General features: G+C 40.6%; 1 protein-coding gene across 2 annotated transcripts; it reads left to right on the forward strand.

The window, feature by feature from the left end:
- Positions 1–4,773: 4,773 nt before the first annotated feature.
- On the forward strand, positions 4,774–118,335 carry NRP1 (neuropilin 1). 2 transcript variants are annotated; one of them, XM_054629427.2, is made up of 18 exons: positions 4,774–4,935; positions 5,118–5,567; positions 8,808–8,982; positions 51,331–51,512; positions 55,979–56,206; positions 63,745–63,900; positions 66,617–66,783; positions 84,411–84,566; positions 87,258–87,402; positions 88,842–89,173; positions 93,666–93,810; positions 96,677–96,781; positions 99,749–99,808; positions 106,951–107,082; positions 110,844–111,115; positions 111,602–111,695; positions 113,269–113,328; positions 114,577–118,335. In XM_054629427.2, exons 2-18 carry the CDS (start codon positions 5,501–5,503, stop codon positions 114,867–114,869), a joined length of 2,769 nt encoding a protein of 922 aa, XP_054485402.2. In that variant the 5' UTR covers positions 4,774–4,935; positions 5,118–5,500; the 3' UTR covers positions 114,870–118,335. The 2 variants fall into 2 exon arrangements, with proteins under 2 accessions (XP_054485402.2, XP_054485411.2); XM_054629436.2 differs by having other exon boundaries at positions 4,775–4,935; positions 96,677–96,760.
- The last annotated feature ends 25,844 nt before the right edge of the window (positions 118,336–144,179 follow it).

The raw sequence follows: 144,179 nt of genomic DNA on the forward strand, positions 1-144,179 counted from the left end.
GGTGACCATGTCTAGATTTTGGCAGCAATAGCAATGCAAGCAATAGAGGAATTAGGCTGTGGAGAGACCTGATGAGCTTGTTGTCAAACTGAAAATGGGAGTATAATGATATGTGAGATAATTTGCCTTTGACACAAATGAAAACATTGGACTTCTGATGATCAGATAATCAGCTAATAAAGCCTGGGGCTGTGCTAATTTTTTAGAGTGGAATGTGTTTAGACAGGATGATGGACATTGATAAGGCATTTATATCATGGCACAGTTGTGATTCCAAAGAATTTGGTAAGATATTTGTAAAATGAATCTGAGCCTAACAATGTAGTCAGTGTGGAGATGATGTAAAAGCAAATGAATCTGATCTCTAACCAATGGAGTCTAGGACATGAGTGTATATTGCAACACATGGCCATATGTAAATGTAAATAATGTATAAATCAGATGGCACAGTTTATGAAAATAAATGTATTTGCAGCGGTTCTTTGGAGAAGGCTAAGATGTGCAGGGAAAGAAGAAGGATCATTTAGATGTGTGTGGCTGTGTGTGGAAGAGAGGTGTAACGTGAGAGGACAGGGTGAAAAAGCATTGGGTGTGAGAGACTGAGTAGGAGGATAAAAGATGTAGGAGATAAAAGGGCTGAGAGAGGAGAGATATAGACAAGGTAAAATGTATGTCTGATCTTAAAGATAAGGGTAAATAGCTTTGGTTCAGTACAGTAAGCAACAGGAAGCCAAGTAGTGATTCATATGGCCAAAACAACAGAAGAGGAGATGACACAGAAGCCTAGTTTTGGAGAGATTCTTGGGGAAGATAAGTGGAGGGAAGAAAAAAGGAAAACATTAGAGAAAAGGATATAAATGAGCACCAGACTGTATATGAAGATATTAGTAGACATAGTCATAAAGTAAATATATTTACATTCTGCACTAAATACTCATAGGAAGTCTCTATTTTCAGGCTTTTAATATTATGGATGAGTTTAATTTGTTGTGTTTCTTTTTCAAAATAATACCAAATAAAGGTGTCTTCAGCCATTGATTAATCATTTGCCAAACTTAGTTTTTAATTAAAAGTGCTGTGTGAGTACATAAAGGAATAAACATCAAAGTTGCTCTGTTCTGCTATTGTTAAAATGGAAAAAAATGGTTTTTTCCTTTGGAATTTTGAGTTTTATATTACATTATTTAGCCCAAGGCAAATATTTTTTTATGGCTGAATTATAAACTTCTTGAGAAACAGGTTTATAACAGAAGTGCAGACAATCTTCAAAAAAGCATTATAAACACCAAGTCAAATTATGAAGCAAAGATGGGCCTGAACCCAAACCCCAAAGCTAGCCACTCCATTAACTTTTACATACATTGGATTCAGATTCAGTCTTTGTAACACTAACTCATCCTTGCCATAAAATCCCATTACTGATGTGAAAATGGAGAGCTGAACAAATGTGTAAGCAGTTGCAGGATCAGGACCTAAAATTCCGTGACTAAAATGTGAGAAGTGGATTATAAAAAGAGACTTCTGAATGTTTCATTTGATGCCAGTTTATATTCAAGATTATTAAAGATTAAACATTTTCAGGTAAATATATGTAAACCAAGGATAGAATGTCTTTACTCATCATTCCAGGGCAATTCATACATAGGAGAAAACTGTGCTTATATAGAGAGAAAAAGATGGGTGGAAAAATTAGACTGGTGTCATTCATGTTATGATAGGGAAGGACAATAATGTACCAGACTCTGGTATATTTGCTAGGCCTTGAGACATCAACAGGAAAAAAAAAATAATAAAGCCCCACTGTAGAATCCAAAATGCCCCCACAGTGCTGAGGAAGGGCAGAAATCCTTTTCTATGGGCCATGGTAGCCCCAACAGAGGCCATTCCTGTTCAGCTCTCTTTGCAGCCTGCTGCACATCTCTCTCTGCAAGAGGAGGAAACACTGATATTTGAGACATAAGCATGTTGAAATAAACCTTGGGATATGGATTAGTGATTACTGGCTAGGCTCAGGTGATAAAAAGCAACTTTCATCATTATCTTACAATTTATCACATTGTACCATCTTCCCTAATGTACATGTTCTGCATTTAAGTGTTTTCTTCCAGAGAAAGGAATTTCTTTAAAATACACTAGCTACTAAAAGCTATGTCTCCATCTGCAAAAAATCAACTTATTAATCAGATAGGGAAAAAAACTGATGAAACACAATGGTTGGTTGGTTATTGGTTGGTTGGTTGATTGGTTGGTTGGTTGGTTGGTTGGTTTGGAACATCTTTACAGTGTACAGCTGGCAATGAATATTTCCTTTCTGCAGATTCCTAGAAATCACCTGACAGACAATGCTAATCCCAAAGCAATAGGGACATCACTGTCATGCAGTAAGTGTATTTTTTGATGCACATGCTTTCTGAGTAACTGTCACTTAGAGAATTAATCTTGGTTTCTAGAACAGGTTTTAAAACAAACATGTATGTATGTATATATTTCTGCAAACCCTTAGTAAGCAACCATCAGCAAGTAATTTCTGTTTTCAAAAATAGATTTGCTTTATTGTAAAAGCTATATTGTTGCTCAAACAGTCAAACTATGATCAGGTCAGAACCCATTTATCTCAAGGACTGTCCAGCAGAGTGAGTTTTAATAATCAGAAAGCACTGTTAACTCTCCCCTTCCCCCGTGTTCTGGGAATGCCTCTAAAAGAAAAAAAAATAAAGGGGGCTTAATGTGCTACCCATAAAATATACATCCCAATCAATCAAGAAAATGCATAAGTATTGCAAATGATGATCCAGAGACTGCCTAAAGACAGGGAAATGAGACTGAACCCAATAACTCAATCTGACTAGTTCCAGCCTGCCTGTTTCTAGCCTGCCTGCAGACACAGGCATGGGCAGAAGCAGGGTCATGGGCAGGGGCAGAAGCAGAAGCCAACAAAGGAAAGAATTAGGTGTACAGAAAGTATAACAGGATCAAACTGCATTTGAGTGCACAATATTAGGGAACTGTAATCACGGAACAGAAGGGGAATGTCTGGAAAAAACTCAGAGAGTAGTGGTGAGAGAGTGTGCAGTATGAAACCAACAGACAGATTTCCTACAGACTTAATCTCCAGACTTCAGCTGACCTTAAACTCAGGGCTTCAAAAGGGCAGCGAGGGAGAGTGAGAGTAGAAATCTCAGACTCAGGGCTAGAGACAAAGGGATGGAGGAGGCTGGATTTGTGTGTGGTTTCTGTACACAGATGTAACACATTTGTAGTTAATCTGTGTGGCTGCAGACTGACAACTATGTTTGAAAACTATTTCAAACAAGGCTATATCTTCAGAGTGGACAGGGGTTTACTGCCATGGCTACACTTGGAGGATGACCCTGTCCTCAGTAAAATCCAGCTCTTTTCCCACGGCATCCTTCAGAAAAACTCCTTCTGGAGTAGGTATTCTCTCAGGCCTCTTTCCTGATGAAGCATTAACAGAGTTTGCCTTGATGGTGCACAAGTAACAAATTGTTTTCGAACTGCCCTGGGACATGACAGAGGCTGACATCCACCCCTGGCTGCAGGTAATTTTCTGAGCACAGACCCAACTTTGGGAACCATTGAACACTGTGTTTCAGCTTTCAGCCTTGGAGCTCTCCCTCTAACCCCTACCTCAGCAACTGGATTGCCCTCACACAGAGGGTGTGCAAAGTACTCCACATAAAAAAGCATTTGGGTTCAGCAAGGCGATCACTCCCCAGGTGCAGGGACAGCCTGTAAGGCAGGGGAATAGGGCAAGGAAGAGACAGAGCCCATAGGTGGTGAGCACCAGACCGTGCAGCCAAAGCAGCAGGATTCAGAGCCTGGTATGTCCCCGCTTTGTTGCACTCCTCTGCTGCCTGTGGTGGTGGTGGGGAGAATGCTCAGGAGGAGACACACACTCCCCAGTGGGGATTTCATGCTGCACAGCCTCCTTCGGGAGAAGAGCTGGCCCTGGGGGACCCCAGTAGCTCCTCAGCCCCTCAAGAGGCTTCATGAGAGACAGACAGAGTGAGGGGGGCAAAGCTGCAACAGGAGCTGAGAGAGACGGGAATGACAGCAAGAGTGGGTGAGAAGGGAGGTGGGAAAAGGGTGGGAAAAGGGTGGGAAGAGAGGGGATTCAGGGAGGCAGATATGCAGTGGCCAGATGAGCCTGACACCTGGGGGTACTCTGACAGGGGTCCTGGCAGCTCACCCCACATCAGCGCAGCCTGCTTTCCCTAGGACAAGAAGGGACGGTGGTGTCCCAGTGGGGAAAGGGCAGGGACTTCGAGGGACACGCACTCTCGCATGAAACAAAAAAAGGAGTGTTGGAAGGGGGAGAAGGTGGCGGAGGAGGCAAAGGTGGCAGAGGGGATGGCCCAGAAAGGGACGGGGCAGAGTTCCCGCGGGGTACCGAGCCGGGAGGCGGACAGGGATGGGTGTGTGTGTGTGTGTGTGTGTGTGGGGCCGGGGCGACGGGGGCGGCCGGGCAGGGCACGGCAGGACACGGCGGGGCAGGGCCGGGCAGGGGCGGCGGGCGCAGGTGGTGCCGCCGCCCGCATCGGCTCTACCTGCAGTGCCGGGGGCCGCCGCCTCCCGCCCCCCTCTGCTCCGCTCCGCGCGTTCCCCTCGCCTGTCCCCGCCTCGGCTGAGCGCCAGAGCTGGGGCTTGCCGTGTTTGTTTGTTCGTTCGTTCTTCCGCGCTGCCGATGTCTTGGGGGGCTGAGAGGAGGAGGAGGAGGAGAAGGAGGAGGGCGGGGAGGGGGAGGGGACTGGGGCTTGGGAGACGGCGGTTCCTCGGCCTCTCTTATTGCCGCTGAGTTGCGCTCCTCTTCTCTCAGGCTGCGAGCAGGAGCCGCCCGGGCGCTTCCCACTTCCCCGGCCGGCCGGCAGTGCCTGCTGGGCAGCGCGCTCGCTCGCTCGCCTCCCGCCGGGGCAGGTGAGTGCGGGGCACGCCGGGCACCGCCGGGCACCGCTGCCCCGGGGCTCCCGGGCTCCGGCCCCGCGGGAGCCGCGGCCGCTGGAGAGCGGGGCACGCAGCGGGGACGCAGTTTGCCAAACTCCAGCGCCAGGCTGGTCCCCGCTCACGGCCTCTTTCCCTTCCTTATATCCCCTCCGCAGAGCACCCTCGCCCAGCAGAGCGCTCCCGAGGTGTCGGCAGCCGCCAGTATTTTTTATCTGTCTTGTCTGTGTGTTTGTTGGGTTTTGTTTTTGTTATTTTTTCCCCTCGTTTTTATTTGGCTTTCTAGTCTCGCTGGGAATGGCAAGGGCAGCGGCGCCTGGAGAAGGAACAAGTGTGGGGAAAGGGAGAGGGAGCCGGAGCTAAATGACAGGATGCGGGCGGCTTGAGGCACAGAGAGAAGCCAGCCTCCTTCTGTCCCCGAGACTGCCCCTGCGGACCGTGCTTTCTGCTCCTCACTCCGGCTGGAGGATTTAAGGAAGAGTTGTGCGTGGAAGGCATTTTTATTTTTTTTTTCCTCCTTTCCCTGCTGTCGGAAGGGAAAATGGATTGGGGACTTCTCCTACACTGTGCAGCCCTCACCTTCACCCTCGCCAGGGCTCTGCGGAGCGGTGAGTGTCACGGGGACGTCGGCTCTCCTCAGCTCGGGCAGATGCGGGGCCGGGCTCCGGGGCTGCGGGCGCGGGGGGCGGGCGGCGGTGCCCGGCGGGCCGTGGGACCGGCACCGGCATAAACCCGGCTGGGGGGAACTTTCTGCCCGGGGAGGCATGCGGCTCAGTCCTCGTCTGAGGATCGCCCTCCCCGACATTGCTTTCCGACTTTATTTTCTGCTTTTTGGGGTTATTGTATAAAGCAGGCTGCTCATTCTCACTAGATCAGGACAGCCAATTATCTTAATAGCGTCCCGTCCCATAGGCAATTAAACGTCTCTCCTTCGATATCTGAAAGATAATGAATGCTTTAAAGGGAAGGCTCTCTTCCCCGCCCGCTCTTTCTGTTTTCCAAAGCGTAAAATTTTAGCTCATGCCTCCTACCAGCTGTGTGTGTACCTGCGAATAGTCTGCACACGGAGGACTCTCTAGAGTACCTCTTTCCCAAGTCTGCAGTTTACGTGCAACTTACACTGTGCCAAGAGGGGAGCTGAGCTTCTCTGTGAAGGCTCGAGACTTCCTTCCAGGAGGAGAAAATCCCATAACAAATGAGTGATGCGTCTAGTTTACTGTCAGGCAACCCTTGAAAACACAACTAATTAAAAGCAGCGTGCTCCTCCTTCCCCGAACAATGCCAGGGCACTGTGAATATTTCACTGCATGATGCATTTTTAAAGATGGTCTAATTGTGGGACTGCTTGACGTTTAGCTCTTGCACATGAAACAGCTCATGTGAATCTTCCTTTCCTGAGAAATCCCGAGCAATTATTATTAACTAATTATCAAATATTTACTTTTGCCTGACTGGGTTTTCAATCAAAGTAATTAAAAGAAGAGAGCACCCTCCACTTACACTGGTATATTGTTTTAATAAGGGACTGCAAGTGGAGTGTCAAGCGAGAGTATTAAAATCACATGTTTTATGATGGAAGTTAATCTCTTTCCCAATATGTTTTGAGGAGGCTGCTTAGTTTAATCAGGAGCTTCCTCCTGCAGTGCTGTGGCACAGGAGCAAAGGTGCTAGAGGGATGCCCCAAGCCTGGTGTGGGGATGCTCCCAGAGGTGCACTTTGCTCATCCCCCCAGCGCAGCTCGGGGTGTGGGCAGCTGCCTCCCACATAGACCCACACTGCCACCCTGTACCTCTGAGGGACAGAAGGGGGCCACCCCCATGCTCTTGTTGATCATTTCTTCCTGTGCAGAGGAGGAGAGGAAGTTGCTGGGCAGAAGCCTCCACCACGAGTGGTTGATGTGGTGGTCCTGCTGGAGTCACCAAGGCCATTAACCTCCTCTGCAGCCTACCAGACCTACTAATGCCACCGTCACCTACATGCAGTATTAGTGTCCACTAAATTAATTCATTAACCTTATTTGGAACTAATGGTCCAAAGTCATTAGAAACTGCTCTTCTTAATCAAGTGTGAGGGAGATTGCACAGAGCCAAGGAGTCTAGCAGACCGCATTATCTTATTACACTGTCACTTTCCCAGAAGTCGCAGATTAAGGAGCGCTGGTGGTAGTGAGTCCACCTCAGCGTCCTCTGAAGTGACTCTGTCAAGTGACTAGAAGCAGCACTGCTTTATTTCAGGCATTTAACAGATGCCAGACCCTGCCATGATGTTTGCAGGGCTGGAGTGGGCTTAATGAGACAAGATCACTTTCCGAGTATGCTTACACAGTGAGGAAAAGGCAAGATTCCCTGAGAGCCCCAGACAGCGGATTAGCAAGATCACCAGTGACAGCTTTTGAACTTTAAGCACCAATGCCTTTTGTTCTGGTCAGAGGAAAACAGCCTGTTTTGCAAAGGCACGGCAGAAATATAATAAGATAGCCTTTCCCAGCAGCATGCTTGGCAGTATCTGGGATTTGACCATACATCTGAGTACCTATCAACCCCTTCCCTCCTAATTTATGGCAAATAATTTCTATAAAGAGTGTTGCTTTATGCATTTTTGATGTGCACTTCCTCATTCATTTCCATTTGACCTGTTTTTTCCTACAATAAAATCCTGTATATTTATAAATTCATGCTGAGAGCAAGGATTGCCATTTTGCTTTCACAGGGAATGTATTAGATAGAGCACTGCAGACTGTATATACCATTATTGAGATGTAGTGATATATAGTCTTGCTTTAGTGGGGACATTCTTCCTGTCCATAGTTTACTGTCTTGTTTTATTGCTCAAAATTAAACAACCAACACTTGGAGAAAGTTTTTCCTACCTGAAGGTGCACAGAAAGAAATCCATAGCAGTAAAAAAAAGTGATAACACAAACCTGCACTGGACAGTGAAGTGAGTGACTGTGTAGGTTGGATGTTTTTGTCCCTTTTTTTTTTCCTATAAAGCTTAAAATGCAACCCTGACAATGCTGACCCAAAGGAGCAACTGTCACACTTTGTGATTCTAGAAACTTTTGCAACTATTTTGCTATTAGAAATAAATCTTTGTTGTTGTTCAGGGGAGGAAGGAATGAAGGGAAGAGGAAGGGAGGTTGTTCTGCTCCATTACTTTGATGCAGTCTCCAAGCATGAACAAACGTCCTTGAAAGAGTAAATAGCGGATGATTTCTGCTTCACTAGAGCTACTTTGTTCTCTTCTATCCTGGGTTTGAAGAGCACAGATAGTTTCAACCTGCCTAGATTTATGGACTGATAAAACAAAGGGAGGGTGTCCTGTGAATGAGCTTGGATCCACCAATAGAATCCCAATGGTCAGTGACACAGACCAGACTTATCCCATAGCTGGGCAGGGGGTCAAATGGCATCTCTTAACATCTCCTCCCAGCTTTTCTTGAAACTTCATACTTAAGAAGAGTATAGTTTTTGGAGTTAATTGTGTCCCATGTACCCTTCTCAGCCAACATTAACGCACTTATGAAGGGGCAAGGCCTTAACACTGTAAGGGGTACTGTTGGAGTGGAGGACTTTTTAAAAGGATACTGTTTAGTAATGGGAGTGCCTTCTGCTGTCTGCTGCCTTTACAGCCACTGGATTTAAGGAATGGGGTACGGGAGGGAGTCCTCTTCCTCCGGTAGATAGTAGCCCAGCTGCCCTTAGAAGCAGAAGAATGCTAAGTTAGCCTGAAGAAGGCTGCGGCCGCGCAGCTTTCCCACGGCAGTCTGCCGGGTCCGCTGCTGCGGGCTGTGCCCGGATGCTTGCCGGGGGCACTGAGACCAGCCCATGTGTTCCCTTCCCCCGCAGACAAGTGTGGCGACACGATCAAAATTTTAAGCCCCGGGTACCTGACGTCTCCCGGCTACCCGCAGTCCTACCACCCCAGCCAGAAGTGCGAGTGGCTGATCCAGGCGCCGGAGCCCTACCAGCGCATCATGATCAACTTCAACCCGCACTTCGACCTGGAGGACCGCGACTGCAAGTGAGTGAGAGCGCGGAGGGAGCGCTGCGGAGCGCCACGGCGACACCTGCCGGCCGCCGCGGGCAGCGCCAGGGGCAGCTCCGCGGGCAGCTCCGGGCCGGCGGCGAGCGGGGCAGGGAGCTCTGAGTGTGTGTGTCCGTGTGGGCCTGTGTGCGTGTGTGTCTGTGGGTGTTAAAAATGTCTTCACATCTTTCTGAGGTTTGTAAGCTGCTCTGAGTTGCGCCCGCCCGGTGCGCTGCGAGCGGGGGGCGGTGGTGATGCGCGGAGTGGGGGTGCGGTTGTGGTGAGGCACCGTTTGCTGGCCCGTTTGTTTTTGTAACTCTCTTGTTTGAGTTGGAGTTTGAAAAAGGAGCTCTTTTTCCTTTTTTTACCCCCACGACTACAAGCAGCCCATGGAATAGACAGGCCGTTTATAAATTGGCAAATCTTCCTAACGCAGAGTTAGTCTGGCAATTACCCTCACCCTTCAAGGGGCGGTGGACTGGAGCACTGATAGTCGTATTTCCTTCTTTCTCCCTTTGCTGCTGATTTATAGCCAGTAGCTTTTCTTTCCCCTCCTCCTGCTCTCCTGTAGTGCCCTGAGAGGAGAAAGGAGGGAGCTGAGCTTCCTTTGTCCCCTGTCCTCGCATTCCCTTTGACCACCCATTCCAAAAGTGAGAAGGAGAATCGGAACCTCCCAGAAGCTGTTCTCCACTTTTCCCCAAATCTGTAAATCTCACAGCTTGCACAAGGCAACATATGGTCAGATCATTCCCCTCTTCAACATGCCCTCTGAATTCAGCCAGCTTGTTGCATGAAGAAAATATTTTAGTGATTCATTATTTAAATATTTCTGGACTGGACTATCATAGTTACTTAAATATTTCTTGTGTATCATAATTTTTTATCCCCTACTGATAACTGCAAGAGAGTTGCTGTTGATTAATGCTACCAGTCAAGATTTTCTCTGCCTGTCAGAAAGATTAAACTCAATAGCCAGTGGTGTTTGGTATTTCACGGTAGTATTCAGGATTTGGTCCCATAAAATGATGTTCAGTTTATCAGGAGTGCTTGTGATAGACCATGAGATGAGAGTGTTGGACTTAGGGAAAGAGAGCAAGTGTATCAAGCACTTAATTTTTACTATGCATATCTTTGTCCTATTATTTAATAACTCGATTACTTAGATCACAATTATTGTTTTTTCTTAAAATGAAGTTTTTAATGATGCATTGTGGTACTTAGTTGCTTTTTTATGATATTTTATAACCACTTACAGATCAGCATTTCAGTGCCATAGTTGAGTGATAATGCAGAAGAACCCTGTGCTCATAAAACGAAACTTTGTGAAAATGAGTTTTTACTGTGGTGTTGGAGCTGCAGCTCATATTCACACCATATGTTCACACGCTGACTTCCCATTCTTTAATTTTTAATGTCTTGTACTCAGGCAATGGTTCACTTCTCTGTGTCTTCTTGATATAGGTTTTGCTTTCATTCTGTGGAATGCTGCTAATGCTTTACAATATTTGTCATTCTTTGCCTCTTATAGAGAAATTAAGAAATCAAATCAAGCATATTTCAGTGTCAAATCCTTTTTCTCCATTGCTAGAATGCATGTTTTTCCAACTCTGTAAAACCAACATGGTCTTTGGCAGCAGTAAAATGGTGTACAGCCTACAATTATTTGAAGAACAATTAATCTTTGTGGCACAGTGTTGTGTTAAACAGTGCTAGACTGAGCTGAACTGGGTCCAGGGAAAGGACTGACTCCCTCCCTCTGCTGCTTCCTTCTTCAGTGTTCATTGTCCACTCTCCCTGCTGCATTATTTCTGCCCCTGAAATGGAGCCCAAAGCAGTAATGAGATGGTAGTGGGTGGAAGGAAGTCTCTCAACAGGGTTGTTTGCATTGTGTTTGCAGTGTATGATGGTGATGACTTTACCATTATTTTGTCTGTGCTGAAACGCTAATTTTCTAGGCTATGCTAAATTACTCAGCTGCTACTTCATTTATATTGAAAATTGCTCTTTTTAACTTGAGAGGGATTGTATTTGTGGGGAAAAAAACAACAAAAAAAAACACCACCAAAACCTTAGGACCAGAGCAATTATTTCAGCAACAGGAATTTGTCAACAGTCTCTCTGGTCTGAAATTTCAGCATCTACTTACAAAATTCACATTCCTTGTACTGAATATTGAATACAACGGGTGATTAATGCAATAAATGTATCACGAGATTTTTTTGGTTTTCAGCTAAGTACATTTTGTTTCTCTAATATGCTTAGCTTATTAGAAACCCAGTTTGCAATCTAGAAATGTGTAATTTAGGTTACAGTCTAGTTTATTGAAAGGTTTAGCACTGGAAATTAATAACCACTTAAATATGAAATGCAGATAGAAAATGGGAGATAAGGGAATTCATGTCTGGGAACAAAAAATGTCCCATACAATTAGAGTAGACTAGAGAAGATTAGCTTGCTGGCCTAGCTCCCAAAATCCTCTTTATAATGCTGTTCATTGCAACTTGGACCTTAGTTAGCATTGAAAACAACTTTAATAACAGGGACCCCCTGAGCCCAGGAAGGGAGACATTTTGACTTTGGAAAGGTTACCTTCTTGTTCCGTAGTGCCAACAAGAAAATCAAGAGGCTTTACCTAACTTTAAAAAATATTGCTCTATATAGAGGGCTAGATGTATTGAAATGTAAAACTGGTGAAAGGTTGATTCTCTGGGGAGAATCAAAAGCAGCACATTTAAGCACTAGCTGTTACTGAATGCTGTTCCCAGTTAGTCTCTTTGTATGTTAGGGTTTGGAATTAATTTAAGAATATGCCCTTGATTTACCTACTTATTATGCTATGCTTTAATGAATAAGTATTTCTCAAATGACTGCTAATAAAATTCATATATGTATGTTTTTCTGACAATCAGAACCATTTGAGTTGTTTTAAATTTCAAGTAAACATGGTGAAAATTCCTTTTTCTCTGGAAGCATTCCAAAAGACTCAACTTTCACAGTATTGAAGAATAAAGACAGGCAAATAATTAAAAATATGTTCACACAAGCTGGGTTCATCTAATAAAGAAATCTTCTAGACAGGACTACTGTACCAGCATTATGGAAATACTGGGTTTCGACAGGAAGCACACAAACATGTTGACCACAGATTGTTATCAAGGACATATATAATGAAGAAATTCACAGTGTCTTTAAACATTTAGCTTTAATGAGCGTTATGCCTCCTCTTCAAGAAGCCAAGAAACAGAAATTATGGTTGTACTTTAAGAGAAAAGTAGTTTTTGTTTGCCATTTTGCCTTTTCTCAAGCAAGTCCCAAAAATAAGCATGCATTCTTGGAGTCAGGAACATGGTTAAAATGAATAGAAGAGACAAAACATATGGCCACATATTAGTTAAAATGCTCCAGTGTTTGTTGCATGTGGTAAATGCTTTTCAGCACTTAGTGCAAGCTGTACAAGTCTCGTGTTGCTGAAGTATCCTACTGTGTAAATGTGGCCATCTTGAATCTAGTAAAACTTTATACCTAGATAATAAACAAGAATGTCACTGATACAGTACTTTGAATTTATGGAACTTTTCTGGTTTCCCAGCAATGCACACTATCAGCATGATAATTTATAATGGTTTGTGACAAATGTTGCTGAGCAAAGAGGTGTGTGGTTACATTCAGATCAGATGTCATTATCTAGGGAGCAATAAAAATTTCACAGACACTAGGTTAAAAACATTAAGAAAATGAATGTGAAGCTTCAGAAGAAAAGGGCTTAAGAAAGGTGGAGGGTTGGGTAGAAAAAGCCCAACAGTGGTTTTCTTACTGACAAATTATTAACTTTGTTGCCAGACTTGACTGTATTGTTTTACAAGGTTTTCAGAGATATGCCACACAGCACTATTATTATAATGGCCATCATTTATAAATGTAGTAAATAAATATAATTCTTGCTTAACACTTGTGGATTATATACAACAGTGCTGTCAAATCTCTCAGAATGGAAAAATTGTCCATTTTGGAAACATTCAAGTTATAGGAGAGATGTCATAAATAATTACACTTCATATTGCATTTACTAGGGGTTAGTTACATGAATGAGAGCAGAGCTGTACAGAAATTGCAGTCAGTTATAGAATACAGAGAAAAAAAATCTATGTTTGTTTATATAGAAGAAAATGCCTCCTCCAGATCCTTGGGTAAGGAAGAAAGCGTAGGTATTCAGACCTATGGAGTGAAAGTATAGCTCCACATAACTCCCAAAGACCTAATGATGTTAGAAATTCATTCATCCATTTTACTTCTAAATAATGTCAATGGATTTATGCTACAAATCTGTAGGTATAACAAACTCAGGCTGGTAAAATAAACAGGAGCAAGGGAAGTCATGGCTCGGCCTTCCTTTAGTTTCTGCAAAGTTTAAGCTTTCATTTGCTTTTGTCTAAATCCTGGTTCCTGTTCTTCCATGCAGCAAGGTCTGCTTTGTGCAGGCCTCGTGCCTCGTGTCGGTTCCTTTTGTGCAGGGTTGGTTCAAGCCCTTTGGGCTGAGCTGATGGGAGTAAGAGTGCCCATGTCCTTGCTGCCCAGCTGCAGAACCACCAGGAGTGATCCTGCTGGGCTGCCACTGAGCCTGTCAGAAGGCTTCTGCCATCAGCTGCACACAGCAGCTGCTTCTTGACTGCCCCAGAGGCACCTGGAGCCTGCACAGCCCTGAGCTGCTCCCACAAACTGCCCCAAAGTGTTCTGGGCTCAGTGCAGCCCCACTGCCCGTGGGAGCAGTGGGAGCTCTGCCCTCCACTCCCACCGAGCTGCCTCCCATCATTCACGGTGACTGTGGGGAAGGGCTCAGCGCAGGCCCCGTAGGGTGGTTAATGACTGTATTGGTTATTTGGATAGAAAATGTCAGTCAGAGCTTCCTAATTCCCTCTGCCTGGCCACCATGGGGCTCGGCAGGCTCAGTGCCTGCAGCTGACAAGGCTGGGTGAGCAGTACAGGAGCTGAGTTGCTCAGGTCTGGGGAAGGCAGGGGTTGTGTTTGTCCACCACGGAGCAGAGAGGTCTGAAGGAGCCAAGGTCTTTTGCTTAGGTTTCCAACAGAAATATGGCTTCACTGGCTTGGCACTATCAGCTAAGCATCAGCACTGGCCTTTGAGCGAATTTCAGCAGGACAAGGTATCCAGGAGACATGGGAATGCCCCCTCCTCACTGCTGAGGGCAGCTGGAAGGATGCCTGCACTCCCCTGCTTGCTCTGGACTGGATTCACTAATCCACCCAGCCCAAGGTGTGGAGTCAGCCACCGTGGGCTGCACTGCCCAGGCAGAGGTGGGCAGGGACCTGGGCATCTCTCTGTCAAAGCCAGAGTGGGATGTGGGCACTGGCACACTGGCAAGGCCATACCTGTGCTGAAGAGGCAGCATCTTATCCTTTTTGTCTCCCTCAAAAATCTGTCCCTAAGAGCTGTTTGGGGTTACCAAGAGAAGCACTAAAGTTGGAAGTACTAAAGGGATGAAGTGGGCCATCCTTCATTCTATTCCTAAAACAAGAAACAAGTGGGTTTGGCTTAGTTTGAGAAGAATTGTTGCAGTAGATTGGAGGCCATGTGGTATCTCATGGGTTTCTGGGTGTACTTTGAGGGCATTTCTCTGCTATGTGTATTAAGCACATGAAAAGATTTCTCAGGGAGCACTCAGCTAGACCCAGACAGCCCTTCTGGAGACCACTGCTGTTTGGTACCCTCCATATGGCTGCAGGAAAGGTTCCTGTCAAGGAAAGGAATCAGATCAGACCCTGTGCAGGAGCAAGGAAGCAAGAAACTCTTGTACCCCAAAAATTTTTTTAACTTGAAGATTTTGCATTATAAAAGTATATATAATATCTCTTTGCCACAAGATTCCACATGTATTTGCACACAGAGAAGCAAGTACTTAAAGATGAATATGCTGTTATTTTATTGTCGGGACTAAATGAGAATTAAAAGAATTTGGAAATCATATTATTTTCTGATTATACAGGGTAATGAAACAATTCCTTTGGTTTTTATCCAAGCATTTAACTCTTGTGAGAGTCTCTATTGTCAAACTGTTTAACAATTTGTTCTTTTAGAGTAATGGTTTTAGTTTGAGTTTTCTCAGGAAAAGGTATTAGGAAATCCATGACCAAAGTGCCTGGTCATAGCCAGAGAGTCTTGCAGGACTGTGTTCAGGGCTGAGGGGTGGGTTGCAGAGCCCATTATTGCACTCTGTGTATGGCTGCATCCCCTGTCACGGAAAAGTCTTGACTTGGGTCTCAGTACAGCAGCACATTAAAACTATAAAACCATATACATGGCTTTTTATTTATACATCATATATGGATGTATATATGAAACATATGTATATATGATATAAACATCATATATGGATTTTTCTATTACTCTGAGCACTTAACTCTGAGGGGAATTCTGTCTAGATGTGCTACAACCAGATGCCCTTCAGACAGGAAAAATTTGAGGGTCAAATGTGGATTCCCTTAAGCCTAATCCTTCATCCTTTCTGTGAACAGAGATAAACAAATTCAGAACAAAGGTCTAAGTCCTTTCTAAATTGAAACCCAGAGTTGTTGGAATTAGCTCTGTGAAACTCTCAATATGTTTTCAGTCAACCCCACACTGCTCCTCTCTCCACCCTCCTCTCCTTGGCTAATCTAATTGGAACAAAAAACTATGTGTTTCTGTTAGTTTCTTAGTTTCTTAATCATAGTTTATTGAAAGCTATAACATTGGATCATAATTTGATAATTATGATATAGAGATCTTTTTACAGCTAATGTGAACCCAAATTAAATTATTCTCTTTTGCAGTATTTCCAAGGAATGAAATTATGTCTGAAAACTAGATATACATGCACTCACATGTATATGTCTAGGCTTATATATCACACCAAACTGCTTGGATACAGGCATATTTTATGTGCACCTCTTTAGGGCTGTGCATATATGCCTGTATTTATGTATATGTTATAGATTTCTTAGTTTATGTAGAAGTTCCTAAAGTAAATCTACTAATTAAAGCCCTAATACCCATCTTAAGGCTGATAATTAGGTATAAAGAGAAAAAGACACAGGATTAGTGTTCAGATCATGTTCCAAATGCCTCTTAATTGGGTGTTTGTAATCAATCCTGATTGCAAGAGGCAGTGGTTTGGCAGAATAAAGAATGAAAAAGGCTTAGCCCTACTATTCTCTTGTTAGTTGACTTGGCCATAGTATTTTAGGACAGGATCCAGTGTTTAACAAGGTAATTTTGTCAGCCTTAGCAATCCTTATAAAACATCTAAAAAATATTTTCTAATGATTTTTTTCAAGCTAATAACTCTCTCAAGCTAGAGAGTTATTTTTATCCATAATCTTAAAAATTGTTTTTGAGTGAACCGCAGGAAAGACTTTGTTCTCCTGGCCTCCATCCACCACTGGCTTTGGAAATCATGTCTGAGTTCACTGTGGGTTTTTCATTGTATTGACCTTGGTACTTTTCTCACCAAGCCACAGTTTTCCATCATAAAACCACACAGCTTGGTATAATGATTATTTCTTTATCCTGAGTAACCAAACAATTTTTTAAACAGGGTGACAGATTTCCCTCTTGCACTGTGGGAAGCAAGCACCTGGCCATTTCCAAATAGACTTTTAATTAACTTCCTGAAGGAGATTTGAGAGAAGTTTAATAAGTCACCTGCCAACTTTTTGGGAGCATAGGTCATTTGCTTTTCTGTAGGAATTCACAAAAATGTGAGAATAACTCCCTTCCCAAGTCCTAAACTTCCATGGAGGAAATTGATTTTCATGGGCAGTATCAAAGGTTTTTAAAAGTGTAACCTCAGAAATTGAATTTCTGATTGTTTCTCATGCACAAGGTACTGTGAAACTCTGTGATCTGCAGATCTGGTTATGAACTGTGTGAACTTTATAATAATTTATTTAAACATTATCAGATTGTGCATATTTAGACTCATCTTGAAGGTTAATATCATTACAAGGGTTTTATGTAATGCTATAAAATGAAGAATTCAGATGGCTCAAAAAGACCATTGAGAAAATATCTCCATATATGTAAGAGACACCCATTTAATGTGATTTCATCCAGAAGAAACTATGCACATCCCAGAAGCGCAATAACCAGCTGTTGTTCAGGAGAAACTGGGCAGTTGTCTGCTGCCTTCCACACTGACATGGAGCTGCAGTGGCCACACGTCCCATGCCTTCCCTAAATACAGATGGGCTGAGCCTCAAGCTGAGTGAGCTTGGCTTAATCCCTTCCCTACACTCCCAGCACTGGGGCCCTGTTGCACATTTGTGCTCTGGGCTGCTCTGTGCCCCCACGTGAGCACAGAGCCCATCAGAGCTGTGGTGTGCCCACTGCAGGTGGGGCAGGACTGAGCTCACATCTCAGCCCTGTGCTGGGGCCATGCCATTCTTTGAAAAAGTGATACTGGTAGTCTTTTTCCTTTTGTTTTTTTTTCTTGCAACACTCTGTATTCAATTGAAACTTGGTAACCTAGAGAAAACTAGAAGTCTGTTCACACCAGAGTGATTATTCTGCCTCGAGCTTTGAGAACTGCTCCCTCAAAGCCAAAGTTTTGCTCATTCACATAAACAGTCACACTGAAGTCAATTAAAACCACAGACTCACTTGAGCAGGGCTAATGAGTAGGACATACATTTCTGGCACTACACAAATTAATAATCGCTTCTTAACAGTAGTTTTCAGATGTTTCCAGAGTAATTTACAACACAGTAGAAGATTCAGCCTCATACTTCATAGATCATGATAAATAGGTTATTAGCTCTTCTCCAGCTCCTAGGTCTTACTAGGGAAACAAGTTCCTAAGTGCATGAGTAACAATCAAAGTTTGTCTTCTTATGCCAATCTGTCATTAAGCCAGACAACTTCTACTGACTTTCTTCTGATGTATTCATCTGTAACAAGGAAAGCAGATCAGCAATTTAGAAAAGGTTTAGTTTGATCACCATGTAGAAATGCAGGCTACACTGCCTATTTCCATAGCAATCACACCACTTTGCCAGATGCAAAATGAGAGGCTTATATCCTTCATGCTAAAAGCCCTTCTTAGAGGAAATCCTAGGCTGTCACTTCATTTGAGTAGCTTTAGCTAAGTCTAGAAAAATATGCAAAGGTAGCTCTTAAATGAAAACTCTTTTTTTTCATGTTTCAAAGTCATCTCTATAATCTCTTTTGGAGACAGAGGCATAAGATAGATTAACATGGAAGGCATATGTTCTGATTGCTGAGTGTTTTTTGACATTCCCAGAAAACCCCTGGGACTTTGTGTCACAGTTCTGTAAACTTTATCTATTTGTATATTCATATCTGGGCCTAAATCCAAAACTTCTTTACATGCATTACAGCAGACAGTTTAGGTTCATCTCCTTGTGCTCCAGATGGCAAGCAGTTAAATCAGGTACACATTTTAACCACTCCACACAGTCTAATGCTCTAATGCATTTCAAAAGTTTTCCAATGCATTCTTATAGCACATAGACTATAAAATGTACGTGTATAAAATAGATACAGGACTACATTGAGCTGTGAAGCAAGTGAAGACAGCTCCACTGATGCCAGTAGAGCTGCACCTGCTAATAGCTCAAACAAAATACCATAAGTATATCGTATTATGTTCCTTACTGGTTTCCATTTTCATTTATTCTCCACAGCTATACTAGATGACGGCCTTCCAACAGTATAATAGTCATCTTTATCTCATTTCTCTGACATCATTTTCAAGCTCCTTATTACTGTTGAATAGTGTAGCTAATAGTGCCCAAATTGCTTCTCATTCTTCTCATTATAGTAAGTCATTATTCAAGAAACCATCCTTTCCCACACAAATAGCTCTCTCCCAAACTAAACTTAAAACTTACCTCCAAGCACCAGTCTTATATTTGCCAATTAGACTCCTTCTACTGGCTATTACATGTATACTTTGCACATTTTTACACTTTTTTTACTAACTGTACCTGTGTACTCCTTGGAATTTTAATCTTTGTCTTCTAAGCCTAGTCTTCATGCACTGATTTTTGGACCAATTTAATTATTTCAATTTAGGCTTTGTTTGTGTATACTTAAAACAATTCAGCATGCACTGGGGGATGCATATATTCTAGTATAAAGGTGTCTAATGTCAGTATTTTCACAGAATAAACCTTGCTAATGTCAGCAGCTTTCAACAAAGACTGCTTTATCTAGAGAGGTTTCTAAACTGGTGAAGCTATAGTGCCTGTAAAAACAATGTACAAACCTACTTTTGTGTGACATAACTAGTCACCAAGGCTAGTAGAGGATTTGGGATCCCATATTAGCTACATTTATCAGCAAAAGTTAATTGGATCGCCTTAGTGACTGCAAGCTGCAAATTGCAATGTGAATGTAGATGTGCATATGACGGCCTTCCTGACACATCCATTTTCTCCCAGCTTTTAGTCTTCAAACAAAAGCTTAGCCAAAGTGTCCAAGCTAAGCAGTTCCTCTGCCTGCTGTAACTTATGCTTTCCAGGAAGGGTTTTTTTGAGCTTGTGTTACTAGGCAGTTACATAAATTACTGTGGTATGACCTTCAAGCACCTGACTTACTCCATGGAAATTATCCATATGCACACTCTCACCCTGTGATCTTCTATATGACGTGCAAGTTTCTTAGTTGTTCCTCCCCCACACCTGAAATTAAAAAGTAAAAACATGCTCATAGATGTTAAGCACTGCTCATCTGATGCTCTGAAATCAAACTCTGACTACTCTGAAAATAACTATCTGATCCCCAGGTAACTTTTGCATGTCCTCATATGCTCAGCATAGAAAAGAAAATAAATCTTTCCTTTCAACATCCCAGCTTCAGCTCTTTCCCATCTGAGAGACACCAGATAATTTTGATTTAAATATGTAAAGAAAGCAACCTGTTTTTCATGGACTATATTCCTAATTTGTTTAAAGATCATTCTACTGAACTTAGTAGAACCCTGGTGATTTATATCATCTGAGTGAGGAGCTGACTCTACACTTCCACAGCTCCCTAGAAATTCTCAGAAGAAAGGTCAGTATTGTAGCTGAACAAATGTTAACTCAGAGTGAAGGCAGTTAAAGTTTTGCCATTCATCAGTATTGCACTTTAATACTTAGAACGAATGGGTAGGAGCTTCTTAAAAGTAGATGAAATAAAGACAAAAGTAATTCTATATGTGTGCAAAACTCTCTTTCCACTAACATCTTTAAAGAAATGTACGGGATTGGATGCTGTGGTTCTGTGACTCTTTACAGTGATAACTCTCTCCTACTGCTTGATCTTGGGACAGTCAATCATCATCTTTGTGCTTCTGCTTCCTTAGAGAGCGTAATATTTCTCTGGTTTTCAAATATCTGAGGATGTGCTTATTAGTGTTTGCAAAACCCTTAGAGACTGCTGGTGGAAATGTAAAGCAGTATAATAGTAATTTTCCATTGTTTTGTGTTGTTCATCTTCTAACTGTTAATTTTTTTTAACAATATACTGCAGTGTAAAAATGCATGTGGCAATCTTCTAACGTTCAGAAAGAAGTGTTATCCAAACAAAAATAAAGAATAGCACTCATGCTCACAAGAGACACATTATCTGTGATGAGGAGAATCTGTAACAGACATGGCACTAAGTCAAAGCTGTGCAGCAACCAGCATCCAAATGCAAGCAATTTCAGACGTGTGCATATTGCCAGTACAAAACCAGGCCATTCTGCAAATGCAGAGTCCCCCAAGGAGCAGTGAACCTCGCAGCAGCAGCAGCACTAATGGCTGTCTTCTCATGTGTAGCAGGGGAGAGCAGCACTTTAGAGCCGCCTTGGGCAGCTGTTGAGTTATTCATTCTTAACTTACTTCTATAAAGCTGTTATTGGGTGGAAGCAGATGACACAGAAGATTTTGGACCTGTTCTGTCTGCTGTGAGGGGAGCATTCCCCATTCTTGCACACAGGGTGAAATTCTGACTTTTTCCAAGTCAATTACAAAATTTTTCCCCAGTCTTGCTTGGACTGAAAAAAAATTATTTTAGGCCCCAAAAAACCCTTTTTTGAAGAGCACTTTAGTGGTGCCAGTGTCTCTTGTAGGATTTTTCTCAGTTTGGACATTATTTTTCTTTCAATGCACATTATTCAAAGGCATTTGTACTGGTGGAACAATAATGAAATGAAATCAAAAAACAACCAACCACAAACAAAGCCAAGAAACACCCCACAACCATTTTCTGTTGTTAGAGTACATGTAATGCACGAGGTACTGTGCTGGTCATCTGCCTTGTGTCTTAACCTCCTTTCAGAACATTTTAGGCTGGTTTATGATTTGCTTGTTCCACCTGATGCCTTGTCCTTCCCTCTCTCCTCTCTACAGCTGATGTGAAAACTCAGACTCTCCTCAGTAAAACACAGCAGTTCCCTTTATCAGTTTTGTCCACTCCAAATTTTGGACATCATAAGTCAGGCCTCAAAAAATTGCGAAACTTTATAAAAGTCCTTGAATCTCAAAATTTACTGCTGGTTCCTGTTTCATTTTTTATCAAATATATTTTGGGTGCTTTTCTCTGCCATAAATGAGAAGTTTGGCAATACCACAATATCAACAGCTGATGCTTTGAAATATGCAACCAAATTCCATGCTACTCATGCTAAAAATAATGAGAGCTGGTAATGTTAGATTCTTCCTAAAGTCACAACTTCCTGATGCTTTTGCTGTTCTCAGTCATAGCCCTGAAACTCCCACTGAAGGGAAGATTTATAGAAGAAAAACAGAACCAAAAGGAAATTGAATTGTTAATTTATATTGATTTCATTGCATGACTATGTTTCTTCACCTGATGATCTATGTTTGATCACTGTATGATCAAAATTTGCAGAAATCAAAACTCATCCCAGAAAGAAAATACCTCTGAGCCTACCATCCTTTTCTCTGAGAACACATGTAATAGCATTAGGAGTTGAACTGTTATGGTGACCACCATATATTTGCTTGGCTTAAAAACCAGATTACACCAATGAGAAAAAATTTGATTGAAAGCCATTAAATACCAGGACATGACTTTTGGCTCAGGAAGAACCTGATCTGCAAATTGCTGCCATGGTTGGTACAAAGATCACACTGGCTGCTTCAGGATCCTTTCCCTGTGCCACAGCTGTCCTCTGCCAGTCCTGCTTTCCATAAATGAGGTGCACTGACACAAGAAACTTGTCTCTGCCACGTTCTTTTATGTGTTGTGCAGGCTTATGTTTGCAGGGGATTGTTCTCATTCAGATATTACACAAAAATATGGTGCAAAGCAGCTAACACTGACATAAAGGGTCCCATCCTGTGCTTAACTGTACCATTTTTTTATCAGCATGTTTCTAGTGAAGTAAATGAAGTTGTGGCCAACCACTTTGTGTTTCCTTAATGGTTTGGATCCTTCCCTGCTGCAGTTACAATAACTGCAGTGGGTCTAATCTGATGTGCACAAGCTGAGAAGTGGATGCATAGCTCTAAACTCAGGGGCTGTTCTGGAGACAAAACCAATTTTTGAAACGTTTTCATAAACTCAAGGAAATCTTAATGTCTTTATTCTGTTATTGCTTTACAATAATAATCCCAAACTGGCCTGGGAGCCATTACTCAGTGAGCACTGGCCCCTTGGAAGGTTTCAACTTGTCAAGTTTAGCCATTTTTTGAATGCACAGAGGAAGTCATTAAGGCACATCAGGCTGCTGATTGCTATTAAAATCTGCAGAGACTTCTGTGCAAAAATCAATGCCATAACAGGGCTACAAGAATCTAAGAGGTGGGAAAAGCATTTCTTTACCCTCTGGTAACTCAAAATGGATTAATAGACTTTGTGAAACTTCAAAAAAAAAATATCACCCATAAGCTAGGGGCCAAATGTAAACCTCTGTGACAAAATAATACAGCTCAGAAAGCTCCAAACATGTGAAAATGGTTTTATAATGGAACTGTCACTGCTGTAACCTCAATTGTATGTTTCTGTGCTGGGGAAATCTCACACATCTGCACATCTACACATGCACGTGCTTATTTATTCCATCCCAGGGAACACCTTTTTTTGCTGTATTGCCACTGAGGAACCTGGAGGGAAAATGCTTTTTTAGCAAGGTATGATCTTAGATAGCTGTTGGCAGGAAAGTACTACAAAAATTTTGCAGATGAGTTCCATCCCAGCATCAGAGAAAGTGTTATTTAGATGACTGTCTAGTTTTGACTTGGGTGTGGGGGGGGGGGAACTTCACTGAAAAATACAACACGGTTGCAACAATTGCTAACAGTTGAAGACTTTTGTAGAAAATATCTTTATTATGGGAAAATCTAGTTTAAATCACATTAGGAAGTTTTATTGTAAACATGTATTGTATAGATCTGGCAAAGTCCATTGTCTGAATCTGGAATGTCTTAAATTCCAATTGTTCAGTTCTCTTCCCCCACAAAGCAAAAGGGAAGCATTCAATTCAATTTTTGTCATGAATTTCATTTGAATTTTGATGATAAAATGATGAAAGGTTTATTCAATTTGAATTTTTTTATTATTAATCTTATATGAAAATAAAATTTTACTGAGTTGCATTAGATTTGTTTACCCTATCCCAGGACTATTTGGATTAGAAGGGTCTAGGAGGTCATTCAACTTACTAATCAAAGAAATTGCATTTTATTTAATGCAAAAGATAAAATGAAACAATCCATGTAAAGCAAATGTCTGTTTCCATAAAAACAAAGATCTAATTATGGTGTTTCAGAACATTTATTTCACTGACTATCCCAACCTTTCTGCTTAAGTCAATACTAGTTTGTCACTAGCTCTGCTTATTAGTTTTAAAATTTTAGATCGAACGTTTTTATTAAAAATAAGGCTCCCTTCTGTTTTTCTTTTTTAAAATACATGTAAGTGTCATGGAGGGTTGGCCTTCCCTAGGAGGGGAGGGCTGAGGGGTAGGGCCACAAGCATGTCCCTACCCAGTGATTGCAGGGCCCTGCTGGGTCATGGTCTGTCCCCTCAGCTAAGCCCTAAAAAGACTTTTTTAAAGAAAGAGCATGAAGATGAAACACTTCAGTGTTAAGGCTCAGGGCAGGCAGGACTTAGGACCAAAACACCCAATATTTTTGGTCCAGGTGGAGGCAGATTTTTCCCAAAGCTCATCAGGGCTGCAGCTATCTGACAATTTCCACTCTGTACCAAGGAATCACCACTGTACCTCCGCCCGTGGCAAGAGCATGCAGTCATGGCTGCAGCCAGCATGGCAAACCCTCCCAAAGTATCTGGAACCAAGACTGAGATCTGGAGAAAAGGATCAAAAATAGACTTTCTCTTAAGGACTGTATCAAGCACAGTCAATGGAAAAGCTTTTAGCAAAGGAGTTGTTAAAGGCTGTTGTAGTGTGTATGGTCTGGACCAGCTGCAGTGAGGGGGCAGATTGTGGACCATTGCCCCAGCATGGTGCTTGGGAAGGAGGCTCCTATATTCTCATTATAGCAGGGGAAAATCCACTTTTCTCGCATGGATAATTTAGAAGTTATGAATCAGCCTGTTGTTTTTATTTCAGCAGAGTACAGACAAGAGTTGTGCAAAATGAGGCTGCTGCCTGTCTGTCAGGCAGCTGTAGTTTTTTACCCTGCAGCTTCTTTTAATGTGCATTCTTGGCAAATTCTGAAGAGAAGCAGTCACAACTGTGCACTCAGACGTTAGAGCAGATCTCATTCCCTTGCCATTGAGCCAGGACTTCACTCATGCATCGTCCCTGTCTGACGCAGGCATTGAGCACCCTGACCCAGTAACCAGAAAACTGAATTGTGTCTAAGTTAAAAGGCACTCTAAAAATATGCTCTTGAATCATCTGTTTTTGAAACGAGATTAATATTTTCTTGCAGTGTATCTGCTTTTCCCAGGTGTTAAATAGACTGTTTGCTGTCTGCTGTATTTAGGATTTTTTTAAGTAGCTGTTAAAGGCTATTCCAGACTAGCTCTACAGGGTTTTAAGGCATGAGAGACAGTTACCTGCAGAAAAGTGCCCATCTCTCTCAAATAATTAGCAATTATCTGTCAAAAAAGCTTCTGAGCTGACTACAGTGAGAAAAATACTTTTCATCTTTGGCTTTTCTGACTCTCTCCTTCCCTCTCCTCTTCGCCTCCCTCCCACCTTTCCCCTAGCATTTTTTTGAGCAGCCTTTTCCAAAGGAAACACTGATGAAAGTACCTTTCAGTGCCTGAGCAGTTCCCTCGGACACCTCCTCCCTGTCCACCCCTGAGATTGCAAGGGACATCTGCCTTTATGCACACCATGTCAGCATCCTGCAGAGACATTTTATGTTTGTTGTTTCTCCAAAATAAATAAGAGCAGCACAGACGATGCAAACTGGCTGTAGATGTCCCATTGCTAATAACACAGATACATTGGTAATTGCTAATAATGATGCAGTGTTTCAGCATGGGAACACTCTCCTAGCTGCAGCGTGGATAGGGCCTGAATAGAGCAACACAGATAGTAACATTATTGCATATTTCTTTGTAGAAGAAATTGAAATTTTGGTGTGGGAAATCAAGAAACAACATTCCTACATTTTGTTCCAATTATTTTTTTAATATTAGCAGCACAGGCATGCTTTATCTGTGAACTGTGTCAGTGCCACCTAAGGAAACACCAGGAAGAGTCTGCAAAGTGAGGAGAAGCAATTGTTTCCACTTAGCAAAGGAAGCACTTAGATGCTATTTGACAGAATTGCATTTGCCTTCTTTGGCAAGGATGACCCATTTTGATCACACGCAACAGCCAAGCAGCATCCCATTTGCAGTAAATCAGACTTTAAACATTTCTGTAGCTCCTAGACTGATTCTGGAGTCTTGTCTCATGTACCAGAGCTCCCACATCTGTACCTCAGTTGTCTGGGAGTGCTTCACTGCATTTTGCAGGCCACAAACAGCAGGAACACATGGTTTGTGGGCCAACTCCTGGGTTTCAGCTTCCTTTGATGCCTGCAAACTACGTGCTCCTCTGGGAATGCCTGACATCCTCCCTGCTTACGTGCACAACCACTCCAGCACCCTAGCGAGTCCCAGCCAGTGGCAGCACACTGTGCTGCTTTGGCCCGACTGCAGCACGTTTCCTTTGGAAGGTGTTTGGAGAGCTGTGGCAGCATGTCAAAGATAAGAGAGGCAGGAATTGGTTGTATTTGCCAAGTGCCTGCCTTTGTTGGCTCTGTCCACGAGAGCAGCCACCCTCACTTTTGAACTCTCCGATCTTGCTGCAGGTTCAGCCACAAAAACTGCTAGCTCACCCAGACCTGCAGTGTCAGGAGCAGAGTTGTCCTTCCTGCAAGATTAGGTCATATCATTATATCAAAGTCCTATTATGCCATTTTACACCATGTGGATGCAAAGCCAGCCAAGTTTCAAGTCCCAAGCACAGGTGTCTAGTAACTGTATGCTGCACACATGAAAATTAGAGCCATAAGCCAAACTTAGAAGCTAAATTTCCTGTCTTTCCCCAATGTAACACCTTTCTCATCCACAGTTATAACTGCATTTCCAACTTAGATTTCAGAAGAGTGCTGCTAATGTTTGAAACTATCCTACCTGTTGTTCCTTTGCAACTTTTTCTTTTCATCTGGCAATTCAAAACTGCTCTTAATGAGGCCCTTTTAAACAGCTGGGAAACAGTGATCTGCCAAAGAGGCTTTTTCCTGGCAAAAGGAGTGCTGCCCAGTATTAATTTCATTGTAGAGTGAACATGTAGCAGAAAACAGTGTTGGCACATGGGCAGGAAATAAACAGGGTATTTTGCTGCAGAGTTGTTGTGCAGAAGAAAGTGCAAGGCATAAGCAGGAATGATAAGCAAGTGTCATTCAAAAATAATCATGAGGAAAATGATGAAAAAGCATCAAAATCCACATAATTTCACCTAATTCATCTTCCAAAAAAATGTGTGTGTCATCTAATCTGGGTATGTGGGTTTTTTCTGTGGCTTATGGAGCAAAAATAAATCCCACCTTAAGACCGATCACCAGGATAAATCATTCTTTCCAGGTGCCTTTATCTCTCTCCCCAGACTACCAAGGGATAACTAGCTCAGAGTATCTCTCTGGGTTTTAGACAACTATTATAAGGTGAAATAAATTCCACCCCAAATCCTCACAAATGGCTGCCCTAAGTGGACAGGAAAGCTGGCAGTCTTAGATAGCTGCTGGAACTCATTTCTGTCATGGCAGACACAGAGCTGATTGCCAAGGTCGGTACAATATTGCCCATGCTGATGAGGAAAAAAAAAAGTTACTACTGTTTTGAAATTTTTTGTTGTGTCACAGGCTTAATGCACTACAAGTGGCATAATTGGCTTACAAGTGAAAATTAAAACAGAAAATGAGCACAAGACCTTTAAGTTCTGCTCTTATGAAAGTCAACTTTTCTTCAAGAACTGAAAGAGCTGTGTTGCACTGTGTCACAGGTTGATGATAGTGTCAGATTGTGTTTGCTTAGGCAGTGCTGCCTGCAGCACCCCTGGCTTGGCTCAAAGCCTGTGGGAGTCTGGGTGGGACAGGCTGACAGACCTGTGCTCGCTGGGCTGTGGCATTCAGTCACTCCTGCAGAGCACGGGCACTGCAGGAGCGCAGGGGCCAGCAGTTAGAGATCTTCTGTAGCAAAGATACTTGGTACAGGACACAGTGATATGAGCAACATCCCTGGAGTGGAAGGGAATGGAAAGAAAAATACTGGAATGTAAGTGCACACAACAAAGGCTGTCTAATTCAACAAATGTCATTAATTCATTTAGACTTCCTCATTCTTCTCTCAGCACACGCTCAGTCCTGTTTAACATATGCTTGAATCCCGCTTAATATAACATAGCCAACTTACAATTAAGCATATGCTTAGTAATGTGCCTGAATTAAGGCCCAAAATATTCCTGCTCTAACACATGGACAAGACTGTTTCCATTAAGATGGAGCACTGCACGCTAGGATTTGTGATCAGTACAGACCACACCACATGGACGATGAAGCACTATGAAATGCTTCTGTTCAGAAGACTGTTCATGTGCATCCATTCGGGTCTGAGCTCAAAACTCTTTTTTAATCAGGGTCAAAGCAATGACTGTCTTAGACCAATTTATGAAGCCCAAATCTTGAAGTTCCTGTTGCTTTCAAAATTCCCACAGGCTTGAAACATGTAAACTGGATGCAGTTCATGGACTCCTGGCATATGGTCAGGGCAGTGTCCTTAAGTTTGTGATGTTTTGCTAAACTGTAGTAAGAGGTTCTGTTTAAAATTCAGGAAAAACAGAGGACACTGCATTTTCACTTACAGTCTGATTTGTTGTCTCTAGCCCATGTAACTGAAGTAGGGTGGACTGGAACACCGATAGGTTAAGCAGTAATGACGCCAGTAATTTCTTTTGCTGAGGCTTTAATCTGGCTAGGGACACAATGTTAATCTGGGGCTGTTTCTCTTTTTCCTTAAATAATATTTTTATTGAGCAAGAAGCGGATGTCAGAATGGCCTTTTGATCAGCTAAAAACAACAGTGTCCCTAAGGGAATCTTTCCTGTTTACTGTATGCTGCTGCATTTGAAAAATGCTAGCCTAGAGTAGAGCAAGACTCCTTAACATACAAGAAGCAGGGCAAAACAGGATGAGGCCAAAATGGGAACTGTATATCACAGGAACTTGGAAAGACAGGAAGTTACAAAAGAAGTAGAAATTCTTGATTAAAAGTATAATTGTACCAGCTTGTGCAAGAGGATAATGACTTTCAAATGTCAGCCTTTGTGCCTGTTCATAATGATAAAGCTATTAAACCATATGTACTGTTCTTAATTCTATTTCTCATGGCAAGTCATTTAGGATCTATAACTATTCTGTCCACTAAAATCCAGAGTATTTATTCAGTTGTGTATTTAAACAGTAGATTAAAAGGCATGCTACCTAAAGCAGAGCCAGCCAGGACTGCTGACAGTAGTTTAAACTGCATTGGAGATTCTGTTATAAGACTCTATTTTCAAGAGTTTAAATATCAGCCGTAAAAATTCACTCCCAGGATTAAAGTCAGCCAATGAGTGAATATTTAAAGACAAATTATTAAAATAAAAAAAGCATAATTTTTACACTTTAGAAGTTTCACGTGTAAAAAAGAATAAGCTTTTCAAACATTTTTTGTAGATCTGTGACTGAAAAGTAAATCTACTTCAAAAATTTTCTCTGTAGGAAATTAGCCCTTAAAGCAGACAGTGGTTTTGTTATTTCACAAAATCAGTCCTAGCAGAAATAGTCACAAAAGTTACACTATTGAGCTTGGTCCAGCTCTGGCTTGCAGATGGAAAAACCTCGTTTGTATCAGTGAGAATTAGATCAATGCTAACTTCCTCCTCAGGAAGTTGAAGTCTGGAAGAAAAACTAAGAGCTCGGTTTTATAACCACTTGTGCTTGTTAAAATTGTCACCTATAATAACAGCAAAGTTACCTCCAAAGGGAGGAAGACAAACACTGTGCTGGTGTCACCACGGGTGCCTCAGCCTTACCAGCATTTCAGTCAAAGTGTCAGTGCTCCTGATCCCAGGCTGTGGGATGGTGCTGCTTCCAGACCAAAGCTGCTGATAACAGCTTCTATAATTGTAGGCACACAAAAACAGGAAAGCTATAGAATAAATTGCCATTATGAGATGGTTCAGTGTTTTTGGTGAGGAGATATTATTGGCAAATTCTGCAGCAGCTTCTGCAAATCTTACCCAGCAGGTGATATTTATGGACTGTTTACAAGATTTTCACATATGGTGTTTTAAAGGGGTTTGTAACTTTTATGCTCATCCATCCAGTTCATTTATTTTGCAAGAATCCTGCTCCAAAGGTCAGCTATGTTCTGTCTGTCTCAGCAACTCCAGGCCTAGGGAAAAATGCTGAATGTAATCTCAGCATGAAGAAGTTATACAAATGTGCTTTTAAACATGGTAGAGATGGTTTTGTGTCTTGTTCCCATATATCTTAGACTTTGTGTCTCTTGGCTTTACACATCATTTAGATGAGAACACTGTTTAGCACCTCTTTCACATTCAAATGATGTATTTGTGCTCTTTTGTGTGGAAATGTCTGTATATTTTCAACACTTCTCAGTTCATGTGAAAGCAGACAGGAATAAACCAAGGAGACAAAGATTATGTCAAAGTGGCTGAATAATACTGAAATGATCATGATGTATCTATTCTTCTTTTCAAAATCTTCAGAATAAACCCTTCTTTCCATTTCCAGCTTTCAAGCAGTGGAAGGAAATTTATTTCCAACCTATTCCAGCCTGACACTCTGCTCTTGGTGTTGGGTTCCCAGCTCTGACTCTGCTCCTCTGCTCCAGCTGATTCACGCTTGGAGGCCAAACCCTAATACTGGCTTTTCCTCCTTACCTGACAGCAGAACAGAATACCTTCTTTTTTTTCACTGTATCTTATCTATATAACTGAATAGATCCCAAGCTTAGTAATAAATTGCAGGTGAATTTATGCAAATGCAGCTGCTCTCATCTGATTGATTCATTTTGCAAGCAAAGAGCATGCTTGCACACAGGGAAGTCACAGCTTTGTTATGTATATCTAAAAGTCACTGTAGCTGGGAGGTATTAAGTACCTCGAAGTTATATTTCCTGTATGTCTTGCTTTAACCTGGCAGGTAGCTAAACACCACACAGCTGCTCGTTTGGTCCTCCCCCCACCCAGTGGGATGGGGGAGAGAATGTGGGGGAAAAAAAGAGTAAAATTAATGAGTTGAGCTAAAGACAGTTTAATGGGAGAGAAATGGATGGGAAAATAATGATAACAATAACAGTAATAATAATGCACAAAACAAGTGCTGCACATTGCAGTGGCTCACCATCCACTGACCAATGCCCAGGCAAGTGCATGCAGCCACTCGCCAACTTTCACTCTAGTTTATAAACTGAGCATGGCACTGTATGGTCTGGAATATCCTTTTGGTCAGGTGTCCCAGCTGTGTCTCTTCCCAGTTCTTGTACCCCCAGCCTACTCCCTTGTCAGGTGATGTGAGAAGCTGAAAGTAAGTAAACACTGTGTAAACACTGCTCAGGAACAACTGAAAGATCGCTGTTATCAATATAATTTTTAGCTTAAATTCAAAATAAAGCACTGTACTACCCACTAGGAAGAACATTGACTCTATTATAGTCAAAGCTGGGACACTATAGAAGACCAGTTATAAAAATTAAACCAATACTTGAATAGTTGAATCTCTCATTCACAAAAGCAATATGATTACAGTGAAACTATTATTTGTATAATGTTTGATTTATGATATATGTGTATAATCAATTGCAAATTATGTACTTTTCAAACATCTGCTGCAGTTTATTGTGAGTCTATTAGAGGATATCTAATATCCAGTAAGAAATGATGTGTAAGAAATCCATTACCTTTTTTCTGTCAGGAGAGCCCTGTAATTCAAACAGAGGCTGTCTATCTTCTTTTTTATATCAGCCTTTTGGATGTGAGGATCTGAGGCTTTCTGCTGAACTGTCATGAAAATACATCCATGATGTTGTCATGTCTGCCATAATAAGCCTGTTTTTTGACCAAGGGGCAAAGCAGCTGTACAGTATGAGAAAACTGGCACAGCTTTAAAGCAGGTATTAGTTCAAAGTCATGGAAGAATGTTCTTAGAAAAATTAAATCCATGTCTTCAAGTCAAAATCACAAAATTCTTATTTTCATCAGCTACCTGGTAACATCACAAGCGCTATTTCTTTTAGGAATACAACTCAGGAGAACAGATTCCCTTTGCTTTTAGGAGTCTGCATACCTGCTTCAGAAGCAAGTTATCTGGTTGCCCATAGGTTACACAGGGAGGTTTGCACTTTCTGGTCTTATGTGAGTTTTGTCAAACCACCACAGTTTATGAATTCCACATTCTTCACTCAAGGAATTCCACAATTCAGCTGCAAGGTATAAAAGCAGCTATTAAATAAACCTACTGCTACATGTTTATAGGTGCACTAGGAGGACTTGCCTTGAGCTAGACCTCAGCGGGTTAAATTGCCTCCACTTAAACTAATGGAGTTAACAACTTTGGTGGAGCTGTAGTGGCGGGACAGGACAGGATGCACATCCTGCAAGCAGGACCAGAAAAGCTCTGTGAGAAAGACTTGAACATATTTTCCAAGTGCAGATTTCATATTGCTCTTTAAGAGCTGAGATTCTCCACTCAGGAACATCTCTTCCCCTCCTGACAGCATCACCTTTGTGCTGCTATGCCCTCTGCTACCAAAAGTCTGAAGAGTCTGGCTAGATGCCAGAGAGGAGAGTGTGGTTGCAGAGTGCAGATTTTTTGGGTTCCCTGTTGGGTAAGGTGTCTGTCATGGTGCTCTGCCCAGGGCAGTTGTTGCGTGTCTCTGTTGGGGGTCCTGGTCTCAGACACACTGAGCGTGTTTTTCCTTTTTGTTTTCTTCTCAGCCTGGAAAAAGTTCTGTTCTCTCTGTGGGAATTTAACTTACGTAGAGACTGTGGGATTGGGACTGCAGCTTACTCTGTTATACCTAATTAACCCTGGGAATTCATTTCCACAACAGAGAACTAGGCCAAGTATATAGGTAGCTTTACAAAAGAAAATTAGGGATTTTCAATGAAGACATGGAATATCCACAATTACATTTCATATGATACAAAATAATTAAGGGATATAAGCCATAATGGTTCATGGCACAATCCAAGTTCTAACAGATGGGGATATGATAAAATTTACCCATGGGAAAGTGATTTTGTAATTGTAGAGGTGGGTGTATTCCAGTTACTTCTGTATTTATTTTACATGAATGTTTATATTTGTATAAACATTAAGGAAAAGCATCATTCTCTAACCTCTGGGTATTTTTACCATTTCTTTAAAATACAGAAGTAATTGCTGCATACTTCTTACAGTATAAAAGGAAAAAAATTAAAACTCTTGGTTTTCCCACCCACACATTTCTCTTCACTTCATATATCCCAGCCCTCAGATTGCCCCTCCCTCTGCAAAAGCCTGGGAAAAGATTCACAAGCACATGTGAAAAATGATAGTTTCACATGGCTGTAGTAGGTTCACATCCTTATTATGTAAATGAGTGGTTTTGGTTTGGGCGTCTCTTTTGTGGTTTTTATGCAGATGGTTAAATGCTTAAAGACTGTGGGCCAAATTGTTCCTACTGGAATTTCACTGGCTTTGGCTAAACTACACCAGGAATCGAAATGGGCCATGGAACCAAAATCTATTTTTGCATATAATGAAATAGTCAAATGGGTAATGGGATTGCTGCACAGTAGCAGAAAGGAAGAAGCAGCCATGAGGAGACTTCCCTTTGTCTGTTTGGTAACTAATGAAGTACCTGGAGAACAACAGATCTGAGAAGCTTCACTTTGCTCCTGTGATCTGCACTTCCTCCAGCCAGGTAAGCACAGAGCTGTGTGTGCTGGAGACTGATTAATTAGCCCAAGCCAGTTGTAAAATCGTTAGGAAACAAGTGGTGTCTGTTTTCTTCTGCACAGGATGCCAAGAGATGTATTTAAAGTGTGAGAGTCAAAGGTCAGTTTGACATCATGTACTCTAAGAGCCCTTGCTTAGATCCCTGTTTCATGTTAGAAATGCTGTCTTCAAGCCGTGAAGTTATTCTACTTGATAAGAGAAGGAGTAGGATTAATCTGCAGCAAGGAAAATTTAGGTTAAATATTATGAAAAATGTTGTAACTGTGAGATCACTTAAACAAAGTAGCAGGCTGTCAGGGGAGACAGTCAAGGCTGGAAGTGACACTTTTCTATCAGTGCTGGTTGGGAGAATAATTAATAAGCATTTCTCTGTGAAGGGGGAGTGGCACCCAGCTCCCCCAGAGGCTTCTGCCAAACCAAAGGAGCCGACGGATCTCACAGATATGCTTGGAGCTAATGCTTATGTACAGATAAAATGGAGCTTTCTGAAAGGACTTTTACAACCTCTTCTCAGCTTGTGTTACATGTTCTAAATGTAAATTGAATGCAAATGCTTTGAGCTGTTTGCCACAAAGCAATTTACAATCTCCTACGCTAAATCTGAGCCACTGGAAATATAAGGGTCTGTAGTAATGCTTCATATAATTCTTTAGTAACTAATTGGGTTACAACAGAAAAAAGGTCTGCTCCCAGTCGCTATGATTTCTCATGCCTATTTCTTTTTTTTTTTTTACAAAATTCTTGTTATAATTCAATGTCTCTAAGTTTTTAAGCAATGTCTTCCTCTATCGAAGTTAATGATCATGCTGACATTGCATTCAGTGAGAAAATGCCTAAATTAGATGCGTAGCTCAAGTTCTAAACATTCTGCTAAGTTTTTTATCCTCAAATTGTTCAGGCTTATCTCCTCTCACTGAACCAGTGATAATAAGGTATCTTTCTTTCTGTCTTTGTTCTGGAAAGATAAAATTTGTCATTTCCTAGCATTCTATCCAAGTGCAGCAAATTGCAAAGCAAACCCCTCTACATGATTTTGGGGATTCAGTGAGTATTATGTTGATTTTCAAAATCAGATTAATCTCAGTCCCTAATTTGTGCCAACAAAATTGTCAAATCTTCTTAACAAAGGGCCTAAGAATTATTGCCTTGATAATAACAGAAAATCTGAACTTGGCAGTTTTATAGATTGGCCCGTGTCTAAAAACCTTTAGTAAGGGTTGTTCTCCACCATCTCCAGTGGAGTAGTGTTTCATAAAAGCAAACATTCATTTTGTCCACTAACAGGGATTTTGGCAAAGTGAAGGGGGGCATAGGCAACATGGTGTTTAATCCATAGCTTTCTGTCTACTGCACCCTACAGAGCCACAACCCAGGCAACCAGAAGAAAAAGATCAAAAGGCTTTAAAAATGTCAGGCAACAGGATCTCATTTAAATTATTAGGTGAGATGCCCTCTTGGGTTTGACAATAGCAAAACATACCACATAGCCTGTTTTCTTCTCTCCCTTTATGCTGATTTTGACAGGCTGGTGCAATTGCATGTAGAAATTGTATTTCTGCTCTCCAGCAGAAATACTGGACACCATTTGAAAATGTGCTTTTGTATAACAGTGTAATATACAAAGGTATTTGAGTCATGCAGAAACTGGGGGATTTGTAACAGGTTCTTAACCCATATTGACTGAAATAAAACTTATTTGACAAAAAATAACCCAGAAACCTGCCTTAGGTGAAGCTGATAAGCACTTGGGTAACACAGAAGGGCTTATCTGTAATTCTGTTAAGTGATTCAACTTTAAGAATTGAGCATTTCTAATTCACATACATATGCTAAAAGGCCTTTTTGAGTTTTCAACAATTGAAATTGTTAAGACCATATAAGCAGAGATTTTTTTTCTTGTTATTTGGATTGGCTTTATTGCTGAAAGATAGATACAGTTCCAACCTGATGTCATACTGCGGAACATTAAAACCTTTTTCCCAAGCTCTGTGTGTAACCTCTGTGCTGCTAAATCCTTGTGCATGAATAGTCTCACTGACGTCAGCAAAAGCAGGGCTGCACAGTCTAATTCTTAAAATAAGTCATGTTCATATAAATTCTTGCTGCTGTCGTTTTTATCTCAGATTTTGTATGGTAGAGCATATGGCCTGAATATGAGACTGGCTGAATATTAAAATTCTCTAGCTTAGTGAGTAATTCATGTTTCTAAATCGTACAAGTAGCGGATAGTACCAATTTAAAAAGCTCCAATCAGTCAAGACTTATGTGCTTAGCATGAAAGAAGTACAAATAAAAGGTCATCAATATACACATGATTAATGATCACACTTAAAAGCAGTTTGAACCATGTCTCCTAATCGTGGATTTGCATGTCTGTGTGTCTGTCTGTATGAAGGATGGGCTGAAAAAAAGAGGAAAAAGATCTCAGCACTGTTCTGTGTTCCTTACTTATGTCAATGCCTTTGTGATTCTTTACAGAATAATACAGATATTGCAGATTTAGGAAAACAAAACAGGCTATTTTTAGGATTCAATTAATATGAAACCGTGTTCACTTACCTTATAGTAACTCCCTGATTTTCTTCTCACAATTACGTTGGCTTAATGCAGATGGGCAGGAGACTGCAAAATTGAACAGAGCAGGACTTGCATCCCTAAGGATTAAAGGCATTGGGAGACAAAATGCATGTTGAGGAGGAGCAAGCTTCTGGGTGCAAAGGGTGCTGGTCATACTGGGTGAAAGGCATGTCACATTCAGAATGCCTGCCATAGCAAAGTGTTTGCTAATGTGCTCTCATCCTCTCGTGTTGCCCCAGGTACCTAAGACAATTCCTACATGGCAAATGAAGAGAGAGTAATTTATAACGTGACAGACTCATGCTAAGGCTGGCAGGGAATATCGTTAACCTCACAAGTCTTGATGTGACTGAAGAGGCTCGAGATCTGTATGGGAGACAAGTCTGAAAATTAACAGCCTCATTAATCAAATCACAATGTTTTGACAACTTCATGGTGTGTATGCAATCTATCCTGTATACAATTTAGCTAAGGCTTTTATGCAACAGGAGTTTTTTTTGCAATAACTTTATGTGAAAAGACTCCACCTCACAGCAAAATTACTGGATTATCAGAGTAAAAAAGCATAATAAGATGAGATTCAAATAGAAAATTCTGCCAGGATTATGAAGGGGGTAGCACACCTCCTTTTAACCTACTCTAATTTGCTGACAGCAGTATAATCATCATCATCATCATCATCACTTATTTAGATAGTCTGGGGGAAAGCTGGCCAACCTCTCACACCTGAGCTCAGCTACTGGAAATACTCCTCTTCAAAGCAGAAATCCTTTGAATCCACTTGCCCAATGTGTTTAGTCAAGAGTGAAACAAGAGTGGATAACCTGCTGGGGCACCCTACCATGACGTGCCAGAGCACGTCCTTCAGATAACCAGTTCTCCAAAGCAACAGGTCACTTAGGGTAACTCAAAGTAACTCTGTGTCTCCCAGATGTCAAACACCCATTTTCTGCTGAAGTACAGACTGTGCCCCAAATCCTTTGTTTTTCAGGCTCCTTGTAAGTACCTACCCTAAGGAGCTTAGGGATACATGGTTGCCTCTCCTGCACCTAGGGATTTATGCAGGGGGCTTATTAATACTTCTGAGTATTAATTGTCTAAATCCCTGCACATCTAGGCAAGGCTACATCAATGATTATTTCTGGGTTATAAAGAAGTTTTTTTGCTTGTTATAATGGGCTTCATAGAAGAAGGTTTGATGTAGTGTCAAGAGTAGCAAAACACTCTATGAATGTTTTGGAATTGAGAGTCAAAAAATACACAGTATTTAAGGTCTCTTTGTTCTTTTTATTGTCCATCTTCAAGGGTAAAAATTTGAAATCACAGCTAAAAAGGGTTAGAAGCAAGAATGAAGAGCTGTCAACTAAATATATCTATTTACAAGAGATGTATTGAATCACAAAATTAATGCCAATGTCACTAGTACTGTGGCCATCTCTGTTCATCCTGTGCCTTCAAACTCTTTCAGGGAAATATCAATATCTGATTTTCCAGTCCAGAAAGCTGTGGCACAGGGAAGTTAGCTGACACTTGGCATCACTGAATAGCCATGGCAGATGTAAAGAGCTTGCTTTCAGCCTTCCAGTCCAGTGTCTGCCCACTTTCACCCATCAGCTCCTCTGTCCCTAAATGACCTAACTAAGCCCCATCGTACTGAGGGTGATCTAGGCTCACATTTGCATCTTAAAATACCAACTCTCTCTCCAATCTCACAGCTTTATGGCCCTGCTAACTACTGTGTGAACAGAACAGAGCTGTAACAAAGCAGAAAGCCTACAGCTGACTGAACAGGCAACCCCTGGGCAGCCCAATTCCTTTCCAATGCTCCTGCCTTCCCAGGCAGTGGCTCTGATGAAAGCAGAACGACTCCCAGCTTCCAACCTGCTGCAGGTTGGGTATTTGCATCTGCACTGCAGTCAAAGCATGGCTGCAGCATCCACAGCGGTGCCAGACTCTGGCCCAGTCAGTGGCAGAGCTGTGGTGGCACAGGATTTATTGTTCCTCCTGGGGACATTCAGCACTGAGCACAGTCCATGACATTATAAGTACCTCAGCCAGTTAAATAAAAACAGTTCAGACATGTGTTGTAATCACATCTCCAAATGCAAGGATTGCAGTTTTTGGTAGAGTTTATCACTGCTCTGAGCAGCACCATTAACAAGGAATACTGTGATTTTCCCAGAGCACAGGGCTGTGTAGAAACCTTAGGTTCTTTCCAGCTGACATATCCTTTTGTTGCTGGCATGACACATGTTTCCATGATCCTTATCCCTGTGGGGAAAAAAGAGGTAATCCTTCATCAGTTTGTCTATTATCCATCTGCTAGTTCTGATTTTTGTTAATTCCCAAGTGGAATTTTTACAGGGGGAAGGGACTAAGGCTTGAAATTTTTCTCAAAGTTGTCTGGCTGGAGTGGTTCCTATAGTAGCCATGCAGCAATCATGTAAGGACAGAGGACACTTTGTGGTATCTGTTTGAGGAGTAACGTGCAGTAGTTGAGGAAAAACTGAAAAACGGGATGTTATATGCCAAATATGTGAAAATTCAATTCAGTGGAGCTGATTCAGGAATCTGTTCATCACAGAGTGTTGGTACTGTGAGTCAGGCAGGATTGTGCCACTTACAGTGGTTTGTAAGTCTCCTAACATCCCTTTGTTCAGGGAGAAAGAGGGACTGGCTTTACAGTGCCCACGAGACCAAATCCGGGTTAAAGCTAATGAGGAACGTGTACAATTAATTTGTTGACAGGGTTTTCTGCATGTTTCAGGGAAGAGGGGGTTTATTACCATTTCCCCCCATAGTAAAAAACAGGATCCTGTATCTTGGAAATGTTTACAGTATAACAAAATGAGGTTATGTTACACTGTAAAATTTTAAAGGGGGACTAGCAGGGACACCTAGACTCGGCAGCATGAAACCCATGAGCTGTTCAGACAGGAAGGGTTTGTATTTAAAAATTATGAAAATAATGTTTCAGTCTGAGATAAAAACAAGTGGTTTTGACACAAAGGTTGAGACTTTCCAGCTACAGACCTTCCCCTACCAGATACCAACAGTTTTATTCAGAGTAGGGGCTGAACAGGATGCATTTACCACCTGGCTCAAAGCTGGGTGTGCTGTTGGTTATTTGGGTACTGAGAGAGCAAACCCACAGGTTCCTCTTTCACTGCTACCCTGCAAGGTGACGGGGTCTGGAGTACTGCTGGCCAGGGAAGGCAGCTCCAGAGGGGCACTGTGTGCCCTGTGTGCAGCACCCTGGGGTCTGCACCCCCTCAGACACAGCACAGGGAGGCTTTGCAACAGAAGGATGGAGGCTGTGCTGCCAAAAGGAGTCCCCGAGTCCCTCTGTGCAAGTCAGCCCTCTCTGTCAGCCTGCTCAGAGCGCTCAGAGTGAGGAAAGGGATGGTGTATTATCTCATTTCCTTCCCAGACTTCCTACTACTGTTTTGGGCAATTTATACCTTTAAGAATGCATAAGGCAAACAAACCTTGTTCTCCCCAGTGTGTGAAAGCCTGTCTTTTGCATTATTAAACCATAAAGGAAAGCCTGGCGTTATCTCGCACAGATTCTCTGCACGTACGAGAGGATCCGGCCCAAACACATTTCACGGCTTGTCTGTCTGAGTTAGTGTGCTGCTTGCCAGGAGTGAAGGAGAGGAAGGAATCAATGCTTAATACCACAGAGTCTTACACAGGTTGCTCTTGGATGTGCTTATCACCACTAAGTAGACAAACAAAAGTAAAACCATTTATAAATACCTACTGAAAGTGTAAAGTAAACAAAAGCCATCAAAACAGTATTTTATCCATTTAATTGCAGTGTTTCCCTCAGCTGTATAATGGTTTATTGCCTTTCAAGGCTTATTTATTGTAATTAATTAAAGAAGACTAAGAACATCACTCCCTTATGGATTACAAAAGGAAAGAAGATGCAATGCCATTTTTGTTTGCAATTCATTGAGTTACTTGCAGATCCAATTGGTCTGCCAAGTAATACATTATTATAGCCCCATGTCACACTGTCCATTTCTCTAAGTAGAAAGCAAGGGCAGAAACCTGACCCATGAAATGCAGAAAACATATCAACATCATAATCCATACTTTCTTGGACCCAGTAACAGCTCTTTCCTGAAGAGTGTCTTTTTCCTGATTACAGCTGTCAAAGCAGCCTGTACAAGGATGGGAGAGTGGTTCTAGGAGAACATTACTTCTGACCTCAAAAGAAGCAATTTCTTTGGGAGTGTGCTACTCCTGACTTAGGTTTTACATTGCCCTGATTTCAAGGCAGGGGTCATCTCACAGCCATGCCACTCCAAAATAGATCCAGCGTCCACTGAGTGTGAGCCCAAATGCTCAGCAGACTTAAGAGAGAGTGCAGCTCAAGAAGTTGCACTGATGAGGGAGGAAAAGGAAGTGGAAAGAAGACAAACTCAGTCCCATTTAATGAATACTTCCTTGACATTTGTGCAGCTCCCGCGGGGGGGTTGAGCTGGCATGCATGTATTCAGTATGGTCCCAATTACTGAAGCCCATGAGCTGTGTATGTGTTTGTGTTGTGTGTATGTCCATTACCCTGCTTGCTTTCCAAAGTATTAAGTACCAGAAGAAAACAACGGAAAACAAATTTTTCAGCAAACCCTTGTGAATTCTGATAGGTTTTCCACTTAGTTTTCCATTTTAAATTAGTGTAGGGCAATGCACCTCAGATGCAATGCCACTAAACCCTGTAAATCTGTACCAGAGATGATGCTGATCTGCTGTGCACATTTTCCTTCCTGTAAGTCATTATCACATGCCTCTCTTTCTAAGACATTTTTATGAAAGGTGAATCACTGGGGTGGGTTTTTTTGCATGGCTGGTTTGCCCCACATTCCAGCTATAACAATGCAGTTTCACTGGGCACTGGGTCATATGGCTGACCTCAGCTAACAAGCTGTTCCTGTTTTTAGGCTACTGGGAATGTTTATTGGCCACTGTTTTCCTCTTTTCTAAAGACATAGTTATTTCTTAAGACCCATATAAATCATAAGGTCACAAAACACATAAAAACTGTGACATTCTCTGTGATACAGGATAAAAATTAACTAAATTCAGGCTTAGCAGCTTTAAACATCTATGGTATATTTTAGCATAAGATAAATACATTTATTTAAGTTATATATACTTTTCAGTTCTAGGATACCCACAATAAAATGGCAATAAAGTTGCTCAATGGGACAAACTTTTCTATCCTGGTGTTTCAAATTGGTATGCTTTAACTGTGAGCTCTATTACAAAAACTGTAAATCTGAAACACTTTAAATAGTGATCTGTTTGCAATAAACATTAAGTAATCATACTTTATAAGAAAATTATAATTCTGAGGGTAATATTGAATTTCCTAATGCAGATTTCAAGAGCAGAATCTCAGAGAGAGGTTGCACTCATGTTGGATTGACACACTGATGTGTGCAAAATCAGACTACACCTGTAAGGACATGCATAAGTCATGCATTATCAACAGGGGTTTTATTTATAATGTCTCTACTGAAGTTAGACAACAAATTAATAGAAAAGCATTGGTTGGCAATTACTATAGTTTAAATTTACACAGACACTCTGCTTCCCAGCTCTCATCTGCTTTAGTGGTTTTGAAATGAACGCCTTCCAGGCTGAAAAGTTTCTTAGGCTGTTCTCTGGCTGAGAATGAACTTTACAAAAAAACATCTGAAATTATTCAGGTCTTTTCTTGTATAAAGAAAACAAAAATATACACAGAGAAACACACACACATATGTGCATACACGTCCCACTTGCAAAACAGAAGACAAACCACGGGACTTTTTCAGGCAGCTCTTCAACCACACTTAGTCAGATCAGAAGTCTGGAATTTGAAAGCATCATCCTTAAGTAAATGTTCCTTGCACTGCTCTTAGGAAATATCATTCAGATTTCACAAAGCCAGGGCTCCTTTAAAGTTGCCAACCCTAGGTATTACTCATGTGCTTAAGGGTTGTTTGTTAAAGTGGCAATGTACACAACCAAATGATTTTGTGCTGAGATAACGGCTCGCCAGGAAACTTGCAGACATTGCAAGTGGGTTGATCTCTGAACTACAAATGTTTGTTATTCAGCTTTGTGTGCCTCCTGTGCCAGAGAGCACTCCTAGATGTTATGGCCAGGCACTTCGCCTTCCCAAGTTTGTATTATTAGAAAGAAGTAAGGAGATGGTTTTCATCTACATGTTACAATAGTCTGCCAAAGATCTTCTCAGCATTATGGGAATGTTTACCTAATAATGCCACGTATCTCACACACTTAAGGACTCTGTTTTCAATACAGAAAAAAGTTTGAAAGTTTGGATCTCCTTTATGTAGTTCAAACTCTGTTTTTCTTCAGTGATAGCTCAAGAGAGTCTGACCCTCCTTTCCCCAGTAAAAATCCACAGGAAAAACTCTAATAACTGCATATGATGAAACACTGACAAGCCAAAAAGTTTCAAATGCAAAGCTGGACATTTTCCAATAACTCCACTTGTTTGTACATATGCCTAATCGTGTGGCTATATACAGGTTTGAGATACAGTCTCAGCAAAAAATCAATCCAATCATTTACATGTGTCACCCTTTCAGGCAAGGAAGACCCACAGCAGTCATTTATATCACTACAGACTAAGTATGTGAAGACACTAACCGCACAGTGGATTTTCCACTTGGCCCAAGGTCTGCCCACAGGGCATGTGATGCAGAAATCACAAGAAAAGGAACAATACTGAGAAATATTGAACTCCAAGTGCCTAAAACTGCATCCTTAATATTCCCTTATGTAGTTCCTAACTGGAAGTAAATGAAAATGCCCATCATTTTACTGTATTTACAGAACTTCAGGACATAGTTGCTATGGAAGAGAATTGCTATAACTTCTGATCTAAAGCTGATATGTATGTCTGTAATTTCCTTTCTCCTTTAGCCTCTTTTAGTTTCATTAATTACAGGTATTGGTCAGAGAGGTTGTAGACAGCCCACAAGGGACAAATATCTGAGTTTCCCAAGTGTGGAACTTATTTTATGTTCTGAACTTTCACAGTTTCATGAAAAGCTAACATCTACCTTATACTTTTAAAAGTTGAGTTCCTAAGGTTGTGATTAATATACTACATAGATTCCCCAAAGGATAATTACAAATTAATCAGTGGTTCAAACTCCCAAATGGAGTTTTATAAGGTTGCCATAACTTTAAAGCGTTTCTTTCCTCCTTTCATGGAAAGAAAAAGGAGTCACAACCGATTCTGATCTCCATTTGATACAGCTCTTTCTCTGTTCTTTCAGCGTTCGAGGAAGCAAACCCAAGGCTTCTCTAACTTACCAATTAGGCAGGCTTTTAGTGAATTCAGCAGTACATGCACAGAGCACTCATCCAACCACAAATCATTAAACTTGTTAGGCACATGAAAACAATGTTTGATGGATATAGAGGTGTACAGTGAGTGCAAGTGTGTATATATGCATGAGTCTCTGTATGCAAGTTATTTAGTCTAGTTCTCCTACAGAAATGTATTTGTGATTCTGTGTGAGACTTTGCAGCCCCTTCTTCCAGTCATTCTATAGCTTAGGAAAACTTCCAAGTTTCAAGCCTCTGTTAAGAAGCTTTATTTGAAACCCACAGAAGCCACTAGGAATCTTTCCATTATTTCAGGAGAAGCTAGACTGGGCTCTTATGCTCAAAACACAGTATATGGCTATCTCAGCTTTGTTCCTTGCTGTTTGCAAAATTCCTGTAAGACTGCTGGCACTCAGTCTCTCTCTCCTGTCTCCACATATGTAAAATGAGAATGACAACTTTACCTCAGAGGAATGTCGCAAAGCTTCACTTATAAACAGATTGGCATACTTGGATGAAGTTGCTGTACTAACAAGAAGTTTTCTGATTGATGGGCATCTCTTGGGAGGTCATAGAAACAAAAACAAAACCATATAGTCAATTTTTTTGAATTTTTTTTTTTTTTTTGCTTTAAAGAGCCTATTCTTATGCATGATGGCTGTTTGTGCCATCTTTCTTCTTTCTCTTATCACCTAGAATATCTTTCCAAATCTAACCGTGTCAAATTAGTGGCTAAATGCTAATCTAAGCATAGGCATAACCCTCACACCTGAAACATCCACATGAAAAGCTTGAGGTACAGTGAGTAATAAGAAAGTTAGTTTTTAAAAAATGTAACTATTTTTCCAGTCTCTAAAACCCTTAGCTGTCTCAACATAGATAAAGTAACTATTAAACAACCAGTAAAAATTAGACTGCATTTCATTTTGTGAAGAACACTGGAAAGTTGGCAAGAGGTAAGATTTTGCAGTGAAATAGGGAAGTGAACAAGTTGTAAATGACTCTAATATCTTCCAGATGGCATATTTTACTTGGGAACTGAGTTTAAAGTAATTAGAGGCATGTGAAATTCCTATAAATACTAAACTTCACCAGTTTGACACTAGAAAGCTCCTTCCTCTCTGAAGTCTTTAAACTGCTAAGTGTTTCTTTTTCCCCCACTTAAAGTGGAAGTCAAGCATTTGTAAATTTGTCTTATTTGACAGACAGAAACCTTTTCCATGAAAAGATAGCATTTTTCTGTGCCAGAAAGTTATGAACTGAAGTTTCTCACTGAAGAGGTTTAAAATTGAAAGTTTCTTCCCAGAAGAGGTTTTCATTTTTATATACTGGGATCATTATATTATAATTTATTACAGTATGTGGCAAGCAGTGAAATCAGTGGAATTTACTGTAACTTCAAGATCAGTCTTTTCATTGGTGAAATGCTTTTTGCAAATAGATGTGCTGAAGACCTTAGCAGATGAATTTTGCTTTTACTTCCCTTAGGACATTGTAATGCTAAAATTTCAAAACCCAATCAATAACCTCTGGTTCTTCTTCTTTTTCTGCATGACAATGTTACATGCATTCCAAAAGTGAATCCTGGTGTTCTCATTTCTGTTAAAGGATTTTCCAGATTTTATTTGATATTAATAGAATAGAACCAAGTAAACACAAGGTAAAATATTCTGTCACCACTTGCACCCTCTTTAGCCATATGTCAGTGTAAACCGACTTAGATCCATTGGTATAAAGGGCCTAATCTCATTTGCAGCAGATAAAGATCTGGCTATTGTTCTCACTGGAGCTGTACAGATAAAAGTGCAGATACAATCTTGCTTATTTGGTTCAGATCTTCAGTTCTGCCAGTCCCAGGTACTCAAAAAACATGAGCCAAAATGCAAGGAGCATTTTGATGAAGGATACTCAGATTTTAAAATAGTAATGATTATTTTTGTTACTTCTGGATTTTAAAATGTTATTGGTTAAGATATGAGGCTTTTCAGATTCCTTTGTTCAGCAGAGAATTAAAAGCTTAATTTTAAATGAAAGTGCAAATCCCAATGCATTCAATTATTCTAGAAACCAGTGTAATAACAAGAGTGCTGCTAACATTGGTTGGAATTTAACTGTTGCAGTGGGTAACTGTAGATCTTCATTGATGTCTTTGTTACATCTTTTCTCTTTTTCACTGCCTCATTGTCTTGCACTAAAATAGACCCTCAGTAGTTCATTCTTAATGGAAACCCACCGTCAGTTAATGGCATTAGTAAATTACTGAACAGTGGCCAAATCCCAATGGCCTTATTCCCAGAAATCTCTTAGGTTGACAGGACCTTTGTATGAATAACTCCAGTGAATTTTGGCCCTGGGTGAACACCATAAAAACACCAGCTCACAAAAGACCAATGGAAACAAAGGCCCCCCAAACTGACAGTACATTACAAATCATTAATCGATTGCAAATTGTGCATTTAAATATCCAGCTCTTTAAAGAACTCTGGGATTTAGATGATCTGTTGTCTCCCTCAGGGGGCTGCATCTGCACCATGAATCCAGTACAGGCAAAATCAGTTTAAAAGCTCCTGCCATGGGCACTGACTCCCACTTTCCCTTCTCATGGAGCTTGCACTGCCTGGTTCATCCTAATTCAACAGTGTGCATGTCCATCCTTGGAGAAATATCTGCTGGGCATTTTAATAGACTTGAAGAAAAAAGGGGAGGGAGGGAGGAAGGACACAGTGGGGTGGGGCTTAAAAAGGGAAAAAACCCTGCAGTTCCCTTGTCACCCAGTGATCAGGGAACACTTGTGCCCTGCTTAGACTTGTTAAGGACACAGCAGTCACCCAGGATCCTCTGAGGGCTGCATGCTGCTTTCCCTTCCATCAAGGTGTCTTGTCAGGCCCACGTGTGAGGAATTATTTCCCCTTGGTGTAGACACCTGCCCTGACAGTCCCAGTTAGAGGGAAGGCTGATGCATCTTCACACAATGGGTCAGTGCCCCAGGGCCCACGAGATGGGTTTACCTTACAGGAGGCCCTGGAGACTGCTCAGGCTGCACAGAGGAGGCTCAGATGAAGAGAAATGCAACAGATGCTGAGGTTACAGGCAGAAAATCAGCCCATTCGGGGCTATGCCTAATTTTTTATTTTTTATAGCATGTACTTCTTTTTTCTTTTTGCTAATAAACTGGGATTAAGGCTGGTGTCCCTCGAGTGCCTGCAGCTTTTAAGCTTTTAGCTCTGGGATACAGATTGCCTTGTGCCACAAACACTGCAGTAAATCCCACACCTCTAACCCTCAGTAACTAATGGGGCACAAAGCCACAGTGCAGAACAACTTGAAGCTCTTTATTTAGATTTCTCCTTGCAATGCCTTCTGTTCGACGAAAGTGGAGACTTGTGAGGAATAAAAAAAAATCTTTATAAAATAAAGGCAAAAGAAAGATACGTACTAAGAAGAAAATTTTCAGAACCAAAGATAGTCTGACCAAGGTGGATAATTCATGTCAGGGAGAAATTTAGCAGCTTCGTTGGATGTGGAATTAGAGTGATAAAATAAAGAAACACTTGGGAAATTTTTTCATCCTAACAGGTGAATAGCCAAAGTATTCATAACAGCTATGTAGATCACAGTAGGCTGCAGAAAAATATGGTATACTTGGATGTAAATTATAGTTTTATATATTTCACTGACTGTTTCATAAGATTAAATGGCAGATATTTAGATTTCAGTTGAGTTCTGCCTATTTCTTGAAAAGGAATTTTTTAAGGAAAAAGGCAGGAGATCTCACTGCCCTGGTAATAGGCAAATGTGGAGAAGCAGAGTGTAGCTTGGCAGAATGGCTGGCTTCAGGAGCAGGCAGGGCTTTCCAGCACTTCCAGCACCTCACTTTCTGCAGTACAACATGCAATGGTGCAGTTCAGGGTCTCCAGCATGTTCAGAACTGAACCCCTATGTAAGCACTGTTACCACTTACTAGAAACTGGTACTAGAAAATTCACCAAAATTTGAATTCTGCAGCTCTTTATGTTTTTCACTGCCCAGGGCTCATTTTATAGGTATTGTTTGGCTTTTTCCCTAAAACCACACCTTAGACTTTCCGAAAAAGAACAAGTTCTTTGCAATTCCTTAAAGACTTTGTAGAGGAATTCTAGATTCCCTTATCTTTCCACTGGAAATGTCTCCCAGTCATGGCTTTACTAAGCCATAAAATTAGGGCTAACTAGTATGGCCTGTGCAGGCAGCAGCTGGGAGGAGCAGGAAGTGTGTGTGAGCTCTTGCACAGCTCTTTATCAGTCTCCCACCCAAAAGCCTTGCACACTACAGAGGGTGCAAACAGAACTGGGATATCTGGAAAGACCCAGGCAAGCAAAAAGGGAATGCCTTTTGCACCGTGGCAAAGCAGCTCCATGAACACATTCACCGACTGTCCTCTCTTCTGGGCAGGCATCTCCTATTTTCACATCTGAACTCACGCTCGAGTCTTTCACCCGAAACTGCACTCAGTGGCTAGCACCATGTTTATATTTACATCTCTCTGCCATAAGCCCTAAAGGACTATAAAATTACAAGAAATATTTGCCACACCATTGACAGCAGTAACTGAGTGAAGAATTGCCAAATGGGAAATCCAAATTTGCAAACTCAGTATTCTGGGCTGGGTGCCAAGTCTGTCTGGGTGCTGCGGAGGTGACACATTCAGTCTTCTCACAGGGATGCCAACGTGCCAACTGTATCCCTGGCACAGCATCTTCTGACAAACTTATGGAAAAGAACTGCTACCAAGTCCAGAGGGAATGCAAGCTGCTTTCTGAGCTTCCTTGGCAGCAACTCCGTTCCCAAGTTGTGACTGTACTTTCTCCTATTTACAAGACCAGTTGTTTGTGATATGCTGTGGTCTCTGGTAGGCTCTTGAAAAGTGCAAAAATGACAGCAGGATGTTGGTTTCCAAGTATAAACTAGTAAAATCCAGAGTAATTTTACTTCTCTAAGAAAAAAATAATATAGCTACTCATTTACTGCAGCCCAGTTATCATATGTTGCCACCAGTGTGGGAGAATCCAAATCCATTTGTTAACTGCCAAAAGTAAAACATGATCATTAGAATATGAAGGTTGTGGGACTGATCTCTAAAGCTTCCTCTTTCCAAATTGTTCTTCTTACCCTTTGTCTCACAGCTAAACTTCTTCACTGTCTGTCAGTAATTTTTCAAAATGAAAGAAAAAAAATTGAAAAATCCTCCAATCTTCCATGGGGCTGCATGACCTCTAACTTGCAAAAATCCATTAGAAGAAAGCCTTTTAGTAACCAAATTGTGTCATTTACAACTGCACAGCAGCCAGGAAGAGCACCATAAATTACGATTCTGTCACTACAGCAGACAATGGAAAGTGTGGGCAGGCTATTGCTATAAAGGAGGAAAACTAGGAGAGTGATAGAATTTAATTTAAATAGGGGGTTTTTGCCTAATTTACTTCATATAATAGCAAAATTGGTACTTACAGGTTACTTATTTTTTGGCTGTATATGGAAGCAAGACTATAGTAAGACTATATAACATTGTTTATTTTCAAGGTGTACCAGAATAAAAGCACCAAATCCAAGCCTTTTGAATTTTTATCTCCTTTATATATGAAGCAAAAAAGAATGTAAAATTTGCTAAGCATTTTTTTTTTTTTTTCACACCATTTGAAAATTTGTCTACTGTTGAATCTTGAGCAAAGAATGGTGCCTGGGAAAATGGTGAAATAATGTCACCATGGGGTAAATGGAGCAAAGACTGTCACTGAGATGCTGTGGGTTTATGTGGTTACTCTTTCTTTTTAACAAGCAGCTGATTATTTGGAGAAAGGTTGCCTTGTTAAAAATTCTCAGCATACTTTTTTTTCCCAAAATATAAAAATTAGTAGCATGTATCCCTGAGTACTTTCAATGGTTTTTGCAGGGAACCTAGAGATGGCATTTTTAAAGATATTTCTGAGAAGGGAAAATAAAAAACAAACCAGACAAAACCCCAAAAATTCTGAAGTCTCTTTACAGCTCTTCTCCTTACTTTCAAATCTTGTTATACACATATCATAAAGACATTATAGAAAGAAAAAAAGTCTAATTTTAAAAAATACAGGCTACTTAAGTATCTGTAAAATTATCTCAGAAATGCATATTTCCGCTTTGTATTTCCACCAGTCTGCACTGGGACAGTGAAGCTAGTGAGCTGAGCAATTGCTACTAGAAAAACCAAATACATAAGAAGAAATGCAGTTAGCACAATATTTCACATATGTTAATGCTTACAGTTCCATCAGTGTCAGCTTTATTTTCTATTTGATATACACCAAAGCTGGCACACAATTTTAACTGATGAGGTAATGTCATTTTTAATTTAAGGAGCCTTAAGCTGTCCACTTTAACTAGTGATATCATCTTTGCAGCTGTCTCACAGGACTTCATGTAAACATAAGTAATGTGCCCTGGATGGTTTGGAGCAGAGTTGTTAAAAATGACATTGGTCATCATGAAGACATTTTTTTTTCCTTTGATCTCTTTAAAAATGCCAGACACACTTTATTGTCCTGTCATTTTTAGCTCTTCCTTGTATATTAATATGCTTGGAACATTTCAGTAAGCATAACAGTAGAATATAAAGGTCTAAACAAATTAATGGCAACATTTTAATGTCAGTCGTAGTAAGATAATGAAAAGTAAATGAGATTGTCTGGCTAACAGCAACTTGTTAAATGAAAGGGCAGCGTGGCTGAGACACAGAGGCAGCAGCAAGGAAAAGCCTTTTGCTGCTGCCTGAAAGAGTCACAGTTCACAACCCAAGCTCCAAAAGCCACTTTCTAGGAGAAGATAAAACTGCTTCTACAGATTGGGTCTGATCCTCCTTCCTGTCTGTGGTCAGGTGAAATCATCTGCTAATAAAACTTAAGAACAGACCTGTCTCTGCACCTGCAGTTCTCCTTTCATTCTCAGTTGTATTCCTTGGGCTGCTTTAGCACCCCCAGCCTGCTGGGCTTGCTCTCCTCAGCCCTTGAACACCAAATCTGTCAGAGCAGACACTGCACATTGGCATCTCTGGTGACAGGGCTGAGGAGCCCTAAAGTGCTGCTCACAGGCAAACTTTTACTAGCAATCATTATTTGGTTATTACATGCTTTTCTTTATACAGTCTTAGGTTTGATGTAAATCATCACTGAGATTTTTAGCCCAGTCTGTCTAGTAATCACATGCTGTACAAATATAAATGTAGTAACGTGCACTTCTTGATTCGAATACCTAAGCAAAGGTGATTTGTATTGAAACAATTTTGTCTGAAAAAAGCCAAGTGCTGTGACTGGCTTGTGGATTTTGTGATGTGCTCCAAACTATTTGTCCAGATAATAAGGAAAAGAACAGATTTTTCTACCACTGATCTGCAGCATCATGGAGTTTTGAGCAAAATCTAATGTTTAGGGATTTATTTATTATTCTGTGGACATATGTTTGGAGGACAGCATATGGAAATCAAAGCATTGTTCATAAAGAGCTACAGCCAAGAAGACATTTTTGAATTCATAACAGAACTTCACAGTTTGAAAAGAATGCTATGCATTATGTATTGATAACAACACTACACAGACAAAGGAACACAATTTAATAATACAGAATTGTGCTCGTGAGATTTCCTTTTTTTTTTTTTTTTGTTAATTGGTTACTTTAGCTGACATTGTCTGCAAGCATAATGGACACCATTCTTCCTAATAGTTCCATGTTGCCAGATGATGTCTACAGACATAATGTAGTCCATTTTAATTATTTCATTTTGCTTACATCTTTCAGCATAATGCATTTTCCAAGCAAGCTAGCATTTTTCTTGATTATCTATGTTGTGTTATGGTTTCTAAATTAATTAGGTCTCCTTCTTTCCTGGAAGTTAAAAGTTTCTTCCTTCCATTTATCTACCAGGTATGATTATGTTGAAGTGATTGATGGAGATAATGCTGAAGGACGCTTATGGGGAAAGTACTGTGGAAAAATTGCTCCCCCTCCTGTAGTGTCTACAGGACCATATCTTTTTATTAAATTTGTTTCTGACTATGAGACACATGGAGCAGGATTTTCTATCCGTTATGAAGTTTTCAAAAGAGGTAAGAAACTATTCATTGTTACATTGTTCATTCTGATTTTTACTTGCATCAGAAAGTTCACTTTAATTCTTTGGAATGGGGAAAATGCATGAGAATGCTTGAAAGGGAAAATCTTATTACCCCAGTCATTCCAAGGTGGGGTGTGTGTTCAGTGGGTATAAATCATCACGAGTCCAGTGGGTCAGCTGCGTCTGAGGGTTGACTCCTCTGCATGAAATATGGTAGTTTTCGTCAGCTGTTTGTTTCAACCATCTTAAAACCATTAGCTTTATTGCTTTCCTTTTTTTTTTTAATAATTACTGTATGATTTACAATGTTACTGCCTCAACAGCACTGCAACCTTCTGAGTCCCTGGGTTATTTTGGTTAGTGTTTTGCTCTGCGCTCCCAAGAGATGGCTGCGGGCTCGGAAAGGACCCGAGTACACGTGGGCAGCAGATGATGTTGCTGCTGCTTTCACAAATCATGTTTGGGAGGTAAAAGGGAGAAGCAGCTCACACTGATCAGGCATGACCTGCTGGATGCTCGTGCCAGGAATTAGTGCCAGTGAGCACAATTAGCTTCATGAGGCACAGAGAAACAGAGAGTGCAGGATTAACCAGACAGAGAGACACTCCCTCTTTTATAACACTCTTCCTGAGTCAATAGCTAGAAGGGCTGTAAGGTCACTCTTTTTGGCATACATCTTCTCTATAGCTGGATGGAGAGTAATAATTCATATATTCCATTCCTGGAGAATACAGGACCAAAACTCATCATGTATGAAAAGACAATAACATTCATTTTCTAGGAAAAAAATTTGACTTCAACATCAATGTTTAGGGTCATATTCACAAAAGCAGCTCAAAACTTCAAATTTCCAATGCACACCACTCCCAGTCGGTGCCCCATTTTCAGAACCAGTCCAAGTCCCTTTTATGCACCTAAACCAGAGACAGATTTTTAGCTGTGTTCAGCACACACTCTTGGTGGCAGCTGTACTGTTAATGAGGAGAAACACAGTAGTGAAGTCTCTTTTCTATTGCTATTGCTGCTCTGCACAGTGCTAATTGGGGCCACAGACCTCTTGTTCACCATCTTCCCTGTCTGTAAATCCACTCTTGACTCCCAGAAATTCTTTTGCTGACCTCCAGGGTCACATTTTTTGAAAGAATTCAGCATCCAAATGACACCAAGCTTTCCTGAAAAAATATCTCTATTTATTTTGATATCCTTTGGAGCCTAAACTCTTGAAAATGTGTTCTGACGTTTCTCAGTGCTTATATATGCAGTACCATCTTTCATGAAGAACAAGGCTGAAACACAAGAGGAAGTGAAAGAATGATCTGTGAAACAATCTATTTTAGTAACTGAACCCTTTCAAGAAAAAAATTTTTATTTATTTCCTGACAGTGTAGTGACAACTCAGAACTCTGACAGGAACATTGTGTTTATTTCCTTGTGTGGTCATTTACATGCCTCAAAGATGCACATTTACCATGTTAAGATGGCATTATGAATGTGATTTTACACACATGGAAGTCAGGAAACGCAAAATTATGGCTCCCAGAGCAACTTTAACTCCAGTTCATTCCACATAAACTGTATATTAAGGCAGGACAGTTATCACCATGCAGTGTTAGAAAATGCCATGTGTACACAAAGGATACAAATTATCATTGCTGTGGGAACACAGCCCTATTTAACTTCTGAAAAAATGCATATATGCTGTACCAGTTTTGCATTTTAATATCTGTGCCAAATAAATCAGTTCACCCTTTTGCATAGGTGAAAGGTGAAGCTCAGCTGCTCACACCAGACAAGTATGTCTGGTTTAGCATATTCACAACTTAGCTCATCATTTCCCAGGTATGGGCTCAGGAAGAATGATCCCAAGCCCAAGGTCCTGTGGTGCTGAGCTGAAGGCTGAGCTTCATTCCAGCACACAATCTATTTTTGCCCATTACTCTTTACTTCTCATTCAGCTCCGTAGCCAGAGAGACACTGAAGAAGTTGTAAAACTAAAACAGGACTAAAACATTTTGCCCAACACTTAGCCCACATGAAATTTGCATCATTTTGGCTTGGGCAGACATTCTATTTTAGGGCGCACGAGTGACGTATTCACTAGGAAAGTATCTATACAGTTCACATTCAACATTCCTAACTTTAGTCAACTAAATTTATGGTGTAAACTGAGAGAAAAGAAAGTGTCGACCAAGAAGGCAAATGAATTTTTGGCTAAGTGACACCCACAGATAGCAGATTAAATTATCCCCAATGTCATCTCTTTTTCTTTGCTCTCTCTGTTGCCTCCTCTCTGTATTTCCTTCAGTTCATATCTCTTCCTTTGTTTCATGCACATGTACACATGTAGTTTTTCCACCTCAGAAGTATCTACTTTTGGTATCTCCACTGGAACCTTTTCTGCCAGTTTTCCATGCACATTGGCCCATGGAGTTCCTCATAGCCTCAGTATTGATATAATTCCTGCAGCTGCTTCGCAGTGTCAGTAAAGGGTCAAAATCTTTGGAGGGCATTTTAGTGAGAAAGCACCCCTGAAAACAGTTTCTGTTTCTTGCACCAGATTGATTCAAACTTGTTTAAAATAAAGCAAGCTGGCATCAAGATACTATGTGTGAGTGTAAGAGCCTGACGAGTGAACACACTCGGAGCCAGGATCTGGCTGTATTTAATAAAGCAATAATGATCCTGGCTTACATTTTATATTGCATCTTTTATTGGATTCCAAGAGGAGTACAGAGCAGTTTATACTATGAATGGCATAGCAAAGCTATTTTATCCTGGAACAGCAGCTACTGGTGGGAGTGAAGAGCAACAACCAGAATATAACCCTCCCCTGCATGACAAGGAGACAAGGGAATGACAGGGAGAGAAGAGGAATATTCAACTAATGTGTAAGGGGGTGATTTAATTATAGGCAAAATGTAATTTCCCAAATTGGAATGGGTCAGGTTACATGAGCATCAATATCCACATCTTCCAAAATATGCCATGAAGTGTTCTGAATATTGATGTGATAGTTCAAGAATTTCCTCTCAGTGTCTGTTGAAGGGCAAGGATACCTGAACTGAGTAAATTCATTCAGACCTCTCTCTTGAGTGCTGAATTTAGCTGGGAGGTGGCCAGATCTGTGGGGGGTAATATGTTTGGCACATTCACAATGAAAACATTTTCTATAGTGAAATAAGAGTATTCATATATGCAACAAGCCAGACTGTTTTCCTTCAATGATCTGTGTTAGGCATTGGAAATCCTCTAAGGCTCCTGACTACAGTCTCTAAGGATGCTGGGCATCCTCATCCAGATTGGGGCCTCACACACGCCACCCTCCAGCACAGACCTGCCTGCTGCAACCAAGCTCTGCTCTCTGTGTCCTTCCTCTGCTCCATGTCTAAGGACCTTCATTTGAGTCATGCTACTCAAACTCCCCAGGCCAGCTGATATCCACCAATGCCCCAAGTCCTGTAAATCACTCTATTAAATCTGGAGTGTCAAAAGGCAGACCTTGTGGGAAGATGTGTGGGCAGTGCCTGCAGCTGACTTCTGAGTACATCTGCAGGTGTGGGATCCACAGAGAGGATTCCTGAGGGACCTGAATAAAGGAGAAATGAGATCTATCAACAAGAGAGGGATTCCAGTTTGTCCCAGTACTCACAAAGGCAAATCCAGTGACCTGGCCTTTTATACCCTCAAATCTTCACTACCAGTTTCCTGCTCCACCAAGAGCACTGTTTGGAGCATCCCATTATGCCATGGTGGGAACATCAGGGAAAGCTGGTGTGTCAACACTGACATTAGGTGACTTCTAGCAACACTGCCTGTAATCACACAGTTTATCATGCCCACACTAACAGCAACATTTTACTGGTGCACCTGTGTCAACACCACTCAGAATGAGTCACTCACCCTCAGTACATGTACGAATTACCTTTCACATTTAGTTTGTCAAGGAGGCATAGGTCACATCTGGCAGAGTTACTGAGTCAGTGCTCCAGGAATCTGAAACCACTACTCCCTCTACTGAATTCACTCACCCGCTTTTGTAAAAAGTTCTATTTCACCAATAAAAGCCTGTCAGCCATAAGATTTAAAGATTTGAGCTTGAAGGGGCTATAATTATTTCTCTAGGGCTCTGTCGAGATTTCTGCAGCTTACACTTTCATTGTTCCCACATGACTTTGTATTTGTCATAATTTTTTCTAGAGCTGGTACAAGTTTTCATATTGTTCCATACAAATTGAAAATTGAAGATCAGACAGTATATGTGGATTGGGCTTTAAATGACTGACTATCAATAATAGGAACAAGCTGGCTGAATGATTAATGCGGCGATTAAAATGAGGTGTTTCATTGAAAAGCCACCTTTGCTGCTGGAGAGACAATACAACCTAATTTGTTTTCCAGCTAACTGCTTTGCTTAGTAGCACAGTGTTAACCCCGTTGATTTTTCTCCTTCTCCTACAGGGCCTGAATGTTCCAGAAACTTTACTTCATCAAGTGGAGTGATAAAGTCCCCTGGATTCCCTGAAAAATATCCCAATAGCCTTGAATGCACTTACATTATCTTTGCACCAAAGATGTCAGAGATTGTACTGGAATTTGAAAGCTTTGAGCTAGAACCTGATTCAAATACTCCAGGGGGAGCATTCTGTCGCTATGACCGATTGGAAATCTGGGATGGATTCCCCGATGGTAAGAGAAAAATGGACTGTAATATGCATAACCATTACTATGTAGTGGCGTGCAGAAGGCATAGTCCCATTTTTTAAACTGTCATGCTAGAGAGATCCTTGCTTGATTTATGTGAAGTGAGTTGAATTAAAAAAAAATGGAGAAAATGCTCTGTAAATTCATTCAGTAAAGCATATCATAGTGTGAATGATTTTTTTTTTAATGAAATATGTTCAGTTTTAACAGTTGGCTTAGCAGAAACATCTGTGTTCAGTGGTAATATGTGATGAACCTCCTACACTAAAATAAATTAATGTGAAGTCTTATAATGAGTCCTCAAATTTTCACAGCTAACCCAAGAGTATAGTCCAGACATTTCCAACAAATTGAAGAAACTGAACTTCAGGTACTGACCCTCTGACTTGCAGAGGAATTGTGTTACAGACCAGCTGCCAAAGCAGAGAATCTTTTTGCCAGAGAAAATCTGGTGTCCGTGCAGTTGAAATCATAGTGACTAAACAATTACCCAGGTCAGTAAACAGTCACTGAGTTATTCATTCAGGTGACTTCAGTGACTGGGCACTGCAGGGTTCCTCCATTATAGTGATCTCTCTTCCAACACTTTAAGCAAATCCAAAGGTTTTATCTTAATTTGTTAATTTATAATCTCTGATTAGATGGCCTCATTTGTCAGGGTGGGTGTGTTGGGTACCCTTGTGGAATGTCTCTGCCATCTCAGTAATTTTCCATTTAGTTGTTGACCACACTTGACCTTGTGCACATTCACTAAGTGCATAGCTAGATATTAGCTAACCCTATGGAGCCAGAGAGCCCTCATTTCACCTTCTGCCCAACCCCATAGCCCTGTTTTACACTGAGTCTGACAAATAAAATAGCTACATGATTTCTCTAGGATTTTCATGTACAATCTTGGGTCTGCAAGATCCAAATCTCCCCTAGGCAGGGCAGCCATGTACCAACTCTCCAAGGGCCCGGAGCCAAAGGCTGCAGCTCCAGCCTATAAGGCATTGTTCAAGCTGAATGCCCAGCCTTTAGGGTGCCCAAATGCCTATATGAGCTGTGTGGAAACAGCTATGTAAAGCTGATTATTAGTGATGCCTTTTTCACTGTTTCTGTGTTTGGCATAAGCTGATAAAGAGAAGCATCTTGAAACTGTCCTTTTTCTTCTTAATTTTTAATTTGTAGCAAAATTCAGTGACTGAAGATTTATGTTGTTTGTATAGGGCACTAATTACAACTATTTCAGTTTTCCACTAGTGTGATAACCCATATTAATAGATTTTTTTGGTTTGTTTTATGAACAGCAGTGGCAGTTTCTACAAACTGCTAATCCTACATTAATATTTGATTTAAATGAAAACATAACTTAAGGAATACACTTTAATAATGCATTAAAACTTGACTGTTTTCCTAAATAAATCCCCAATATAATTTTGCTTAAAGCTTCCATTGATGCTGCAGGAAATATATGTCTTTTAGCATATATTTGTGCTTTTCTCTTCATATTTTATGCTTAATGGGTTTATCATGGCTCTTTTCAGTCCACCTCAATAAGGAGTGAAGAAAGATCCATAACAGTAGCTAAAAGACTATTTAGTATTTAATGCTTCAATTAGAAAAACAATATTTTAATAGTACAATAATGATGTCTGGAACGTTTAATAATAGGTTTATTTGTATATAGGCCAAATCTGTCCTGTAGAGCTTGCATTTAAACTGATATTTGAAAAGATGATCCAGTAAATCAATTTATGTGTAATATAACCAAAAAGAAATGCATTATTGTCAATGTAGAGGGTTTCAAAGCAGTAATTTCCTGGTTCAAAAAAGTGGCTGAGCCATACTGAAGACCAATTATCAACAGGCATTATCAGCCTTCCGCAAACTGTCTCACAAACTCTCTGCACTGAAAATGATCCTGACATCCACTAAGGGTACTTGCATGTTTACTTGTAAATATTCAACAGAAATTGTAGGCTGGAAAAAATGTTTTCTTTGATATAAACTGTTGGAGGTTGCAGCAAAAATGTTGTAGGAAAAATGTTTGCTGCATCATTTCACTGTAGGATGATCCTCAGCCAGCAGTCAGTCTCTCTTGTTTAACTTAACACTACAAAGAAAGAGGGAATGTGATTGCTTTTCTATAAATGCATGTCAGGATGAATCCCTAGGAGGGAGAACTATTTCAGCTGAAGAGCAAAGCTGGCACAGGAAACCACTGGTACAACCTGGCCATGAACTGAAGATAGAGAATGTCTGTATGCTGGAGAATATATAGAGAGAGTATCTGGGGAAAAATAAATCTAACTTGTATCCACATGAAAATAGTAAATTTCTGCACAGTGGTAAATTATACAGTATGGCTCCCTTTGATGGAGGGAGACTCACCCAGGGTGAGTCTTTGAGCCATTTGTCCATTTCCCTTTAGCCTGTGCAGAAGTATTCTGCATTAACTGATATTAACTAATATGCTTGTGTGCACTTCTAATTTGCTGGTGCACTCCCTTGCACAGTTTTAGCACACATCAATTTGCACTTTCCCAAGAAATTCCTAAGCATGATTTGGAGGACAGTGAAAGCCAGGGATCATTCTCAACAGGCAAGCTGGACATGGCCAGCCAGTAAGAGCCCCACAGGGGCAGGTTGTGTCACTCTCTTGGCCTGGTCCCAGGAGCAGTCCCTGTGACTGGCTGCAGGTCCAGAGGGTGTCCCCTGGCCCGCTCTGTTTAGTGATATATCCATAGAAAAGGAAGTTATTTTTCTTTGTTGTAATGCATTGCTGCTCACATGCCCAGTTGTGTTAAAGCTGCTATTGCATTGATAGAAATGTGACAGCGTTTTTTTAATGTATGAAAAAAATGTTTATCCCTCAGTTCACATCCCCTGCTCCACAGCATCACAGCTGTGGTTTCCTGGAATGATGGCAGTATTGTAATAGGAGAGAGAGAACAGTTTTTTGGAAAATAGTTGTTGTCTCAACTACAGCAGAATTAGGTGGACAGCCCCCTGAACATGCATCTCTGGAAAATAGGCATGAGCATTTATTTGAGCCAGGCACAGCTATCCCTCTGTTCCTAGCAGGGAACAGCATCCCACCCTGTCCTGTCTCAACATCTACTTTAGGACATAGTTAGAAGACCTCTGGAGTGTCTTGTCTCATTGACTATAATGAAAGCTATGAATCCCTAAGTCAGATGTCAACTTCAGATGCCTAAGTTAGAGCAGATGAAACCCAACATAAGTAGAAAATGTTTTCACTATAGAATTTATTAAGCTATAGTCCCTAGAGAACAGCAGGAAATAAATTTGCTGTTTTATACAGCTGTGATTATTTTTTCTTTCCTTCTCCCCCAAAAAAAGCGAAAAAGTAAAGAGAAATGTTCTTTTAAACAAATTTTCACAATGATGTTTAAAAGGATATGTCAAAGTCAGTAAGCTTACATTTACATTTTACTTCTACATAATTTCTATTTCACTGATGGAAAACAATTTTCTGTTAGAGAATTTGACAGCAACTGTAACAGTCATTCAAAAAGACATAAATCCTGAAATGCTCTGTCACAATCATGCAGTCCTCAGCCTACCTGGCTGTCCTCTCAGTGGATTGAAGCTGGCAAGTGCTGAGTATTTGCTACTTGATTCTACAAAATGCGTGCTTATCTTTGAAGCATGTGAAGTTAGATTGCCTTCAAAAGGAATTCACCAAGGACCCTTCCAGGACTGAAGTTAAACAGTGGTGTAAGTGTTTTGCTGTTTCAAGAGGGGAATGCTAGGCATTCAGGAATGTCTCAAACCTGGCATTTTGTTTCGTGAAAAAAAACCTGTTGAGGAATATCTGAGAACTACAGGTGCTTGTTGCAAATATTGTACAGAAAAGGGACCATGGTTTGAAAGAGATAACAGGTGGATTTAGAGCAGGAGAGTGAGTAGATCTCAGAACAGAAAGATATGATTTTGCATGAATAAACTAGATACCAAAAATATCTTTGCCCAAGGCACAGATATATCTCAGCCAGCATCTGCTGAGAACACTCCATTGATGACTTTGAAGAAAAATAGCCCACTCAAGAGGAGGCCTAGCTTTAGTGATGAATTGCACATATTCATCATGCAGCTCTCTTTGAAGCTCTATAGGCTGTCTACTAGAGCTCAAACGTAATTTAAAGAAGTTTACATATGGTTTGAGAACCACAGCCTAAGCATTGCTGCTTCAGTCAATACCACAAGAGCTTCCACTGAATTACAGAGCAAAGCAGAATGCTTTACTGCAGTCATTAACATCAGTGCAAATGAAGGTTGCTATTAATCTAAGTGTGTTTCTCCTGTTGTGGTTGCTTTCTACACTCTTGTGAGAAACCATTAAGATCTAAGGGCATACACAAGCTCAGTGTGGTTGACTACTGGAATGTGAGGATGGAATTAATTTTTTGGCTGTTTCTTCTTCAGCATCCTAAATTATGTGCAACTATTTTTCAATAAAAATCACAGTGATGTGAAAATACTGTCCACAACATACAAGGAAGCTTATAAAAAACAACTTTGAAATTAAATACATGGCTAGTTAACATAACATTTGTTTTACTGTTTTAGAAGTCTGATACACCTTTTTTCCTTGCTTTTGGGTTTTTTGGGGGGGGGTTCTTAAACTTAATTCCAAAAGCTAATATTTCAGCTAGATAGGTAAAAGTGTATTTCAGTAATATTCAGAATTTCCTCATATCAATATTCTTTCTGAAGAAGGGCAAACAATGGTAAAGAAAAGAAGAATCAGTTAGGATAAGGTTTCTGTTTAGTCTTAAACCACCAGCCACTTACTATATATTCTGCACTCTGATCTGTAAACCTTCCAAAATACTTATTAAGACTAATCAAGGATTTATCCCAGCTATAGAATTAGATTCTGCATTTTGGGAAATGCATGCAAAATAGATTTCTTAGTTGTCCCTCCATCTGTTAACCAGAAAGTTCCTCAGATTTCCACTGTATAATGCTGTGTCAGTGAAAAGAGGAGCCAAGGTCTCAGAAGTTGCTACAGCATGGGCAGCCAGATGAGGTGGCTGGCTCACTGCAATGCCTTTGTTCTACAGGGAGTGTAGAAGCATCCATGAGTGAGGACATAATCCAAGTGACATTTGGAGTAGCCTTACTGAGGGGTGCTGTCACAGCAACAGGATGGTCCACAGTTAGAGGCTGGCCTCCTGACTTTTCAGCACCTTCTGCCCCAGAATTGCCATTTAGAACTCTATACAGTCTAATATGAAATCCCATCTCATTTCCTAAGGAATTGTCAGGGAGATGGTAAAACATAACCAGTGGCATAGTCCACCTAAACAGACAGCAGTCTCACCCTCCGAATGATTCCTCAGATGGGTTTCCTGCACAGCATTTGTTTGATGTGGTGACACATGAAATATTTGGTAATTTATTGTCATTCAAAAGTTTTCAAGGCTTAAATGGAAAAAAATGATGGAAGGGAGGAACTTTGTGTTAGCTATTTATGGAAGAAGGAGAATTTCTATTTCATCCAGTTGTGCTCAGATCAATATCGTATTAGCTCAGCAGGCTAAGGTTTACACGTTGCACAAAAAAATTCAATACCTCTTTGTGTCATATTCTGCACTTTTTTGGCACTTGCATCCACATAGCTGGCAAAGGGAATAGTACTGTGATGGCAGGGCCAATCTCTTGAAGACTCAAATGCATAATCACTAAATATGTCTTAAAAATTATAAACCAGTGAGTCATGGGGAATCTTGAAGCCTGTCTGCTTTAAACAAAGTTCTCTTCTGTTTGTCCTTTCAAAGAGGCTTCCCTGCAGGAAATGGGAGGAGGGAGGCTCAGAGCACCATAACATGGTAGCCTTATCCTCCTTACATTCTTGCAGCTCAGAACACCATCAGCAGCTATAATCTTGAAAGCCATTCTGAGAAAGAGCAGGATCAGAGCTGTTTGCACACAGAAAATGCAAAAGAAAACAAAAGCAAACACAAAACCAGAAACCTGCAGCACCTGGAATGTGGGGGCATTATTTTATGTTTTTAAAAAGCCATTAATGGTAATAGTCTAAACAAATTTCTCTCTCTGAAAAATAAAATCATGAAGCTTTAATGATTTCTGGGATGAGGAAGAATTCAATTCATATCCTCTATAGGATGTTTCATTCTATCAATGCTTCATGGAACAACCTTAGTGGAAAAAGTCTGAATTGGCAGGTATTTCAAATGCCATGGGATTGCCAAGGCAACAGAAGAGTTACTGTGGCCAGAATATGGATAGAAAAGCACAGGCTGGCAACAAGAGCTATAACATCTGAGCTCCCTCTTTCTGGCAACTCTAGGGCCTTACAGAAATGTGTAGCTTACATAAGTAAGTATTAAGTTATTCCAAGCTGGAGCTGTTTTACTTGTTGGAAAATGCCAATAAAGGACTAGAAAATTATGTTAGCTGCAGATTTTCTTTGAACTGTGAATAATTAGGATATCTAAACATTTTACATTTTAAACTGAAAGTGTAATGGACTTCCTAGAGAAATGACAAGGTGTTAATTTAAGCCTGGAAAGCCAGTGGTGTAAGCATTAGAATGACGCCTCATGATTATTTTCATGATTGGCTCCATGGGTGGGTTTTAGCATTATCTTCTCTTATTGTTTGTAAGCACAGATGTACCACCATTCCACAGCCTAGGGACCTATCTGTAGGGAATGCTCAAGTGCTAGAAGGCCACATATGTTGGTTGTGAATTGAGTAGCTTAATTAAGGAAAAAGATTATCTCACTGCCCAGGAAATGTTGAAAAATACCAAAATCTGGTTTATACAGTATTAACATGAAGAGAGATCATGTAACTGTGTATGTGTGTGTATTCTGTGACATGAAGATATACTTAAGAAATTCTTGCTCTTTTGAAAGGATTAAGATTTCACTCTCAAATTCTTTTTCAATATTCCTTAATATTGATGATATGGGCAAGAGAGCTATGGGGTTTTGAAAGCCTAAATAAAGGGGGATGAAGAGTCATTGGTCATAGCCTCAATATGAGTCAAAAATGTTTTTTCAAAGTTTGAAATGAAATTAACAGATCATCTGCTCTATAGAGCATAAAACCTGGAAGGCACTGTTTGAACTCCTAGTACACAGCATCTTGTGTACTAGGTTGGCAAATCAGGCCATTCAGTTGCTCTTGTCATAAATTGGTGCTTCAATCACACTTTGGAAAATACTTGTGGTGCTTTGTATGAGTAGTTTTGTGCATCACTGCCCTCTCTGCACACTTTGAAGGACACTTTTCTAAATCCTGGGTCTGTACATTTTCAGAGGTTCATGGAGTGCTATCCAGAGCATTTTAGAAGTATGATTGCCAGGGTAGGATAAACAATTTATTGTTCATCGCTGATGAACAATATTGATGGCATTGTTATTTTGAGCTGTTACAGAGGTTGACCGTTTCCTGCTGAGGGACTGTCCTTGGGAGGATATTGTAGTGGCACCTATTGTCAGAGCAGCCCTGGCAGTTTACTATTGTGTCCTGTTTCTTTGCAGTTGGCCCACACATCGGGCGTTATTGTGGGCAAAACAACCCAGGACGTGTCCGCTCTTCAACGGGGATCCTTTCAATGGTATTCTACACTGACAGTGCAATAGCAAAGGAGGGCTTCTCAGCAAACTACAGTGTGTCACAGAGCGGTGTCTCAGAAGGTCAGTATTTATCTATCCCGCAGAGCTTCTTGGAAAATGCTCTCTGTTATGTCTTCTTGCACACCAGGTGTTGTCTGAAGCTTTAAAGAAACCTTAAATAAATAAGAGGGTAGAGAAAGATTGGTTCTGTTTTCCTTTTTTTCTTTTTTTTTTTTTTTTTTTAAAGAACAGCTGCCCTTTGAAAAGAAGTGCAAGAAGCAGAATTCTCCTTACAGTTTTATTCCACTGTATTGCCAGGAAGTTGGGATAATTATTGTGAAAAACTGTGCTGACCAAGGAAACGCAGGAATGCAGAGCAATTGAACACTTGCATTAAAACAATGAAACATGAACAATGAATGCACTATCCAAAGCCTTCTTTTATTACATGGAATAAGCTCTGATGATCGATTTCTTGAATAAAAAGAACCCATTTAATATATGTGCTCTTGTTAAACCATTTCATAAGCTAGCTAAGCTTTGTTCTGTGTTTTGTATTTTTTTCTCAGTTGACTCCTTTTCATGCTTACCCTTTGGACAGAGAATGAAATGAAGTGAGGGAAACAGGAAAATAACACGCCGTGTTACACCATGTCCTTGCAGATTTCATTGCTTTCCTCAGTGATAAAACAAACGCTTTATATCAAACTCCCTCTCCTTTCTGTGTCTTTACTGAGTTTTGAGCAGATTCATACAGATTTGATGTACTTGTTTAATGAAAAAAGGGACAAAAGAAAAATGAGTAAACTGAAAATTTAGCTGTAACTCCCCATCTCTCCTCCACTCCATGCTTTTTTAACAGCTTTCTTACACACATGTAGGCAGGAAGAGGGAATGGGGACTCACAGCCTCTGTGGAAAGCATTGTACCTTCAGCTAGTTTGGTTTCTCCTTATGTAGGTGCTGCTCCCATCCCTTCATAACCAGCACAAACAATTTGTGTCCCCCGTGTCCCCCTCCTCCACAGTCACCCTACCCAGGCTGTAGATGCACCATCACTCTGAAATCAGAATTAATAATATCTGCTATGCCAAGATGCCTTCAGCTCTTAAACACAGGACAGCAGAACAGAAGTTGGTGTGTATGAAAACCCTTTTGGATGACAAGAGGAAGCATTTTATATGCTGCAGACTTAGACAGAGAAGCAAATTCTCTCGTTTAATTTCAGCCACCCTTACTCTTTGTGTTGTCTGGTCACCTCCAGAGGACAGTCCAACCTAATTATCCCAGGCATGTGAGGTGTCCCCAGGAGCTACTTGTCCCTCTCAGTAGCCTACAGGGAAATCCAATGTGTCTGGATCAAATCAGACACTTTTTATGTATTTTGATATTACTCCCCCTATCATGTTTTGCATTCTCTGTAGTGCCTTATGGCTTTCCTGTAGGTTTCATGCAGAAGTTCCTTTCCTTTGAGCCTTGCCCTGCTGTAGTTCAGCTTCAGTACTTCACCATGTACATAATACATTGAAGCAGCACAGAACTGGAAGAGAGGGTCCTATTCCACAGGAAATGCTGTTGGTATGATTGAGTTATGGGAAACCCCATCTACAGCTCCTGTAAAATACTCTGAGAATGTTACCAAATGTAAATTTTTGATAAAAGATTTAAGTTGGTTTTTGGGTTTTTTTTTTTCCCACAATACTTTAATTTTCATCGAAAACACAAAACTTTGTATATTTAAAGCTCAATTTTCCAACTCATGGCTGTTGAAGCTTTCAGCTCAGCACCCACCCCTATTAGAGACACATCAGCTCCAGAGAAGGTGCAATAAAAAGGAGCATATATCCAACATATATCCAACTCAATTTCACAGAGTTATGTTAGCTTAATTTCTAATAAAGGAATTAATTCTATTTTATAGTGTGAAGTCCTTGAACAGAAGCATGGGCACATGAGGGTTTTTCTCTTGCCCTTGTACTGGGGTGCCCTTGTTATGAAGGCCCAGGAGCACCTGGGTGTGAGGATCTGTCTGAAGCTCGTGGCTTCTCTTCCCTTAGTAGGGGTTGGAGCCTTTATTTTTAAAGACTGAGAGAAGAATTGAGTCACTCTGCCCTACCAACCTTTGAACTCACCATAGTGATTAGGAAGTCAATTGATTCTAAATTAGCTAGGTAATTTTTGTGTAAACAAAAAGAGATTGAATGGAGATGATCAACTCATTTACAATGCACCACATTACAGAAGAGCTGGTAATTTCCTTAGGGTCAATAATTTTGTGGCCTGAATTCAAATTTTGTTGATCTATTTCATTCCAGTGTCCAGAATCCAAAGAGAATGGATAAAATTTTAATAAATGTTTTAAGCATTTTATATTTTTTTGTACTGAAGTAAATAGTTTTAAAATCAAATTATTTCATAAAATAGTCTAATTTATCTTTTCTGGGTTTTTGCATAATTTTGAGGTGAACATAGATTGTTCTATATTATGAATCCACAGGAGTGTCTGTGCTAGCCTAGGATAGACAGTTCTATTGTCCTGCACTGAAATGGCCACAATACTGGGCTAAAATATTTGTATAGCATTATTATTGCAGGAATTGCCATGGCAACTCAAATGGCAGTATTAAGAATGACACCACAAGCCCAACACTGCCTCACTTCAAGTTGCTAAAGTATTCAAAGTCACATAACAATAAATTCTTTAGATATTCATATTCAAAGCAGGTAAATGTTCTTATTATTCAAAGTCTAAATCAAAAAGCTGACCGTAATAATGATGGTAATTTATTTTTCTTCAGATTTCCAGTGCATGGAACCACTAGGCATGGAGTCAGGAGAGATTCACTCTGATCAAATCACTGTCTCCTCCCAGTACAGCGCTATCTGGTCTTCAGAAAGGGCCCGGCTAAATTACCCTGAGAATGGATGGACCCCAGGGGAAGATTCCATCAGAGAATGGATCCAGGTAAAAAGATAACATTTTAAAGATGTTATTAATAATACTCTGTGGAGTTTATTGGATGTGAAGAATGCAAAAGAAAGAAAAAAATAATAACACAGTGAAGTACTTCTACATAATTTAAGAATTGTTGCAAGGGAATAACTCATATTCCCCATTAGACAGACAAAAAAAGACTTACTCCCAAAGGCATAGAAAAAGAAAAGGTCAGGAAGATTAATTCTTCTACTTCCCACATCTATTGTTTTTTCAGTCTTCTGGGCACAAATAACAGAGATTTTGGTTTAGTGGAAAAGTCAATATTAGTTTAACATGCACTTAAAGAGGAATGTCCCAGTAAACTGAGCATGTGCTATGTCTCTAGCTGATTACAGTTAAGCATTAATACAATGTGGTGTTTTCATGCACTCAGATTTCACCTCAGAAGACCTATGTCCCTTCTAGAATGTGTTACTCACAGAATGAGCTCAATGGTCTCTGTCTGGTGGCTATTCTTCCACATCCTTAAACACAACATTCATTACCAAGATGGGCTGCCCTGGCTTTGCTCTGCTAGCACAGGAGAAATCCTGCAAACATTTGTTACCATGAAGAGACTCCTTGAGTTCAGTCAGTCTCTTTGGACTTGTTTGTTAAATATTATCAGGTACATAGCTGAATGGTACATAACTCTTGAACAGGTTCAGATTATTCATATCAATTACTGTGTACAAAAAACTATACGAGCAGGGAAGTATTAATATAATTATGTGAAAAACCATTGATTTTCCTCAATTTTAAGTTGACTTACAATACTTACCTGAAACCTAGAATCTATTTCTGTTGACAAAAGCTAAGAGAAATGCTTAAGCATATTATATTACTAATATTGAAAACTTGTTCATAGATTTGAGACATTCCTCCTACTTCTGTTATTTTCTATAGGAAATTACTAACTGACATATGAAAACAATGCCTTATTAGCCTTTCATACAAGTGTTCACACTGATGTTTCCTGTGAGGTTTGATGTCTGCAAGAAAGCTCAAAAACGTGTTGAGCAATAGTTAGAAAAGGGAAGAAAGAGGGGGAAGTCTTTCATTTCTGATCCCTGGCACACAACAGGCCTCTCAGGTGTCCTGCTTGGGGGCCCCTGTGCATCCTGAGCTCCTGGCAATTGAGTACAATGGACCTAATCAGACTTCAGAGAGGCAAAAAAAAAAAATATCTGTTGATACTTTTTCATTATTTAGGAATAAACACTAAAATCTCCTCAACCTTATCTAAGTGCAAGGCTTGTTATTAATCATTGCCACTTGCAAGCCATGGAATGCACATGGAAAAAGGGTGGAATGCATCGGAATCAAATTCCATGTGTTTCATCTGGTCGCAGGGCCGCCACTTTTCCTTTGTTTCCTTCTTTTCTGCTGTCACTTGCACATTTATGACCAGATAATCAAAACAAGAGAGTTAGTCAAATCTCATTCATGTGTTCTGTGTGCTTATTAACTTTATTAAGTTATGATAACTACGTACCTATATATTGCCTATATATCTATATATCTTAATCCTTTCACTTAGAACTAGATCTTTCTGAGAAAAAGTTTCAAAGGACTTCTTTTGACCATAAACTTCTTTAATAACAGACACATAACAGAATTCAGACTACTCCAGGTTTTATGCTTAAAGCAGCTCAGGGTACCTCAGGCCCCCTGTACATGAATTTCTCAGCCTCCTTTTCCTCCTGCCATAAACCAGGGTGCTCAGGGGCTGAAAAAACCACTGAGCATAATGTTTAGCAGCTTTTTGCTGCATTCAGCTACCACATCTGCCCAGAAGCTGGTGGTTACTTGCATGCTGTGCTGCTCATGCCACAGTTCTCATCTTCTTCACCCAGCTCCTGGTCTGGAAGGAGCAGCAGGAGCTATTTCCCTGAGTAGTCCCTTGGACATCTCGTTTGCTCCCAGGGCCCATGTGGAGGGACCAGCATCCCCAAGGCAGATTTCATCACAGAGCAATTAGGCTGTAGCTGTGTCCTGTTGCCAGGAATGAGCCTACAAGTTCTTGCTTGAAGATTCACTGTGTTGAGTAGAGATGCTTTACACTTGCTGCAGAGCACAACCTGTGCAGTAGAAGGAACTGAGCTAGTGCAGAGATTCAGTATATCATCCCCTTTTACAAGGTACAAAAACTTAACTCATCTTGGGCTCTGATAATTCTTATTTGGCTCTGATTATGCTTATTTTATTGTGGTTTAGTTCTACACTGACATCGATAATTCAAACTTCCAACTGTTTCCTAATGCTTTCCTATTAATTGACCATCTTGTGATGAGTGCTAAGGGCTTTGGACTCCCAGAAACCTCAATAAGAGGGTCCTTGTGCATATGAACCTCCATCTTCTACAAAGTCTTGATGCCACTGGCAGTAAGTGCATGTTGTGAATTTGTGTCTGGATAAAATATTGAAGTCCCATGTTTCCTCTGTACAAATATCCCTGGGAACAGATGTTCATCTCCATAAGAGCTTACAGACAAACAACCAAGGACATGTAACTGATAAAGTACTCTGAAATTATCCATAGGAAAAAAAATTGTAATATTTTATAAAAAGCAGGAAGGCACTTGTATGTGAAGGACTGAGGTCACTTTGTTCTGCTTTGTTGTGCATGCTATTGTAAACTAGTCATTTATGTGAAGTATTTGCTTTTGTGCAGTGCAGCATAAATGGATTTTTGCTGCACAGTGCAGAACTCTAGAAGATATTCAACAGCAAAAAAACAAAGCTGAAGGATACAGCAATGCTGAACTTAGAAGTTTCAAAGTGAAGATTTCTGCCTATTTGCCCTTGTCTGGGAGACAGAAGTTTTGTGTGTATCAGTTAACCATTAATTTTTTCATAATTGCAGGTTTCCATACCTACACAAACACTGCAGCTGGTTAAATAGAGATATCTGTCTTTGAGCTGCTAACGTGCATATGCAACTAGGGCATCTATATGAGCTGTGTACAGTCATCCATGGGCAGAACAGCTTGAAAATTCAGCTCCAAATATTAATCTCCTCAGTGTGTTGGGGTTTCTTTGTATAGGGGAAATATTATAGTTCTCCTTTCTCTTCCCTTTGCCTCTCCCTTCAAGGTTAATGTTTTTGTTAAGACAAAAGAAACAGAAAACCTCGTTGAGTATCAACCAAAGGAGATTGGTATCTAGAGGACGTCTGGAGGGCATGAGATATTATTGTCTCCTTTGAGCTGTTGAAATCTTTGGGACCATTTTGATGAAAATAATTAGGAAAATAGTGTTGGCTTGTTATTAGTAATGGGTTTGCATGAGTTCCATCTGTGGACCTGAATCCTATCATTTGTGGAAAAACTAGATTGCTCCTTTGTGGCTGACAGATATGAACTCCTGAGTCCATCTGAGTTCCACCTGCTTACAGGGCTCTGTTACGTGAAAGTTGCCTTTCCCTTCCTTTCCTTAGTTGTTTGAAAATCAATTTCAAAGCTTAGATTCAAAATAACCATAGTACAGTCGCACCGCAAGTCTGCCCTGCACTTTCTCCATTTTATTTTTACCCTCAAACACACTTTGAAAATTGCTCAACTAACATGAGCTTTGGAGTGATTCCTTAATCAGAAACAGAGTCACTCTAGATTGAATTTCTTCTTTAAAAACACATTAATAAGTCTGTGAATTTTCCAATATGAATGGAATAAAGATATGCATGAGGGAACAAGGGCTGCCAAAAATATGTGTGAAGGTAGTTTATTGTTATATGGGATGTTATTAGCATCCCAACCTTATGCCCAGCCTACTTGTTTATTGCACTTATGTTTCACACACTTGACTGCCCTTCAGTTTGAAACAGCATAATTTAGAATAAAAAATAAAACCAGACCTTTAATTTAATCATGAGCAGGGAACTGCCATTGCAATGTAAGTCATTGTCCCTCATTAATGTATCCTTTCACAGGAAAAATAGTATAGTGTTTCCATTTCTGTAATCTGAACAACAAACATGTTAGTAGGTATCAATTACCAGCCAGTTTCAGTACTTAGAACCAGTAAGAAGGCCCATGCAAGGGTTTCACATCTGGTTTTAGTGAAATTGTTCCTGTCTGTGGTATTTAAAATTTAAAGAACTCCTGTTATTGTGCAATTGGGAATCCTAGGGGAGTACAATGTTAATGAAATCCATAATGCACAAGGATTTTATGATTGCATTTTCAAGGCATTCCTTCAAAAGGGACAAGTGATGCCTGCCATGGCAGCAGTAATTGTGTTTTTACAGAGTAGATTTAATGTTCACGTTTAAGAAAGCAGTTACATTTACACTTCTCTGAAAAAATAACATGCAAAATCTTTATTCTAGGGGTCTTTTTGCTTCTTATTTCTCAGTCCTTTGAGAAGGAGCCGCAGGCCATTGTGCCTGGCAGGACCTTGTGTCTCAGGGATGCCCCGATGGGCTGCGGCCAGCAGCCCCAGGGCAGGAGCAGGGGGAGCTCCAGAGGAGCCCCCACAGGGACACTTGAAACCCACGTGTGTGGCTTTGAGGGGAGACTGATTGCCTATTACCAGGGTCACTGGGAGCCTGGGCTGCCATCAATCCTCATCGCGGGGTGGGTTTGCAAACCTACAAGGAGCAACACCTTCTGGGTACTTTTACTGCAGGATCTGTATGTTTTCTATCAAAATGTTTCTTCTAATGCATATAACACAAATCTTTGTGCTCCCACCAAGCTGAATGGCAGTTTCTGGGTGGCACAATTTTTCTCTCATCCTGTAACTGTGAGTGAGACCTCCACTTTGCCCAGAGACTAAAATGTGTTCGTTAATAACATGAGATGTTCAGTTCACATTATGTCTGGGGTAGGAGAAAACCATAAATGCAGCTTTAAGAATCCTGGTATCAGATCAAAACTTTGCAGCCATAAACCAAAAAGCACTAGCCTGATATAAGCACTCTCTGCCAGTTCAAACTTGTTCAAAAACATTAACAGGGTGTTAATGTAAGTGGACAGTATGCTCTGGATTGAGCATTATCTGTCATTCTGCAGCTGTCATGGGGCCTTACACTAAGATGAACTCCTTACTGTGTGTTCTGGCTAATATGACACAAATCCAGCCAAACCAGCCCAAATTTATACTGCTGGGTTTTTCAGCAGGACACAGACCTGATACCACGTATGAACCTGCAAACTCAGGGGTTGGCACAGGGAGCACCAGGCTCCCTCTGGCCTCTGCCTGCCAGTCCCTATCTCACTGCCCATGGCACCTTTGGCACCTACAACCCCTGCAGTAATCGAGACCTCTAGACCAGACAGCCCTGGAGCATCAGCTGATCTGGTGCAAAATTCTCCCTCTGCATCTTTCAGCATTCAGGAGTCTGGAGAAAGGCCAGAGAGGTAACAATAGGTCTCCTCAAAAAACAGCCTGGGAGATCCCCCTTTCCTTCACTGATTGAAATATCAGTTGTTTATTTAACACTAACTCTGCTGTGCAAGGAAAATATACTCCCATTGATTTAAAGCATTTTCTGTATACACTACTTCATCAGAATTGAGAGGGAGCTCTGAGATGGAATTTACCTTCCACATTTGTCTTCATTCCTTTACTTTTTAACCTATATTCTTCATTATTTGCTCCTTTGTAAGTGTAGCCCAGGGAGCATGCATCACTGATGTGAACTGGTATATAGATTAATACTGATTTATTTCCATATCACTTCTGAAAATAATTGCAGTTCATCATTTGGTGTCTTGACCTTTCATCTGTGTCATAGCTGATTTCCTTATCAGATATTCACTTAAAAACATAGTCAGTATTTATATTTGCTGCTGCACAGCACATTCATTTCATTAACAGGTTTATTCTTACATCAGGCAGATGTTTAGGCTGACTTTGCCCAGCAAGTTTATCTAAATACTTCACATAAAAAGCCATGGATGCGCTGGTCAACAGTGCCTGTTATTTTTATTATGATTTCTGTTTCTTTTGGAGTTTGGTGCAGAAGTGAAGTGCAGCATATTACTGTATAGAATAGCCTGAAAACTGGGAAATCTCAGCCTCCCAGTTTTCCTGGCCTTTGAAGGACAACCTAAGAGCTGGAGTTCAAGGCTTTGTGGTGGGGCTTGCCCATCATTAGGGAGCACACTGACATTAAAGCACAAAAACTGTCAGTCCTTTGTCTTCTCTGCCACTTTAGATTATAAGTCATGAATTTAGTTCATGTCATTTTACTGTTCATAACTGCACTCCAGAAATCACAAAAAGCAGAGTTAGCTTTGTGTTGAAAAGTGTTACAGTTATCTTAGCGGTCTTAACATGCTTTGCACATGGGCAAAGAATGACAAAAGAATATTCCTTTCTGGAAATCACAGCCAGCACAGACTGTGACACAGCACAGAACCGGGGTTAATTGACCCAGCAGGATACATTCATACCTTTATTTACTGTGACATGGGAATAAATGGTAGAGTTTCACAAAGGCAAGTACTGAAATTAAACTAGAGGGAGAGTGAGAAATAAAAGGGCCCTACAAAGTATGAAGGTTTTTTGATTATTCAAAGTGCTTTAAGAGCTATTTTAGTACCAGAAAGTTCCCAGCCATAGATTTATCACTCTGGGGAGGCTGGAGAGATGCTCAGAGAACTGTGCAAAACCATTGGCAGCCTTATTGCTCTGGTAGTGCAGGTGCAAAATGCAGTTTAGAAGAAAATCCTCTCTACCTCCCTCTGAAATGTTTCAACATCAGGCCTAATACAGAGGGGAGTCCTGTGTGGCTTCAAGCAATCCTGAGTGCAACAGATGGAGGAGCAGCAGAAGCAGAGCCCCTCTGAGCCCCCACTGCCAGCCTAATCATTAAAATAGTTTCATTTTTTCCAGGGGATCCACTGTGCAGAGATCTGAGTAGTTTGTATGTAGCTCTGTAATTACCTGTGCATCTACTTCCCAGGCCAGCCCTACATCCCCTCAATGGCTGTCAGACAGATGGCCCTTTAGAGCTGAGATAGCGAATTAAAAATGTGTCCACCAAAAGCACTGATTCAGCAACTACTGAAATAATTTTGTACATTTATCTCAGTTTCACTAGTTGGTTCCAGGAGGGAAAGAAATTAAAATCTTTAAATCTAAACTAAAACTAGTTTTAAACTAACCACCACTGGCTTGTTTAGTTTCATTTTTGTTTTTTTTTCCATCACATCTTGTTCTTCTTTATTTCACGGAAATTAAATCAACTTTGTACAAAGTGGTTCTTCTCTCTCTCTTTTGTTTTTGTTTTTATTTTTCCCATTCACCAGGTTCAGATGTTTGGCTTGACTCAAAATACTTGTTCTATTTTGCTGGCTTTTCAGCTGCCATCACACCAAGAAATCAGTGGTTTGTGCCATTCTGCTGGGTAGGGGAGCTCTCTGCTCTCTCCCAGATGGTTTGCAGACCCTGTGGGGGCTGAGGCAGCTTTGCCCACTCGGTACCAAACAACACATCTTAAGCAAAACCCCAGCCAGGACCTTGTGCAGATGTGAAGGAAGGCATCTCAGAGGGAGATTTTTCTGAGTCTGGCAGAAATAAATTAATCTCCGAGACTAGGCAGGTGTCAGACTAGGGTGAGGTAAAGCTCAGGGCTAGAAGTTAAGTGACTAAGGGCAGTGGCTGGAAACAGAGCCTTGGCTAGGAGCACACAGCTGAGGTGTGTTCTAATAAGCAGAGTTATTACTGAGCTAAAGGTCTCTGCTCTCGTGGGGCCCACCCTGGGCTGGAGATGAGAGTGTGCTGCTGAGTGCTTTGCAGAGAAGATTATGCATTTTTATTCACTCTTTCCACACCTGCACAGTAGTATGAAGCTGTAGAGTTGATGAGTCCTATGGGCCCTTCCCCATCCCAGCATCCAGGCTCCAGATTTTCTGCTGCTGAGCTATTATTTACCTCTCCTGCCCTTGTGTCATCCTGCTTTTCTGTCCCAGTTCAATTCTGTTCTGCCCATTAGGTGACATTTTCACAGCAGTAGCAAAATAGGTAGAGTGAAAGGATAAATGAGATTTCTTCCAAGTGGTAAATACCTGCCCTTCAGAAAGCAATTTGTCTTCTTGCCCCCGCAGAAATAAAAGAAAAAAAAAAGTATCTTTCAAAAAGGAAACACTTAATTTCATTTTGTCTTTGTCTCTAATGTTTTCATTTAAGGTTTCAAAAAAAGTCTTTTGAAAGGCATCAGAATAACCTCCAAAGCTGACTGGTAAACAAAAGCTGCTAGCAGAGAAAATGCAGTTTACCAAACATTGAGCTGAGATTCAGTTTTCAGGCACAACTGGCTTCTCATCAGGGAAGTACTGTTTACACATAACTTCAGCAACCAGCTGTACCTGTGGAGTCTGGTCTTTCTCTTCATTGCAGCGTTCTGTGTTGAACACTTCAGGCTAAACTCATTTCTGGTGTTGATCCTCTTGAAGATGATGAAAGGATCCATGTGTCCCATCACATATCAGGATATGTTTTAACTGGTTGTATTTAAGTTACAGATTATTGCACTAAAGTGTCTTTCAGCCATAACAGGAGCAGGTTTTTCTCCAATGCAAATGCCATTAACTTCAGGTGATGGACTGAAAGGTTAACATAGCACAGAATAATTTTTAAATGTTCTTACCAGGCCTTAAAAATTAGCTGTCCATAGGAGGGTTCCCCCCTTTCATGATATGCTTTACTAAGAAAATACATCCTGTGTTTATTTTTAAAAGCCACAGCTCTTAAAAATCAATAGTTTTTCTCTTTACATAACTGCAGACAGAGTAACTTTTAGATAGGTAGAGTGGGGATACAAAAACCAGGCGCCATTATCTGGCCAAAGAAACCCTGTAAATAAAATCTTCCTGCCTAGATTTTGGGCATGCTTTGCTGAGGGGAGGACAGAGCTGGGGGTAGCCAGTCTCCCAGGTTTGCTTTAGCACTTGGGGGAAGTTGTCTTGGTAGTCAGTGACCTGTGCATCCCTTCTGCTGCCCCACTTCCTCCTCTGGCACAGGACAAGAGCTCCACTCTCAGCAGTGAGTTTTCCAAGTCACAGCCTCAGAAGTATTTAATCTACATGTGTGCATTTCCTCAGAGCTGTGAGGAACATACCAGAAAAGTGAAATAATCTTTGCATGTGCAGTCTGTCTCTCATTTTTCACCAAACATTTACAGCACCCTCACCACACAGTCTAACTGTAGCTACCTGACATTTTTCTAGAAGGTAGTAGAAACTCATATTGTAAAAAAGCAGTGACTTGCTTGGTGACCCAGCAGTAAATTAAAATCATCATATACAATGTGTATGAAATAGAAAATCGAATTTTGATGCGACAAAACTGACAGTTCCATTTAACAGAGAATAAATGAATCCAGACTCCTGTGGATGAATGACTGATTTAAAGAGACTGTGCTGATTTTCCAAGATGAGAAAGCTGATCAAAAGAAAATACATGTATTTCCATGTGACACAGGTTGTACACCTATTCCAGTGAAATTAGACTTAAAAAGTATTATATCACAGACACTGGCACTTTTTCCTCATTTTGCTGTGATTTTTTATAGAAAACACGAAGCCTGAACTCTCAAAAATATCTGAGTGTAGTAAATTCCAGTTATTTCAGTGGAACTGACAGTGAACACAGTGATTGCACAGTCAGATCTATCTATGCCATCGAGGTGTGCTGTCTGAGACAGGAGAGATTTAATTTTGCCCAGCATATCATCCCTTGCTTAGCAGCTTCCTACCATTAGCACAGGTATGCTGTGAAACAGGAAGGAGAAGTTATTACTGTGTGTTTACACATGTAGTATTGTACTTGTACTCAAAATAGCACAATTATACATCAAGCCCTTCTGCCTGTACCTCCTGACAGCAGCTGGCACAAAAAACCAAAAGAACTTAATAGGCAAAATTCAATTTTTTCCGCCCAAAGTCTGGTTATTCGCATGTGAAGAAGGCTGAATGAGAAGCTTTGGATTACTTGTTTCCCATTTGTGTATTAGTTGCTCAGTACACTTAGGGGAAAGAAAGTCCTACAATTATGTCCTTCTCTCAGAAAAGAGTGGTTCTGCAAGTATTGCTATAGAGTTTCCCTTTTCTATAGTTTCTAACACAAACCAGGGAAGGTCACATTCAAACTGCACTAAATAGTTGTCTTCATTCCAGATCAGAGGATTAAGCTCAGGTTTAAAATTAAATGTAAATTACAAATAAGTATTCAGAAAACGTTAATTAAAAGTATTACGTTCCTGACTCATTTATTGCTCAGCAAGAGTTCCTAAGTATCTTAGCTGGAGAAAGGGGCCATTCACATTCCTCCTTTTTTTTGACCAAGTCATTGTACATGTCTTAGGTTATCCATTTGCAAGTTAATGTAGTGCTGAAGCAAAGGTTTTCATTTTAAAGAAGTAATATTTCACAGCAAGATATGTTCCTGCAAGATGTAAAACAATCTTTTTCTAAAGCACTGGGAGTTAATCAGCCTTTCTCTCCATTGCTACAGAGAGGATTTGAATGGCACAAGATGCTGATTGCTTAGATCCCAGAGTCTATAGAAAACCCAATACGATTACATTTTCCACCCTTTGTTATCAGAGTTTATTGTATCTTGGCGTCCAGGTTTTAAATAGTGTTCCAGTAAGAAAAATAAATTAGGAAAAAGGTATTTTCTGAGTCTTCTGAATAACGACGGCGCTGCATCAAAGCCCCACATCAATGTGTGAGATGGAGCTTGCAAATGAGTGCCAGGGGGATGGTTCCGTGTCCCGGCGTGTGCCCTGGCTGCGTCTCACCCTCGCGGCGAGCCCGGCTCTGCCGGGAGCGGCTCCTGCCCGGCTCTGCCCGGCTGCGAGTGCCCAGCCCCGCTGGCACACCGGGCTCTGTGCCCCAGCCCCACTGTCACACGGGGCTCTGTGCCCCAGCCCCACTGTCACACGGGGCTCTGTGCCCCAGCCCCGCTGGCACACTGGGCCCTGTGCCCCAGCCCCGCGGCACACCGGGCTCTGTGCCCCAGCCCCACTGTCACACCACGCTCCTGTGCCCCAGCCCCGCTGTCACACCCCGCTGTCACACCGGGCTCTGCCCGCACCCCAGCCCCACTGTCACACAGAGCTCAGTGCCCCTGTCCCGCTGTCACACCGGGCTCAGTGCCCCTGTCCCGCTGTCACACCCCGCTGTCACACCGGGCTCTGCCTGCACCCCAGCCCCGCTGTCACACCGAGCTCTGTGCCCCAGCCCCGCTGTCACACCCCGCTGTCACACCCCGCTGTCACACCGCGCTCCTGCCGCCGGCAGCGCCGCTCCCGGCCCCCTCGCAGCATTTCTCTTTCCCATTTGATCTTTATGGTTCCCATACTGGAGCGATTTGGTTTGCTGAATTCTGGAAATGGCTCCAGTTAAAATGGTAGTGTATTAACCTGCTGTACTGAGTCTCTTTTGTTTCTCTTTACCAGAGTGCTGCTTGCCAATTTTTATGACTACAGCAGATTTTACTATTCAAACAAAACCAGATGGAACACCAGTTCAAAGAACATGTCAGAATTAAATATTTCTTTTTTAATTAGTTGCTTCTGATTTATGCAAAAAAAAAAATTAACATAAGAGTGGGAGAATGTGCCATGAATCCAGATGCAACACAGCCCACACAAGCATTATCTTTTCTCTGTCAGAGACACAGAAGCTTTATTCTTTTCTTGTCTTTTCTTTTTTCCTTTATGTTTCTGGATTTCATTTTTCTTAGGCTTTCTGCATCTTTTCCTTCTTGAACCAGCTTCATAATGATGACTGAGGTTCTCTTATGTTTATCAGTCATACTTTTTCACCATTATCCTAAATTTTCTCCTATAGAAACTGCCTGATCTTCTTCTGAGAAAAGTTGCTGTACTCAATTCTGTGACCACAGCATCAGTAGCTCAGCTTGATAGCATCTTTTGACTCTATTCTTTGTTTTCAGGTGGGGGGAATCTTTACACTTACGTTTTTTCTTCTGCAGAAAGGGATTTGAGCAGAAGGTGAAGATTATGAGAAATATATATTTCAACTGCTAAAGAAAGGTTCATTTCCCTTTTGCTGCCAAGAATTCCTGTGTCTTTGGCTTGAATGTTTTCTCATCTCTTCTTCCGTGCTTCCCCATTTTGCCAAGTCACATAAGCATCAGTTCAGTAAAACATGCTGACTGGGGACAGTTGTTAGGCACAACTGTTGTTTGCCAAGTCACTGCTTTCCCTTTTGGGGCTTTCAGGATGTTGCTGTCAAGGTCAATGAGAAAGACTTCAGTCTCTTAAGGACAGATCTTAATAAGAGCAATATTTTCTCCCCACCTTCTTTCTGGAGCTGCTGCAAGTATCGCTGCAAGTTTTACACAAAGATTTGAGGTAGTTTATAAGATTAACTATTTTCACTTAAATCCAGGATGAATATTTACAACCTGTCATTAATCAAGGAGTTGTGCTCTTGTAATGACTACTCATGTCAAGAGAATGAAGACTTGGAAGTAATTTTCCAACCAAATTAATTAGACTATTTTCAGAATTTCTACTGGAGCCTGTCCCATTCCTACTTAGCATTACAATCTAAGAAATTAAAGAATTAAGTCATAGTTGTGTATACCTCATGAGAAAGCATGATTGGCCAAATCAACAGCAGTGTTAAGAAAGTAGATCAACTCTTGCTTAATTAAATATTTGACAGAACAGTGAAGCGTCACAGCAGTTAATCTGACCCAGAGCACTGTATGCTATCTAGGGAAATGACACGGTTCTCTAAAAATATTTGCTTTGGTATGTTGTGTCAAGTGATGGATTGTACAGCTTTTCAAGCCACAAGAGATGCCCACAACAAAAAGCTTCCTGTTGTTAATCAAACTCCAGCACTCAGTGCTTTATTTTCTCAGGCTGTTGAACTCCTACAGTAGGAGTGCTAAAAGCTGGCAAAACTGCTCCCTTGCTACAGCTCCCTCAATGACTGTATTTTATTTAACAAGGCAGATTTTCATCCTGAAGATAAGGTCTTCCATACTACAACCCAGTTATGTATGATGACAGGAAGAAGCAATATTAATTTCAAGCTGTGTGTGTTGTGTGTCATTCTTTATCCAGCAGTTTGCTCAGATTTGCTACGTGATGCATTGTGCAAAGCTAAATGTTATTTATTTCCTTCTCCTTAACTGGCCTCAAGTAAAATGCATATGCCAGCCCTTGCATATGTTTGTCTTAAAAATGTGTCACCCACCTGCATTTTTTGGAGACAGTGCTACAGCAATAAGAATATTTCTCCTGGATGCTAGGAGACGTAGAATAAATAGAGAGGAAGTAATTCATATGTAGAAACAGCTAGTGCCTTGCAATATGCTTCTGTAGGAAATAAATTGATTTTAGAAATAGGAACAAGTGAGGCTTTTTTGAAAAAAAAACATGAACATTTCTCTCCTGGAAGAAAAAAAATACACACTCGAGATGCTCCTCATTTTTTGTAAGGTAGGGGCCCATTCCTATAGGCAAGTCTGCTCCCAGACTTGCACTTTCAAATAAAGATGTTCACATTGCAGTGCAGGCAACTATCAAAGGCTGTGTTTTTGGATAAGGCCCTTAGGCATCATTTTCCAAGCGAGATATGCTTCTTAAACTGAATGAAAGTGAAAATTTGAAAAAAAGAAAAAGAACTTGAAACATGCTGCTGTTAGTCAAAGCTGAAAGTCTGGTCATGGAAACAAAATGTGAAGATTTCAGGTTTGGAGACAGCTGCCTATCTCAGATCACAGCCATAAGGCTTGCAATAACTTACAAAATCGCTTGCATTTTCTAAAATAAATACCAGATGTTTGTTTATCATATGTGCAGAACGTTAAATGTCAAATAATTGCAGGGAAATGCATTTGATGTTCATCTTCAAAAGTACTGTATTTCAACACCATATCTCTTCACAGTCACTCTAACATGAAACACAAGTTCTTGAAACAAAAAGGACAAGAATGCCAAAACAAAAAGCTAGTTATTAAAGAGTTATATTACAGTCATATCTGGAGTAGCCTGCATCTGAGAAAAATGGGTTACCTCTGGTCACATTAACACTTGGAGACTTCTTTGGAGAGGACATACTGTGTTGTCTGAAACTTATACAGAGAGGTGGACTCTCTAGACATAAGGTTCAAGATGAAAAAGACTTCCTGTCTGGTGGCACAGCTGTTCCAGAGCTATTACCCTCTGCACTGATTCCTCTGGGAAAAATACAGAAGACCTGTGTCTTATCACATCTACACTTTGGTACCTTCAGCTTCCAGTTGTTACTAGCAATTGATATGGTTGCACTTCAATTCTGAACAGTCCCAGTGACTTTTAGAATCTGTTTTATGGGCAACTTTTTGCATTTTATAGAAAGCAAACTTCCAAAAACCATTGGAACAAAAGCAAAATGCATCACAAAGTGATTAATGGGGGGGAGCTTAACAGCCCATTAAAATGTGTCATGCAGTTTCTACATAATTCATTTCTATCACTTTACTTAGAGAAGATTGTTACATTTAGAGCTTAATTTGCAAACATACCTAGGCACCACAGAGGGGTGCACAGTGTTGCAATTCTGTTTGCATGCACCTGGAGAGGGGCAGCTCCCCTCTGGAGGCCATGGCAAAGAACTGTCAAAGGGAAGTAAATGCCTTAAACCCTACCTCTCTCCTGGACTTTTTCACTGACAGAGTTAGTACTAAAAATTCTGAGATTCTTCTGCTTCTCTGTTGTTTTATCTCATCTTTCTTGTTTGCACTGCTTCTTTCTCACAAAACACCAATGGAGAAATGTTGTTCTTCTTTCCTTTATCAGCTTGTGAGCAAACAGCCCCTGGCATGCAGTAGGTCTGGGGTCACAGCTTGCTTTTGCAAGGGGTTTAAAACTGTGCTGAACACTCGAGCTGTCAGACTCCAGGCACTCCAGGAGAGGACTACTGCTGACATAGTTCCAGTTTTCAAGAGCACACAAAGATTTGCTGACCTGGAGAGAAAGCACATCCATGTGAAGAGATGTGCTGCCTTGTAACAAGGAGAGCCCTCCTTCCTCCAGTAATGTCTTCCTCAGTTACTGGAGCCAGGAGTGCTAATGAGGTTACCTTTCCTTACTTACTTATAGGCAATAAATCTGAAATCCTCTCAGAATCTCCCTCTCTCCCACTGAGAGAGTTCTGCCAGGTTCTAGGCGTGAAAGTACATGTCCATATCCATTGTGTGTTTGGGACTTAATCCTGGGCAGTAAGATGGATGCTGTATGATATTCAGTGTCCTGGAGTTAAGAAGGTGTATTAAATCCCTGAATTTGGGACCAGGCAAAATTTGGGGACCTGAAGTTTTCTGACAGGACAAGCCTGAGGCCTGAATGATCAGTGACTGGTAGCAATTGATAAGTCAGGCATCAAATATCAAATATTCCTAAGCCACCGATGTTAAATTTTAACTTGATTTCAAATACCTAGAACTCTTGCAAAAGGCCATTGCTTGACTTTATTCACAATGAAGTACTTACTGTATATTTAAAAGCCTCTACTAGAATAATTTCAAATCAGTTGGAATGGTACAGGCTTGGGACCCTAATCATTTCAAAACTGAAGAGCTGTTTCAAATTGTAAGAGAGGCAGATCATTTAAATAACTTAGCTCTGTGCTCCCTCAGACTTCCAGATTTTCAAGTGCACTTCAGCCTGGAAGTGAATGTGGTATTGGACATAACTCAGTGCAGCACACTTTACAATCAGTAGAGTACAGCTTGGAGAGCATTTGAAGTTAAGCTGAGATTGCTCAGAGCAATGATGCCCAGATTCCCCCATTAACTTTCAGATTGCAACAATCTAACATCTGAGACTCTCCAGTTACTTTAAATCACTTGATTGTTTTTGTGAGGTGGTGCTGGGATTTTATTTTTTTTTTTAAGACTGAATTTTTTTTATCACGCAGAAACAAAATGTTGTAGTAATTCACCCCTAAAGACAAGGGCTAAAATGTTACATATAGACTTTATGAGCCTAACAAACTGGGGCAGGGGCTTTGCCCTGAAAGCCAGTTCTATCTGTCACACACAAGGCTGCTATTCTTGTGCTGGAGGACTCCAAAATGCCTTGCATATGACATGGGCACTGAGAGAGTGACACTTTGTCCTCAATAGCACTTCCTTCAGCCTTTTGAGAGAGAATGCACAGCATGTTGATTTAACTGCTCCAGTGCCTTTGGATATATGACATACATCCAGGAAAAAGGATGCCTGTGGGACACAGGACGCATATATTCTGCATCCTACGTACTTTGGAAATAATGAGAAAGACTGGGACATTCATGGGGCCATTCACTTGAGAAGGGTTAATTCAACCTATTATCCTACTAAACTCTGGACAACTAAAGTTAGGGGGAAAAATTACACTGATTAATATTTTGTGAATAGAGTCATTTTATACTGAAATTAAATTACCTGCTAAAGGTTCTCACTACAGACAAAGAGAGTGAAGAGTTTGAGCAGAGTTTTAATTGGTTTGTTGTTATGGCTAAAAAAGGCTGTAAGGAAATGGCAGAGGTTTCAAAACAGTGGTCACCAACATGACTGTGAGAAAGTTTTTTTCCCAGTTTCAGCTATTTGGCAGCTGGACTTGTGCACTGGGGTGAGTTCTGTTGCCAGCAGAACTGAGTAGCCAGCTACTTGAGTAGCTGTATTCCTGCACCCCACGTCATTCTCCCAAACATGCTGATACTTCTTGGATGCCAATTGATGAACTAGATAAAGAAAAGACCTGGATGAAAAATAAATAATGGGGGAGAGCAAGGTTAACCTAAATCACTTGTCCATTTGTAGTGGACAATGTAGCTCCTTGAGAGGAGGAGAGAGAAGAGTGAAGAAGAGAGATGACCTCTAATGCACATTCATGTGCATTTCTCCAGCGAGTTCAAAATGACATTGTTTTCTATTGATAGAACTTCATGGCATTTGACAGTTGGAACAGAATTACTACACCTGTGCTAAAGCTTCTTTCTGTTTTTCCCAAATACATCATGCAGTACTAGCAACTAATTTGCCTTTTTCTCAACAAAATCACACAGTGATTTGTAATTATCTTGTGACCAACTAATATACACCAGGATTCTTTTCTTCTCTTCTATTTGCAAGTAACGATCTTCTGGGTTTTAGCAGAATTCTTGTTATCATTCAATAAGTGCAACTTTGACATTATCCTAGTAAATTCTACCCCATTTCTACTGCCACAGTGTTGGCAGCACCTTGCAGCTGAGTGTCCTTAGGGAATTTCATTAGCATCTATGCAAGTGCTTAATGAAAGTATTAAGTAAGGTTGTTCAGCAGACTGGTCCTCGAGGAATTTCTTTAGTAGCTCCTCTGCAGTCTGGTGGTTCCCACTTGCACTGGTGGTGTCTCTGGTTTCTCCCTCACAGAGGAAAGAGAATTCTCTGGTGTGTGAAGAACATTCCTGGCTAATTAGGCAAATTTTCCTGAATTCTGTGATGACACCGTTTACAAAAGAGGAGATTATGTCTATGTTAATGTCCACAATATTTGGCAGTTTGCTTTATATAAAATCCTTGTTATTTTTGTAAGGCAGGGTGAGCCACTGCTACAATGTTATTATGCTCTGAACTAGCTGTCCTCACATTTCAAATTATTCTCTACCACAGGTAGACCTGGGCCTTCTCCGCTTTGTTTCTGGAATTGGGACCCAAGGAGCCATCTCAAAAGAAACAAAGAAAGAATATTATCTGAAAACATATCGTGTGGATGTCAGCTCCAATGGAGAGGACTGGATTACACTGAAGGAGGGAAACAAGCCTGTTGTAAGTATTTTTTTTTTCTTTTTTTGTCTCTCTACAGCTGAGAAATAGTCTGTTGAACTGTTTAGTTGTTACTATCTGTTTAAAAAGGAGGAATAAGGTTTAGTCAGGTTGATCCACACTATTTCCCAAATCCAAAAGCCAGCTTGTTTCTCAGTAGTAATGGGACACAGAAATTGTTGATGCAAAGCCTAGAGCAGCTGAAAATGGTGTAAGGTGATGCCCTATGTATCGAACTCACCATAATTTGAGTCATTTTGTGTCTTTTTCCTGGACTGTTCTGCTATTTCCCTGTTTCTCAGAGATTTTCTATGTGACCTTGAGAAAAACATTATGCAGAACTTTTCAAAAAATGTGTCTGTCTGTTATGTGCAGTGAAGCTCTGGATATGCAATAAGTCAGTGCCTCGGCTCCCTGTGCATGGCCATGCAGCACTGCTAGCTGATGATTAGTGGTTTGTTAGACTTCCAAGTATCTCAGCGATGGGGGTCATGCAGACAGATGATTAGGCACATCTTTCCATCCTTATAGATTTTTATCACCTTTCCATTTATCAGCAGATTTGCTCTCTGTGACCTCCCAATGAAACAGCTTTAGACACTCATAAGAAAAATTGTCATTATCCGCTACCATGAGCATAAAGCTCATTACTGAGAAGTCAGTTGTGCTCCAGCTCGCACATGAATAGCCCCAGTGAGGCTGTGCCTCCCTCCCCACCTCTCTCAGGATGTGCCTGAGAGCAGCATCCCCAGAGGCTGCCAGGGGCTGATGCAATTGGAATCGTTTTGTGGTACCTCCCTTCAAAACAGCTTTTTTGTGACCCCTCTGTAAAGACACAGAAGAGCTGTACAATATCAAAGTCTATCAGTGTAACCCTATCTAGCTCTGAATATTTGGTTACTGGTTTGTCCCTGACTCATCTGTAAGGGCTATGCCAAGTCCACTACATTTATCTAATCAACGTGGTAGCAGTGTTTAACAAATACGGCTTGCTTTTTTTGAAATCCTTTGGAAAACAATAAAAAATGAATACTGAAAGCTTCTCTCTGACAGGTATTATCCTGGTTTTACTGGAAGTTCTGAAAGTCAGATGATACTATGTGGGCACTGTACAGTGATGTATATAAAGATACAATAATTGACTTGCCCAGAGTCACAAGAGGGGCCGGTGCAGTGACTGGTATGAGACACAGAGTTTCCTCACTCTGGATTCTGTAATCTGAACAAATGCTTCTTTCAAAATCAAACCATGCCTGATTTTCATTACCAGCTTCAATTTGTAAACTCCCCAAAAGTGTACTTTACATGAGTTTCTCTTGCACATGCCGTCTTTAATTAGTGAGAACATTTCCTAAACCTGTGTCACTTGTACAAAGGGTTCATTAAAAAAATCTGTTTTCTAAAATGGCAGTATTTTGCTGTTGATCAAGACAAGAAAAACATATGCACCAGTCTCCCTCCCAGATATTTTAATTCAAATGAAAAGTTTGCAGCTGCAGGTCTCAAGGCAGCCATACACCAATGTTGCACTAACTACATATAAGAATCTGTGTACTTTTGAGAAAAGACTCCTTTTCTCTGTCAGATGAAAACTTTGAGAAAACTACAACAGGTTCTCACAGAAAAAAAAAAGTTACAGGAAGGAAATGCAGTTCCATTAAAAATCTCTTACTAGATATGAAACTCTGATATTAAATTACTTGATCTGTAACTGAGCCTTATGAGTTGACAGCTGTGTGCTGTTGGCCTCCGTTCCAAATTAATGCAGCTACTGTAAGGAACAAACAGGAAAGTAGGACAGTGTGTGTAAGAAATGGGAGGATCTCCCATAAAAGGAGAGGGGTCTGCATCCATGGAAAACAACAGGAAATTGGTCCCCTCTACGTGAGGAAGAAGCAGGAAGCTGAATCACCTTCTTTGGACTGGAACATTGCAAAGTTTTGGCTGGGCTAGGAAAGAGTGTGTCTGCAGGATCCTCAACATGAAAGCACAGCACAGTCATGTGCTTCTGGTGGAAGTCTCATTGTTCATCTAATTTGACTGCCAGCCTCGGGGGATGCAGGGAAAATCTTGGAGCCTGCTATACAGATTTTAAATAGACTTCAATCTCAATATGCAAGGAGAAAGAAATTCTGAGACTTTGTTGAAAAGGATTTGAAAACAGGGTGTTAACAAAGCAAAGTTTGCACAATACACCTTAAAAATCTTAAGCCCAAGGTCAGCAAAATAATATATATTTTTATCATAACCATATAGGATTTTTATATGGTCTAATTAAAATCCAAATCTTTAATTTGAGCCTGAGTTTCTTAAACTTTCTGTATTATTTGATGAGTGTACAAGAAATAGAACTGCTCTAGTGGGGCATTGGGGGATTCTTCCAGGACACAGGAGTTGTTGGGTGACGAAGACCAGGGTTTGTCATTCCTGCATGTAGATCTGGGCATTAGGAACAACTTTTTTAGTATCATTGAACACCTTACATCTTCGTTTTTCCTCCCCAAGGAAAGCAAACCTGTCTGCAAAAGTTGTGTTAGGAGATTAATGAAATAGTTTCCCATGCAAGTCTTTTGTCTCTGCCCCCATAACCAGCCCTGGTTAGACCTCATATCAAAACTGTCTGTAAAATACAGAACTGTAAACACCAGTTAAGAGAAAGCCTAACAAATATATACTTTTTCTTTCCACACAAAGGTGTTTCAAGGGAATAGCAATCCCACTGATGTTGTTTACAGAGCTTTTGCCAAACCAGTTTTAACACGGTTTGTGAGAATTAGACCTGTGTCTTGGGAAAATGGAGTTTCACTGAGATTTGAAGTGTATGGCTGCAAGATAACAGGTAGGTCTTGGGAAAGATTATAAAATATGGGGAATTTATTGTGCCTATACTGTGGGATTTATTTTTATGAGTAAAATTAATGAACATGATTTCCACCACGATCTGAATGTAGAAATGTTAAAAAAAAAGATAATAAAACACCACAAACCAAACATCCAGTGTTATCTGAATATTTTTATGATGCTCTATTTTAGTTTTAATTACTTTTATTGCAATCACTTTACTACTTCATGCAAAATTCCTGAGATACACAGATATTTTGCAAATTCCCATGTCATTTTTTCCCTTCTAACCCTCCAGTCCCTCTTATGTCTGCTATTCATAGGTAGTTCTGAGCAGGTTTCTCAAGGAACAAACACACATTACACATGACTAGGTTTAAAAGGATTGCAAGGTACAAGCACTTAGATCTGCAGCCTGTGCAAATAATGGTGGCTGTAGTCAAGTTCCCAGTCATGATCAGTATGGCAAAAAAAGTAATTCCTTTATATCACACAGTTACCTGTCAAAAATTTTTAGAAATATCTTTTTTACAGTTTTAGGGTTTCTATAATTTCTACACAGTGGAAGTGCCTTTATCTGTAAAGTAGAAATACAACTTACAGTTGAAAGAAAATGATAAAGATTTATTAGACTTTAGAAAGCTAATTTTTCTTGCACATTTTTAGCACTAAGTACAGTTCAATGGCACTAATTTTTAATATTTAGGGATTTTTTTTTTCTTTTAAAGTATTTCTTTAGTTTGAAAATGTTTCTTAGAACTGGTTTCCATACAGAAGGAAAATATGTTTACTGATTACTTTGTTAGAGAATTCCAAGCCATTCTATAAAATCTTTTCAGATTAGATGTAGGTAATCAGATCTACTGTTTCATTCTATATTAGAATTCTTAATTTCTTGTGAGCAGGTACTTCTAATTTATTTTTTATCTAGGTTAATAAAAGAAGCAACTATTTAGCTTCTGTGTCACCTGAAAAAGTCTGAGAGACAAAAAAATGCATTAGGAAAATCTCAAGTGCAACAGTAAATTATATTTTAATGTGTGAAGATTTCCATTTTCACTGTCACCAAAATTAGGTAATCTGCAACCAGGTTTTGGCTGGTTTTGTAAGTTTTCTCTGAGGAAATATTCACAAATTCAGATGGCCCTCCACTCTTTTAGCAAGAAGAATAGAAAACAAGAATAGAATAGGATTTTCTGATCCTTTTGGTTCCCACCAAGCCAAAAATACTTGTGGTATTTTGGTACTTCCTGCTAAAACTAGGATGTGCAAGTTTGAACAAATGAAATTTCTATACAAATCAAATAGATTACTTTGAATATAAGAAATAAATAAGTAATTAGCTATGATAGTTGAATTGACCAACATGTCCTGTTTCTGTTTTGGCACTTGTTCAGAACAACTATTTAATTTATTTGGATTTTTTTTTCTCTGTAGATTATCCTTGTTCTGGGATGCTGGGTATGGTGTCTGGCCTTATTCCTGACTCTCAGATCACTGCATCTACCCAAGTGGATCGAAACTGGATCCCAGAAAATGCCCGCCTGATAACGAGCCGTTCAGGCTGGGCGCTGCCCCCAACCACCCATCCATATGCAAATGAATGGCTTCAGATCGACCTCGGTGAGGAAAAGATAGTGAGGGGCATCATTGTCCAAGGAGGCAAGCACCGAGAGAACAAAGTGTTCATGAAAAAATTCAAAATTGGCTACAGCAACAATGGATCGGATTGGAAAATGATCATGGATTCCAGCAAGAAAAAGATAAAGGTAAGGACAAAAACTGCACTGAAGAAAAGTTTGCATTACATTTCTACACATCTCTGTCTGACCTTAGGAAGGGCACACAGCTGGGGTGAAGCCAAGTAGGAGAACTCCAAGGGCAGCAGCCCTGAAGGAATGCTGTGGGAGCTGTCCCATGCCTGAGGGCAAGAGCTGGCCTTAGGACATTTACCTCTCTGGCAGCAAGTTTTGCTGATTCAACACTTAGTTCAGGCTTGACTCCTGGCAACATGGGTGCCTCTCTGGTTCACCATTTACTGCAAAATCCCATGCAAAGGGATTTTAAAGTCTACTCTAAAAAGCTGAACTCTAAAACTGAGAGTGAACAAACTTATTTGAGACAAATTTATTTGAATTGCTTTTTGTTTGCTTCTTTCTGTTAGAGCTATAGAATGAGAATGGTGCTACTCAGCTCAATGGGGTACCTCAACTGTGTTTCTCAACTGCCTGTAGATTGCTTTGAGAGTTTCACAGGTTCTCTGTAATGATCTGATCCAAGTCCCTCCAAAAGAAAGTGATGAAATTTTGGTCATGTTATCTCAAGTGAGAAGTACTATTGTACGCTCACAAGGGAAGCATCTTGGAGGATGCTTGGGAATACATTTCCAAAGGAGGGCCAAATGAATTGCTGGGTTAGATTCCAAGGAAAAGAAAATAATTGTGGCCCAGAAGAGTTTCTGGGAATGTATCTGTTTTCATTTGGTTTGGGATGTATGCATTTCAGGACCTAAATTACACTGGGGATTTAGCTTATTTACACCAAGTCCCATTGAAGTCTTCCATCCCATTTTGCTATCTCTGCTCACAAAGTACAGCTTTGCCTCAAAAGGCGCAACTCTTTCTTAGTCTTCCTACCCAGTTCCTTGAGGAAATGAGTAGGCATGCAGCCCTGCTCACAAATTGGTGCTGTAGTACTGAGATGACCAGGGAATCATATACCAAAACGTGCCCTCAAAAGGCAAATTGTTGTGGTGCTTGGCAGATGGGATCCTGGGAATTGCTCCATATCTCATCTGTGTTAGTTTGAAAATTAGATGTAAAAGCTGTTTTGCTGTATAGACTCATCCATTGGAGGAACCTGTGTTTCCTTAAAGGAAAAGCTGAGTGGGCCCATGGATGTAGCTTTTCCAAGCACATTTGGTAAATATTGGACTTCATTCTCTCCTGTTTTAATCTCACTGAATATGTCTGCATTTTCTCACTTTTCATCATTTGTTTGGGGGATTAAAACTAAATGGATTCAGCCTTTGCAGTCATCTCCTTTCTCTTGTTACCATGAGTTTTGACTTCATCATAAAGTGTGAAGGGAGTGTAAATCAACAATGGGATCTTACCATTTTCTTTCTAAAATAGATGTTGTTTTGACATGTACTTCTACACTGTGGCTCAACGAGGGAAAAAAATAATGCCATATGCTTTCGAAGCAGCGCGCCGTCTGCTGCATGGCTTTCTGTTTTCTAATACAGGCACTTGCCATCATTGTCAGAAGTTAGCAGTTTGACAAGAAAACTAGTGTGCTAACTAATGCACTGAGCCCATCCTCAGTTTTCATCACCACCAGAAATTAACTTTCAAGATTAATGGAACAGAGAGGGCTGGACTTCAAATCTCTTGTGGCATAATTATAATCCTTCCTAAAAATTCATTATATTTAATAAACTTTATTCCAAAGCAAAAGTCTTCTTTAAAGAGAATAGGATAAATCCCATGATTTTGGAGCCTGAGGAATTTAAAATGTTAATACTGGAATGTAGTGTTTTTAACTGTAAGTAGAGCTGGATGGGACAGGATGCTATAATGAGTCACAGCAGGAACATGGATTAGAAACAGCCCTGTTATATGAAATGAAACACATCGTTTCACTTGGTTAAAGTTGTGACTTTCAATAAACAAACAACTGCATTTCAGAGAAGAAAGAGCAGTGACAGGCTAAACATAACCACAGAATGTGTCCAAAGGGTGAAACATCACCTTGTTTCTTAACATGATCTTGTCATTCATGCCTGCAGCTGCTTTCACAAAGACTGCCATAACTCCTTCCTCTTTGGCTGACCCAATTTCAGCTGGTTTTGAGTGTGCAAAATGTTTCCCCCTTTGAGTGCTTTAGCTCAAGCACTCAAAGGAGTGAAAATCACAAATCATCAAATAACCATGCAGAACTCCATTTCAAGATCCAATTTGTATTTCTTGTCCATGGGCTTGCTTACTCACGCTTACTCCATAAAGTAATTTTTCTCTTTCATGGTTCTTTTCCTCCTTCCACTTTTTATGGGGGTAGGATGAGTTGTTTTGTGGGGGTTTTTTGCTGTTGTTTTTAAAATTCCTCTCATAATTTCTGGTACAAGAAACTTCAGAACACCCTGCCATTTGGAACATCCTTTTAAAATTTTTCTGCAATGTTTATTTTGATTTTAAAATAAGTTAGGCAGATTTTTTTTCTGCTCACAATTTTAGTTCCTCTTTTGTTTAACTATTATTTATTATATCTTATCTTTGTCATGGAGTGCAGCAATTTGTGACATAGCTTATATAAAGGACACTCACAAGTGAAGTTTTGCTGTACACTCCTCTCTCCTCTCCCACAAAGAGTATCAGTATGTGTTTTAAATGAACAGTCAAAATTGAATCACAGGCAGCTCTGCTCTACAAAGGACAGTGATTCAATGTAATTCTAGATGCCTATTGAATCCTAATGTCTATGTGTCAGTACTCCATAGTGATGTCTTTTATAAATCAGTTTTCATTATTATATGTTGCTATTAAGACTACTATTAAAAAAGGGAGCAAGGATTCCTCAGATACATGTGTCTGTCTACTTTTTACACATAAAATGGCATTCATTCTTTTTCATATAGTAGGTAGCTTTTCTGATCATTTGCACTATATTGTTATTCAAATATAATAATATGTAATTCCATGTCAATTAGATCTGACAGACCCTCTACACATGAATTTGTGACAACTGTCTTCCAAGCACTGACAGTACACTGGGTCAGCCAGTGCCCCTTGAAGCCACCTTGGAGGTGCAATTTCCCTAGGAAGGAGGAGAAGCGGCATTGATGTTAAAATTTTTTTGTTTTTAGTTTAGTTCGTCACAGTCTCCCATCACCACTGGATTTTGCAACTGGCACTCTGTAAACAGTGGCTGGAAGGATTGTGATCATAATGCAGAGGTGTACAGTAAAAACAAGGACGGCTTTTAGAACTGCACTGAAAGTACAAGAGGCAATCGGGATTACCTGTGCTGGCTTTCTGCCTTAGGAATTCAGCCAGCTTTTCCCATGGCCTCTGTTTTCTCTGCTACAGATGAATAGAAGGAGTTCATTGCAGGTTGGGTTTTGTTCTCATCCAAAATGAAGGGCAGCTGACAGCTTCTTCCTGAAGAATGATTCCGGTTTCACAGCAATATCTTAGAAGTATCTTATGGTAGCATTCCTAATCTTAAATTTGAACTGCAGTTCAGAGATGTTTTTTAGAGTTTTGCCATTTCACTAATTCATGGAAAATGTGAAAATACTTTTACTTCATTGTTATATGCATTTCCATATTTTGTGCTTTAAAGGCTTTTGTACATTATATTCTGAAGGCAATTTTTGCTATGAAATAGGCATTTTTTGCTTTTTGCCTATCTTGGGCTATAAAGCTTTCATGCCAAGGACCATTTCTTTGTTCAGTTGATTCCTTCTAAGGACTGCTCATCTACATGGAGGCACTTGAGGCGTTGCTGAATGTCCAAATTATAATGTGTTCTATTTGCAAAAGATTAGTGAAAAGGAGAAACTGAAGGTATCAAAGAAATGCCATTGAGAGTTGTATTATGTCTGAAGAGCCCAAAGTGCGATTCAGAGATGAGATTTTTTGTCTGAAACGTACATTTGCTGACCTGCCTTGCCTGTTGGATTATATTGCAGTTTTTCAGGAAGCAGCTTTTTTCTCTTTCTTCTAATTCTTCTTCAATAGCCAGCTCACTGGAAGAACTCTTGCAGCCACTGCTCCTGAAGTTTAATTTATGCCTTTTGAAATAGCTACAACTTGTGAAGCTCTGTCACTGGGGGAAATCAGATTGAAATTTTCTCTTGAATAGTTGGATTATTATTGTAACCACTTAAAAGGTGACAGGATCTTCACCTCAGCCATTTTTTACCCTGAGAAGTGTTGGAAATGTCACCCAGTTAAACCTCAGATCAGAGCGTCATTTAAAAACATGTCTCATTAAACACTCAGCTCTTGTTATGACCCTGATGGATTAGTTGCTACTGAGTTTATGAAAAATGAAATGCATTACTTTTCCGAGAAGCTTTAACAATGTATTTTCCATTCTCATTTAGGATAGGAATGCCTGACACTTACTAAGCCGTTAGAATATGGCCTACAGCTCACCTAATTCAAAGGCTGCAGAATGAAGGAAAAAAGATGAGTGTGGAAAATGGACTCTTCTTTTCTTTCTTTTTTAACAAGTAGCATTTGTCATGCTTTGCAGACTTTTGAAGGCAACACCAACTACGACACGCCTGAGCTGCGGACTTTTGAACCCGTATCGACACGATTCATACGTGTCTACCCTGAGAGAGCCACGCACGGGGGACTGGGGCTGCGAATGGAGCTGCTGGGCTGTGAACTCGAAGGTAATTGCTCTGCTAGAAATGAATGCACTTTATTATTTTCATAAATACATTCTCTACTTGGTCTGCTGCTGAAGACTGCTGTGTCTGCACAGGCAGCACATCGGACTCTCACTTCCATGACTGCCATTAGTGCTGGTTCTTGGCCTATTCAGCTCCTCTCTGCTACATTTAAATGCACCCAAGGCACAATTATTATTCTTTTTCCCGTTCCTTTGTTGAATCACAGTGATATTCTCCACATGGTTTTCCATTCCCTTAAGCATCCTTATGATTATACTTTTGAGAATCATAGAGCTATTAGGAGAGAATAAAGACAGGAACTTAAATTTTATGTTACCATGATACAACCCTGGAGGAGATGTTTTCTGAGAATGCAGAGGGAGCTTTGCACTAAATATAGTAATTACATCCCTCTATCCTTCAAAGGGCCTGAAAGTCACACCACAAACAATGGTAGGCAAAGATCACTTGACTGGACAGTGTCTGTGGTGTTAGTTTTGGGGGCTAAAGGGGGCCTCTTTGTGCTTTACTAAGCTTTAATTTTGCAAGAATATGTAGAAGATGAAAGAGCAGGAAAAGCAAAGTTTAGACATTTGTCCTTGGACTTTGACATGAAGTCCGCTTTGATTTTTGTTATATAAACATAATTATTTAACTTCATAGATAACTACAGATAACACTATGTGAATTTAACAATTTTATCTGGTGGATGATGACACAGTGGTGAGGCTTATAAACTACACAGCTTAAAAATACAGAAAAACAAACCATATTATTTGGGGTTTCATATGACACCTCTTATAGAAGCAGCTGAACCCAAGATGAATGGAAACAACTGCTTTACCTCCATTTCTTTCTCACCATTTCTTCCCCAAGAGGGAAGTGTGGGAGGCATTTGCTGTGAGAACTGATGAGTTCTGTGTTGTTTTTTTTAGTTTAGTGATTGAGTTAGTATGATTTTACTTGGCCCGGAAAGTGGGGAGGCTGGAAATACTTCTTAGTTCCCGCAGGAAGTCCTCATTTCCTGTGGGAATACTTAGTTCCTGCAAACTATTGTGCTACTTGCTCAGAAAAAAGAAAACCCAGCACCTGCCTTATGTAAACTCACAAACTCTGGGCAAAGCCCTTCAGCCACAGGGCTCCTGTAGCCACGCAGCCATCCAGGAGTGAGTCTTGGACCACCTCACAAGAATATATTGCTCACTGAGATGGAGGACCCTTTGCTTTTAGGCAAACTGTAACAGCAAGGACATTTTTGTTTTTCCACTGGGACACATCTTTTCACATTTTTTTCTTTCTGCTCTGGTATACTTTTGATGTATGCTCACCTGTAGGTCACCCATGGACAGGCGAGGTCAGTTCCCATTTGCCTGTGGGAGAAGCACAATAATTCTTAATGTTGTATAATTGCACCTTAAGGAGGGAGTTGAATGAAGTCACTTGAGATTTACTGAGCAAGAAAAGAGTTGAGATGAGAAAAGAAGCATGGAAGTTGGCACAGAGAGGAGTAGAAATCAGCTCTCCAGCAGTAATGAGCAAGGGCAAGGTTTGTGTGCTTGAAGCATCCCAGGGGGGCATACATGAAATGATGGCAGAGATGTAGGCAAGCTTGAGGCTATACAGGGACACAAAGATCAAGATAAGAAACTTAACTGGATGTAGAAAGCTAGAGGGATCCCCCAGAGGGGATTTTTATAGCAATGTGGGTAACAAATGTTCTGCATAATTCATAATAGGTACAGAACTGTTTCTCTAACTAGGGATAGATTGAACCTGTAAAGCATAGGTCAGGGTCCTAAAGAGGCATGTTTTATCCCATAATATAGCTACTTGAAAAACTACCACCTCTCCTGACATTTTCAAGCCAAGAAGTCAGTGTATGTGATCTTCTGTGGCCAATGGATGCTGAGGGCGGTAGAAGGGAAAAGAAGAATCTGCAAAAGACATACATTATTGCATAGCCTATAATGAGTGAAAAAGATTGCTGATGAAAATAACAGTAAGTGAGAAGAGACAAAAGCCTGGATCACATTCCAGGAATGCTTAACTGAAGACAGGGAACTATATGTGTGGCATGAAACACAAACGTAGCACCAAGTCTCTGTGTTCTGGTTTTCCAGATGTGGTGTGCTTTGCAGATTCTGGGCTATGTGTTTTCTGGCATCTTACTCAAACCTGAAGCTTTTAACTGTAATAACAAAGTTCAGACATTTACTGGTTAGGCAGCAGCTACCGGAAAGTCATCACCAGTAAGAAGCAAGCAGGTGGCCAGGAGGGATGACTGACATCACTGATGTCTTGTTTATTTATAGCTTCAACAGAAAACAAAAGAAACACCTTCCATGTGTCCTCATTGAGCACAAAATGATTCCACATCACACTGGCTTCCTGCTGCTGTTACCAGAACCGTGCTCAGACATTTCCTCCCTTATGTGTGCTCTGCAGAGAGGTTTCTTCAGCAAAGCATTGGGTGCTAGGGAAGTACCACCTTGAGTATGCACCCCCCCTGCTCCTCTGCACAGGCCCACTCCCTGGGACATTGCAGAGCAATAAAATTATGGGGTCTCTACCCCACACACAACCTCTAGGACTCTCATTCTGCCTTGCCAGGCTTTCAGTATTCCTTGATAGGAACAACAAACACCCAGTGAATAGATAGTCTGGGGCTTTGCTGCCCAGCTCTGCTCAGCCCTTCAGTGCAGGAGGCAGAGCAGATACTCCCCACTCCAAAGAAGTACTGAGCAACCTGCAAAGTAGAGTTGCTTCAATCCTCAGACACAACACATGGTGCTCATCAGGATGTTACTCCCAGCTGCAGGATGGTTCTCCAGTTCATGTTTTAACTGAACAATGGATTTTGTTTCAGCTCCAACCGCTGTCCCTACCGTTTCGGAAGGCAAGCCCGTGGATGAGTGTGATGATGACCAGGCAAACTGTCACAGTGGCACAGGTGATGACTACCAACTGACAGGTGCAGAAACCATCCTCATTCCATTGCAGCTTCATTGTAGCTCATATCCATCACCAGCTTAATGTTTGCGCTGATTTAACCACTCAATATTAATGGACATTAGTATGCAGTTTGTATTGTTAGTGCTGTCAAAACATGGGCATCTGCCTTTTATATATGACAATACTTTTGATTGTTTTCTCAGCTATGTAATTTTTGAAGAAAATAATAGTGACTAGATGGAAGAGAGGGCAACTTTTTGAGTGGTAATTTTGTCTAATCAAATAGTCTAATCAAATATTCTAATCAAACTTTCTCTTACTAAGAAGAAAAGCTGGACAATACTCTTGAGATTTATTATCTGAGATTGAAGAACTTGGAATATTGCTTGGTTTACACATAAGTTTCCTACCTAAAACCTAGTATAGGACTCAAATCTCATTCCCAAATCTTTCCGAGACAGAAACAAAACAGATTTGTTTCATCAGAGTGCACTGCCACATACTCACACTGCCAGAAATATTTCTATGAGCTTCCCTGCCGATACAGCATTACAGCCACAGAGGGGCTGATGTTCTCCAAGCTGCTATCACCAGCAGAAAAGTAGGAGGGGGAGATGTAACATAAACTGCATCTGAAATAGAGGAAGCTTGCTAGGTTTCATATCCTCACACTTCTGCACAGAATCATTAGTTCTTCTAAGGCAGCTGACACTGCACCTCTATGCTTTTGATCTCTTCTTGGAGGTCACTTGTTCCACAAATCTCTGTGTCTGTTTGATTAGATCTATACATCTGCAGTAATTGAGGTTGTTTTTAGATGCAGTGACACAAGTTATTTCATCACTGCTCCCTGATGTGCTTATCTAATAAATGTTTATTGCTTCTTATATCCATGACATAAAATAGCATTAAAATCTGGCAATAGCTGTCCAAGAGGTCATTGGGTGAGCTTAGGTAAGAGATTGGCTTTTTGGAATGAGCCAAGTAGAACATCAGGCAGCAGATACAAATGAAAGTGAAATTTCAATATCAAACCCTTTCTGAGCTTGCCAATATCTCCTGTAATTGCACACTGCAAATCATATATTGAAAAACAATTCTTGAGTGGAAAAGACAGTGCATGGTCACTGTCACTGCTTTTCAAATCAGTGTCTCAGATTAACCTTATTCTTTTTGAAAACAGCCATGAAGGGGGTCTGATAAAATAGTCGGTATTGTGTTAAGGTAGCTCAGAAAGCTTTCAATGTTACTAAATAATGTAATTTATTTATTTATTATTCAGAAAAGAAAGAGGCAGGTCAGGGAACACTAGAGCTTCCTGCAGAGCTCTACATCATCTTGCAAAGCCCAATAGGTAGAGACATATTGCACATAGAGGAGGCTCTGTCAGGGAAAGCAGACAGATCTATGCAAGCACCTTCCATGTTCATAGTCTCTGCACTTCAAGGAGCTCAGGACTCCATCCCACATGTCCCTTAGGGAACGTTTATTGAGCAGAAAAAAAACCTTCTGGCAGTTTCTGCTGGTTGTGCTTAGGGGGCAATTTATAATCTCTAAGACAAGGGAACAGCTGCCAGCCTTCCTGAGCACCATCTCTTCTAAGGAACTGAATGTTTTTCAGTATTAATATTGAAAATTACTGCATTGCCCTCCTACAAAAGTGCAGACACTGAAGTACAATTTATTTTTACAACACCTAGAAACCCTAGGCAGTGCATGCCCAGTTGTTCTGGACATTGGAGAAATGCTGCATTCTATATATGGTTTTACTTATAAATGCACAGAGCAAAATGCACAGAACTGATTTTACCAATAAATTAATTGTAAACATTCTTTTCTTCCTGCAAACTGCATAGGAGGCAGGTGTGTAGGTCTTGTGGCCCATTAAGGATAGCAGGGGAGTGCAGAGGGGATTTCATGAGTGCCTTGCCCTCTCTATCCTGTTCCCAGTGCAAGCCTGGTGCCACTGCAGAGTCGCTGCCCTGACAGCACTTGCACATATGTGAGTGCCACAGTGAGGCCTCCCTTGCAATTAACTCTAATTGTGCTGTAGGCCAAATTCCTTCCTGCTCTATTTGGACCCCATACAGAGCTACTCTATTTGCGTGGTATATAGCATTTTCCATCAGATCATTCTCACAAGTATAAAGCTGAGACAGCTTGGGCATTTATTCTCATTGGAAGTCATCATAGTCATCCTTTCTATAATGCTTTAAGCACTTGCTTGCTGGAGAAAAGAAAAACAGGAGTCATTGACTGGTAATCAGCACCCCACCGTGCATTTATAATTGTACTAATTTCCTTTTTGTTTCCTTATGAATATGAGGCTTGCTTTAAAAAGTCAAGTATTATAAAAATATCAATTAGTAAGCTTAGGAGAAGGCCATGTCCTCACTCACCTCTTGTTTATCTGCTTGAAGAAAAGGACAAAGGGGAAGTCCTTAATTCTTCCTTCTCTTTGAGACAGAGGTGAAAACTACCTTAGACTAGGTCCTAAAGTCTGGCAATTTCCATGCACCTCTCCTGTGAGTTGGTCTCACAACACAGCTATGAAACAACTTACAGGGAGGCCCAGTTTTACCTCACATCCCTGGTATGAGAAACAGCAGGTCATGGGTAAATGAACAAAATAGTGACTCTTAGGAGGTGTCATGAAGACCAGCTGCTCACTTCCCATGTGATTTGGAGCAAATCAGTGTCTATAAATCAAGGACAGTCACAGGGACATGTTGTGGATGATTTAGTTGGTGTTTGCAAGGACTCCAAAGATACACAGCTTTATTTAATGAAGAGTTCTTGTGGGGCTTTTTTGATAAAGAAAACCAGACTTTTAATGTCATATTTTCATGCTTAAGGTCGCATACTCAGTTACCTACATGCCTAATAAAGACAGTAATATTTCAGGTTTATATACAGGTTATTCCTAATGACTGCTGTGTCCTTTGTTGTGTCACATGTATCATGATACGCATAATTTCTTTTCCAGGTGGGACTACAGTGCTGAATACAGAAAAGCCAACAGTAATTGACAATACATTACAACCAGGTAAAAAAAATTTTCTTATTAAAACCACAATAAATTCCATACCCAAATTTCATGCCAGAGACAAAATAATGAATTGCAGCACTTCCTGACTTACCATTCCTTGAAGTCTCTGAAGTAAAGAAGCATCTGGTCTCTTAGCTCTGTACAGTAAATATTTTATTCCTTTCATCCACATGTAGATACAGCAGAGAACAAGATTTCCTTCTGCATCAGCAAATGCCAAGTGCTGACAAAATTAAACTAACTTAATCACACAGTGCACTGTTTAAATGTGGCATGTCAGTGACACAAAGTGTGTTTGCAAACTCCAGGAAAACAAAAACAGCCACACAGACCCACTCACTATTTATATCCATGGTTTTACAAAACTAAGACAAGTAAAGTTTGCCAGTTTTTTCCATCAGGGAACTGGTAGTTCTACAATATTGTTTTCTAGCAAGTTTTCTTGAAATGGGATTACATAAACTGCTACCATGAACTTGAAAAGGGAAAACCAAGTTGTCACTGGCAGCAGGTCCTTGTTACTTAATACAATAGCTAGAAGCTTTTAAATTCCTTAGTTTGCTGCTTCCTCAGCTTTCATACCATTTTTTTAATATCCTGTACAATTTACTGGGAGTGGGGGAGAGGATGGATTTGGGCAGAAAACCCAAACTCCAAAAACTATAAGCACTGGTTAAAAATCCTTTGCATCAATGATTGTGGAGCAGTAAAGAGGTCAGTTTTCAGTTACTCCCATTTCCTCCATTAAAGCACAGTCAGGCACAGTCTTGCAAGTGATTTATTAACAGGGTGGGTAAATGTTTATCATTGTTTCCTCAACCATGTGACACAATCCACTCTTGCTTCAAGTGAAAGAAAGGGACTAATAATGTAAAAAAATTCCTAAAGGACACTTATGGTGTTGATCTGATTAAGAAATAGAGCTGACTTAGCTCAGACTTTGTTCCCACTCTCGGCCTCTGCATTCAGATATTGCAGAGGCCAATGCTTTTACTCTCCTCAAAATTTGTCTCCAGGGTCACCCAATTGGCTAAGTCAGCATACACTATTTTTACCTCTGCCCTGCTTTATGAGCAGAGGCAACTCGTGGAGCACCAGTGCAATGAGAAACACAACAGTGAGCCAGTCCCCCCTGTTGGGACACCTACACCCTGCTCTTCACAGTCAGTGCTGCTGAAGGGCTGGATGGCTGCTGCTGACCTCACAGTTCTGCAAAGGGGCTGGGGATGCAGAGTGAGAAAAGATTCTGTGCTGTGGATTTACAGCAAATCATTTTAATTTTTATGTCTGAAATTATCTGTTTCTATTTTGATGACATTAAGGATTTTTTACAGTTTTTGAACGATCTTGCATTTAAACAAATTGCAAATTCAGACGGTGCCTCTGTGCAGTGCAGTGTCACTCCCTCCCCAGCAGGGCCAGCTGCTTTGCAGGTTGTGTTCGATCCCCTTGGCTTGGGCGGGACTCTCCAGTAACAGACACTGTTACTACCAGAGATTAAGATATCCTCGTTTTCTCTCCTTACTTCCCTCCTGCACCACCTTTGCTTACTCTGGGATGTGCCATGTTTTTTCTCTATTAAAGGAGTTTCTGAGGCTCTGTTCAGAGCATGCCAGCGTTACTTCCCTGCATTGTGCTCGTAGGAACCATTTCCTTCCGGGGAATAAGGGACGAGTTCACATCCCGAACTCCAGGCTGCCACATGGCAGCACATTACAAAGATCATAGATAGAGATCAGCCAGACGCTAATAAATAAGAATAAGGTTTCCAAAATTTCCAGCTTAAGATATAAAGGTTTCCAGCTGCCTCATAATCCCTCACTGAAAACCAGCCAAAAACTCCCAAAAACGGGCAGACAGAAATTTCCCTCAGCATGGGGAAGCCCCTCCTGGCCTGGAGGTGGTATAAACATTTCCCTCTGCCGAAGGGACATGGCTGGACCCGAGTGCCACAGTGAAACACAGGGAGCAGGGGCCGTGCAGCTGGGAGCAAGTCTGGCCTGTCAGCCACAAATAACACAGTTTAAACTGCCCTTGAAGTTCCAGGGCTGCTTGGGGGCCCCTGGCCCTCTGCTGCCTGAGGATAAGTGCACTCTTTCAGCTCTTCTCAGGATGAACAAGGTAGGAATTTAACACATCAAGGACTGAGCCTTCAGCTTTGGCCTTAATTCCCTTTAAGGCTTGGTTTACCTTAAGATGCTAACGCACCATGAGGTAAATGATGAGCTCCAAGCCAAGGAGCTATTCCAGATCCAGTTTGCCAGCTCCAGTGGGTGACCCTGCACCAGGGACATGGTGCCAGTGGTGGCCACAGCAGCTTGTGCCACAGTGCCTGGGGACAGAGACCGAGCAGCCCTCTCTGCAGCAGCAGCAGCAGCAGCAGCACATGCCATGGCACAGGTACTCTGCACTAGGTGCCAGCAGCACGTTCTGCTGTCCTTCTGCCTGCATTCCAGCCTGCAAATATCCCTAATCTCGTTATCCCAGACTAATGTGCTTGTGTGTGTCAAAGCCTGAGATTATCCTACTCCAACCAGCTTTCATACACTATGGAAACAGTTAAGAGCAAATAGCTGGAAAGCCTCTGTATGTAAACAAACGGTTCCATCAAGGAGACGTTTACATTTCATTTCAAGGGGACTCAATTGAAATAAAATAAAAAGAATCGTGATTTCAAGCTGCTAAAAATGTTTAAAGGTTTGGATTTTTATTTTTTATTTAAGAGAGGATCTACTTTCCTCCTCAAACTTAAAAAGATGTCTTTCACAAATCCATCTGTCAAGGTAAATACCTCCATTCTCAGCCCTAAGACTTTCTAACATCTAGTCGTTTTTGAGCACATATTTTTAAATTCTAAAGGACTATTTGAAATGCTTGTCTCTTAGCTATTTACATACAGAGCAAGCTGTTAATTTACATTACGTGCTCTCAGTGTGTAATCTGAGTCCTTTGTAAAGAAGACTGTTCTGAGAAGTACCTTGTTTTTCACACATGTAATAGCTATGTCAGAAAAAATATAACTAAAAAATCTTGAAGTTAAAATCTCTGCTAAAAATAATTTAAAGGTAGAATAGGTCTGATTCTCATTTATGCTGGAGCAACTTTGTATCAGTAAAGGGATATTAAGGCCGTTAAATTATCATTTACTATCATTTAAGGTAATTCTGTACTGCCAGCATAAATGGTATAAAAATGCAAATACAAATCAGACCAAATATACCACTTTGAAGTGGTCCAAATTATGTGTGTAATTTCCTATTTTAATGTTGATTTACCCTTTGGCAAGAGCATCTTAGAGTGCATTTTCATATCATTTTCAATGCCATCATGCTTCTTCTTGCCTCTTGTTGAAGGAGTTATAAAAATATGTCAAAGTCTGTGGGCCACAAAAGATTAATGGACTCGCAAGAAACTCACTCAACTGGATTTTCAAATTACTTTCTTGTTCATGTGCAGTAATGGTCCCAGCTGTGAGCAAGATGTGGTCAAAAAGTACAGCTGTTGGTTATTCTTTGAGAGGATAAATCTGTTTTAATTCAGTATCACGTACCCTACATTTTGAAGAAGGCATATGGGATTTTGTCACACCTCCCTCTCAAATTCTCATCTGAGCTGCTGCTATTTGATGACATAATAGCTGGTTTGCTTTGTCCTCTCCATACACACAAACCCAGAGATCAATCACCTATTGGCAGGAGAATTATCCTAGCATGGGAACGGGCCAGCAATGCAGAGGGAGCCCAACAATTGCTACTCGTCCCCAGTTTCCTTCCTTCCACCAGAGCTGCCAAGCCCAAGGACAAAGAAGAGGACAGATTGCCTGCAGCTTGCTGTGAGCTACTGTATCAGCCCCCCGGGACCTTTAATAGAAGGGCTGAACTAGCCTGCCTTTTCTGGGGCAGATCCATTGTCCATACTGAACCATAATGAACCTATCCTGATGCTACAAGTGTCCATTATTAATTGGCTAGCAGGCCTATTTTTCCTTTTTTATGAGTCCCTGGGAGAAGCACTGGAAGAAGAGACATAAGAATAGGCAATAAGAGATGGCATGTTTAAGAAGCTCGTAAAATAAGAGCACTCTGAAATGCCTTGCCATTGACCTTCAATCCTGTTGCTATGATTGTCTAAGGAACATAGTAACACAATAACTTCTGAGAAAACAACAGGAACCTAGCAAGAAACAGCTAACTGTGTGCAGGTTACTGGTCAAATTCTCCTCAGTTTCGGTGGATTCTACTTCTGCGTGGAAAACAAGTTCATTTTTATGCTACACCATGCTGTCTCTGAGTCTGAAGCCAAGGAACACAGGCATGGCCAAAGCATATCAGACTTAGGCTCTTTGCCAATTTCCTGGACTATATATTTCAAATGAAAGTGGAAGAAAGTATTTATTAGATGGAGCTGTGAAATTTAGCTCTGTTTTGAAACTCTCCTTCTGATCCCAGTGTTCAGAACTGTCATCAGAGCATGAAGTAAAAGGCTTTTGTCACTTCCTGGACTTTAGAATGAACTATTAAATTCTGGATGTTTTCCTTGTCCATGTCAATATCCAGTTCTCTTTGAATTGTGTTCAATCTTAGCAGCATTCAATGGAGCAAGTACCACTCACATCATATGAGGATTTTTTTCCTTTGATCCACCTTGAGCTTCACTGGGTATCTCACATTACTTAGGCTGTGAAATGGAGAAACCAGAATATTGTTCTGTTCTGAGTCTCTGGATTCATCATTCATTTACATACTTCTCCTATGTATTCTGCTATTTATTTTTTTTCAGAGTTGAACAATACCAGTCCTGTCTTTGTCCCTTGTGCTCATTTCTGCTGTGTGGTATCTTCAGATGGATGTGATCTATCTACCACTGTTCTCCTTTCTTGTGGTTTGAATACCACACAGGCTATCAGTACTTTGCTTGATATAATCCTTTGGGACTAATAAGATTAATTTTGTTCCACATTTTCTAAAATCTTTTCTAAAGTTCTGTCTCATGGCTCTGATGTTAAAGCCATGCAATATAGCTCTCCCTGGGCCTCCTTGACAATGAAAGGCTATTTGTCACAATCTTAAAACTCTTTAGTTCATTGCAATGTCATTCTCTTTCCTTTAAAACCCCCCTTGATTTTCAGATGTCCCCTTTTGGGTAAGATGTCTTTGATCATGGCCCCATTGTCTAGAAAAAAATACCTAATGCGCTGACGAAAGAGACAGAATTCCAGGATTGCCTTTCTGCACTCATGTGTGCATAGACTGAGTTCTGCTGCTTCAACATTTTGAGCCCAAAGAGAGGTTATTCACCACAATCTGCTTTTTTCCTAGAAAGGGCTAGGGTGCTCCAGGAAACATCTTTCCTCCACATTGAATTCCTGTGCAATTCCAGACATTATCTGTTGAATTCATTTGTTCCCAGCTAGGATGCTGCATTCGTGACAATGTGGAGTAGACCCCTCTGGAGGCCAGCAGGAGACAGGGGGGAGGCAGGCGGGGTGGGGAGGATGAAAGGAAGGAGTGAAGAATGAGGGCTCAGTGCAGAGAGACACCACAGCACAGCCAAGGGAGGCACTGACAGGCAGAGCAGAGGGGCAGGAGCTGCCACAGGCTCAGATGTCTCTGCTGACAGAAGGAAATTTTCTAGGGGCCAGAGGGGAGAGGGCACAGTGGCCACAATGCAGGAATCCAGTGAGTTGAGAAAAAACTGTGTCTGGGAGCAAGGGCCTGCCAAACAAGGACACAGCAGGCAAGGAGAGAATGATAGATGAACCCTTTTTATATCCATTCTGTCTCAGCCTACTCACCTGAGGTTTTGTGTTGTTAAAATTATTATTCTAGTTTACCTTCCATTAAAATCTGGGTTGTGAGTTCAAAAGCCGAACCAGCCTTCCCTGGCAGCTCAGTACATGCAGGAGGTCTTTGCCTCTTTAGACTGGAAGAGCTCCACCTCAAAGGTATGGCCAACTGCAGGTCTCAACACACTTCCCGTATTTCTCATTATTTTCCCACAATAAACAAGCACATTCTGAGAGTCGCATTATCTTTCCTGGCTTTTTTTATTAATAATGGGCAAGAAACACAATTCTTCCCTCAGAGCTGATATTGATGGAAGCATAGAGTCCTTTGTTCTTAGTTCATACTTGCACAAAGCATCTCATTAAAGTAAACCTAAGTTATTCCTTTAATAAGGCGTGAGTCATGCCTGAGAAAATACTCCAAGATTTGGTCACATTGCTCTTGGGAGAGTATTGCTCTACTGGGAGTTGTCACTGCTCAAGGTGAGATAAAAGTTCATATCAAGGGGGTAGGAACCAAATGCTCAAAAGATTTCAAACTGCTTCTGAAAATAAGAAATGCAAAGGATTTATATGCTATCTCTGTATAATCTTTCAATTGAAATTCCTAGTTCTATTGAAGAAAATAAGCTACTATGTATTAAACCTTTGGGCAGAATTGAAAAGAAGCTGAAAACAAGATATGATCTCATCCTGACCATAATACCAGACTTCCCTTATTTTATGCAGAGCTTGTTTTGAAGCTTATTTTGAGTTCATTTGGCAATCAGCCACATTTGTCCCTTTTCCCTCTCAATTTGTCCATTTCAATGCTGCCATCTTGTGGGCCTACTTAACTGTCTGGAAGATGCTGAAAAAGTTCCTTATTGAAGCCAAGAACTGTAGACTTCACCAGAAATCCTTTCCTGCCAAGGACATTCCATTAATGTTTCTGGTTGTTCTTATTTTTTTTCCAAATCTCATTGAGAGTTGCAAATTGTGGCACCATTACAGTGCAGAGATATTGATAACCAGAAAATACATCTGATAAGTAAGCCAGAGCTTTCTTTATGAGTGTTTTGTGCTGCAACGTGGTTATCAGATAATGTGGGCAAATCAGAAGAATTAATCTAACCACAGAAAAAAAAAATCCCATCATAGGGATCATAAAGAGACAAGAAGCAACCACATCTTTTGCAAAAAGTAGTGATTTTTCAAGTTTCCCAGGAGGGCTGTTCTTGCTGTGGCTTCCCAGAGTCTCAGGAAGGAATGGTTCTGCTAACAGTCAAATGTGTGCATTTGTTTTGAAGTACAAATTCCAAATTATGCTATTAATAACCACATTTCATCCCCTCTTTTCTATCTTCCTTTGCAGAGCCACCACTATACAACTGTGGCTTTGGCTGGGGGTCCCAAAAGACTTTGTGCCACTGGGAGCATGACAACCAGGTGGATTTGAGGTGGGCAATCCTGACCAGCAAAACCGGGCCGATTCAAGACCACTCAGGTAATCATGAGTTCATGATGTAGCCATTTCACACTTGATGAGATTGTTCTGTTTAATACCAATGTCTTCCAAAATCACAGGAGAGTGAATTATGCCTAAGATACAAAGATGGTTCTCTAGTAAACCTAATCCATTACCAGTAATCACAACTGACTGTAATTGTCCTTTCTGTTGGGGAATAAAGATTGCTTCTTGTCAGGAACTGAAGATATTCCCTTCCCCTGACTTGCCTTTGGGTAATCATCACCTGGGGTAGAAAAAAATCTGAATGACCAAATATTTTGCAAATATCACTGACCAACTAATACAGTCAGTCAGTTAATGACCTCACATTATTCCTGTTTGTAGTTACAGGGGCTACCTACCACAGGAAAGTGTTATATGTAAGTGAAACTTCCCAGATGGGTGTGTTATCACATCCTTCTCCTTTCCAGCAGGAGCTGGAGATTAGGGCCATCCTCTGCTCACAAACAGTTTTTCAAAAAATATCACGCTGGGGAATTGATTGGTTTGTTTTGCAGTAACTAACTCATAGCTCAGCATAATTAGGCAATAAATTTGCTGCAGGCTAGTGGAGAAGGGAGGGCACCGTGTGACCTGCACAGCCTCTTACTTTAGTGTTCTCGCTTGCATACGTGCAGATTAATCAAATGGGTTGAGATGATTCCCCCTTCCCACTCCTGCTACCCTTTGCTTAATGAGAATGACAAGGAAATTAGACAAAATTGGACTTTTTAAATTCTGAGACACTTTCAATTGAATCTTAAGACAAGTACAGTAGTTTCAGGGGAAAAAAAAACTTGTAATACTTTGACTATAAATGGCATTGTACAAATAAATGGCATCAAATTAACTAAATGCAGTTAGCTGAAGTGAAGGCTGTAATGGTGGAAAAATTGATGTAGAGTAAAGTGAAATGGCTCAGTAGGATCTGACATTGAAAGGAGGTTAAAAGCTATGTTAGCCAGAGACTGACAAAATCTAAAAGGCATGCATAAGTAAAGCTCTAATTAACACAATGAAGACAGAGTTCCTGACCTGGCACTGCAATAATATTCTGAAAATGAGAGCTATCTGCACTTTGCCATCAAGGATTATAGAGAGAGAACCTGTCTTCAATCAGGAGATGAAGAAATTATATTCTTCAAATGAGATTTTGTTGTTTCCACTGTGCCCTGCTAGTACAGAAAACTTATTTGTTCCATGAGCTGTAGCTTTAGTAAATCTTAAAGGCTGCCCCTTTCTCTTCTACTGCACTTTCAGTATTTTCCAAAATTCTCGTTGGAGTCTAAGGGCACCTTCACTTGCCAGGTTTGTGACCTGCCTGCCAGCAGGCACAGAGTGAGTGGGGTGGGTGTGAACACAGACCATGAGCAGTCTGAATGGCACTCATGTCCCAAACAAACCGTCAGCTGCACAACAAGGCCACCCTGTGTATTGGGAAAACCACAGTGAGCAACTCCCAGGCACATCTTTCTCTCAGACACGTGTGTAAAGCTGAAAAAATACACAGAACTAATCTTCAACAGCAATTGCTTGTAGATGGCAGGATACACTGCATGTCACTTCAAATTATATATCTTGTGATGAAATCTGGACAGTGGTAGGTCTTCCAACTCAGACAGCCATCCTAATGCTGTGATTATTTTCCTTTTTTCCTCCCTCTGGATTTCCCCATTCTTTGATGAGATTTGCACATTGTGCTGCTCTGCACAGAAGTGAAGTTAGTTGGAAAGAATGTATAGACATAAGCATTCCTGCTCAAGAAGCTGGACAAGATGCTACTGCAGAAAGACAGGGGGAAAAAAAAAGCTTAATTTTTTTTACAATATACATCATCTTCTATACAATTCTTCAACATGCATATTGGGCTGGATACCTCTTCTGCTCACAGAAAGATCCAAACAAAAGAAAACACCCTTGTCTCATGTAGGAAGAAGTGTGTTCCTTTCTTATTTTTTAGGTCTAGGCTCTGGGTTTAACCCACTCCTCTTATTCCTGGTTCCCATCTCACTACTCTGTCCTTCTTATGCTTACCAGAGTAGCAATGCTCAGATTCCTGTCTTCATTGGTGCAAGACTATATCATTGCAATCCAATTATACACTATTCACACGAAATTCAAGGATATTATGTATAGGCAAAGACCAATGCTGCCAAAATACCACCCTTCCAAAACAACTTTTGCTTCTTTTTACTTTTCTTTCCTTTGAGTGTTGGTATAAACAGAGATATGTACACTTATTTCAGCAATACTTGAGAAATAGTATTTTTTATTATTACTTTTATCCTTCCTACTCTCAATAAGATGATGTCAATAAATGCTGACTCCATCCTTTTGTGTGAGTGCATTGCACATGCAATCTGTTCTTACACATGCCAGGATTAACTTCATGTTTTTCCACCATGACTCTCTGCAAAGACACTGTTCAAAAGCTGACTGGAATGGATGTGTGGCTGATGTAATTCAGAAGCACATCTCTATAGTCAGTACCTTACTTAGCAATTTTCTGTTACCAAACTAATCACACTCCCACATGCTTCTCTCTCAGTGTGATTGAGAAAGTAAGTTTCCAAGTTAAGGGTATTAGGTGTTCAGATTTCAACGAGTATGAATCCATTATGCCCCTGAGAAAGCTATAATCAGCTATATAATATATTATAAGCTATAATCTTACTCTTTCAGGAAAAAGGCTCATAAATATATAGAGCCCAACATACTGTTACAAAAATCAAGGGCATAATTCTGACACCATCTGTGACAATGGTCAGCCTCTATTTGGGAACATGCTTTAAATCTCATTTCCTGATCTCTGGCCATGGCTGTTCAAAGCCATTTCACCCTTCTCAGTGTTCTTCCCATTCTAGTCTTGCCCCTTGAGCACAGATTACTTCAAACAGAATTTTGTTTTAATAACTCTTTGCACAATTAACATAGAGCAGGCCCTAGGGATTTCTCTCTACACTGCTGAACCAGGGATGGCTGTTTTCAGGAGGTGCACACTGACTAATGGAGCACATAATGCTGTCTCACCAAACATGCTTGTGCCCCCTTCCCTTAACAAAACAAATGCCTTGTGTGTTTCATGTGATGAGCATGTTGTTAGGCTTCACCCTTGGCACAAAATATCCCAGTGAACAGCAGAGGAGATGGCCAGAGGAAAGGGAAGAATAACAAAATTGCTTGGGTTGGACAGGACCTTTAAAGATCATCTAGTCCAACCTCCCTGCAGGTACCAGGGACATCTTCAAGCCTGACCTTGAATGTTTCTGGAGATGGTGTGTCTTCTTCCTCTCTGGACAACCTGTGTCAATGATTCAACACCCACCAAATTTCTTCCTTTTATCTAGTCTGAATCTACTCTCTTTTAGTTTAAAACAATTACCCTTTAGGCTGTCACTATGGGTCCTATTAAAAAGTTTGTCTGTCCTCATCTTTGTTGTAAGTCCTCTTTAATGGCTGAAAGGCTGCAATGAGGTCTCCCCAGAGCCTCCTCTTCTCCATGCTGAATAACCCCAACTCTCAGCCTGTCCTCAGAGGACAGGTGCTCCAGCCCTCTGATCAGCTTTGTGGTCCTCTTCTGAAAGCATATCAGCTTTCCTAGAGCTCCCAAAACAACGCACTCTGACTCTCTTGTTTGTGATGTTTGACCCATAAGCATGGAAAGAAAGCAAAAGATACGGGGTGGTCAGGGATTCTTATGTTGACAAAGAAAATTAAAGCTGGTGGCTATTCTTAACACAGTTCTTCTGTCACAGTAGGAGATGGCAATTTCCTTTACTCCCAAGCTGATGAGAGCCAGAAAGGCAAAGTGGCCCGGCTGCTGAGCCCCGTGATTTACTCGCAGAACTCTGCCCACTGCATGACCTTCTGGTACCACATGTCGGGCGCGCACGTCGGCACCCTCAGGATCAAACTGCGCTACCAGAAGCCCGATGAGTACGACCAGGTGCTGTGGACCCTGAGCGGGCACCAGGCAAACTACTGGAAGGAGGGACGTGTTCTTCTTCACAAGTCTGTGAAACACTACCAGGTGAGCTGGGCCGTTCCTCACTGAGCTACCACGGCCAAGGCCAGCAACACTTTGCTGGTTGTGTTTTACACACCACAGCAAAAGATGTCACTGAAGGATTTATGTAGACAATATTACACCTAGAGATGAGATACGCTTGCTGTGACTAATAATAGTGAAATATTTCATGGTATCTCAGATTACTGCGATACAAACACTTTCTTATCACAGGCCAAATAAATACTTTATATATAATTTATCATCAGTCACAAAACTGCCTCTTTGCCACAGTTTTGCTGATGCAAAAGTCTTTCATAAAGTCCTGTCAGTACATAATTTACATTTGCCTATATAAGTTCATAAAGGCAATGCAGATTTTCAGGCCATGATTGAAGCACAAAGTGTGACTTCAAGTGAAGATGTGTGTTAACAACTAATTAAGAAATCCTGACTGCTGTAGTTCTATGCTAAAATGAAAACAATGTGAACTCTATCTTGTTTTTCCAGGTGGTTATTGAGGGAGAAATTGGAAAAGGAACCGGAGGAATTGCTGTGGATGATATTAAAATTGACAATCACGTAGCACAAGAGGATTGCCGAAGTAAGTGTGACTATAAGAACACAGAGTCTCCTCCAAAATATTTATTTTGTTTTGATAGCTGATTTTATCTGTGAGAAAGGGATAGATGATTATTAGCTATGTTTCCACTGAAAATATCCTGATTCAGCCCACAGCTTTATTCATAGCAGTGCCACTGGTGTCACCTTGGTATAGCAGCAGTTTGGATCAGAATTGGCATCCTACTGACAGGGGTCACAGCACATTCACAATTTCATGTCTCTCCCTGTATTTCATATTGCTGCCCTCTTTAAATTTCTCTGCTTTTCCTGTTGCAGGACCCTGTTTTACCTAATGCACAAAATCCAATTTTATTTCTTCACCCTTTTTAGATCACTTACTACAAAGCCTTCTTAATTTTTCCTAAAGGGCCATATCAAACCCTTACAGAATAAGCAGATAGGGTGAAAAGGCCCCTGCTCTGTCCTCTGCTGTCCTGTCCTTCTGAGTTTGCTGTGGCTCATTTGCTGTAGTCATCAGTTCCCAGACATGTGGGACACAAAGCAACGTTAGGACATGGCCTTTCCCATATCTGAGCCAGGCTATTCCTGAGATGCTCTTTGAGCCCTTTTATTCCTGGCCAGTCTCGAGTTATTGCAGTCACTGCTGATCATATGCACATTGCGTACTGCACGTAATTTGGCAGCAGCAGCCCCAGACAAACACAAGCAACAGAACACTGTCCTTCATAGCAGAGATGAAGCAATTTCTTTTATATAAAAGAGGGAATAGAGATGAGAACTCGTAGCATTAAGAAGATAAATTTATTCTGTGTGACTTAACAATACTACTAAGTAGCAATAATAGAGGGTGTTCCTCACCTTTTGTAGCTAACATCCTTTTGAGGGTAACATGACAGTCTTCAGCTATGTGGTAATTTCACTGCAGGATGAGGAAACAATCTCTTTTTACCCCGTGGTCCAACCCCTGGGGTTTATCAAATGCCACCAGGTTGGCAGTTGGCAGGAAAGAGAGGCAGGACACACTGCTTAGCCCTCCTGCACTGTCCCCAGTGCCAAGAGAGGTGCTGAGACCACAGTGTCTGCATTTAATTGACTCCAGCATGAGAAAGGAAAATAACTCCTTTCCTACCTCCGTGTTTTGGTTGTTCAAACCAAATGTTGAGCAAAGATTTCTGCCTGAGGGAGCTAAACCCAAAAGCCCAGTCTGAAATCCAAACACAAGTGGTCTCACTGCAGCCAGTGAAACTACTCTTGTGATTAACTATGCCTATGCTGATGAAGTGTTATGGAATTGGGCTCCAAAATTGTAACTACAGTGAACGAGATGCTAATTCATCACACTGATTTCTCTTTCCCAGGCATGGAAAACCCCTGCTGATAACTAAAACTGTGCCAAGACTGGGCGGAGGGGAGTTTCTTAATCTTTCTTTTTTTCTCCATTAATTTTCAGAGCCCATTATAATGAGCAGCTCTGTCAAGCCGCCATAATGATGCTCTGACATAGGAAAATCTGCCATACCATTATTGCCAGCATGATAGTCAATCAGTGTTTGTAACCCTAATAATCAATGTCAATTCTTTTGCTTCATTAGAATCAACTGATGTGGAGAATGAAATAGATGAAGAAGAAGACCCAGAAAGTAATCAAACAGGTAAAATTTGCTTTATTTCTTAAAGGGGAATGAATTTTAATGTGTATTTTAATGTGAATTTTTGCATTCTATTTATTTATTTATAGATTTGTTCTCTAACTGCATATTGTATTAAGGCGTTATGATTTTTCTGGAGGAGATGATCAGATTTACATTTATTTGAGGGTTGCAATAGTTTTATTCTTCCATGTCATATGGACTTTTGTCTTTTTTATTATTTTTGCCTATCTCAAACATTTGAAATTTCATATACCTAATTTGTTACATTATATTAATATACATGCAAGCACATTATAGCTCCTCAATATTTTGTTACCTAGAAGGCTTGTCCACTGCTGAAGAAAGCTCTATCATTATATCTTACAATTTATGACTCGCACTGTGCCTCAGTAATTAGGCTCAAAACTCTTCAGATTAAATGTTTCACAGACCTGGCTGAAAATGCCATTTTATGACCAGTCTACCAAAGCATTATCATTTCCAATGATGATAACAGTAAATGGATCATTAAATGGATCATAATTGTCATATTGTTCCACTAATAAAATATACTTGCATTTTTCAGGCAATGAGCTTAATTTTTTTTCTGTTACCGTCAACAGGATTGCTATAATTGATTTCAGTGAAAGAGAATGAGTTTGTCCAAAAAGACTTTTTGGCTTTTCCAGTAACAATTACAGGGTTTGCTGCTTTTGGATCATTTTCATAAACTAAAAAAGTTGAGGGAAAACATTATGATACCTAGTGAATATTTTACACAAGAGGGCAGAGTGCTCTTCTGTGTCAGTTCTGCCACTATTTACACTCCAACATCCAATCCTAAAGCCATTGAAGTAGAAATAAAATGGCTGGATATTCCCAACCAATGTCTAAAGTTCTAACCTCTCACTCTGAGCTGAGTAGGAATTGATTAACATTTTTGAGCTATATACTGCAACATGGCAAAATATGATTAAAAGACCTCCTTATTCACTCCCAAGACTCCCACTTAATCCAAGGCAGAACCGCAGCTCTACTAACAGGCATCAGATTTAAAGATTGGAGAACAGTCTGGAAAAAATCCACAGCTTTTTGGGCCACATCACAATTTTCAGCTATTTATGACCACCTTGCAGAAGCTAGATTTTAAAACTATGTAAAAAACTTATGTTAGAAAAATTGATGGCCTTCTCAAAATTTCCAATTCATTAAACAAAGTTCTCGCTGGGATCAGTTATGAAAATTTTGCAATTCTTTATTCAATTTCAGGGTTTACACCTCCATACCGTAGCCCAGGTGACGACTATGATGACAACATCTCCAGGAAGCCAGGCAATGTCCTGAAGACCCTAGACCCAATCCTCATTACCATCATAGCCATGAGTGCACTCGGGGTGCTTTTAGGAGCCATCTGTGGAGTTGTGCTGTACTGTGCCTGTTGGCACAACGGGATGTCGGAGAGGAACTTGTCTGCACTGGAGAATTATAACTTTGAACTCGTCGATGGTGTTAAACTGAAAAAAGACAAACTAAACACACAGAATTCATACTCAGAAGCATGAAGGCGTAAAGCAACTGGAGAAGTCAGAAAATCGGGATGGAAGGACAGAACTCGGTCGTGCTGGGGAACTGTTGATCTTTTACTGTACAGGCTGAAAAGTGCATTGATGACACTGAGCCAAGCTTTTCTCAGGAGCTTCAATGAGTGTGTAACCGATGAACATGGACAACAATCTGTGTTAACAACCTGAATCATGTACAGTCTGCTTTTTCTGTTGGTTTTATTTGAAATAATCGGATGCTGGTGTTGAGACCAAGTATGATTGACTTATAGTTCATTTTGTCTTTCTTTCTCTCCCTCTCTTTTGTTTTCCTTTAATGGATAATTTCGTTTTTACTGTGCAAAATCCAAGATGCTGTCACAAAATGTATCCAGTGGGGTCCTTTGGATGGACATGCTGTCTATAGCTCAGTGCCCAGAAAATATTGGAGTAACAGCAATTTAGTGGACTTCTGCACCTGTATTTGTGTATAATTGCTCGTGTTGTGCATAGGCAAAGAAGGGTTAGGATGTTTTTGAAAGTACTGCTGCATCAGTACCGATATAGCGTGTCAGCTCTGTTTACGAAGCAATACTGTCAAATTTTATTGATGTTTTTCAGTGTTGTACTAAATTTTGTGCTTGTGAACTCCATAAAAGAGTATGTGCCATCATCAGACACAACTGGTAACCAAGTGTACTGCCTAAAAACTAAACAAAAAAAGTCCTTGGCACTGGCTAGTGTATGTCCTCTCAAGTGCCTTTTTGTTTGTACTGCTTCTCATTGTGTTAACATTAACTACAGCTTCTCTGCAGTTACGCCCTTGTCTTTAATCATATTCTGATGGCTCACTGACTAAAAGAAAAGTATATTTTAGTGTAAGAAAACAGCCTCAGCCAAGGCAAGGGCTAATCAGATTTGACAACCTGGCTTGATTGTTCTGCTTTCTGTATTTCAACTTCATGTCTCTTGACCCTTTTGTATAAAGCTGCAATATCCCCTTTTATTGTTCTTTCATATAGAATGTATTTTCAAATGTAAAATCTCTCTCCCTTTCTCTTCTCTTTCTCTCTCTCTTTGTCTCTCTGAGTAGGTTTCATAAGCATTTGCCATTGCCAAGGAAAGAAAACTTCAGCTTTAACTTGCTGGTAATGGCAAAGGATTTTATTAGAGTTTGTGTTAAAAAATAAGGGAAAATTCTTAACTTTATCCTCCAAAGTCGAACTTTGGGTTTCTTCTTAACAGCATAAAGTGACAGTATCCTTTTTCCTGATGTCATGAAACACATCTTTTTTCCTGAACAGCTTGCCTGTTAATTACACTGGGGAAAATGCTTCCCTTACAGAAAAGATTGCCTTTAAAACTAGAAACTTTCCTCCTCTTGCCCCTACCTGAACTCGGAGTTCTGTTCTCTCAGTAACCTATTTTCATGCTAATCAATGCTAATTGGGCTTAGGAGTGTGCACTGAGCGCAGAATGAAATCCTGCAATGTATGTAGGGTATGTTCCTACCATCATGTTATATCCAGTTGTCATTTCATAGCAGGAGGTTTCTGCTTGACCACAAGTGCAGGCAGTGACCAATGCAGTGAACTGAGAACTCAAAGCCGTCAGGAAAATGTGCTTGACAATGATGGGGCAATTTTTTTTAATATTTTAGGGCAAATACTATTGGTCAAATAATATTCAACAGCCTATGCAGCTGGTCCGACAGGGTAAAAAGAAACAAGAGCATGTTTCCCATGGGGTCCATGCAAGGCAGTGAGAGAGCAGAGGGGTCATTCCCCTCCTGCAGATGCAAGGGGAGCCCCTGGGTTTCTGCAGTGACCTGCACACAGCACAGCCATAACTGGGGGCAGCATCAGCCTTCCCCTGGGTATCCATCAACCAGCAGAGAAAAACAGTGCAAACGTGGGGAAAGGAACATCCTACCAAGTGCTGAACTCATGTTTTTCCTCATTGAAATTCCTGAGTAGAGTCAGGGAAGTGATTGGGACTTTCTGAGTTAGTCTTTTCCAAAATTGCTTTTGTAGAAGAGCAATAAAATATCCTGTCCAGGATTAGGATTAAAGAAGGGCTAATTCAGCCTTGCATTACTTGGAGCAAAAGAATCCACCCCTATCTATACACCAAATGCTTTGAAGTGTATAATTTCACCAGTATGAACTATAAAATAGAAAAATATGTAGAAAATCCACTAGTAACCCAGAAATGGAAGAAAAAGGAGGGAGACAGTAGGTGAAAATGAGGTTTGAAGTTGAAAATATTTTAAAGGAAGTCCCAATAGAAAAAAAGCATGGAGACTTGCTACTTCAGAGGAGTCCTAAAGGCAATGACTATCCCAAAAACCCAAACACCCACTTCAGGTCATCAAGCCTTAGATTGATGGAAGAGCTACCTCCCCAGCCTCTCAACCTTGGGTCCTCCAAAGGCTGAGACAGTGCACCTAAGGCCTGAACGTTTTGCCTAAAAGTTAGTCTGTGAGTTGTCCCAAGAGACAGACTCACTTTGTCAGAGGTAGGATTTGCATTGGTTTCTAACACTGTAATTTGACCATAATGGCATTGCAGCAGCTAGTTAATTAACCCAAAGAAGAAAAGGATTTTTCAAAACTATTTTCAGCAGACCACCACTGTGTGAGTCAGGAAATAAGGGTCTATTCTCCTTAGCTGAAAAACTTCTAGTCCACTAACTTGACTAAGAGTTACATGCTTATATTGCCTTGAAGAGAAAATCCCACTGGGGAGCCCAGGCCCAAAACCTTTTGAAATATTCCCACTGATTTTCAATAGATTCCGAACCAGCTTTGGGTCTTGATCTATTTGAAAAGAAAAGCTGGTATTTGGTGGGTTTTTTCCTTCTTTTAACATACTGAGAATTGTGAACATAAAAAAATTATCTCCTTTGTGGTCTTCAGACATTACTATGATAATGAGGATCTAGCACTGAAGATTAGATTTCTCTGAAGGTAATAGAATTAAAGTTGTCCTTCAATAAAGGAAAAATGATACTGCAACTTTACATTGAAAAGTATCTTGCACTGATAAATATATTTAAAAAAATTATATGTTTATAAAGTTATTAATTTGTAAAGGCAGTGTTACAAAATGTTCAGTTTATATTGTTTTAGATTGTTTCATAATTTTTAAAGTGTAAAATAACATATTTTTTTCTTTATTGAAAAACTATAAAAATCTTCTGTAGTAAAATGATTTCATTTTACTGGTATATTATTGCTTCATGTTTTGTACCATCATAAAACTTTGTGCAAATTTTTTTTACAGAAATTTTTATTTTCTATGACAATATGACACTTGTAAATTGTTGATTCAAAATGAACAGCGAAGCCTTAACTTTAAATGACATTTGTATTCTCAGACACTGAGTAGCATAAAAAAACCACATAGAACTGAACTGTAATTTAAATTTCCAAACTATGACTACTACATTCCAAAGAAACAGCTGAATTAAACATTTTCATAAAATATCCCATAGCTGATGTATTTTATTATACTAAAATGGATTGGTATTATTAAATGGATGGTTTTATTTAGCATCTTGCAACAAGCACAGTGTTTCAATCACAATTCTATTTGTTAGTAGGCAGCTCTAACAGACACCTTGGTGGGTTTGTTCATTGTTTAGGATAGAAGCATTCACCTTTGCCTGACCCATTCTCTTTCCTTGCTGGAAGACACTCCTGCTTTTTCACCAAACAGCTGGGATTTAAGAGGACAGATTTGCCACCACTGCCCCTGGCCATGGGCTGCCCAGTGTAACACCCTGTGCAGGTGTTACCCCCCTTGGGCAGGGATGGGATTTACTGCCAAGTACTGCCCATTTTTGATGTGTTACTCCACAAAGTCTCTGCTCCTGTATTAAAGTTTGCACCAATAAGCTCCCTGCAAATTTCATGGGGAGTCATCAGGATTTACTCAGCCATGGCCAAATTTCCCAAGGCAGAGCACAAGTTGGTGATTGGAACAAATGCAGTCAGGGTAGCCTATTGGGCCTGGTTTGGCATCAGTTGGGTGCCAAACTCACCTGTGGAACACATGAACACATGGTCATGTGCAGAGAGACCTTGACAAAGCTTGCATCCAGACCAGAAGCTTTAGCTTCAACATTTCCTGCTTTATGCAATACTTTCTTATTTTGTTTCCTTTTAATAGTCAGCGCTCTGCACATTAAAGTTTGACAAATCTTTTCTTTACATTACACACATGAACAAAGCACAGGCTGTCAGTATGTCATTAGGTGCAGTATAAACATTTTACTTCAGCTACTTTACTACTCATGGGAAAAATACTGTGCTTATTACCATATACTTGATCATTGTTAACACTTGAAAAGAATGCATTGAATCTTGTCTCCTCAAGGGAGCAGAGCTGTGTGTACCTGTTTAAAACATGAGATGGAACTCAGCAAGCACCTGAGCAAAATCCCTGCTCAGAGTAGGGATTGTTCCCAAAAGGTGGTTGTGAAAGTTGCTGTCCATAGAACCACTATACCCAAATTCACTAGAGGTATGCTTCATGGCACTCTGTTTGCTTCTGTGATAACCAGCCAAAATTAATGGCAATGGAATTGATCCGTGAAAAAGGGAAATCTATAAAGTCAATCTGTTGAGGATGAAGCTCAAGAAAGAGAGACAAGTATTTAAAGTTAAGAAAATTCTCTTTCTTTCATTCAGGGATTTGCCTAGAAGCTTAAAGTGCTTGGCACTAAACCTTCAGTTTTCCACACTAAATGGGCTGCATAAAGCAAGAACAAAAATAGTGCAATGGCATCTGAGTTACTTTTCAGAATATAACTTCTAAACTTGAAGAAAAAGAGCAGATGGAAATAACAGATGGGTCAGCTACAGACAAACAGTGCCAGAAGTGCACAGCTATGAGGGTCATGGTCTGTAACAGGGGTCTTTGGCTGGTAGTAAAAGCAAATCCCTTTATTATTTCTCCAATCAAATGTATCACTCCACATCCAGCAGCCACATAGCCAGTCCCATTTCCTTTCCTTTTGGCAGGACATAAAATTGCACAGCAAAAGGCAGATGCAGAGGAGAGGGTGAGGGCAGCACTGCTGGTTTTGTGTGAGGCATGGAAATGACAGCAGTGCCCACCTGTGCCACCTGCCCTCTGGAGGGAAGCTGCCAGTCCTGGTGGAGATGAAGCCCCTCCAGCCTCAGAACCTACCTTTTATGAAGTGTTTGAAGACCTGACAGGTGCAAGATAATACACCCATAACTTTGACCCTAATAAGTCTTTTCATGTGTACAATTAGTACGTTCCTAAGTCAGTTCTTCTAAGCCACTTTGCCAAAGTCAAATGTCAAAGCTGGGTTGGATTGGATTTTTAGACTGTCACATCTGGACATTTCATCACAGAAGTAATTCCCTTCCCATTCCTTAATTGTCCTGTTCTTTGCAATACACTATGCCTAACAGCATATTGGTTCAAGCAACATTAATTTATTAGAGCTTTAATTTCCTATTTTATATCATTTTATCCCTCAAGTCACCCATAACCACAATTTTATCTACAAATGTCTGTTAAATTATAACAGAGTACATCTGATTTTTTTTTTTTTTGCCATGGGATATGTTATATAGCTGTTTTATTTGCTGATTAGTCCCCCTGTAGTCCCTAATTGCTTTTCCACAGTAGGTCAGTTCTCCATATATATTTCCATTCTCATAACTACACACAATCAAGCTCTAATCTTATCACCTCAGGACTGATGGTGTCTCAACGTTTATAACTGAAAATCTCATTAAAAAATCTTCTGGCATTTTTCACAGATGGATGGAGTCTTATCATGTGTCCAAACCTAATTCCATCTTCAATAATCATATTCTCCTATTTAAATTTACATTGTTTTTACTTATCTCTCAGACATTTGATTCATGTCCCTGTCATCGTACTGCATCACTGTGTGCCATGCACTGTATTTTATTACAGATGGCTGTGTTTCCATAATGGGTGAGGTGGGTCTGAATTGAAAAAGGAATTGCAGTCTTACTGAAGCACTGTTGCTACCAGAGAGAGAGGGAAGGTGTTTCTCTCAAGTGTAGAAGGTAAGGACAAGTTTTGGCAGGGTTTGGCAGGTGCTGCCATGACAAAGACTGAGGGATTCAATGTTGAGAGTCTGGAGGATAAAGGGCTTGCCTGAGGAAACAAGTAGTTCTGGTGACAGGAGTTGCTAGGAGAATTACCAGGAAACTCCCTTCATTTTGATTACTTCATTTTCCCTGACAGAATGAAAAAACCAACCTCACAATTCTAAGAAAAAATATCTGCAATATAAAAATGTCTCTGGCATCTGCCAGGCACTTTTTAAATCCACAGGCATGGAAGAAGGGAGTGGGGGTACCAACCCATCTGTTAGCTGAACCTAAATGGCAGATTACTTAACTCAGAGAGGCAACAGGTGTGGATGTGGCTTTGAAGATCCAGGCAGCATCTCGGGGCTCTAACACTGGCATTCTTCATGCATCATTTTCATCTTGAAATCTCTTCTTTATTCCCTTTCCTTTATTCCCTTTCCTCTGCAACATGTTGGTTTATGCCACTTGTTTCAAAATAAATTGCCTGGGCTGAACTACTGGCTTGTGTTGTCTTCTACTATTAATATATTTTTCTGTTGTGCAATTTATGCTTCCTTCATTGCTCAAACACTTTTATAACATTTCTCTATGCATTACTAAGGAATGAATACCATGAAATAAGCCACCCAATGCCACACACACTGTGTGTCAGAAGAGAGAAGAGCCCACTTTTTCCAAAATCTCCTCTTCCACATCCCTGCTGGGGATGTGTACTCCATGTCAGAGACTCAGACACTACATCTTTAATAAATAATCTGCCTTCCAGGGAGCCTCAATGCTTTCAACATCATGTCTGATATCTTTGCATTAATTAAATATTTATATCAATATTCTTACTAAATATTTACTTACTAACTTTATAACTGTGAGCATACCAGAGTGGGTCAGTGGGTCACTCTCATTTTGCCTTTTGAGACTACTAAGTAGACCACAGTGTTTCATCTTTCTCTACTTTTAACCTGCTAATCTATGTTTCTCATAGCTCTATCATCAAGAAAAACAAATAACACAAAAGAAAGATAGCTCTGTCCAACTTCTATTTACACAACTGAAAAAAATCCACTGAATATGTAAAGAAATAAAAAATTCTTTTTATTTTAAAATGTGTTTTTGTGGAGTGAAGAGGAAAGTCACCAGGCTGGTTGAAGATGGTATTTGAGATGTCTGTGAAGCAGTAAGGAGACAGCCACTGAAACCTTCTGAAAATTAACCTGTAACATCTGGAAAGGGTTAACAAGTCTGCCAAGTGATGAGAACACAGGAATATCAAAGTAGGCAAGTATTGGTTTTACCCCAAGCATGGCTGAAAAAAATGGAAGAAAAGCAAGAAAATACTGAGTGTTAAGAGTAAATCAAAAAGGACCTTCTTATTCTTGGTTCTATTAGTTTCTCTTTTAATCAGTCTTCAGAAGATGGGAGGCAAAACACGGAATTGACTGAACTACAACTCTGTCCTACCTACAGCTTACATGGACTATCCATGTTCTAGAATTACCAAAATCATGGCTCAGGCCTGCTACTTCAGCTAAGCAGAAAAGGACTGTGAGAAAGGGACTCAGCTGAATTAGAGGCAGAAAAACAAATTATGTAACCATCATGTGTTCACAATGAGGTGTGTGGTGGTTGGTTGAATTATGTTTGTTATGATTAAAAACTATGTAGCTGATAAGCAGCTAATTGCCTTAAAAGGCTGGGTTTTTGGAATAAAGGGCTCTCCTTTGCACCTGCCTGGGGACCCTGCAACATTTCAGAGCCTCTCCTTACAACCATGCACCTCTGAGACTGAGAAGGTGGAACCATGACTCTTCATGTGCAAGATCACAGGCCCTCAACCCCAAGCCCTTTGCATGTTCTCCAAACAGTTATATGCAGGAAGTGATACCACTTTGTACTCATAACCTGCATTTCAAATGCATTTTCATGCCCTACACCACATTCTCTTCCTTTTGCATTTCTTTGGCCTTTCTCCTTAAGATGAGGGCTGCCAGTTAAGCCACATTTCCCCAGGCTCTGTCTTGTATGGTGCACCCCAGCTCCCATTTACCAGCTTGGGAAGCCCAGTGTAGGACCAGATCTCATTCTCCCAGCTGATGCTGCTCTGCTGACCGAGCCTCTCCTGCCTTGATGGCTGTTTTACATCACTATCTTATTTGTAAGAGGAGGTTACTGAAAGTTCACCTGAAATCCGGACTCTTATTTCACTGCCATAGTCTCCAGGTGACTAAGGATCATCTTTGCTACTTTTAACAAGTCTTTTCACAATCTATACCCTTTTCTTCATGCGTACTGAGGTCTTAAAGTGGTCAACTTAAAGCCATATATCTTGATAAAGTGGCTGAATTACTGCTGCTGAATGGGAGGCCATTATCTACAATTAGTTTATGGCTCTTAATAGCCATTATTGCAAAAGATGGATTTCTCAATAGGGTAAGTGTCTTACCGAAGATCCTGTTAGTAGTCCTGCTTATGAAATCCTAAATCGTAGCTGCTTTCTGGAAAGGATCAGGTTGCTCTCCAAGTGAAATAAAACATTACCAGCTTATTACTATGGGTAATAAATAGGTTATATGCATTATAATAATCATTATAACCTAATATGAGGACTATTTTGTTCCCTGTGCTGTGTACTGTATGCAAATGCATGCAGCACTAGATAGACAGACTGAAAAAATGCTGTGAGGATGTCACCATATGGTTTAAGAGAAAAATACCAAACATCTCACAACTAGAAGATGCAGTAACTTGCCTCAGACTAGCAGCTTTTCTTTCTGTGTTTACAGAAGGTGGCTAGAAGAGTTAGAATGTGTGCCTGCCAATTCACTGGGGAAAACCATGGATTTATGAATCTCCTTGAGGAAGTGCCTCCTGATGAAGGACACGAAGGAGCAGAGAGTAGAGGCAGAGTAGATGGGGTCATGAACTTCATTTTACTTCTCATCATGAGTAATAGTGCTAAACTGATAGTCAGTCAGATCTCTCATTTTGTTTAATTTAACGCCATACTTCTTGCTCCTTGCATTACTGACCCCACATTACAACTGAACCATGAGTTTTATTACAATGCTAAGCACTGTTTTAAATGCACAAGAAGATTTCACTGCTTTTTGTACTGAACAGTTATGTGTGGTAAGTTTTGTTCTTTTCACATGAAGAACCAATTCAGAGCTAACAACTTGTATAATTTTAATCAAGTCTCATTTCACACGGGTTGTGAACTTTAATATAGATTACTGTTTCTTCTGGGTTTCAAATACAGTGTACAGTTCATCACAAGCCTGACCTTTGTGGTTTCATATGGGCACATATTTTCTAAAGTCACTTCATTAGACATCAATGTCAATAGAGCTTTCAGCCTTGTTGCCAACTTTCTTCGGAGCTGCTGCTGATTAACAATATATACATTTGAACCAATGTCACATCGTTCATGCATTAAATATTGAAAGCACACATATGTACATATCTGCTGAGATGCAGCCATGGTTCTACACCAGAAAGTGAAGGAGCACTAGAAGCCCTAGAATGGAGGGTTTGCCTAAAAGTAAAGGTGTGTGCAGTTATTTAATATCTGAAGGTTTTACTCAGGCTTGTGGATTCCTTCTGATTGTGTAATGCATTTAGAAATGCAAAGAGCTTCTCTACAAGCAGAAGTATTTTCAGGCTGTTCTTTCTGCTCTTTTAGTTCACTTCATAAAACTCAGATTTGGGAAAGTCTTTAATGTTCGGCAACTACTTTGCTCTACTATTTTATGCATATAATATTCTTTGAAATAAATGAGTTTGTATTTAATGTTTATATTGTGATAGTCCCTACAGGATCACAATTCATGGTCCTGTAAAGCTAAGCAATATTAGAAGATGCAGAAAATGCTTTCCAACCTCACACAGAGGAGCTGTAATGGCTGCTGTGACCCCAGCTGGTTCTGAACAGAGAGTCTTCATCAAGCACCTTTATTTCCTGCTCTGTCTCTTGTATTTTCCTGAGCAGTTACTGGATTTTAGGATCAATATATCAAAAGCATTAGATGGTAAGAAAAATGTGGTCAATTAGTCTTCAAGAGTAGCATCCAGCTTGTCTATAACTGGCTATGTTGGGCATCATGTCCACAGTGTAAGTTTTATTCACTGTTTCAAACACCTACCTGATGGGGTGAATTTTCCTTTTACAGCCCCAGTTTCTCTTATCTGTACAGTAGCTTGAAGTAATCGTTTGGATTTAAGGGCCTATATTTTAGATGGATAAAATGAAATGAAAAAAAATTCCTAAGCATTTCTACTTATGTGCAAACTAGTTGTGGCTTTGTTTGGTTTTACCAAGGACAAGGATCCTAACTGCTTTGCCTGATTTTTGTCATAGCTTGTTTTAACATCTGGAAGCATTGTGCACCTGCTTGTAGGAGAGCAGAAGCAAAATTTCATCACTCAGGCCATAGTAGGAGTCTCAAAACCCACTGGCTCAGGTTTGTAGTGGATGCAAATATGAAGTTAGGTAGAACACTGGGTCCTTCATCACTGTGTCAGCCACTGCTACCTCCAGATTTATGATATGCCTTGAAGAAGAAGAAGCTTTATCCTACCCTTATACTTAGGTAGCCTTGGGTCTAGTCATGTCTTTATTCAGAGTCTAGAACTAAGAATTCAACCTGGTTTTTTATAGGCCTGCTAAATTTGCTTCCTAAATTGGTATTGCTCTGGCTCTACAAGGTAATTATACTGTTTCCTACAGTGCTGCAGTTCAGACCTATAGTCACCTACCTCACAATCATCTATTCATTTTCTCACTTCTTTTTGTGTTTTGGTTTTGTTCTGATCTATGTGTGTAACTTCACATAAAGCTGAGGGTTTTCTTCTTAGAGATTTGCTCTACCTACAGTTTTATTCTCTTGTGACTCTGTGAATAAAAAGCATCTATTTTAGAGGTGCAGCTCTTAATTCTCTCCAGGAAGTCTCAAACTTCTGTAACTTCCAGCTTTATTTTATAACTTCACACACATTTCTAACCATTACTTTAGATGGTTTGTTAAGTATTTTTCTCAGCAACAAGGATACTTATGTCCATGACAGGCAGCATGAGGATGACCCAAAATCATAGTCTGCTTTTAATACAGAAGAAGGCTTAGTGAGTATATTAATGAAACCTGACAAAACCCTGAAATGAGCTGGAAGAAACTATCATCAGAAGTGTTAGTAAGAATTATTACAGTTATTATTATTGACACCACTGTGCTTGCAGCCAACCTCCAGTTCTTTTCTGATCATTTTTTATTAGGAAAAATCATATTTCTTATCTGAATATATATTTTAACAAAAGGACCATGACATGTCTTCTTTCTTTTTGCACTTATGTGAGCAAACAGGACAGGTCCCAGTAGATGCCATATGAAACACCATCTTGAGGAAGCTTGTTCTGCTATTTTGGTGCTTGGTACACCAAAGAAACACAGGCATTCATATTATTTCCATGTTACTTTGCAATATTTTTGCAAATCTCTACAGTTCATATTATAGTCACTTCCAAGCACAGTTTCTGTTTCTCCATCCTCACTGTGCAGAATGAAGATAAAGGTTTTCTGAGTCTCTCTTCAATCATTCTAAAAAAACCTATTTTTTTCTTTTATGATTATTGTCTCAGCTTGGTGCATGTTCTAAAACAAATATGAGTGTGCACAGGAGGCATCTGTGATCTCTTAGGTGCATGTGTTAGCAAATGTCTGAAGATATTGTGCAAACAAAATGCACAGACTATAGAGAAATGGAAAATGGCTAGTCATTTCCAAGCCCTTTAAATTGGAGTAATCAGACATCCCCAGATCTGCTGAGCTATGTTGAAGCTGGAGAAAGTACAGAGCAATCAAAATGTCACTGCTCTTCCTGCTAATGGTGCTGCCAGACCCAGTTCGACAGGTCTTAGTCAACTAAAGATGCACGGAAAGTCAGATGGAGCTTTTTGAGAAATGTTCTGGGCTACTGTTCACTCTTGCCAGCTGAAAAACAATGTCAGTGCCTTAGAGGACTTCTAGCAGAGAAGTAGTAATTGCCATAGTAAAAAAGGCTGCAGAAGGAATTGTTAATTTTCTCTGCTTCTCCAATCGGTTAACATTAACAAAGTTGATGTTAACCAACTGGAGAAGCAGAGAAAACTGGTCATTAGCAATTCACCCAGACTTTCAAATATGAAATAGTCATTGTAACTGTTTGCACAGATCACAGCTTCAGCCTTTTTTCATAACAGCTTAGCTATATCTCCTAGCACTGAATCTGTTTTTACATTCAATGCGGTATATTTGTTGACTTTACTGTACAAAAACCAGGATCTGTAAGTTTGTAATGTGCGTTAGGAATGTAAGAAGCCCCCAGATAGCAAGTTTCAAACAACTCCTGATGCTGGCAAATACACAAAGCCACTTTTTATATCATTCTCTAAGGTTAGTAGCTCCTCATTCCTCAAGCATTTGAAATAACTTCTCTCCCTAGCCGTGCTGCTTGGTGCATGACTGCAGCAGGTATGGGTTCACTTCAGGCACGTAACTCGCAGAACTCATTAAACATCCAATTTAGCTGCTCTGAATTACAGTTTGTGAGAGCTTATTTCTCTCAGTAGAAAAGGAACTTTGGAAGACAAGTCTTGTCTTCTCCTCTCCGAGTCAGTTCCAGTGCTCAACTCCTGCTGTAAATTATTATTCAGTGCAAGCCAAAGTCTCAAGAACTTGCTGGCCTGTTTGCTATTGGCAAGCATATCACAATCATTCAGCAGTTTTTCAGGTTTTTTTAAACTCTTCTGATCTTTATTTCACTTGGAAGGAAAAAAACAGAGGAGGTTGATTAACATGGATCTATCCAAGATTTCTGACCCAAGAATGTGGTGGCCATCATGTGCATCAGCAAGAATACTTTAAAATAGATCTGTAAGGTTTGGCATCATCTCAATATTCCAAACACAACAAAACTATATGACTCTAAAATCTGTTTGATGGCCATTGGTAGTGACAGGATTTGTCTTTTTAAATTCCATCTCACCTCTAGAAAAATTGAACTCTAATTGCACCATAGTTCAGATCTTAGAAGCTTGAATTCCACCTTCCAATAAATCATTATCTTTTGACTGCAAAGACTTCACTCTTTTCCAAACACTGAATAGCAATGCAAGTCCAGCTCTGAGAATTAATATTCCAAAGACCATGGGTATTTTTAGACCTCTAAAACAAACTACCCCCATGGAGTGAATAAAAACATACCTTGTCAGCCAATCAAGATGAAATGATCCCCTGAAGCAGGGATTTGGCACTATGAGAATATTTTTAAAGCTTGCTTTGAAACCTGCTTGAACACAAGCTCGAGTATATTGAAAGAGTTACTGAGGAGTAGTTAAAATACTATATATTTTATGTGTGACCCTAGATTCTACATAGATATAATAATTAAATATAAGTGAAGAGAAATAGTTCATTAAGCAATGAGTGTAACTGCAGTTTCCTAACATATGTCTTCATCTCTGTACAGACAATGGTTTCTATTGTTTTCTTTAGCTTGTGAAATAGAACCAGCTGTCACCAACACTGTTGCCTTTTCACAAAACAGAGCATTTGGCTCTGGCAAATTGTTCCATTTTTCTAACTATTCAACATACAGGTTCATCTGTCTCTTTCTGAAGATTTTGCACTGAATGGCTAACAAGAAGACACAGAGCTTAGTCATATTACTGCCTTAATTAAAGAGGGTGTTACTAGAAAAGTGGATTTAATCCCAGTGTTTTAATTGAGTTCTAGCTTGGCACAAGTCCACCTGTCTGGATTCAATTGGTTATAGTTCTTTCCTTCTTGCTCCAGACATTATTGTTTCCTGCTACCATTGAACTGCTGCAGTGATTCTCCCCTTGCATCTGAGCAAACATAGAGGCAGTCCTAGAATACAGAAAGTCTCCTGCATAAAAAGGATGTAACATAAAGCTACTATTTCAAACTGAAGCATTTCTCTGCTTACATGTTCAATTGTCTGAGGAAGGCAGTTGTGTTCACACTCTGGCCCCATACTGAGTGTGATGGTGTAGCCACAACATGGAGCTCAGCACAGACAACTCAAATTAGTTCAGAAAGGCATCATATGTCCTGTTAGCAAAACCCAAGTTAGCACTTCAAAATCACACTGGACAGGTTTATACATGGTGCAGTGACTTCAAAATGTCACAAACAAGGGGGACAGAGATTTCCCACCCAGAGTCACAGAGTGGGTGAGGCCAAAATCCCAAATGTATTGACAATGGGCAATATTTTGCAGCTTCATTTTACTCATGTTTAAAAATCCTAACTAGTTTAACACAAGGCTTTCAGAGGTGTAGATTTCTACTGCTTCTTCTGCTATTAAAAATCTTCTGCTATTAAAATTCCTGTGTTAGTTGTCCACAGGTGGTAGATTTCCTAGAAGTGGAGGGGAACCCAGTACAATCCAGGGTCAAGTTCAGTTGATCTTAGGGCAGAGAGGTCTCTGAATCCTGTAGATAAGTATAGTCACCAGGCTATCAGTCAGTCACCAAAAAGAAAACAAAGCAACACGAAATGGGGGTCTCATTTTTTTTCCACTTCACCCAACAAATTTTAAAATTTGATATTGCAACCTTTCAGGATATTCTATGATCCTATTCCATGATTCCATTTGCTGTCTCTAGCCAAAGAGTTGCTCAGGAATATCGTGAGGAAGAGGAAAAGACAAGGGTGGAAAGAAGCAAAGAAAGGAACATGGAAGCCAGAAACTTGAAAGGAGTGAGTTAACATCCTCCTGCAAAACACCAAAAAAGAGATCAAGCGCTGAGTCACAGCAGTGGGATTCATCTTCATCTCTCTAGTCATTCAAAATGGGGTCTAAACCAGCCATGTAATTTCCTCCTGTGAGTAGAGATGGGCACCTCCACGTGGCAATTCAGCTCACAATTCTCAGGTGTGTGTCTGGGTAAGATTAACCCCTCATGTTCCAGCAGCTATGTAGCTACAGCCACCTCTGAATCAAGGCTCCTTGGTTCATTGAGGGTTGAAATGTCAATATATGCATTGCTCACCATTCTCACAGCCTTGATCCTCTCTCACATCTAACTTCTATAGCTCATCCTTTAGTCCCTCCTTCAGACATAGGAAGAAACTCTTGAAAGATACGTGAACTTTTAGACTCAATGAAATTTGTTATATTTTAGATCTACTGAAAAACAGACTGGTTTCAGCACAGGCACCAGTACACCTGGTCTGTACCAGTATAATGGCTCTGTTTCCCCTGAGGTGACATATGTGAAATACTGAGACTACACACCCTCCCCACATGAAAGCAAATACTGAGAACTGCACATGTTTACCAGCCTGAGAGTCCTGCCACATAATACAATTCTGATCTGTCAAGCACTTGCCAGTTTCACTCTCTGCAAAGAGCATTTTGCCACTCTCAGTTTGCCCATCCATTCTGCTGCTAAAAAGAAGACTTTTGCCAAATAAGATTAGTAATAAAGAAGGGGATATTAAAGGGGTGGGGGGAGGGGAAGAGTGCTACATTTCTTACTGAGAATAACTGCAAAATTAAATATCACAATGTGCATTGTTAGGCCTGTTGAACTTACTTGACTGCAACATATTATGAAACTAAATTCATTCACTTACCTGGCAGGAGGCAAATGTCTAACTCAAACTAGCATATCCCCAGATTCATCTTTATAGAGAATTATAAGATAACCAAAGGCATGTTTTTTTTCTGTTGTTTTAATTTAGGATAGACCCAGAAGACTTCATACTGAGCAAATTCTGGAGATTAAAAAATGCTTTCTAAACTCATCTAAACCTCAAGGGCCCAATATCCTCATGATTTTGAGAATCACCCCAGCCTCAGCACTCAAACAGCTGGTCCAGAGAGCAGCTCACTCTCTCCTCTCCTCTGCACAGGTCTACTTCTTCCCAAAGGTGAAATCGTGATTCATAACTGCAGTTTTGCCATACTTCTCTCTTTCATGACTTCTACTTTTGATGATGCCAATGCCACTGGCAGGGAATTTTCCTCCATGAGGCTGTTTTCTCTTCTCTGTCTAATGTGGTAGAGATCTTGTTATTTTGTGAGTTACTGTATTGTTGTGCTTTATCTTCAGCTTCTTCAAAGGCTGGAATACAGGCTGACTGCCCTTAAAAATCAGTGATATAGAAGTGTTTTCATTCTCTAAGCTCCCTTACATCAGTTAGACCATTACTTGGGCTGGTTTTTATTTTACAGTGATGGAAGGAGGTATTACAGAGGAGGAAATGATAGCCCTATTCAAATGAGAACCTAAGCTTCAATGCTCTTTTATCAACAAAGACAAGTTTCAGGCACTGAACAAACTTTCCTATCAAATTTTCATCACACATCTTCCCCTTCACCTTCCCTTTGGAATAACTGTGCAGTTTTCCCTCTCCCCCACCTGCCAATCCCACCAGGAGACTCAGTTTTCGTCTCACACATTCTGTGGCACTACTAAGGCTGCAAGAGGATCTGGGAATAAGAGAAACTGCAGCAGCCAAATTCCTTGCCTGTGCCTATCATGGGGATCTTGTCAGCTGGGCATGAAGCTGAAAGTGTTTCTCAAAGTGTAAACAGCTCCTCACTTTCAGAGGTGGCCTCCCAGAGTGGCACCATCACTTCACAGTCCCAGCAGTCAGTGACCTCAAGGCAGGGCTCCACACACAGTTTGTGTTACCATTACACCCAGCATGGTCTCACTTTCCTACACCAGATAGATGTACCAGACCTGGGGAGAACAGCAGCTCAGACTAGAGGACAGGAGATGTGTGTGGGCAGGTAAGGAGGGCACTTTGCCCATGGAGGCCTGCTGGGGGCAGGAGGGATGATTCACACGTGCTTGTCTCTGCCCAGCTCGGGAAGCTCCACGGTGTGTGAGGAGCCAGCAGATTGCAGAACTCACCCGTGCCATGTGGCACTCGGAGGGAGCAGCTGGTGGCACTGCAGGTGCTGGAGAAGCTGCTGCTGCCTGTACCAGCTGCTGCTGCTGCCTAGCACTGCCTGCCTCTGCCAGGGCTGCTGCTGGACCAGGCAGGCACACACAGCAGGGATGGTGGGCCAGCAGCAGCAAGGTGTGATGGCCCAGGCTGTTTGGAGATGTGGGAGTGTGGGGGAGGCAGTGAGGGATTCGAGTTGTTGGGGGGGGTTGAGGGAAGCAGGGGGGGATTGTGTCACTGTCTGGGGGGACATCTGGGTCGGGGCAGTGGGACTCATAGGATGGCTGGGAGAGTCACTGGGGAGGGAAAGGCTCTCAGCCAGATGAACATGTTGGATTGTTGCTTGCAGGACCTGGCAATCTGGGCACCCCTGTCATAAGCATTTAGAGGCACTTTGGGTTCTGTCTTTCCCAAATGAGTACTTGTAAGTCGCCTTGATGTTAATGAGAATTACATGCACGCATCAGGGAAAGAATAGTCCCTCTACAATGGGCATGTGACAGCTAAAGAGCATCAGTCAGGAGGGAAACAAAAGAGGTCATAATTTATGTAAAAGGTTCATTTTTAATGTAAATTCTGCCCCCAAATGTTCTGCTTACCAGCCTGAATATGTGGTATTTGGCAGCGGAAAATGAAAGGGGTGAAAAACTCACTGCTGGCAGGTAACTGCATAATGTGATAGATTGATTTAAAATCCTTGTCATCTTTCTTTTTCACCTGCATACATAACGATCCTCTGTTAGTCATTAGGGCTCCTTGTACCTTCAGCACTCTAAAAAAATATTGGCTTTGAAATGATACTTCATTGTTAAGGAATTTTTGTCAGCTAGCTCCATTTATCGATGTATCAAAGCCATTTTACAAGAGATAGGCTCCACTTTGGCACGGAGAGCGCATACATTACACGCCTTGCGAGGACTCATCTCATTCCAGCACTGAGTGGAAGTGCCAATTGCCACCGCGGTACATAATGAGCCCTGTCACCCGCGCTGGGGACAGCAAGAGACGGGCATGAATCAGCCCCCAGAGCTTCCTCCCGGCCAGAGATGAGAGGAGCAAGGGACACCAGGGTCACAGCAGACACATGCTTGGGGCACTCTGCTGCCCGGAGGAGCAGGGGACTCTGCTGTCAGGGCTCCCAGGTGAGGGGGAGCATATGCCACCAAGCTGCAGCTTTCTGTTGTTCTGTTTACACCTTCCTCCCCCGACAGTGAGAGCCAAGCCAGGAAACACTCATTTCTGCAGCCATATGTGTGTCTGCAACGAGGGTTTTTTCAGCATATCGGCGATAACTGAGGGTGTCACCCTGCTTTGTGAGCAAAATTTTGTAGCATAAGCCAAACAACAGAAAGACTACTACCAGCAGCTACCTCCAAATCTGTTCAGGCTGTCTTGGGAATTAAATCATTTTTCTTTGTCCTTTTGTTTAGATCTTTACCTTGTGTTGCCAAGCAACTGCACATGGAAGGTTAGTGGCAAAGCTCTCCTTTTGGACCAGGCAGGTAGGAGATCTTTGAACTGAGTCGATCTGGTATGGAAAAGATAATGATTAACAGAGGAGAAAAAGCTTGTGGCTGTTTGGACTTCTTGTATTTTCAATGCATCCTAGAAACAGAGAATGCTGCAGCAGAGATAGCCAAAGGCAGGGCTTTCCTGTGCATGGGTTATTACTGTGCAAGTTCAAGGAAACTGAACCCAAGTGTAGGCTATGTCAAAAAGAAAATATCGTTGCACCAGTGATTTCTACTCTGAATTACCCTACCAACAGGCTTTCTCCCTCAAAAGGAGAATCTAAATTCACTGCCACTCAAGCACTCATAGTCTGAGCCTCTGCAGCCCAAGAAGGAATCTCTGTCTCCATTAAATCACAGTAGCTATAAACAATGCCACAGCTTCCTGCCAGCAATACCTATTTCACCTTCCAGGTGAAAAACCCAATGCCCAATGCCCACAGATGCTCTGTGAACTGGGACATGTATTTTTTTAGCCTGAATGTTCATAGCTTGAATAGTAAAAGAAGAGCCCAAAATTCTGTCTCAAACTGTCTGCCACACTCAATTTGCTCAATTCACTGAGCACAGTCACAGGAGCTGAGGAGTCCTGACCATTAAGCACTTCCATACCCAACCATCAGGCTCCTGAGCCTGGTCTTTTCCATTCACTGCCTTGATTTTTCTTTTAGGAATATTATTAATGACCCTAATCCTGTTTTCTAGTTACACCACATAACATCCATGTGTCTCAAGGCCAGGATTTCAAAGGACTCACATTATTCCTAATTGCATCCTTCATTTTGTAAACTCCTGGGTTTATAAGGTATTAATTAGATTGGCCTAGTTAGTACTATTTTCAATTCATGATTTTTTCTATGCCTCATATATTTGGCATTACTCCCAGGAGCTCTACTGCTGGCCTCAGGACACTGCACAGGGACACTTCCAGCTCTCTTTGCAGAGAAGAAACCCAATGAAAGTCAAAGCTTTTGCACCTACAGGCTCAGAAGAGCACCAATAAAAGTGTTAGTTCAAACAAGCCTCTTGAGTTTTTAAACCAATCAAGCCGTACAATGACATTAGAGGTTCTGATTTTAATACCAATACTAGTAAGTTGAACTAGTGTGAGCTCAATTATTTCAACTCTGGTCCAGACATAGCCAGAATAAAGGAATTCATCTCCAAAAGCTATACGTGCTATTTGTGCCTCACTTAATCTCCAAAGGCCAATAAATACATCAGCAGGATCATGAAAGAGCTATGCATGGAAGCCAGAGACTCAGTAAAAAGAGGGTTTCATTTCTGCTAGTTTTCTATGGGAACCAGAGGGAACATGAAAAAAGCCATAAGAAAGGCAGAGAACTGCTGAGGGCTCATGGGATGACTCCAGTTGAGCCAAATGGGGCACAACCTCTCTCCCTCTGTCTCTCTCACTGAACAAACCTATTTAGAAGCTAACAATATTCTATGTTCATCATTCACATTGGGAAAAAAGTTACTATTGCAGATGAAAAACTATACCATGATAAAAAGAAACTGCAATCAAGCCTAATTTTTGTCACACCATATCATAGGTTCAGTCATAAGAGCTGTGCTGAAGCTTGGTTAAAAATACTCCTATGGTATTTTGCAAAGTTTGCAGGCTGAACTGACCTGGCAGTTTCTGTGTTTCTATCAAGTCTAGCATCCTGTCTCAGAGAGACATTTATACCAGCAGCTTCAAACAAGACATGAAACCTCTCACAGCAAATGATTGATTACTGAAGGCAAACTGGCTCAGCTTTGTAACAAATTCCCCATATGCAATAGCAGCATTGTCATTACAACTCATGTATGTTAAAAACCAAGAAGTCTTTGCTTTATCACTAACAGCATCATGGACCTTTAGCAGCTGTAGAACTGTTGCCAGCTCTAACTATTTTCTGAACACAGTAAATGTTAGCTTATTTAACCTAGCAAGGTAAATGCAGCTGTGAGCTTTAAGAAAGAGTAAATATTCCTGTATGGTTAAAATTGAGGAGATACAAATTTAATATCTCAGCTAAAACTATAGAAATCCATCAATGTGCCAACATCATAATGTAATTGTGCACAGCCCAACTCACAGTACTAATATGGTTTAATTTTTCCTTCAAATTTTGCCTAAAATTAACAAACATTTTATTCCAGTTTGATAATGTTTTATTTCTTTTAATTCAAAGTATTTGTGTTCATATACATGACAACCTCTTCATTCTCTTCTAAACAGGAAATTACACTGTAGAGTTCTCTTCTAAAATCTCTGAAAAAGTTCACACCTACATGCACATATGCATACCTGATTAGGGCTGGGATGGAGTTAATTTTCTTCTTAATAGCTGGCACAGTGCTGTGTTTTGAATTTAATAGATAATAATGTCAATAACACACTGATGGTTTAGTTGTTGCTTGTGGCACTCGCTCTGAATCCAGAACTTTTCAGTTTTTCATGTTCTGCCAGCAAGCAAGTGTGTGCAAGAAACCTGGAAAGTGCACAGCCAGTACACCTGATCCAAGCTGGCCACAGGGATGTTTCATGCCACAGAACATGGTGCTCAGTATATAAACTTGAGGGAGCGTCCAGGAACCACAGGCTGCTGCTCAGGGGCAGGCTGGGCATTTGTCATTGGGTGGTGAGGAATTGCACTGTGCGTCACGTGTTGGTTTAAAGTTTTATTCCTCTTTCTCCCTCTTTTCCATTACAATTATTGTTGTTGTTGTTTTCATTTGTGTTATTAGTAGCATTATGTTTTACTTTGTTTTAGTTATTAAACTGTTCTCATCTCAACCCACAAGTTTCAATTTTTTTCCAATTCTCCCTACCCAAGGGCAGAGGTGTGTGAGTGAGTGGCTGTGTGGTGCTTAGCTGCCGGCAGGGGTTAAACCACAACACAGTATTTGTTGTTAACTTGTATTTCTGTGTGACACTATGTGTTCACACCTGAAAAATCACTTTGTCAGGAAAGACAATAATAAATTTCTCTTTGCAAGCATTCTGTGTTTCCAGAATTCCCTAAACACCATTAAAACCTTTCTGGTTCTTTGCAATCCATGTTAATGAATATTAATTATACATTAATAAGAATACTCTGTGGTATACAGCAATTCTAGACAGGCCACAGACAGATCAAATTGCACCTTTAATTGTGTTTTAAAACATGCAAAGTATAAATTCTCTATAATGCTTTTGAAGCTAAGAGGGCTAGGAGGATGTTGCGGTGGTCTTTGTCCTCCTGAGGAGAGATGAGAGAACTCACTGACAGGAAACCACCTGATAAATACAGACATAGAGTTCAAGGAAAGTGTCTTAATGAGTTTCATGTTAATTATCCTCCCTCCTCACACACACACTGCTTCTTAATGGGCAAAGAGACCAGTGTGGCTGAGCACATGTCAGGTACACAGGTGTGGCTTGCCTAGAAGCACCAAAGTCTGGAGACATCAGACACAGCCTAAGAGAGGCATCTGCACCAGGGGCTGCTGCCACCAGAGTGAGACAAAGCCACCTCCAAAGAGGTTTGAGGAATAAACCAGCAAGAAGCCCTGTACAGGCTGGCAGGCAGAACTGGCAGCCTGTGGTGCTGGGTGTCTGAGCTGCAGAGCCTCCTGGTGCCAAGAGATAGGGACAGGTGCTGAGCCTGCCAGGAAAAGCAGGATGCAGGATCTAAGGGTTTGTAGGGAGCAATCACATGCACACACCAATAGCTGAATTACACTGTCTGTGGCCAAGCAATTGCCAGACACTGCTTGAAACTCAAGGTCTCCTCTGATGAACAAGATACCTTCTTCAGATGATATTCAGAGACAAGGATTCAAGGTGTGGGGAGTTATTGGGAACACTGGGATGAGCTATGGAAGGGTGCCTGTAACTACTGGGGCACCTTTGTGGCTCTGCAAAGGATTTTCTCCCTTTCAGGAAATGCCATGCAAACAGCTGAGCACTCAGACCCTCCTGAAATTCTCCCCACTGGCTTCTCATGCTAATAAATTCTAATTTAGCAGAGTACACTGATCTTGCTATTTAACCTTCCAGTTTTCTTCGTGTCATTTTTTTTTTCAAGAAAGATATTGGGTTAATGCAAAATGCTGTAGTCAGGAGATCAAGAGCTTTCTTTTCTGTCCCCAGTTCTGGCACTGCCTCCCTCCATGCCATCAGCATTGTCTCAGGGCTCTCACCCTCCCAGTGCCCACAAAAGACTGTAATGCTTCACAATTGGAGGAACTTGCTGGTTTACAATTGACCAGCCCTATATAAAAAGCAGGAATTTTAAGAGCAAGAAACTCTCTATAAGCCATATGGCATTAACATTAATATATTAATAAATTCCTCCCTAATTGTAACAGATGCTCAAGTCAGTAGTTTCACCATACAATGCAATGCACTGTTATGTCCTTTTCTGTGAGCAAGAATAAGCCAGATGCTTTTCCACAACCTACTGGCAGAAATATGGTGCTATACAGCCAGAAAAAGCATACTTTACCTTAGCTACAGATGAACATCTACAGAACAGCTTTTTTAATCTATCTTCCTTAAAACTCATTAATTTTGACAGAGGATTTTCCTACTGATGTCTATCCAGATGATCAAATATTGTTGGAGCTGAGATGGGTTCATCATCAAGGAATATGAAATTCCCCTGATGTTACAATTATATTTTTCTTATTTCTTTCTATAATACCATTAGACAAAGGAAAAATTTAGTGATTTTCGTTTTTCCTCCATTAACTACTTTTTCTCTTATTTATCTTCTCTATTCACTCTCATTTATCTTTCTTCTCATTTCCTCAGAGAGCAGAGTGCTAACCTGCTTTCCTACTTCACTCATTAAATATAATTTTAATTATTTTTACTTCACCCATACCTGTTAGTTCTCTAAAGTTCTCTTCCAGCTGCATAAATTAGCACCTCACTATTCTAATCATTCTCTGTTGCAAATATCACCACCTAATTTTGGCATTTGGTTCTTTGATCCTTTAATTGGCATCTACTGCTGAATCCCTGTGGGGCTACAGACCTCTGAGTTATTCACATTACCAACTTTACCTGACAATATATCACAAATTGTTTAAGCTCCCTGAAGACTGCATGGCCACCAACCAAGTGTTATCCCACCATCCCAGGATCCCTGGGTGCAGGTTCCCACTCAGCTGCTGCCACTTGTGCAACCACACAGTCAACCAGACCACAGCTGCTCTTTCAGCTCTTTGTGCCTTTTTTGGGAGCTAAATTTTCTGCCAGATCATGCCCAAGGGAGCCAGCAAGGAGATGAGCAGAGAGGGAGAAAGGCTGGACTGCCTTTTTTGCCCACAGGGCACACAGGAGGATTCACAGCAAGTATGAAACTGCCATCTGCTAAGTGCAAAAACCACACAGTGACAGGAGGAAATGTGCATTTAGATTCTTTCCAGCTACCACTTTTCTGTTTTAATCACAATCACAGTTTCATGTGGGCAGTGCATTGCCCTCGTGGGGAGAGGATGGCTTCACTGAACTGTTGAACTCCTCCAGGCCCTCAGATCAGCCAAGAGCAGAACACACAACAAGAAAGGGGCAGGTTTTGCAATCCTCAGTCATCAGCTTAGCAGGAGTTTGTCTGGAGGGGAGGAGGGAAAGCCGTTAACGAATAGACCTAAAAATAAATGCAAGCGTTTCCTGGCATTGTTTTCTGGTCCTCTGTATTCCTCCTATGAAGGAAAAAGAACAGTGGGATCCAAACTGCATTTTAGTTTGTTGTTAAAATTCTGATCCCAAGAAAATATATGACAGGACTCGGAAACAAAAGCAGGTCTTGGATGTGACCTTCACTTCTGCTGTCCCTGGGGTTTGTAAAAGGGAAAGGAAATCACCCAGCGTTACCAACACCCCTTCAAATTATTAGGTACAAGCTTAGGTATCCAAATACCATACACTTAGAGGACCTTCTTTCCTCCAAAAGCTAGGCCATTTTTACAGAAGAAATCACTACATTACTTTTATAGGTAACATCTTAAACTTTTCCATGTCAGAGAATATAATGAAAGCTCTAATTTTTTCTTTCAGTATATTTAAGGAACCTGTCAGAAATTCTCCCACATCTGCAGCAGCCAAATATACAACTTTTCTAGCTATGTATCTATCTATGTCACAGGAGAGGCTTAAAAAAGAAGCAGCAATATTGATCTTTCAGAAATCTATACAAAAACTATTTAGGTTCATCTATCTTGGATACCATAATTATAGAGCACAGCTCTGTCTGGCTGTTAGGTTCCTCAAAACAAGCTGAAAAGTAGTAATTTGAGTATTTATTTTCCCTTTTGGAATACCTCATTGCAATTGCCCTAAAGATAAAAAATCCACACATTTTCCTAATGGTTTTCAAAAGCAAAAAAGCCCATTTTTAGTGGGAGGGCTGTACAAGATGTGTACAACAGGCAAACTCCACTGGAGTCTGGATGTATCTGGGCTCTGTTGTGCTGATGTAGCAGTGTAGGAGTTTTCTCACTGTTGCCCTTCTGGTGCCCTCACCCAGCTGCTGTGGGGGAGTGAGCCAGGGTCTGTGTGAGGCTGAGCTACCTATCAAGGTCAAACTAAAACAACTTATTCCACATTTTTTTCTGTCCTAGTCAGTCTTGACTACATGTTACAGAGTTTAAGAACTCCCAGCTTATTGTTGGCTGACCTCATAAGACCTTCAGTGCACAGAAATAAAGTAAAACTCACTCGCACAGTTAGGTGAAAGACATTTGCTTGACTAAAGGTTTCCAGTGTAGGGAACAAGAGCCAGTTTAACTGGGATTATTTGCTGCAGGGATGGCTCCTCTCCTCGTTTGATGCTTGCCACATGCTCATCCTGGTCCTCTTCTCCTGCAACACCAGCAGCTGCTTCAGCTGTTTCCCCCAGTGCTCTCAGGCAATTTGCTGTCCCTTGCACATCTGCTGGCATCCTGAATCCTTTTGACCTGAGTAAGCAAGTCTCCATCACCACCCTGACTTCTGCTAGACAAGAATTACAGGTGCCCAGAGCCACCTGCTACTCTTCCATCCTTCATTGAGTCGTATTGCTCTTGTTTGTTACAGACCAGAGTGCTTTGAACACAAGACAAAGATATTATCAGCATTATTTCTGTGTACATATCCTGTTTCAGTCCTTTTTTCTTTTAGGTCCTGCCCTCATTGTGACTTCTCCATGACCTTACCACTTGCTCTGTGAGAGTGCCTCTGGTTATTGTGCTTCTAAGCTTAGATGCTTTCCTGTTATTGCTTTACCTTGATCTGCTGCATGCGTTCCCAGCAGACAAACAAGTGGAAAAAGGCTGAACTGTAGTCAAAAAGTATTAATTTGGAAGTATAGCATATCTATCTGAGGGACAGGGGAATGAAAAAGATCTCTAAACCAAGGAAGTGGATTATATAATAGAAAATATGTCCACAGCTTCCCATTTTTCTTCTGATGCAGTTTAACATGACAGTTCAGCTTACAGTGATGATCTGGATGCTGTCCTTCACCACTGACCAGCGAGCGTTAGCTCAGGAAAGAGGCTAAATATTACATAAACTATTATCAGAGACAGCTTTGTAAAATATACACCTACAGGGCTGCCCCTGTTTGAAGTTGAACTCTCCATCTGACAGATGCCTGTGTTCTGCTGAGGACAGGGTGTTCCTGGCTGCCTGGTGAAGCTGGAGCATCATCAGTGGAGGCAGAGCACAGCGAGGAGCCTGGAGGCAGCTGCCATCCTCTGCACTGATGCAGAGAGCAGCCACCAGCTCTAATCCCTTCTCCAGCTCCTGTTCATCTCCTGCTAATGTAATTACTTGATCAAGCCCCAAATTCATCAAAGACAAACTCGATCTCTGAGTCATGATGTGATCTTAGGACAATGAAAGTTTTACAGTAGGGATGAAATGCACTACAGGAGCTTTTACAGGAGCTGGGAACAGAACATTTTTGGATGCTGAGAATTGACACTCTTCTTCCTGAAAAAAGACAAGCCTCAAGTCTGATTCATAGAATAAAAATAAACATTTTCTATAAAGCTATGAATATAATTTAAAATAGGAATGGACCACCATGATAATTTGTTTTGATCTCCTACAAGGTAATAACTATATAAATTCCCTGAATTCTAGATTAAAAAAAAAACAGTTTGACAATATTTATTACAAGCCTGTTACTAATTATCCTCCTTACTAATAAATGGTACTTTCATCAGTGAAAATGAAAATAAAAAATATTGTCATTCTACAGTGAATGTAGTGTGGAAATGCATTAGTTCGTTTTCTTATAAAATGTTGGATTTGCAGGTCAAAATTCATATCAAATTGCAAATATGTAAATAGAGATGTTCACTGTTCTGACAGCCTTTAGAAATAATCAAATACACATAGTGCTGGCATCATTGAAAACCTGTATAGAAACCTGGTTTGTATCCAAAGTAAATTAATCTCTTTCCAAAATGCATTCTAAATAAGAATTGATTTGGTAACATTTTAAAATTGTATTATCAAGAAAGCCAGGTCTAAACATACCATTTTAACTTGATTTGCCATTTCTCATTATCATTTTACTATTTATTTTGTCCCATTTTTCAATTGAATGACTTAAGTATTGCCCTTGAGATGCTCCTATTTATAGCATATCTTAGAATTTATTAGGTTCACAAAAATTCAGTCAATGATGTTGACCTTTACAAGAAAGAATCACTCAGACTCCTTAATTCCATTTCACTGCATTGCAGTGGTAGCTATCTTTCTCCATTTTATCTAAATTTAACCTATTTATTTCACAATCCTAAGGTTCCCTCATGCAGGAGGACATTTTTAAACTTCAACTTTTCATAGCCTCTTTATTAAATGTAAATTTCCTCTTTTTGTACTTTTCCTTTTCACTGAAAACGAGGACAACAGACAAAAAAACCCCTAAGATCTAAGAAAACAAAATTTTGGTTAGTGAGGTATTGTAAGGTATATTCTGCAAAGACACAGAAGCCTTTCATTCCACAAAAACAGGGACAAGTCCAGACCAGGGTTAAAAATCAAACTGAAAGAGTGACCATCCAGGGCACCTTACAGTAATGTGGATTTTCTGCTTCAAAATTAATAGTAAGAACACTAACTAAGACTAGGAATACCAGCACACAAGGGGAAAAAAAGGCCAAAACAACTCATGCAAAACTGAATTAACTCAGTAGATTACCAAGAGGTTAAATAAAATGTCTGCGCAGGGAAGAACATACATCACTGAAAAGCTTCAGCATACCAAGTAGATAATGGGACTGTGGATTCATGGAAAATAAGGTGATGGCAGGTTAATTAACCACATTTCATGTAGCCTAGAAAGATCACAAAAGGGGAAGAGTCTCAGAAATGATAGTAAAAAACCTATATTTCAACTTTCAAAGGTGGAATTGGCATGGATTTTGTTTGCATAGCTGTCACTGCTGAATGTTTCATGGTGGGTTCAGGAGTAGGTGCCCAGTGAGAAATGCCTCAGCACAAAGGTTCTTTTAGAAACTCAAGAGGAGCTAGAAGGATGGCAAGCCCAGACAGAATAATGGCATTTACTCAAGCACAACCAAAAGCAAAAGCACCAGCTCCAGTGCAATGACACACAGAGGAGGCAGGTATTTATCAGGGCCATAAACTGACTTTGTCACACCTAAGGGTCAGCAAAGTTCATCCTTCCAATCTTTCTTCTCACTTTCTTATGATTATGAAAAAAAGTGGCAAAGCAGCTCCCTCTTTGCAAATATAAGACCCTTTTTACATCAGAAGCCATCTCTGCCACCCAAAGCCACCCCAGGATCCTGGCTGCTGGGAGAGCCAGCAGAGCAGACAAGGACCCAGCCCCTCTGCAGCATCACAAGGCAAATGAAGTGATGACCAGATCAAGCCTCTGGAAAACTCTGCTCCTCTTAATTTTGGAAAGTCAAACTTACCAGTTTACAGCGTGCACTTGCAGACAAATGGGTGTTCCCTAACAGGCTCTGCAGGGATTTGAGCACCACACAGTGTGGGGTGCTGAAGGAGAAATCCCACAGCTCCAGTGACTGCAACTACAGTGTCCAGTGTCTGCCTGGTAATAGCAGCTCAGTTCTATCCCTAAAAGATGGGGATGAAAGATAAGGACCATTTCATTTTGTAAGACACAGATTAAAACAGAGATCAATAATAAAATAAAACAGTGAGCAATAATAAAATTGTGACAGAAAACTAAAAGGCAGGGTTTTTCCAGTAAGGCCAGCACCTTCTCAGCTGTTCCGGTGAGACATGTCTGTCCCTGTCTATCGCCTTTGCCATGCTTGATAAACCTCCTTCTTTTCTGTCAGGATTTTCCAGTGACAGTATTCTCTGTGACAAGTCACATGGCAATGTGAAAAACTAGATTATCTTTTCCATTCCTCCTTGATGTTTCCATGAATCACATATTCATTGGATCCTTCTGCTACTTTTCCCAGGAGAAGTATTTTAGTGTGGGGAGGGTGAAAATAAAAGGAAGGTGAGATTTGTCATCACACAGACAAAAAACTCTGGAGTGTGCTATTTATGGGGCACATCTACCTTCTCACTGACCTTACTTTCTCTGCACATTTATATATCCATTAGAATTTATTAACTATGAATACATTAGGCTCCAGGTGCATAACATAGTGTCTAGAAAATGTATTTTAATAAAATATCCCAACAGCATGTCCAGATAATGCCTGCAATGTCCCCATATGTCTCACTACACAGATCACACAACTTAGTATGTCCTGGTAATATATGAGCTGCAATGGT

The sequence above is a fragment of the Agelaius phoeniceus genome, chromosome 1 (assembly GCF_051311805.1).
Source record: "Agelaius phoeniceus isolate bAgePho1 chromosome 1, bAgePho1.hap1, whole genome shotgun sequence".
NCBI classification, from domain to species: domain Eukaryota; kingdom Metazoa; phylum Chordata; class Aves; order Passeriformes; family Icteridae; genus Agelaius; species Agelaius phoeniceus.

Excerpts from the sequence above, each read along its gene's own strand:
- NRP1 (XM_054629427.2), top strand. The coding sequence starts at position 5,501 with ATGGATTGGGGACTTCTCCTACACTGTGCAGCCCTCACCTTCACCCTC. Across the intron at positions 63,901-66,616 it reads ACAGAGCGGTGTCTCAGAAG|ATTTCCAGTGCATGGAACCA; the intron begins GTCAGTATTTAT and ends ATTTTTCTTCAG. Across the intron at positions 107,083-110,843 it reads GCCGATTCAAGACCACTCAG|GAGATGGCAATTTCCTTTAC; the intron begins GTAATCATGAGT and ends CTGTCACAGTAG.